Genomic DNA, 127,698 nt, shown 5'->3' on the forward strand with positions numbered 1-127,698 from the left:
CTTGACTAGCATAAGCAGTACTTAGCAATAACTAAAACATCAGTGTGTTATCAGCATTCTTCTCACGCTAAATCCAAAACACAGCACTGTGCCTGCTACTAGGAAGAAAATTAACTCTATCCCAGCCGAAACCAGGACAGGACCAAAAGAAAGGGAAGGAAGAGAACGGGATAATAACTTTGAGTCTTGAGGTTTAAGAGGCATTGCCTCCCTGTCCTCAGCTTTTTTGCGTAGAGGATGTCAGCAGTTGCTATATCTGGTGCTGTATTACTCTTCCACTCTGCAGTGATATCTCCAGTGTCAGCTGGAGTTTCTAATACCAAAAAACCCCCACAACTAAACTTAAGACTGTAAGTGGAAAAAAGTCTCTGAACTCTCTGTGGGAACGATCACTGAGATTTTAGAAATTATGTCTTCAATATAGATATCTATAATAGCAAAAATTATTACGATAATGAGGATAATAATTGTTACGGGCATTCAGGGATTATTATAGCTTCAGAAATAAAGCTATTAAAATAATTTGCTGAACAAGCTTAGGGAAGGAACTCTATTGCACCAAACCCCATCTCAATATTTTCATTAAATGGGGACTACCAGCAGGCAATTCAGTCAATTTGAGAAAAATCAAGTTTAAAAAAGCACCTTGGAGTGCTGTTACTGTCCTTGAAATCGTTCATAATGTTTCATTTTGCTTATTGTTTTGCAGTTATGTTCTAATCACATTTCCTTTCATTAAGAAAAGGTCTTATGTTGCTGTGGTGAAGATCTATTGAAACAATGGAAAAAATGAAGTTCTACATTTGAGATGTTTTGTAAGTTTGAAAACCAGTGCATCCAAAAATCAGAATTATCCAAAATCACTTACAAGTTTTAAGTAAGCATAGTAACCCAGGGGTCTGTCACTGCAGAACAGAATCTTGATGCTGTGCCCGAAGACTGGCATTCATTTTCACCTTCTTTACCCCACTCCTCCAAATCTGTTGCTTCTTCCTACAGTTTTACTGGCTCACATCACCTCTCATGTTGTCACAACTCATGAATACTACCTTCAGGCCACTCAAAGTACAGCCTGAACTTATGTTCTTTAACTCTTATTTTAATCAGACCACTTCTGATCTTGGCCTCTGAAAAGATAACTCTTTTCCCATTTTTCCACAGGCTTCATGCTTTCTCCTGAATCACAGGTTGTGATCACCTCCAAGGTTCTATAAAACTCTTTCCTTTTGGCTGATTTATTATCTTGCCAGATCATCCTCTTTCCAGTTTTACCTACTACTTTACTTTGTGTGCTTCTCCACAGAGGTCTTTTGTTTGCTCTTACGGTGTTCCCCATGTTAAATCTATTTTTGGGGCAGATCCAAAAAGTATCTGCCCTTTTTTATTTAAATTTTGCCTAGAAATTACACTTATGATGCTTATGAAAAGCCAAGTACATCCATTTATCTTATAATTTATTCTTAGTTGACTGAACTGCACACATACGTGAGGTCCAGTGTTGGACCACTGAATTGTAAGCAGAATATGATGACAAGAAGAATGGAAAGCAGAAGGAAGAGGACAGAAGAAAAATGCAGTATATTCCAGTTATCACAAATGTGATCTCCTGATGCCTTGCCTATATGTTACATACTTTTTTGTTAGTCTTTGCCTTTCTCCCCCTGTTTAGACTCTTTGGGAGAGAGACTTTATCTTCCTCTGTGTTTAGAAAATGCTTGACATTTCAACTTCTACTGCTGTCCTCCTCATAAATAATCTTCGTGCTGTCCTCTTCCAGTAGGAAGGATGCACACAGGAGAGCAGTCTTCAGGATCGTAAAGTTGGAGGACACCCTGGCTCCTGTAATATCTCCTTGATACAGACACCAACTTAAACCCCTGTTGGAGTCAGAGGTAAGGCTGTGTACTGAAGTCACTGGGAGACTGAGAGCCTATTTCAGTCCAATTCCAAAGCACTGATTTTAAATATGCTTTGGGTTTATTTGTTTGTCTGTTAGTTCCGTCTACATGAAAATGTAGCACAGATCTTCAGAACCACTGTGTTAAGAACCAGGACAGCAAGACTGTCCCATTAGAAATATCTGTAGAACACAGGAAAGTCTTGAAAATCTGTCACATTGTGTCCTGTTTTCAATATTGGACCATTAGAAGGCATAGACTGCATAAGCTGCCAGTGTTGAGATTAAGAGATCAGCTGTGATAAATTCAATTAATGTGTAAAAATTCTATAAAATACTTGAATTATTAATAAAAATAGTAATTGCATTAAGATATTAACTGATAATGTTCTTTATAAAGATGAAATGTAAGGTGTTTCACACCGTCTTGAAATCTCAATAAAGATATTTTATAGCAAACGTATTCGGTGCATGATTGCTGCTGAAGAACCCTGTAACAGAGCTGCGATAATCTAAACGGTACATCAATAGGACCAGTCCCTCAGTTGTTTCTGAGATAATTGATTCCCAGCTCCCTGTGGCTATTATAAGAGTGATCATTAAAATAATATTAGAATTTCTGTCCCCACAAAGATTTCTATTTATTCTTTCTATATATAAACTGGGAGGAAGGCTGTCTCAGTAAATGAAGAGCCCACAGTGCCACCTTCTTATAAAGTACAGAATTTTTGGGGCTGAATGCAAAATCACCTAACTCTTCGCATTATTAAAGCTGACACAGTCCTTGCGTTTTCAGAATATTAATGTCATTGAAATACCACCAGTCATTTTTGCAAGCTTACATTCATCTTACCTTACATCAGCCACCTAAAAGTTTGGCCTCTCATGTAAGCTCTTGATCTAAGCTCTTTCTGTAGCCAACAGAGAAAGTTACCAGATGGTAACTCATCCTTGCGAAGACAGGCACTTCTAAAGAGTGAGCCTATCCCTAGCCCTTGGTTTGGACAAATTCAAGTGAGAAGAATTCCAGCTTTCGTCTTTAAGTTGACAGAAGAAATCTATGTCTCTGCCTACACTGCAAATGTGACAGTGTCTCTCAGTATCTTAGTGACAGTTAAAGGGCACAGTCAAGATCCACCCAGTGCAACAGATTCTAAGAGAACAATTTTGTTTTGTTTTTGATGCTGACACAATGGTAATGTATGCAGGCCTTTGAATCAGTGCAGTTTGGAATCCCATATAATCACCTCTACAGGAAGGAAACTACAAATATTGACAAGTGCCACAGCCTCTGGGAACCTCTGGCACTTCCAGGAAAGTCCTGAATTCCTCCAGCCATGCCAAGCAAAACTGTCACCATTGTGCAATTCAACCATATGGACAAAATGTGAGAACAGAGGCTTTATGAAAAAATTTTCATGATACAGAGCAAAACTTTGTTCTGTAGTCCTCCAAAGCCCCTACTCCGTAACTCCAGTGTATCAGCCCTGACAGCTGCAGGGCTTTCGTAACTGTAACTTTGTAATCAGAACTGAACTGGGCAATAGTCCACATTTCCTCACTTCCCATCTTCATCTGACCTGCCTTCTGTGCTCCCTCTGCAGTACCCAAAACAGAGCTGTAATGGAACCCAGCTTCCCCACCCACAGGAGATGCAGGCTTTCACTGCATAGCCATTAAGCAGCTGCTTGTTCTCTTGCACAGTAGAATTAAATAGGACATCTTTCACCATACTTATGCTACTGAGAAACTTCAATCCCACATGTAGCTGATAATAAGAGAAAACCCAAAACACATAACCATAGAATGCAGCTGAATGCAGATGATAACAAATAAACTCATGTGAATGACATGTGCAAATGTGTCATAAATTTAGCTGCAAAAAACTTAATATTTTACCAGAGCTACTTCAGTTTTTCATTTCATACTCTGTATTACTTGTCATAAGGTTTGAAAAAGCTAAATTATTTCATCCTTTTCTATTTAAAATGAGCATTGATTTTTTTCCCCTGTGTTTTGAAAAGAGCCAAAACCAATGCAAATGTTTGTATCCAGGAGGCTGTAATGGCACAATTGCAAAGCAAGGCTCCTGTCAGATTGCATCTGAAAACTGTGGCATTGCTTTGTTGAAAACAAAGCAGAGAAGATATTGTTATAGTTCCACCTCCAACTGTTGCTGTATTATTCAAGGACAAGTTAGAGGCTTCTGCCAAGATCTCTTCTAATCCTTCAAATGGTTCTGTCTGGACCATCGTCTTGCACGTGTACTTTGAAGTTCTTTATTGCTCTTGTGGAGTGTTTATACTTGATGTTTTAGACATGTTTTAACATATACATTACCTGATTACCAGTCAGTTCTGCTCCAGGTACATTTCAAAGGGATTGCTGCTAGCCACATTTAACCCCACCCGGCTGAGATTAACTAGCACATCTAAACTTCAAGCGGTATCTTTGGATCTATTTGCTTGACTACCTGTTTCACTGGTGAAAACAGTAAGTTGATTTTTCTTTTACCTAAGGGAACAAGACTTAGGAATTCATACACTGCCTATCTGTCTTAGCTCTCCCAATAGCTTTTGAAACGTTGGCCAAGTTTAATCAGATTTACTTAGTGGAATATGTCTCAACATACTACATTTATGTACATGTTGTGAAAGAAGGGCAGTTGAGCAGTGGTGAGGAAAAGGCTCAAAAATGAGTTCAGCTCTTTATTAGAGATTGCACACAGGAGCTCAGTCTCAAGAAGTCTTCAGCAAACGGCTTCACTTGTCATTTGTTACCTGTGGTAGTCTTACCTCTCGTGTTCTCCTATTATCTAAGCAATTCACAGTTCAGCTCAAAGTAGGAAAGTAATATTGCTAATGATTCAGCAGATGGGGAATTGAGGCACAATATTGTTAAAATTCAGACTTTCAAAGGTATTTATGCACCTCTCAATTGAAATCTGATTGCCTGGATTTACATTAATTTGCCCAAGGTCATATAAGAAGTGTGTAGGAGACCCGGGAATTGAATCCAAGCTTGCACTTTGCTCTTTGGACCATACTTCCCAAATGAGCTGTAGTAATTTCAGAATCACACTCTGCCCAGCCTCCTCTTTGGCTGGACACCAGTCTGCTGTGAACAAACACATCCTTTGGTCCTCATGGTGTGGGTGTCAAAGCTGGCTACTATTATAGCTCTGCCTCTCAGGCGTACTGTCACAGTACAGACCCTATACATGATTCCCTTTCAGAGCTGTGGGATCACACAGCATGAAAGCCACTTGAGCACCTAGTTCCTTCAAAGTGTGGCAGAAATTTTACTGTTAAAGGGGCAATACTATCTAAAAGCAAGGTACACTTGGGTAGCTAAAGAATTTTTCCACACACGATGAAAGGATCTACAAGAAGGACTGGAAGGAGGAGCCGGGGAACTACAGGCCTGTCAGTCTGACCTTGGTGCTGGGGAAGGTTATGGAGCAGTTCATCTTGAGTGCCATCACGTGGCACGTACAGGACAACCAGGTGATCAGGCCCAGTCAGCATGGGTGTTTGAAAGGCAGGTCCTGCTTGACCAACCTGATCTCCTTCTATGACAAGGTGACCCACTTAGTGGATGAGGGAAAGGCTCTGGATGTTGTCTACCTAGACTTTAGTAAAGTCTTGGACACTGTTTCCCACAGCATTCTCCTGGAGAAAGTGGCAGCTCATGGCTTGGACGGGCGTACTCTTCGCTGGGTAAAAAATGGGCTGGATGACTGGACCCAAAGAGTTGTGGTGAATGGAGTTAAATCCAGTTGGCGGCTGGTCACAAGTGGTGTTCCCCAGGGGCCAGTTCTGTTTAATGTCTTCTCAATTATTTGCACGAAGGGATCAAGTGCATCCTCAGTAAGTTTGCAGATGACACCAAACTGGGTGGGAGTGTCAATCTGCTTGAGGGTAGGATGGCCCTGCAGAGGGACCTGGACAGGATGGACCGATGGGCCGAGGCCAGCTGGATGAGGTTTAACAAGGCCAAGTGCCGGGTCCTGCACTTCGGTCACAACAACCCCAAGCAACGCTACAGGCTTGGGGAAGGGTGGCTGGAAAGCTGCCTGGCTGAAAAGGACCTGGGGGTATTTGTTAACAGCCGGCTGAATATGAGCCAGCAGTGTGCCCAGGTGGCCAAGGAGGCCAATTGCATCCTGGCTTGTATCAGGAATTGTGTGGCCAGCAGGTACAGGGAAGTCATCGTCCCCCTGTACTCAGCACTGGTGAGGCTGCACCTGGAATACTGTGTCCAGTTTTGGGCCCCTCACTACAAGACAGACATTGAGATCCTGGAGTGTGTCCAAAGAAGGGCAACAAAGCTGGTGAAGGGTCTGGAGCACAGGTCTTATGAGGAGTGGCTGAGGGAACTGGGGTTGTTTAGCCTAGAGAAGAGGAGGCTGAGGGGAGACCTTATCGCTCTCTACAGCTACCTGAAAGGAGGTTGTAGTGAGGTGGGTGTTGGGCTCTTCTCCCATGTAGTTAGCGATAGGACGAGAGGAAATGGCCTCAAGTTGCGCCAGGGGAGGTTTAGATTGGATATTAGGAAAAATTTCTTCGCCAAAAGGGTTGTCAAGCATTGGAACAGGCTGCCCAGGGAAGTGGTGGTGTCCCCATCCCTGGAGGTATTTAAAAGACGTGTAGATGTGGTGCTTAGTGATGTGGTTTAGTGGTGAACTTGGCAGCGCTAGGTTAACAGTTGGACTTGATGATCTTAAAGGTCTTTTCCAGCCTAAATGATTCTATGCTTCTGTGATTCTAAGTGAGAGCTACTGATCCTTGGAAAAATGAAAAATGTCCTCAACTTCAATTAATTCCATCTGATCTCATCCTACTGTGACTTGGTTAATTACCTGTAGATAATTTCTTCTGGATTTCCACATTCAATCTTTTTTCACATAGCATAGCCTGGCTCTGTAGCATCTTCCAAACATCTTTTAATTAGGATTGTCTAATACAAATAAGAATGCTCTACTCTACAAAAAAAAAAAAAAAAAAGATAATGAGCATTAGAAAGATCACTGTTAAGAATGAAAATAAATTCCTGAAGCACCATGGAGTTTATAGTTTGACAACAGCCCTATTTCCAGTCTGTTACACTCAGAACATCACAGTAATGAGAACTCTGGAGAATGTTAGATGAACCCCCCACTACACCCAGTTCTATTTCTACAAAAATTGTAATTTCGTATTTCAAACACATGCTTTTCCAAACGACAGGGTCCAGACCACAAGTAAGGCACATTTTTGAGTAGGCTGATATATCTGTTCTGGTTTAAAGAAGCATACTTGCTCACCTTTGACAGCTTTCTTAGCTAACACCTACTAAGCAGAACAGAAGATACCTGAAGATTTTGATTTCCTTACTGAAAATTTCAGACACAAAATGCCTGCCTCACCAAATAGATCACAACCTCACAAAACTCTCTTACATCTTACTGCAGTTAACTCCACCTGCTCTTGAACATTCTTCCTCTCTTTTTGTATAGACAGAATTTGAGCTGATCTAAAAGGAGAGGTAGATTGGGTACGGAATATGAGGAACATACTGCAGACTGGAGAAATTATATACGAACCTGGAGAATATAAAATCTAAATGACATGATAGGAAATTTGAGACTGTAGCTCATAAGCAGCCAGAAAACAAAGCAACAAGCATTATACTAGATGATTTATCAATGTTTGCACAAGACACCCCTGATACTGTACAGAGGGGAGATGCAGATCACACATGTTGAAATACACCTTTTCAGGATATAAGGCATGAATAGAACACAGGGTGCTGCAAAGATATGGAGCCTGAGAATGTACTTAGAATATGGATAAAATAATAAAGCAATTAAAGGCTGCATGATAAATGTGTGACAGAAATTGTTACTAATGGAGGAACACAAGATAAAATGTAGGCAAAGGGGAATGCTGGCTTGGATTCCCTGGCTTCAGTTGGCCGACAAGTTTAACCATTGAGTGCTGTTCTGTCAGCAGTAACAGTGAACACTTGTTCCCACTATGCTATCCTAAAGAAAAGCGTTGAGTAAAATAAGTAGACAAGTAGTTTTTCCATCAATACAACACTGATAAATGACAGCAAAAACGCCACAGGAGAAACAGTTAATATTTTTGTTTCAAGTTTGAAAAATATGCAGTAGAAAGATTTGAAGGCCATGCTTTCAAGGAGAGATTCAAAATATCAACTAGCTGCTGGAAAAAAAAGGCATTGTCTGCTCTGTCCCCTGAAGAACCTGTACACTGGTCAGCATTCATCTTTCTACTCACTTGTGAAATTCTGGGCTGCGAGGATCCATCCAAAGATCTTAAAACTGCACAGCAAGATGAATAGTGCATTGTCATGGTATTATATTTAGTGAACACGGGCTATAAAATAGATAAAGGGGAAAACGCATTCCCTGAGGTCCCAAAGTTAGTGAATGTTCTTGCATTACTTTACATCTTCTGAGCATTTAAAAAAAAATAACTAATTACTGCTCACAGTACCCAGGAGGCAGAATCAAGCTCCATATAGCATTTGCAGTAAAAACCTGAGGGGCCATGTAAAATTTGTCTCATTTGATGTTTCAGTTTAAACTCAAAACAATCCAAATACATGGGCATTTTTAGTGAATCTGAATCTTTATGATTATATCGAAACATATGAAACTAATGTTGTTATGTGAAACCAAGTGGAAATGTGTAAGGTTTATTGAGTTTTGCTTTGTTTAAACACAAATGCCAGAAGAAAGCTAGGAGAGCAATGTACTGTATTTATCAGGTATTAACCAGAAGAAGAATGCTAGCAGAGGCCATTGTGAAACATGAGTTTCATACCAGTTTAGATAAAATACTTAAGACCCTCAAGTAATGAAGAATGACTGTAGGTTATTGAGAACTGCACGAAACAGAATTATGCTTGTTCCCTCCATTGTGGAGACTGCACATACACATGTGTTGATGGCAGATGTGTGGAATGTCTTTGGCTGCCTTCACTAAGAATAAAAATCCCTCTCTTCAATTCTAGCGAATGGCAGGATTGGTGGATTATGAAGTGTTTCATATAAATACTTCATAAGAGAAGTTTATAAATCTCAGTGGAGAAGTCAGTCCAACTATCATCTTCACCCAGCAGCCCGTATTTCTTCAGAACAAAGCCTAAAAGTGGAAGGAAAGTGTGCTCTTGGGGTGGGGGGCACAGATCACCAAGGGGAAATGATCCTTTCAGGTTTGCAGTGAGATTTTATTTCTGCAGAGGGAAGGGGCAACACAGAACCGCGGATCCTCTCACCCAAGGTTTTGTTCCACCAAATGGTTGGCTGGGACCTAGGTCCCATGGGCCATCCTCCTTGTTCGCCGACCTCCTCCTCTTCATCAGCCTCTTCTTTCTCAGTCTATGTGAGAGCTACGAAGTCACCGGGGGATGTAACGCGTTTTCTTCTCAACCAGTGAACCTAGCCACAGGCGTAGGACAGCTTTGAACGGGGCTGAGGAACCTCTCGACCGCTGGCCTTGCCCCGCTGACAGCAGAGCCCTGCCGCTGAAGTGATCGAGGGGGGACAGGACGGGGACAAGGCCAGCGGGACACAGCCGGGAAGGCCACTCTCTCTCCCGCTCCCCACCTCCCAGGGTTTCCTTCACCACAGCCCCGGGAAAGAAGAGCTGCGCCTGGCCAGCCACCCAAACACCACCCGCAGCAGCCCTGCACCCCACGGGAGACAGCGAGCCCTTTGGCGGGGGGCAGCCCTCCCTGGCAGGCCCGGGAGCCTGCACACGCACCCCGACGGGGCCGTTTTACCCCAGCCCAGCCGCGGGGCCCCCCTTCGCCCCTCGGCGCGGGGGAGGCGGGCCCGGCAGCCCCCCAGGCCCGGCGCCGCCGTCCGCATAAAGGAGGCGGGCAGGGCCGGGCCGGGCCGGGGCGGCGGCGGCGGGAGGGAGAGCGCTGAGGGGAAGAGCCGGCGCGCGTGGCGGGGAGGCGGCGCGGAGGGAGGGCAGCCCGGCTGCGGGAAGCGGGGCTCCGCGCTGGGACTGGTTCCTTCGCAGCCATTTTCTGTCCAACCAAACAGCCGATTTGCGGAGGGAGCCAACCAGGGCCGCACTGGAGGTTTGTGCCTGGCTCCGGCCAATGATTGGTAACCGGTTCCACTGCAGGCTCGAATGAAATGTCCGTCTCCCTCCCCGGGCCCCGGCGCTGCCGCCGCGCCGCCGCCGCGGGGACCAGGAAGTGGGGGGCGGCAGCCCCGGGGCCCCGCCACCGGCCGCTCGCCTCTTTGTGCGACCGGAGGCGCGGGGGCCGCGCGGCCGGGGGAGCGGAGCGGGGAGGCGGCGGCGGCGCGGGCGGGGAGGCGGCGGCGGCGCGGGGGGGGGTCTCGGCAGGGCTGGCGGGGCGGCTGCCCCCGCCGGCGTTCCCCGCTCTCCGCGGGGCCGAGCGTGGGGAGGTGCCCCCCCCCCACCCCCCGCTCCGGCTCCATTTTGTGGCCTAGGCGGAGGCGAGGGGTAGGAGGCGGAGACGGCAGCGCCGTTGCCCCACGGCCGTGTCCGCCGCGGGCCCGGCTGCCGCCGCTCGGCACCCGTCAGCGCCCGCCGAGGTCGCGGTGAGGCACCCGCGGGGCGCACGGCCTCATGCCGGCCGCCGCGACCCCTCGGCGGCGATTGCCCGCCCGCCGCGCTCGGTCTGCCCCGGGGCCCCTCTTCCCGGCGGCGGCATGGCGGGCGGGGGGGGAGCGGCTTTGTGGCGGCCGCGCCTCGCCGTGCGCGGGCGAGGGGGGCTCCGCTGCCTTTTGTTTTTGCCCGGGCAGCGCCGCAGCCCGCTGAGCCCCCTCCCCTCGCCGCGGGAGCGAGGGGCCGGGCCCCGCCGCGCTTCTGGCGGGCCCCCACCCCGCCCGCGGCCCCGAGCCGAGCCGGGAGCCGGGCAGCGAGGCCAGAGCGGCCCGGCCTCCCGGCCGTCGCCGTTGTTGTTGAGATGGAAATTTCGTGGAAGGTCTGGCGGTGTTTTGTGGGGCTAAGGAGTGCAGGGCGAGGCCCCGGGATGTGGTGAGAGTACTCGGGTGACCGTGCGGGCGGCCCGACCGGAGCACGGCGCTTCTGGGCGGGAATAGCAGGCAGTGGACTGCAGGTGGGCTCCGGCAAAAAGCTCCCAGCCAGCAGGCAGGTAAAGGTGTGGGCCTCTTCTCCCCATAGTACGGTTCAGCATGGAAATCACATCCAAGGTAATTAACAATAAAGTTGCTAATAACTGGGGACACGTTGTCTTGGTCAATTTGAAAACAAGGAATCGCGATAGGTGAGGTACCTGTGGAACTGATACAAGCTAGGTACAAGGAAGTCTTCGAGGCTATTTGTGTAAGTAGGAAGGTTTCCCCCTCGTGCACCTGCATTGGCTGCTTTTGCATCATCAAAGGGCATGAAACTGGGAAGCGAGATCGATCGGCTGGCACAGCCGAGCAGCATCCATGGCTTATCCTGTAACACACATGGCAGGTAGGAGGGAGACAGGACTCCGTCATTCTCAATGCCTACACAACTGTTGTGTGTTCAGCAGGTGTTTTTGAGCATACCTGTGCATGCCAGCCACTGCTCCACCCAGAAACTTTGTAGTTGGTGACCCTGAAGAGTACCGTGCAGCTTACTGACAGACAATCATATTGGGAAATAAAAAAATTTCATGCGTTCTGGTAATGCTTCTGCAACTGTTAAGGTACATTGGCTAAAGAAGCCGCCTAGGTCCTGCTGCAATACTGCAGCAATAGAAAATCAGTCAACTTCCAGCTTTACCAATTTCTTCGAGGCTTAACCAAAAAGATTTTGTTCTGCAAAGAACTGTCACGTGAAAGCTACCTAGTGTGCTTGGATTGCTTTTGGGAGGGCAAAATAATTGGTAACGACCCAAACATTTCTACACAGTGAGGGATGTAGAAATCTGGATTTCAGCCCTTGAATGGGCTCTCTTATCTGTAGTAACCTTTGCTTATCTTGCTGGTAGATGGAAGTTACTGTCAATTAAAAAATTTGCAGCTTTCTCAAAAGAAGCTCAGGCAAAACAGTAGCAAAAAGCAAAATGGAAGGAGCTGCTTTGGGCATTATTCACAGTCTGGCTTTAATTGGCTTGCAGGAATGGAGAAATGGTGTTTATGCATAATCATTAGCATAACGTTCCTAAACAATAAGCTTAGTGATTACTTCCCCCCCCCCCCCCCCCCCTTTGCTTATATGTCCTATGGCATGGCAGTTATAATGTTAAGGGAGGATCCATCTGTAATTTTCTGGGAGACCCAAGATGGTTTAATCTGAATCGTTATGAGGTCTGCGTGAGTTGCTTGTGCTCTGCATTGAGTGGGGTGTTTATATATGGTCTTGGCTGCTAGCATTTACAGCTATGAAATTATATTTGAAAGAAGTCAAGAATACCAAATGTTACTCTTTAGACTTTAATATGTGATAATTACAGCAGTTCAAGGTTTAATAGATAACTTCTTATTTGTGGTAATAATTACATGAAGGGAGGCAGTGTACAGAAATTGAGTGAAAAAGATTGTTCAAGATACTGTGAAGATATGAAATGTGAAATAGTACGAAACTTTTAAAGTCAGATACCTTGTTTTGCCAACATTTAAACAAGGCTTGCCAGGCTCTGTAGTGCTTTCAAATGCAAATCTCAATGTCACTTTACCTTTAAAATTTTGCTTAGACAGAAACTTGACTTTTCAGTACTGAGTTTGCAATAGTACTTTAGAGAAACACGGTATTTGGAAATTGATGGTTTAATGCAGGATGCAAACCACGACTCTATACATACATACTAAACAACATGTGTAAATAACATCGGTAGCATAAAAGGAAGTGTCAGCAAATTTGATAATTTTGACTGAAAATACTGGTCTGGCCTGGCCTGAGCTAGCTTTGTAAATCTCTTACTTTCCCTATTACTTGAGAGGAATGAGCTTCTTGGCACACTTGACATACTACCGCAATGAAGGAAGAACATAACCAATGTACAAGTGTTATCAAACTTACACAAGAAAAAGGCAGGATTTATGGGTTGCAGCTTTAATAAACAGATAAGCTTAATTTTTCACAAAAAAATGGTAGAAAAGCTTAAAAAACTTAATATGGAAAGGTAATATGGGGCTTTCAGTCAGTCTTGCAGGAGGAAGGAGGTGCTGATGCAGTCTGTTTGGCACTGCTGCCCTCTTCCAGCTTTTGCAAAAGCAACAAAACTGCCTCCGTTCCTCTGTTCATCTCAGTTTTTCCCTCCAACTTCTCTCTCTTTCTACTAAAAAAGAGAAGGCATGGAAACTCAGTTTCTCCTGCCTGCTCCGTATCAGTGATCCACTATTACTTGATGTAAAAATGTTTGCACTGGTAGTCCGCCCATATATATATTGCAGCTCACCATGCTTGTGAGCCACCACGTACTCTGGCACAGCTACATCCATGCGGAGGGGACTTGTGGCCAGTGACATCAAGGCTCATAAGATGCGCCGTGAGGTTGATAATGCTGGTACGTGGAGCAGAAAGGCCGAAGGGTGAAAAGGCCCTGTTGGGATTTCGTAAGGGAAGGGTTTCCTCCCCGTGGTCCAGGGGAAGGAGCCTGGTACAGCCTAGATGCTAACAAGCCTTTGTGATGCTGTCAGGTCCTCTCAGCATCAGTCTGCTTCTCCTAATGTTACTCTGCTGTGGGGGGAAAAAACTGAATGTGAGAGATTAGAGGAGCCTGAGATGGAGAGAGACAGTGGGGCATCTGTTTGTGTTCTAGGCACGTGCTGAGGGGTTTTAACTTTACATTTTTGTGGATCTGCTGGAATGTTGTCCCGTGAATGCATTTACCAGTCGGTGTTTCTTGCTGCAGGAGACACTGCTTTGCTGCCAGGTGAGAATTCAGTGGGAAATTAGGTTCTCCAGAAGTTGTTGAAAAATAAAAGGAAATAAAAATTGTATTTTCAATTTGAAATTCTTTCTGTATTTCTGCTTAGGAGCAGCAAGTGAAGGTGCAGAAAGCTCAAATAAAACTTCGTTGTCTCTGCTGTTACGTACTGCTCTACATCTCTTGTGATAAGGTGTGGTGGCAAAATTAAGCTATGATAACTGATGTGGTTACTACCTACGGCTTCAGTTACCATTTCTGTCCTGCTTCTGTGGCAGGGACAACTGTGTCAGAAGTGTACCAAGTGCTTCAGTTTATTGCATATCATATTCTGCTGTCCCTCTTGTAGGGTAGTAATTTTGGGGGACAGGATGGATAAATACCACATGAAGTACTTAAATCACAAGAGGCCTTTGGTTTCCCCTCAAGAGACCAGTTTTGCAAATCATTGCCAGATAAACAAGATTTTGTCTTCAGAACGGGGAAGTTCTTTGATTCTGTTTTTGCCTTTTACACTGATCTAAGTTTTAGACCCACCCTCTCCTCAGTGCTAGCAGGTCTGGGCATGTATTCTTCTCTAGTTATCATTTAGCTGAGCCACTGATACTGCTCTCTGAAGAGAGCTGCTAAGATCAAACAGGATGCAAGATTTACTTTGAGATACTGAGGTTTTATTAATGCAGTGTAGATGCATTCTAGGAACAGTCCAAGTTGTGGGCAGCTGACAGAAGCTTTTTGTTTTTTAAGCATCCTCCAGAAAATTTTCTACCAGATGTCAGTGTAAACCTGTATGTTCATTCACTTGCAGCTTATCTTAGTTTTCTTTGATGCCATTGATCTGAAATGTTTCCCTTTGAACATATTTCTCGGGTTAATTTCCCTGTATCCATTAATTTGTATCTTCCTAGTAATATTCATTTTCATTAGAGTTAAAAAACAAACAAACAGAAAATCTCCACCAGAAAACTTTGTGCTGCTGCTCTGTATTTGAATGCTTTTTGCAGTGTATCACTGAACATCTGGGTTGACTGACTGGTACTTACTTGGTTTCTCTCTCTTGTTGTTGATAAAAATCAGATGGTGGCACGGTCACTTTAGAGACTGACGTCGCTTCTGATACACTTAGCTCTTAGTCTTGATTCAGTCAATATGTGTATGCATAGAGGAGCTTTAGTATTTTCTTAGCACTAAAGACCAAGGGTAATGTACAACATGCAGTAAGTGCTTCTTGCAGGTGTGTGCAATATGTGCTACTAGAGCAATGTGTTGGAAGCCCTCCTCCCTTCTGCAGTTCGGTAGCCACACAGGTGTAGGAGGCACTGTCTTGTAGTAAGAGCCATTGGAATGTCTGCATGCTGAAACTGCCATGCAAATGGGATATATAATCTGCAAATTAAAGAAAGTTGTAATGGCTCCAGGGGCTAAAGCAAAATCTGAGAGTTTTTTGCCCGTCAGGACTCTTAGGATTAGGTCTTCCAGGATTCTGCCTGTTCATGAAATCTAGCATCTACTTCCATCTAAAGAAGTAGCTCTTCCTAGTAAACATGCCAGCGTAAGACCTGTTGTCCTTCCAGTCTCCCAGTGACTGCAGTTACTGTAGGCAGGGTCTTGTTTCTATGCTGCATTGGACTGCTGCCCTTTTAGATTAACTTCAGGGACACTGAAAGCTTAGTTTGTGTCATGTTTTGGGGTTTTTTTTTGTTGTTGTTGTTTAAAGGGGGGGGTTAGTTAGTAACTGTTTTCTCATTTTCTGAGCATTGTATTGTGTTGTATGTATTACAGACCTTGTGCTGAGCTGACAGTCAGGTATGTGGTGATTGACTTGAGTTTTGAACATCTGAAACTAAACCTGTAATACTTGAACGTGTAACTGTGTTCATTATGAGATGACCAGGATAGCAGTGGACGCATTTTTCAGCAGGGTCATGTTTGTATCATCCATAGGGCTCAAAGAAATGCTAGTAGCGTGACCACATGGTATACTAATTACAGTTGCTATATTCAGTTGCCTAGATCTAGATTTGAATTAAATGACAAAATTAAATCTGACTGAAATTCTTCCATCAAATGTACTTGGATTGAAGCAGTGTGTAGAGATGCTGCTTTGTTTCTCACCGTGAGGCCAGCCAAGCAGTGGAAGAGGCTCGCGGGGTGGCTGGGCAGGCTCTGTCTGTGGAGGTGTTCAAGACATGGCTGTATAAAGCCCTGAGCGACCTGCTCTGAGCTCAGAGCTGACCCTGCTTTGAGCAGGGGTTGGACTGGAGACCTCCTGAGGCCCCTTCCAACCTGAATTATCCTGCAATCCTGAATTAGGACCTGGTTATGCTAAGCGTTATACAGAAGGGTGTTACACTGTCTGTAATCCCCCATCCCAAGGTTGTCTTGGCAGCTAAAAGTCTTTCTTAAGTTAATACCCACTGAAGTAATTTCAGTTGATGTTAAGCTGTCAGTGCCTGTTTTCTGTATCTGAGACAGATCTGCCTTTTTCTTTTGCAAGCCTTTTCCTGTCAGTTTTGCTAATCGCTATTTTAGATTTATAATGTTGATAAGCTTCCACTCAAATTCTCACTAATTGTGAAATAATACATACTGCAAGTAGATATGGAAATGTGCACACAGAAAAGAATAAAAGCAAAGATAGTACCTGGAGGATGCATTAGTCTAATATGGCCAAAACTGTCTACAGATGCAGTGGAGGTTTAAAAGAGATTCAGACAGGAATTGTCTTTTGAAGGTGAGCTGGGCTAATGAAAGCAAGATGGTTTCTTAAATAATATTGCTGGGTCTTGGCAATAAAGATTCAGAGGGTAGCCTGTGGGACGGGTGAGCAGAAACAAGTGAATTATCACATCACTGCAGAAATTTGAAAAATATTGCAATCCTGGAAGAAGGAAATGGTTTAGAAGATGTTTCACAGAAGACTGAAAAAGGAGAGGGGAAGAAACATCAAGGCATTTAAAATAGTACTGGGACTGAGTAAACTTAAGGCTTTTTGTGGAGACCCGAATTCCCAGTTAAATTCTAGGAGGGATCAGAGAGCCCAAACTGAGAACAAGACTGCCAGAAAACCCTAACTTAATTTTGGAGGTAGCTTTTGGGATTCACCAGACTGTAGAGCATTAATTGCTTCAAATTGCAGAAGGAAGAGAGACACGAGTCTCTTAATGTTGGGTGATGTCAGTTTTGGTGATCTTGACATGCAGGGTTGTGATATCCTTGCATTGTCATTGGAGCGAGCTGAGTAAGCAAACTGCAGACCCTTTGGAAAATTGAAAAGCAAAGTTAAATCTCCCAGCAAAGAGCCTGAAAAATGCAGGCAAAGCGAATTTACATGAAAGTTGGCACATGGAAGGCTAATGCTTAAAATGCTACGTTCCTTTGGGCAGAGCTGCTGTGTAAGAAATGAAACTGTTTTACAAAAGCTCATCAAAAGGGAGCAGAAGTGCTTTTAAAAAAAAAAGCAGTGTGTGTAATACTCTGTATGATGAAGAAGAGGTGGAAGGGGTTGTGTGTTTGTTTTTTTTTTTTCTCTGAAACAGTTTCTAAGGCTACATCCAGCTGTTTTTAGTCTTGCCTTGAATGTGAGCAGCGCTCAGGTTACGTGTGCGTCTGTGGCCAAGCGTAGCACCGGATGTTGCCTAAAGGTTTGAAAGCAAAACCCAGCCCTGTGGCCACAGGCAAAGTGCAGATTAGAGAGAGGTTAAATTGCTCGTACTTCTGGGTAGGTATAAAAATAGCACAAGATTACTTCTCCCTCTCCCTCGTCAGGCTGATGGTTTTGGAAAGAAGCGAGCTGCATGGTCTCAGCGGCAATGATCACGCGACCCTTTGGGGCAGAGGTGGTTTTCCAAAGAGACCCGGGTACCTGCGCAGCTGGTGTAGGTCAGTGAGTGAATCGAGCAGGGTTCTGCCTGCTGCGGGGCTGCGTGCGTATCTCCTCAGTAAGGCTGGCTGCTCGGGTTGGAAACAGCTGGGGTGGGAAGAGGGAAGGATGCGAAGTGCTGGTCCAGAGAAGGAACTACATGAAGTGTAGAATGGGAATGGAAGAGCTAATTTTCTAGCAACCAGGTAAATCGGCAAATGCTAACAGAACTGTTTGATGTTAAATATAGCCAAGAAAGTTTGGAGCAAAGGCGAATCTGGTGCTGTGCATCTAAATGTGTTTGAAAAAAAAAATAATTTGGATTTGTCTGCTGGTGTTGAAAGAGTTTGCATGTGCTGGGGAACCCCTTCTCCCTCTCTAGTTTTTGCATTGCTTCCTCTCCGCAAAAGAAGCATTATTAAAGCACATGACTGCAAAAATACAACCTTACGTGGGGGGTGGGAGGGGAAGACAACATTTTGGAAGCATGGCAGCTAAATGTTCTGCAAAAGTTTATTTTTGATATACTAATTTTCAAGACACCTGCAACTGCAAAAAAGTCAAGATTGTCCAAAAGTTTAAAAAAGCTGGAGACTTGAATTCAAACTCTAGGTTTGGCACTACTAAAATAGCCCCTCTGAAAATGAAACTGTTGTCTGCCATGATACTGTATAGGTCTGCGCTTTCTACTGATCACCTGGTGATAGTGTTTAAGGAAATTTGTTATTCCTGTAAAAAGGCAAAATGTAATATGGTAACAGGTTACACAGGCTGGAGCATTTGCTATTGCAAGAATGCATGTGTACCTGTGTGCTGTGGACGGTGGCGAAATGTGGGTGCAAAAGCCAGTGATGTGTTGGGTTGCTGTTGTGGCAAGTCCTCGCTGAAGAGGTGCGAACTTCCAAGGGGCGTAGGAGGCATCTTCATCTTTTTCACCTGTAGAATGAGGAAGCGCGATACATGCGATGTCTCCGAGCGGTGAGACAGCAGGCTGCTGAGGAGTCTCTGGGCCACGGCCTCTGTTCAGAGCAGCACTGTGAGACCTATTTGCTCGTTCACAAAATAGATTTTTCTAGCAAACATTGAGACTTGCCAGCAAATGTCTGCTGCTGATCTCAGTAGTTTTGCCGCCGTTGGAAGAGGGAAGGCAGGAAGGGCAGGCTTCTCTCAGACTTCTCCAGCTGAAACGTGGTCGGTGCCTTCCGGGACAAAGGTCCCTAGCCAGGGAGGGAGGTGCTGGCTCTTTTGGCTTTTGTCTTTCTCCTGGCATTCAAATTACCTATTAAACTGTCACCCCATCTCTAAAGCCCCAAGGAGAAGACGTCTTGTTGGCAACCACATAGGAACATTGCGAGAGGAGCACTGAAGGATGCCCAGAGGAGCGAGGCGGGGCAGGACCAGGGAAAGCAAAGGAAAACATGACTCAGGCACCTAGGAGTGACTGGTGCCTCAGGGAAGATGAGGATGCAGAGCTGGTCCTGAGGTCTTGACAGAAGCTGTTTGGGTGGAGGGTAGTGGTGGGTGAAGGATGCACTGTGTGTAACAGTTGTGGGTGAAGCATTCAGTGAGCAGTGGGCTGGTGTTGGGTTTTGAGGGTTGTTCAGAGAAACAGATGCCTTGACCTGTCCTGGTCAGACTCTCATGGGAATGACACAAGGTTGCTCTAGGTGCTGCATGAACCAAATGTTTCTGTGCACGGCCTGTGTCTCCGGCTGAATTTTTGGTGAAGCCTCACAAAACAGCTTCACTATTTCCACTGTCAGTAAAGCTCAGTAATGAGAGAGGGGATACTGTTCTCAAATGACAAAATGTTTATACTTTGTATAAATTGGTCTCATAGTTCTAAGTTGATTTAAGTGCTGTTTTTCAGCAGTAGCTGCCCTTAACGGTATAACAAACCAAGCTGAAAGTTTTCCTCCTTCTGGTTATAGATGGATGGTGACAGCTCCACAACGGATGCTTCTCAGTTAGGAATTGCTGGAGATTACATTGGTGGCAGTCACTATGTGATACAGCCTCATGATGGTAAGAAATGTTACAGTAAATACTACTATTTCTCTGTGTGTGTGTACATATATATATGTTTCCTTCCAGTTCTTCTATAGTTCTCTGCTATTTTCTCTCAAGCTAAAAATTTGCAATTGTTTGTATTCATAATGCCTCACTTATAAAGCATTTTTTCTGCAGTTGGAAGGTGGTGCTTGGATTTGTCAGTATCGGCACCGAGTCCTTTGGGGTGATGACAAAAAATTGATGTTCTGGGAAACAATTTGTATTTTGACATGACATTAAGAATGCTTGGTGTTCGGCAGCCACATACATTTCTGTGCATAATGTAAAGATGATATTGAACACCCATAAAGGTACACTGGTGTTAACATCTATTTTTTAATTATTTCTACAATGTTAATACACTAAGCTTTCAAAGTTCTTCATCCTTCAGTGTAAGATTTTAAACTTGACTTGATTATTGCCTGCTGTCTATCAAATACAGTTTCTGTTAACTTTTCTTTATTTTATTAGACACCGAGGACAGCATGAATGATCACGAAGATACAAATGGCTCAAAAGAGAGTTTTAGAGAACAAGATATATATCTTCCAATTGCAAATGTGGCAAGGATAATGAAAAATGCCATACCCCAAACAGGAAAGGTAATACCCTTGTCTGGTAAAGAAAGCGTATTAATGAGTTTTATTCCTTCCTCTGAGTGAACTTGAGCTGGTAGAACAATACATTTTTCCAAATGATTCTGATTTATTGGAGAACAGCATTTAAAGAAAAAAAAAAAAAAACAACCCTGAAAACTCCCCAGAAAACCTGAGCAGGAGGTGGTTGAGACCAAGTTAATTTTTCTTAGGTTTCTGAAAGCTTTTAGTAACTGCTGTAATTAGAGTATCCACAACAGTGCTCTTCGTAAGGCTTTCAGAGCTTTCTTATTCTGTGTTCTCTGAAATTGCCATAATGGGTCAGACTTGGTGACAATCCTGTATCAGTAAGAATATTTTCTATGCGACTCTCTCTTACGAAATTTAACCTGCTTTTATTGAGTTGTATAAAATTTGGAATAAGTGAACCATTTTGGATGAAATAAAAAATCCATTCCTCATCCTGGTTAGTCTTCCATTGAATGAATCTTTACATGTCCAGATGCTAAAATGACCTAAGAAGCCTGCCTTATACCATGTAGCAGATAAGGCCAGATATCAAAAGACTTATTTTATTTCTATCTTCTAAAAGTAGACTTTTTAATCCATTCTGCAGAGCCAGTGATTTTTTGACCATTCTACCTGTTTATCTTAAACCTTTGCAGGGCTCCTATTGCTTGCTGCTTCTTTATTGTATTCCACTACAATTCCTGCCCCTCTCTATTTCCTCTAGCTAAAGCTGATTTCTTTTTTTTTTTTTCTTTTTTTGAGATCACTGTAAATAGAAGCAAGACATAATTTACTTGCATCTGCTTGTACTTTTCATAGTGTTCAGGGCTTTCTGGAGATCTGGATGTTACATTTATATCTTTGCTGCGAAAATCTCTTCACTAGTCCATATTGTCATAAATTTTTAGTGATCAAGATGAGATTTTTCTCAAGAATTTAGCATATGGGATGTCAAACTATCTTGAAAAATCAGAGAGGTTTTTGTGAAAAACTGCAGGGGAAGCTGCTGGCTGCTGAGTACTTCTGAAAATCTCACCCTATGTGTCTGAAAATATCAGAGGAACTAGTGAAGATTCTACATACGGTTGCTGCTTAATTTTTTTTTTTTAAATACAAATAGGTTCTTCTTGTGTGAAGAACAAGAATCTTAATTATTATAATCTTTCAGTTGGCTCCTGTCAGCTTCCCAAATAATCATGAGTAATGCTTGCTGTTATTTTAAGTCAGGTAAATTACTTTTGTCCAGCTGAAAACCATAATCAAATTTACTTATTTCATTCTTGCCAGGAGCATATATTTCTTCATTTGAATTCTCATTTGGAAGATTTATACCAGAATATTAAAGCATTAGAGAGGCTTGCTGCTAGGCATATATTCTAGTCGCTGAATCTGGTCAGGATGAAAGCACTTGTCACTGCCGAGTTTGTGGGAATGTACTGCAGTGGAGTTGGAACTGCTGGGTCTATTAAAAGGAAGATGGAAGTAGGCTGTGACATTGTAATGAACAAGTTCAAAGAGAAGACGTAGGTAAGCAAAGCAAGCAATACTGAGATGCATCTGTGTGTAGAAGCTTGTACAGAACATAGTTATGACTTCAGGACATCCTGGCAGTTGGCTGTGCTGCTTGAAATAGTAAAAGTTAAGTTAAAATCATGTTGCAGCTGTGCTTACATAGAGCAGTGATGACATCCAGTGGTTCCCTCACATACAGGTGTTGACTGAATGGGTATTATCATCAGGTTTTGGGATGTTTCCTTTATTGTCTAATGTATTCTTTTGGGTGTTTTTAATCTTCTTGCATCTTGATTAATGATTTTATTATACTTTTTCCTTACTAGATTGCTAAGGACGCAAAGGAATGTGTGCAAGAGTGTGTAAGTGAATTCATCAGCTTTATAACGTCAGAAGCAAGTGAGAGGTGTCACCAAGAGAAAAGAAAGACCATCAATGGAGAGGATATTCTCTTTGCCATGTCTACCTTGGGGTTTGATAGTTATGTTGAACCTTTGAAGTTATACCTCCAAAAATTCAGAGAGGTTGGTATATTCTTCAGTATTTCTTCATTGATTTAACCTGGTTGTATTTATCCTTAGCTCCCTGTCATAGTAATTGTATAATGGCTAACTTGCACAGTATCTCACAGCTATTGTCAGGGACTAATGTAATGTTTAAAAACATTCCAGAGGATCTCAAGAGAAAAAGGAGTAAGTAAGCATTTTGATTAGACTTGCTGATTCAAAGTCGTTCAAGCTTTCAGCTGAATAAATTCTCTAATATATTGCTGGTAGTAAATCACTGTGTTCTTTAAAGGTGCCTATTAAGAATACTTAATTCAGTCTTTGGGTTCAATCAATAAAACTGTACTAGACTGCATCCTCTGAGGAACTACCCTAATGCCTATTGTTTGTCTGGGCTTCAGATCTGCAAAAGAAAAAGTTGTTTTTCTCATGTCAGAATAATGATTCACATGGAAAGCTATCTGCTTCAATGTTTTTGGGGTTTTTTTAATCTGTCTTTTAGCTTGTCCCTCAGTTTGGTTTTGATACATAGTACATGCTAGGTATGTGATCCAAGCAGTTTTAATTTATCCCTTCTCTAGCAGAAAGTCACTTTTTTTTTTCCTTGCAGCAATTGAAACTTTTTGAAAAAGAAGCTATTTCTGCTTGGTGTTTTTTGTTCTGGTCCCCCGTTCCCCCGCCTCCTGTCTGGAGACCGAAGAGAATTATACTTGCTTGCTTCTTTACTTTGGTGTTCTTTGATGTCAGAATACCAGATTTAACCAAAAAAATCAAAAGTATTTTTATCCAGTGACCTCCCTTCCTCATAGTCCTGAATAAAGTAGTTGTTGAGGGTTAAAATAATGCTGGGGAAAAAAACCTCAAATTAATTTATTCTTTTTAAAATGCGGATCCCTCTGTTGGCATGGCTGCTTGATTTTTACTGGCATGAGTGAAGCAGGTATGTCTAAATTGGCAGTGCTGTAGATAGAGATGCTCTTCAGACTTTTTGTTCTGTAAATCTTAAGGTTTTTGTTTTTAATTAATGGGGTCAGACTCACTAATGATATTTAATTTGTTGATAGCACTTGAAGCTTCCCCTTCCCAGAAGGTCATTTGCTGTGATAACTGAATAACAGGAGGTGTAATCTAAAAGTTGAAGTACTGCTGTGTGCTATCTTTTTCAGTTCTGTGTAGCAGTTGCACGTGCGGTCAAAGTGCTGTATGTGCTTTAATTAAAAATGCTGGTGCCTAACTAGTTTCAGTACTTCTGGAGAAGTCTGAAGAAGGTCTATGCTACTTTCATTCTGAAGTGACCGTTTTTGCAGGTATATATCCTGTGGTAGCAGAGTAGTGGGATTGGGTTTTAATTGGATGGATGGATTGGATGGTTTTGCTTATCAGTTTTAAACCTCCATTCCAGCTAGTTCTGTCTTCAGGGTACCGTATCTAGTGAAATATTTCTGGTTTGTAGGTTAGTATTTAGTCTACATCAGACAGTTGCAGAGAATACTTTTTATACCTATGTTATTTTCTCAGATGTTCTTACGTAATAGCATAGAGCATCAAACTTCGTACTTGTGAAATGGCATGCAGATGACTGGGAGCTTTGGCTTTCTGTGCCGATATCCTTTCTGGCTGTAGTCCTTGTTGTGGGAAAAGAAATCTTGGTATCTTGGTTTTAAATGTCAACTCTTAGTTGTATGATGATGGCACTTGCATGTGGTTGGTAAGCAAATGTTGCTCATTCTTGGTAGTTCTGAGATTCTGTGATTTCTTGTAAATGCTCTTAACTGCTCCTTCTGGATTACTGCAGACCTTTGACTCTGCAGAAGGTGAAAGCCTTTGTTAGAACTACACAGTCCTAGTTTGCAGAGTTTTTGTTTCTGATGAGTATGGCTAAGATGAAAAACACCCTTCATATATTTTTGTACTATGTGCATTCTTAAATCCAATGGAGTTTTACAGGTCTTGGATTTCAAACTCCGCTGCTGCACAGTGACTCTTCTGCAAGTTCCAAACCTTGGCTACAGCTCCTGGGGTTTTGAAACAATCTCAAGCCAACTGTACTCTAATACACTTCTTTCTTTCTTCTGCCTCTCCCCGCCCCCCCCCCCTTCCAGGCAATGAAAGGAGAAAAGGGAATTGGGGGAACAGTTACAACTGGAGATGGTCTAAGTGAGGAGCTCACAGAGGAAGCATTTAGTAAGTAATACTTTTTAATTTATTGTATTATTACTGTGGCTTTTCTAAAAACAGAATTCTGATGTCTAAAGGAAGTGCTTACTTGAGGAATACATCCTGGACTGGCCACATGTTATACCTGTGATCCATTGAGATTTTCATTTGAGATAGCTGGAGGATAACTTGTGCTCAGATAAACTCCTCCCAGTCAGTAGAATTTATGGTCAGAAGGAAGTAATATAGTGATAAATGGTGACACTCTAGTAATAGCTAATGTCAACTGTGGAAGATTTTTAAATGCATACATTAGTGCCAGTATTTTTTCTCTATACTTAAACACAGATTGTAATGAAAGGTGCAAACTTTTTTTTTTCTTTCTTTTTTCCCCCCCAGTAGCTACATACTTAGGCCACATTGGTTCTACTTGCAAGACTGTTGGGGAAAAAGTAAAATAAACTCCACTTGATGACTTGAGGAGCTCGTCTTTGAGAAATGAGCCAGAGAAGAACATCATCTTCGTATAATTCTAAACCACTTAGTATTTCTTATATTCAAAAGAATGCAGAGATTGGCAACTACAAGGTGTAGGGCAAGGAGCATCATATGCATTCACTGTAGTTTTTCTTCCTTATACTGTGAATTAAAGCCTGACACTTGTTGGGTCTTTGTGTTAGTTTTGTTGATGCTGGATTCTTGTATGTAGTCTTCACCTTGGCTTTTAAGTGTTATGGGCTGGTAATCTTGAAGCTGATGCAAGAAGAATTAGGAGGCACAGCCCTAGTCATATCTGCTGATGAGATTTAGTTTTTCAAATATCTGATAAATCTTCTGCTTAAAATCACTGGTAAACTACTGAACTAGAAAAAATTCAAAGCCTGAGGACTAAAATTCAAAGCCTGAGGACTGAAATTACCTATTTGGGGTCTGAAACATGCTTCGCTCCAGTATGATGACTTTGGCTATGTAAACCAGTACACATTCTTCAGGTCTCTACTAGCCTGGAAGATAAGCTCATAAAACTGGCTGGAAATTAAGAATCTAAACCTAAATATTGCAGGGGACTTATAGAAAACTTTAATTTTTTAAAAAACATTAATATTGTAAATTTATAATTAAAGATTAGGCAATGCAAATAGTAAGCTCTTGTCCATACTCACTCATGTAATAGCTCTGGTTCAGAAGTAGTAAAACACTAGCACAACTATAGGCCCAACTTACTTACAGTATGTTGCTAATGGTTTCTGGATTGCAGCTGTCAGGAGTCTGTCCAGCTTGGAAGCTTGCCAAATCAATATGTAGAAATTGTTCTAAAAACTTTATTTTGTATATATTCTGATTTGCACTTCAAGCATTTAAACTGGAAACTTAAGATTGTGTCTGCATCCGGTATCTTGTTTTGTATGGGCAAAGAGGCAAATTCACAAAAAGCTTTTCTGGATGCTCATGCTTTGCTTAGCCCGAGTACAATGCCCACCAGAAAATGGAAACCAGAAAAAAGGAATCCCCTTCCATCTGTGGATCCTCTGTCCCCTTCCCAAATTTGATATGGTCCCTGTTAAATGGCAGAAGGCTGAAGATTTGCTCCTAGTCAGTTGTTCAAATATCTCAGGCCTGGGAGCCTCAGTGTGCTCTAAGAAATAAGCCTTAATTTGCTGTGGCTTGAAAAGAGCAACTTTGGAAGAGAACATTAAGTCTTGGCAGCATGCAAAGGAGATGTTGCAGTAGTAGAAGGAGGAAGAAAATTTTCAGTAAAACAGTTGATCGTGTCACGTGCTGCAAGTATTTCTCCCCATAGGGGCAGCTATAGATCTATTCAGAGTGATGGTCTTGCTGCAGGAGTAGCGGTAATAGCTGTGCTAGTGTGGCGTAACCCTTAGCTCTTTGTCTTAGCCTAATGCCAGGGCTGGGTCAGAGGCTTGGCATTAAACTCTGTTGGATGTGGAACATGCGCATCGAAGGGCAGGAAAATTTTGGACCTGCCAGAGCCGCTTCTCGCTATGATCTTAACGCATCTCTTAACTCGCAACTTAAGTATTTGAAAATTAGTACGGTGAAGGTGGGGGGAAAAAAAAAACCAACCAAAACCCCAATTTAATCCCCCCCAAGTGTCAGCTTTCAAATGAAAGCTGTTAGGATTATACTGTGTTTTCAGAATTTTTTTATGGGTTATATGTCTGTCTTATACATAGTAACAGTCATACTTCAGAAAGAAGAAAGCCCCATTTGTCGTCTCCTAGCGGAGAATATTATGCTACAGTGACTCAAATTACAACTTAAAGACTTTTGCTGCTTTGCTTCCAAGTAGCAGTTGTAACATACCTACTCTGAGTGTCACAGAGCTTAACATACGTGTTATTGTAAAGGTTCATCTCGGAGCATCACTCCCTGTGTTTGCTCTCTAAATCTCAGAAGTACTTTTTACTCTGTTCATTGGCCTCCTCTCTCCTCTATGAAATTAGGAGCTTTTGTGCGGACCCTGAAGGGCGTGCTGAAGTCAACCAGCGTAATGTCAGGCTCTGGCAGTGCCTTTTTTTTTTGGCATTGCCTGTCTCTGTTATCTCTGCTGCCTTCCATGGGGCTTCCACATTACGGAGTCCCTGATGGATCCTGTTTTATAAAGAAGCACAACAATTTCATTGGGTTCCTCACACATCTGTATGCTCAAGTGCTAACCTTACGTCTAAGCAAAACAGAGTTCTCCAGGTTTCTTGGGATATTGAATGCTGGAGATTGCCATCCTGACCACTGAAAAAGCAATCTCTGTTTGCTAGTGTACAGCTGTGTATGTTCTGCCTCAGACATGTACCGAGGAAGAACAAGGTGTGGTCTTACTTTTAGATTATCTGATGCAAAATTAAGTTGCATTTTGTTTCTTAAGTGTTTCTTCTTAATGGGAATAAACTTGTTTACTTGTAACACTCAATAGCAAGCGTGTCTCTACATAGTGTAGGATGGTCACTGTCAGGAGAGGAATGGCTCCATAGTCCTTGAGTAGCCCACAATTAAAGGTTATTTAATGGTGGCAGACACATCAAACAAGGCTTTGTGTATCCTTCAGTTCCCATCTAACTTTCTTAAAATGCTCTTTCTTTCAGCTAACCAGTTGCCAGCAGGCTTGATAACTACAGACGGCCAACAGCAGAATGTTATGGTCTACACAACATCGTATCAACAGGTACTGTATCCCATCCCCTACTCTCCCTTCTGCTGCTAAAATTCAAACGCTAATTCAGCTGCCCTGTTCTGAAAGATGAGAATTAATTTTATTTAGTCCTTTGGTGGTGGATGACGTAACATTCCAACACTGGGACAATTCAAAGCTTCTAGCTGCGATGCAGTTTCAGAAAAGGTGCATTTGAATGTAAGTGTGCATTTTCTTTCTCTAGATCTCTGGAGTTCAACAAATTCAGTTCTCATGATTTGAAGAAAACTTTGTATCTGGGAACATGAGACGGAAAAGCTGTGCAACTCTAACGAAGAGGCAGTTTTAATGACTGGTGAAGAGATTTATCTCTTTGTATATTAAATAGCTGTAATGTAGCTACCTGAAGCTTGACTAATTGAGGTGTGAGTTCTGACTCAAATCTTTTTCATGATGATTTTAAAAAAAAAAAAATTGGATTTTAAAGGTATTAAAAGTATTTTTGTTTTGTACAAGAGTTTGTTGCTCTGTATAACTCCTGTATGCATTGTATATTGCAATTTATTACTGTCAGAGATTTGTAGACAGTTTCTTATTTTCATATTGAATCATGTTACTTTTGTAATTCAGGTAAACAGCTGGGTTAATTCATGTTTACCCTTTGAATAAAATTGTAAGGGTAAAGTTAATTTTTGAATGCAAGTTGCCTTTATTATAAAGATTGAGTTGGTCTTGGTTATGTAACTTGTCTTGCATGACAACCTCAACTAACGTTACATGTCGGCATATTTATTGAAATTTTGAAAGGGACTTTTTTCTTCATGAAACTAGCAGCTCAAAAGAATTGTTACAACTGGGTTTTTTTTTTTATGTAACTTCATAATTAAAAGTTAATCAAAACCAACCAATGCTCTACTACATTTAGGGACTTAGAGCTTATCAACAGCGTTGATGAAAACGCTGACTGTGTGCGATGCAGGTCTTCATTTCATTTCATTTTTTTTTCAGTTGCATTAACTCTCCTTAGACTTACTTTGATATATTTAAGGTAGTCTTTGTGCTACTGAAATAACTCTTCCTTTTTATGTATGGTTTTTAGAATCCAAAACTTAGAAATTCAAGGGTAGTGAGGGGGGGATTTTATAGTCCTTGTGGTAAAAGATATCATTTTAACTTTTTACTGAAACGTTTTAAGGTTTCTTGTGAGACTGTGGGAACTCAACTGTGTTAGCGACTTTCTGTGTACAGGCTGCGTGTGTGTGTGACTGATTGAAACTTGAACAAGTGATACAACTCTGAAATGGAAGACAGACTTCTAGTTTGCTGTCTCTTTCCTGGTTTTTGCAATAAACTCTACCTAGATAATGTAGTTCTATATATTTAGTGAGCTGTTCTTAGTAACATTGCTGTTTCTTTAATAATTGGGTGGGTAATTTTGTTAGATGCAATGTCTTAGCCCGTTAGGATAGGGGTGGTGCTTTTAGTAATACATCTTATTCAGACTGAATTTTGGGACCTTTGATATTTTTACTGTTTGCAGTGGACTGAAATGTAATATAATAATTATCTTTCCACATACCTGTCACTAATTTAAGCAAACCACACCTTGAACCTGTTGCCATATAATTTCTTGCTGGTTTTGTCTTTTTTTTTTTTTTTTAAAAAAAAAAAAGTAACGGTTTAATATTGGGGAAAATAGTTTAAACTAAGACATCCCAGAAGCCTGCAATAGCCAGGTCTTTGCTAAACAAAAATCTTATGTATGTGCAGATTTGAACAGTGTTTCTTACAAATCGGCATCATGCTGGCAGAGCCTCTGGATGCGATCCAGTGCATTTTGTGGTGATCTGGGTGGATATTCTGGGTTTTGTGGCAGTCTGTCAATCTTCAGCAGCTATGACTGAACAAATGGAGTTTTTCATTAAATGTACAAATGAATAACACAATCACTACAAGAGCACCTTCTGTTTGTATTCCGTTTATTTCAGGCCGTCATACCCTGTTCTCGATATTCCCAGATTTGCAATGGAACAAGCTGTGATCCCAGCTAAGGAGAAGCTAGGAAAGGCAGCTGGATGTGCAGAAAGGGGGCTGAGGTCATCAGTCACATTTGCTTGAAACCAGCTATACATTTTTCAGTCTGCTGTCTCTTCTGTGAGTTTAGGTTAAAGTGTTTGGAGTTTGTGGTTTACCCGCCATCCTGTGAGCAAAGGAGCTGATACTGCTTTGTTTTTCTTTCTTCTCCCTCTTAGCCCCCGAGGTCCAGGGACAAAACCGCAACCAACTTGCTCATTCACTTCCTGAAAATATACATGTAGAAGTAATAGTACAACACTTTGATCTCTCTCTGAAGCCATTCACCTAATAAAGTTTGCAGGGTACTGTAGAGGTGGTAAAAGAAATGTGGCCTGAGGAAATATTTGCCTAATTTATATTAGTAGTAGCACAACCACTGTGGAGTCTTTAACAACTGATACGTGTTCTCACCTTTCTGTTTGTAAGTACTCAAAATTTAAAAGTAGCTTAGATGCAAATCAAGAGTGACCATTCCTGCTGTATCCCATCTGCTTCTACAAAACTGTTGTCTTTGGTTCTCTGCATGTTTTGTTTGAACTAACAGAGCCCCAAATTGAGCTTGAGACAGCTGTGGCAGCCTATGATAAAACTTGGAGAAAGGCTGCTTGAAATAGCAGTGATGTTCAAAGATCTTTTTTCCAAGCACAGTGACTTTTTTTAGGTGTATTTCCATGACACAAGCAAATTTTACTACATTAATTTTCTTAATGAATTTTTGTGTGACTTCATCCTTCTGATCTTTCTTTATAGAGTATTCATGGTGTCTTCAAAAGCACAGAAATACTGTTCTCTCTAGTCAAAGTGCAGTTATGAGAAAAGCTAATTTAGATGGTGTTCTTCTACGTCCCATTTTTATTACATGCTTAATAGGAGCTGAGGCTCTGCCTTTACCAATCTTGCTGCTGTATGTATGCATCTTTCCTATTTTATTTATTCCTCTGTTCTGATCTCTACTGAACACTAAAATACGTGGCTGGATGGTGTAGCCAGAACACAGAGGCAGTCTTGCCATGAGGCGGTACATCCTAAATATCTACTGACCCATGTTTATCTGCCTGTAGCTAAAAATCAGTCTGGCTCGACTTTAAATAGCTGTCTTCCTTGAACTGCACCCTGGGTACATTGTGAATCATGTCAGATTAGTAGATGGTCCCTACCGCAGAGTTTCAACATGATGCTCGTTAACATGTTGTAAACATATATAGGGGATTTCTCTCTTGCCTTCAGCAGGAGGGGAAGCATATGGGCAACTGCACGTGCACCAGAGGTTCCTCAATGCAAAGCAACACAACAAAGGGGAAAGCCAAGGGCTGGTATTTTCCCCAGCACCTAGCAGTCGTGATAAGAGCTGCCAGCAGCCTTGCTTAGCTATAAAATTCTTCATTTTACAGAGCTTTGAATTTGACTAATGTTCTAGTTAAGTCACATAGATTCGCTGCTTCAGTTGTATTTATAACAGTAAGACAACTTGCTTTTAAGTCACTGCATTCCCAAATGGTGCAGGCTAGACTTTTTTCAGTTTTGATTTGTACAGAGTAAAGTAAAAGAAAGGAAGTTTTTCAGTTAAGTGAACTGTCTTAAGTTTATAGATTGGAAAAAAAAAAAAAAACCCCAAACCTGTATCTAGATTCTAAGATGAATAATGCTATAGGGAAACTATATTTTATATAGGGCCCAAGTAGTTCTATAGGAAGAAGTTAAATATCGATAATGTGGACAATGGTTACTTTTATATTCCCCTTTCAAATTGGTGTGGTGAAAAGAGCAGTGGTGGAAGGATGCCTTTTAGCCATGGTACAGTTTAATACATGTACCTAGTTGAAAACACGGACCAATTTCTCCGTTTGAAAATTAGACATGTTGTTCTGGTGTAATCATGCACGCTTCTACCCTTTAAAAAGGCTGGAAAAATTATATTTAAGCAACCAAATATTTATCTGTTTACCTACTGAGTTGTGAGATTGGTATGATAACGGAGTGCAACGTCACCTCTGACCCTCAGTATGTAAAATTTTAATGGAACGCTCTCTCGAAGCTCAGTGCCAGTTCAGCTTGTGCTGACATCCGCGGCCAAATGCTCCTGGGAAGGGAGGGCGGTTTGCTCCTATGCACAATAGTTTCCAAACTGGTGCCAGCCGCACCGCGTTTATTAAATTGCAGTCTCCAGGCATGGCTGTGGAGGCAGTGAGAGAGGCGAGGCAGCGCTCAGCGGCTCACAGGGAGTCGGCGACACTGGTTTAGGGAATCTGGGCAAGTTGCCCGGGTGGTTTCCTGGACTATCTTACTGCAGCACACGGGGCCAGGGGATCCGTTCATCAGGAGCAATGGCACCTGATTTGCTTTTGTATGAAAGAAAACTGTTGAGGGTTTAAATCTGCTGGGCAGAGGAGCATCCTTCAGGCTGCTAATGGCATCTGTGTGTGCCTAATACTTCATCTGGCCCAGCCCGTCGGCAGCTGACTTTTAGCAGTGAGCTGCCGGAAAGGGTTTGGTTTCTGGCTAACGAACAACAGTAATATGTGGCTCAGTGCTCGCCCACAGAACGCACATCAACCACAGTGCATTGTAGACAAAGTTTTAGCAGTGATTTATTCCTGATCAGAATCAGCCTGGGTCTGTGGTCCTGCTCAGAGATGCAGGCCACTTTTCTCCAGAAATCACTGGGCGCAGCGTGACTCTTCCCCTGCCATTGGGGTAACAGTGACTATAAAGCGCTTTCCTGCTGCTCCTAAACTGTTGTTACCGTGTGTCTTCTCTGTGCACAATAAAAGAACAAAAAAGGGTTGTTTCCAACTCAGCGGTTCCCTGCCCTGCCTCAGTACGCAGCTCTCCCCAAACAGGGTAGGGCACAGATAGTGACAACTACAGCAGAAAACTAATTTCTTAGCTGTATTTGCTTCAGGTGTGCTTTTAGCATGACAGAAATAAGAGAGACAAAAGTACAGAAGACTCTTTTTTAAATCAAAATAATTCAGTAAATAAGGGCAGGGAATCTGAAATGACACGACTGTGATGACAAGTGTCTCCCCCTGCAAAAGGACACACGCCGGGGACAGCAAATAAAAGCAACTTCCAACAGCACACCAAGACTTGCAGTTCAGATATAAATGCTGTGTCACTTGAAATACAACTGCAGCTAAAACTGCATTTTATGCAACAGCAAATTACGAGTAGTATATACTATTTTTACTCCTCTCTGCACCCTGTGTGAAGACAAATAGTCGACCCCTTCAGAGCTTACGTCCCATCACTGGCAAGAAGAGTGTAGCGCAGATGCAGGACTCCAGGACGCACGGGTTTGTTTCTGCAGCACCCAGCTTCTCAGCTCCGGCCATGAAACCCAAACCCACCCAGATGCCTGAGTTCCCTGTGTAATGTAACACACCGGGAGAAGCAATTTGGTGAGCAGGAAGCTGCTTGGAGCCAGCCAGTAGGAAAAGCTGAGCACTGGGGGAGGAGGGAAAGGATGCAAAAATGTCACCTCTAGCCAGCCGGAAAGCATTTCTGCTACAGGGAAACGGGCTCTGTCACTTTGGGATGGGAACGCAGAGACTGCAGGACCTGGGGAGTGCTCCATCAGAGGATGGGTCCGCTCTTCCTCTATTCAAAACCAGCAGCAACAGCCACGTTTTACAAACCAAGCAGCTGAAACTCATCCAAAGTTGCTCTTGAGTGGATGCGGGACCATCAAATTCTGTACCCACCAGAAAAAGAAATACTGACAATAACTGGCAATTTTGTGTTGTCTGGCTTGACAGCTCCCAGGTTGCTTCAGATGGCTCAGCAGCACCTTTCTACAGCAACGTCATCTTCCTAACCTTCTAGTAGCAGCACAAATACAAGAAACAGATCCTAGTAACTACTCTTTGAGTAGTAACTACATAAATAGTCTGCATTTATACTAAAACATTTATGCTGTGATATAAGTAGGTGAAATCTCAAACTGTTAGATTGAAATTTCAAGTCTTTTTGTTTTTTCCAAGACAGTCACTTCACAGAGTTGCTCCCAGGCTCCGAACATTTTCCTTCCGGAGCACACAGCAGATACAGTCAACAGAGAGAAGTCTTCTCCCTACTCAGGTAAAGTGCAGTGAAGAAATAATTACAAAGCTGCTACTAAAAAGAAAAGTTTGGGGTACTTCTTAATGCTGCTCAAAGTTACGAGCTACTACTTGTACCTAATAACTCTTTGTTAAAGGAGAATTATCAGCACTGCATGTAAGAGAGAGGTGGTTATCCTAAAAGGCAGTTAAGAGTCCCCGGCAAAAAAAATTTAAATGAAAGAATGCAAACCAAAAAAAGAGGATGCGAACAAAAACAAGGAACAAAAACAAAGGTGGCTTTGAACCTCCTAAGACAGCACATACCCAGTGTGCCTCTTTTAAGAATCACCTGGAAATAATTGTATATTGATAACTTCCATGTGTGGATAACAGTATTTTATAATTTCATCAGATACAAAAATAACTCTCTGAACACTGCTTACCATTTGGGATACACTGAAATGCTTCATCTCTTTTTCTCTTTGAAGATACCATATCTGAGCCTTAATTTTCATTTTAAGGAGCTGCTGTACCAACTTAGCAATTATGTCATATATTAAAAGCAGATGCTTGCAAGAGGCAAGAACCTCCTCAATAAAACAATGACAGCAAACCAAACCCAGCCCCAACTTGGTAGATTTTTTTTTTTTTTTGGGGGGGGGGGGCGTTATTGGCAGGGCTGTAAGTTCAACAAGTAATGTGAAGTACTTTCAGCTTTTGAAGGATTTTGGGAACAGACCAAGGAGCCACTTACTGAGTCCTTTTCAGGTGCCAGATCTTCACAACCTAACGTAAGGCACATATGGATGGAGTTAGACAAACAGATGCAATAGCTCACAGAGATCTCTTGGGCCTTCCTCCCATCCCAATCGTCCTCTTCCTTCCCCCTCTCCCACCCGTGCAGCCCAGCCCCTCCCTTTCCTTTGCTCCGCTGCTTCTGCCTCTTTGCTGAGCTGATGAGCCCAACAGAGCAAACTCATACCATCCCATATAATTTCAAATTAAACTCGGTGCCTAAAACACACCAGCATCCTGCTGTCCTGTGCCTCCAGGCACGAGTCTCCCGTTATCCGTTCTTTTTCTCTGCAGAGCAATTCCCGCTACCATCAATCGTGGGACAGCCAAACGATGGCTGCTGCGCCTGACTGGGGGACGAGCGGGCAAGGAAAGCGAGGGAGAAGGGGGCAGAGGGGCTGCATCTCCAGCACCAAGCCCCGCAGCCCCGCGCTGTTCGCAGCCGGGGCTCCCCCCAAACCCAAACCGGGGGCCGGCGTTTCCCAGAGGCTGTTGCAAAGCGGATTCAACCACCTCCCCTGGGTTTGGGAAAGGCGGGACGATTCAGCCTCACGGACCCTGCCGTAGCAGTTGTCCTCGGGGCCCGGTAACACGCCTGGCCTTGGGTTTGTGATTTTCGTCGTAGCGGTATTTCCCAGCCCAGGCCCGCGTAAGGCCACAGCAGGGGTGTGCGGGTGCAGGAGAGAAATTCTCTGGCGGAGACCCGACACCGTTCCTTCACGCTGGGATCTAGCTGCGTGCCCAGCCTACCCCCACCTGCCCCACAGCACGCCGCGGGGATTTCCGCTCTGGGAAAGCACCGGAGGCGCAGTAGCCTAAAGAATCATTTGAGGAGCACGAAGATCCATTTTAAGCTCATCTTCCTCCTATTTTCAACTAACTTCTGGAAATTCTAATAAAAGGGATCTCTGCTGAGCTTCAGATCGATGGAAAACACCAAAATGAAGTTTTTCACAGCTACTAACAGGAGGAGGAACACATTAACTGCTAACACAATGCCAGCAGTTAATGCTCCACCCCTGCCTTGGGAATCTGGAAATGCTTCAGTGTCAGAACTGGAAGCCACAGAATAAAAGCCCTGGCCTTTAGCTCGCTAGAAAATGTTATAAAAATACACCAGGAACCAGCTAACGCCATGAAGAAAAAAAAAAAAATTCCGAGTTGTTTTTAAGATAAATTCATACAGCAAATTCAAGTCTGCCTCAAAGGGAAAATAACTCCTACTCTGAGAATCTTAGAAAGAAAAAAGCACGAGTGAATAATTCACTGATTGTTTAGGTTTTCCCATTTCTTTTCCACTAATGCAAGGATCACAAATAATTGAAAATAAAGACAACAGTAGTTACTCTAATAGCTAGGAACACAAGGAAGGAATCAATTTGGAGCAGACAGCTTTTAGCAATTTCTTATGTGAAGTCTTTTGAAGAGGTCTAGAAACAATTCTGTAGACCTTTCAGTTCACTGGCTCCTCTCTGCTTCCCGGCTTCTAGAAACATGTATTACTTATTTCCCCAGGAGTTTCCCCATAGTCAGCTGCCATAGAAGTTTAGCAACTTGAGCTAAGACTGTGACATTTTGAGCAGAGCTGGACACGCACACAATTCATATCCTTGCTAGAAGCCTTCTGAGCATGCTAAGCGCTCGCTCACATCCCATCCTTTTAACAAACTGTAACAAAGCAATACCAAACTCTTTTGCCACCCATTTTGAACAGCAGCAACATAACTGCTGTATAGACAGGGGCAGTAATTTCAAAATTTCATTTCAGAGGCCGCAGCCAGCAAGCTGCACAGCACAAAGGCACGGAAGGGGGCAGAGTAATGGCGAGAGCACAGCAACTGCTGAAGACGGGGGAGGGGAAATTTGAAATGTCAACTAAGAAAAAAACCCATGAGGTAACCAAGAAGTAACTTGGGAAATACTTTTTATGAAAGAGTACTCCTCAGTATTATAATGCTTATCATTAAACACCCTTCCTCTCCTCCCCAAGACAAATGTACTCACTCTCTTCTCCGAATCATCCCCTTTTCTAAAGAAGGGCAGAAATCTGAAGCTTGTACACGTACACCTTTGAAAAAACCAGACATACGCTTCGGTGTTTACAATGCATTTGATAGGACAACCACTTTATTACAAAGAACAAACAATGCTTTGAAATAAGACTGATCAACTTGAATCGTACAAAATGTCAGTTTCCTTGTAGAGGTCATTAAGTAACAGGCTGTAAGACTAAGTTCACGTCAAATTCGCTATCCTGAAATATCAGATAACAACAGTAACACTTATTATAGCTTCAGAGTTTATGGCATGATCATGTGCTCTACTCCAAACTACATTCAAAAGATATTGCTATCATTACTTTGAAAACACAAAGTGTAGGTTATTGTTCACTTCATTTCCATTTTCACAAGAACATTCTTAAGGTGAAGCTGTAGCAGTGTCTGCCGTAACCGGCACGACTGTCCTATACTCACACAGTCACAACTTCCCTAAGGAGTTTAGTAAACCTAGACATTTCTACAATATGGATACTGTCATCTGACAGGTTTCAGCTTCTGTTACATGTCCTTTAGCGATATATGAAACAAAATGGATAACACGGATTCTCAAAGAGCTGATGTCAACAGTCTTCCAAATGAATTTAAAATCGAACAATCAATATTTGTCTGATATCTAGTCGACGGGCAAACAGGTGGGATTTAGACGTTATAAATACAGTTCTAAAAACAGACCACAAAGTGTATTTTACAGTGTGTACCACAATTTCATTTTAAAGTAAAACTGTGAGGAACTGAAGATTTGCATATGATCACTATTCAACATCACCCAACCTGGACAAAGAAGAGAAAGTGACATCTTATGTCAAGTCAGCTGAAGAAAGCACACTTACAAGGAAATTATACTTTCATTGAAAACGCCACAGTTTTACCCTTTGGTAGTTGTGACATACCCACTGAAAAAGAAATTGTGCAAAGCATGTGAAACCAAGTGCAAAAAAACTCCACCCAGACATACCCAACAGATTTTATTCTTAAATAACAACTCTACAATCACAGCTATCAACCAACAAAATCAAAGCCACAAGTGTTTTCTCTAAAGGCTTCTTTCACAGTACTAATAAGAAAAACCGGGTTCTATTTTTCTAGTTAACCGCTCATGTGTACGGTATATTAGTTATTGGAGAGTATTGGTAGTGAGATCATACCTGATGAAATGGAACATTAAAACACAAATATTTTAAAGCCAGTTAACTTCAGGAAATGTCCTATACAATCATACTATAAACACTGTTTAAAGTGAATCTGGGATATCTGTCATTGTCATAAACACAAGATTTTTCTCTGGAGTAAGACCACGTGCATTACTCCTGTGCCACAATTAACACTATTACAGCAATTTATGGTCCCCAGCACTTTTTATATGCTATTATAGCATGTGATGTGTTGCAATAATTAAGGCTGTATCAGCACTTCCATTACAAGCCTGATTTTCAGGGTAGCTAAAACTTGGATATTAAATCCGCTGTGGGATACTCGAGCTCTTAAATCTCTAATATTTTAGTGATACTTCTCCCACCAAACCAGGCACATCTTTTCTTTTAGTTTATATATTTACAAATGCTCTTAAGACAAATATAACTGGCAGAGGCAAGAAATTCTACCTTGATGTACAGTCTTTTGGCATTCGGGGCAAAATTAAAGTGCAAAGTATAAACTTCATTGCACAGTAAATAATTTAGATTTTATTTTAAAATAAATCTTATTCAGGTGCCTCAATCTATTCACCTAATGACCATGTCCAACTCAGCCATTTTCCTCTACACTTTGGTAAACATAGGTTTATATATAGATACATAAATAGCATTTAAAATGTTTACCTTATTTCACTACTGTGAACAAACTTTTTCTTTTAGCATAGGAATGGATCAACCTATTCCTAGAAGTAATGCTTGTTGAATGTATCAGCTAGCTAGTTAATGTAAAATGTTGCATAGTAAAAGGGAGATACTGAACTTGATTGGTAGAATATACTGGTAAAGCAAACAAGCACTTAAGAAGATTAACTGGAATAAATATGTTGAAAGTTGCCATACAGTATGTGCAAAATTGCTTACCATGTATTCTAAACTTTGGTTAAAACTTTCAGATTGAAGTTTTACAGAAACATTATGGAAGCAACACAAGTGATTACAAACACAGGAATGAGGTAAGTTATTATTAGTGCAAAAAGCAAGCATATGCTAAAAGCAAAGCATATGGATTTAAAAAAAAGAGAATGGATCTCATGGAAGTTTTAATACAAGACCAAAAAGGTCTCTTGTAAACATTGGTATTTACAAGTTTAGGATTTGTACAGCTACAAAAGGATAATTCTAAACATTAGTAGTGCATTTACAATGAATTTACGTTTTTTTGTAATAAGAGAAATGACTAAGTTTATCTTTTTCCTTTTAAATCTTCAGGGGATATCTTTCAAGATTAAGATATTTGTTACAAATAGTAGAAAAATCATTTCTTTACAAAAAGAGTATATATTAAAATATTTATATGTTTTAAGTTACTATATAATAACTGGAAATTTTTTTCCTTGTACTCAGGCACCACAATGAAGAATGTGGTATAAGGAACTGAAACCAAACAGAATTTGCTCATATACCAAATCGTATGAATTATCTATGCAAGACCTATAGCAATCATGGGGACTCTACCTCAAATACTACTGCATGTTCCAAGTTTTTATTTATTTATTTTTAATTTGAAACTGTGTATTTTTTACATTTTAACTATCACTACCAAAAAGAGCTATTGGATAGAGCATGGTCCTCCACCCCACCATCTTCAATATAGTTTCTATATGGTACTCATACCTGAGCAAGGCTGTAGGCTGTGTAACGCTGATGTTTCAAACGTAAAAAAGGTTATATATTTTTAAGATAAAAACAATGCAAAAATAAAATATTTGTAGCATTTACAAATAGTACAAGAGTTACATTAAACACTACATTCCAAACTTGAGATCTATTATGTTGTTTCTACTTTGAGCCTGATGTTTTCATATCTGCAAAAAGAAGGAGACATTGTTAAATGTTTTATAATTTCACATCATGTACATGGTCAAACACTTTCAAACAACTACTGTTTCAGTGTTCTGGGATACAGATCATGGTCAAAACCCTTGCCAATTAAAGGGTTAAAACAGCATCGGAACACTAAACATTATGGAAGACAACTTCTTCCATTGTTGCTCTCCATCTTAGGAAAACACGTTAAAAAACAAGCAGTGGTGTATTCGACAGTCGGCTTTCAACCACACCCTGTGGATGACAGCCCACAAACTGAGAGGCCAGCTAAACCAAATCAATAGCTCCTTGCCTCCCCGAGGGGGTGGGCGCGCTCCCCTCACTCTGCCGTTCTCAAGTGTCCCCCATGCTCACAGGACCCCCTGCTGAGCAACGCCAGCTCCCAGCTAGCAGAAAGCTAAGCCAGGAGTGGGATGAGAGAAGGCGGCAGCAAAACTTCTTGCTTTGAGGCCCTGGACTGGCTTACTTAAAAGCTGAGCCAGGACTGATCAGGCTAAAAACTAATCTTTCTTTTCAGTGGATCCATTCTCACCCCCAACTCATCATGACCCTGTACAAATTCAAGTGCTGGGACAAGATGACGAAACCTCTCCTGGCTGTAATATGGACTTTAAAGTGTGTACGCATCACAAAAATGCACCTTATGTCACCTTATGAAAATTTTTTCTAGTAAGGAGGGGGAAAAGATTGAAAAAAAAACCTGCTTACACCCATGTATGTAACTGGATTACTTATTAGAATGAAAAACTTCTGAGCTGAAGTGAAGCTCAGGGAAATCAGAAGCTTACTAGGCTTGTATTATTTGAGTGGCTGGGTAAGACTCAATAACCAACGCTTCAGTACTTGCTTGTCTTTGCTTGTGACCAAATATAAAAAACGTTAAAATATTATGCCAAATGCAACAACTAAATTTTCTTTAAACTTCTATACGGAACAAAACGACACTTCAAGAACTTCACATGCACTGCTCAGAAAAGCGTTGGTTCTAGAGACACACTACGCCACTTTCTCCGCCACGGCTACAGACCACTTAAATGCTGCGTCTGACACTGACTTTACCTTGAAGCCATCGAACTTGCGTGGCAGGTCCATATCCTCTCTCATTCTTTGCAGAAATTCTGAACACTATGGCAGGTCGAGAAGTGTAATCAACGTGAGCATTTGAAAGCTGGGCAGCAGTCACTATACATGATGTTTTAAGACCACAGTATATTCTCATAAATACAAGCTGACTTGGATTTTCCTGTAATTGTGTGGAACGGATTGCTAAGTAGGCAGAATATTCTAAAATATTTCCAGAGGGTGAAGCGGGAGGCTCCCAAGAAAGATGAATACAGTCTACACTCTGAAGAAAAAGGGAGAAAATGTGATTGTGTGTAGGTAACCATTAGATACTTGAATATATATTAAAAAAAACCCCAAAAAACCCTCTAAAGATCATCTGAAAATTCTAACCTAACATCATCACTCTTTGGAGGTAAAAATGTGTCTTTTGACTTTTTTTTTTTTTTTAGAAAGTATGGTAAACCCTTACAGATTCAAGGATGCAGAAAGAAAATTAGGGGGAAACTATCAGATGACTGTGGAAGATGTGTATCTGGTAACACAATCATTAAGTCTTAAAATAATTCCTTATAGCAAATTTCTTAAAAAATATGACATTGAGCAGAATTAACCAATTAAGCATCTGACACAATTTTATACGACAATTTTAACTTGGGAAAAAAACCCCAACAACAAACCAACTAAAAACAAGAGTTCTGAGATTAAACTCGTGACCAGAATTTTATACATCAGAACTAGAATTACCTGTATTTCTCACCTTGGTGATTTTGACTGTTGAAGGAGCTCCAGGAAAACCTGGAATGCAAGTCTTGAATTCACTGACTTTACTGAAAGGTCCAACACCACAGCCATTAATTGCAGCAACTCTGAACCTGTACACTGTGCCTGGAAAAAGATCCTGTTTCTTAAGCAATCTGCAGTCTGGCACATCTGCACTTTCCATCTGAAAATAAAGCAAAATTTGTGGTAATTTTTAAAATAGTCTAAACATAATTAGCCTAAAAAAAAATATAAAGTGGGTAGCGATACACTGAGGTTAATACGTTTAACTGAAACTGAAAATCGATCTAACACTTTTGTACTTAAATCAGAATTTACAAAAACGTTCTGACTGAGGCACTGGCTCACCTCAAAACAGCTGATCTAAGAAGCAATATGAGATTACATCTCTAACTCCCCCCACCCTCCCATTTTTCAGTCATTTAAATCAAACTGCACCTCTTGGTCATCTTTACTTGGGAAAGTAAAAGTAAAGTAGCATTTTCAACTGCATAGCTTATCATTTAATTAGCATACTCTTCTGTCCTAAAAATTATTTTTCTTTCAAAACCAGTTATTGCTGTAATTAGGAGTTGCAATTTGATGCGTAGGTAATCAAAATGTTTTTAAAGAAAGGCACTGTAAGTTAGTAACAAATAGGTTTTGAAACATTATATGCTACTGTACTTCCATGTTTAAAATATTTATTGATTCATCCTTGAAACTTCCAATGGAACTATTTTCCTTCTGAATAATGTACAAGAAATCACAATCAATGTAAACACTGTAAAATGTACTACGCTCTTTAAAACTAAGATGTGCAATATTTATAGTGTAGTGCTTGCTTTGAAAATGTTCTGTTCTTTTGTTAATGTCTCAAGAAAACATATACCCATTGTCTTTGGTTTTAGTTCGGGAGGACATCATTAATTTACACTTTCACCAGCAAAACTGCAACATTTTTGCAAGTTTCACATATACAGCATTTTCATATATAAACTTACATGTGCAACAACATTAAATTAGAGAAATCTAATACAAAACCCATTACAGTTCCACATCTAGTCTGTTTAAACAGCCTAGCCTATGTCTTACTAGTATCTTCCAACAATTTCTAAGCAAAGATTCTGGAAACAGAGAAGAAACTTTGATCAAAACATTTCAATGCTGTACTGAAATAACATATTAAAAACTTGGTTTTTTTTAATTTTTACTAGTTTGAAAGTTCACTAAGTTTAAAATTCTTACCCAAGGCTAGAAATAGAAACATGGAAAGAATTGGCAATAGCACAGTAAGATGTTCCATATTATCATACAAGAACAACAGAAGAAAATTAGTAAAAAAGAAGAAAAAAAAAAAGGTGAGCAAAATACAGGCGGAACTACATGGGCACAAAATACAAAACTCCTATAAGCACCAGATCCTGCTGCAGTATCAGAAAATCCTGCATTTTTTGTCAACCATATGAGCAACAGATTCCAAAATACATATGTGCAAGCATGTCAGAGAAGAATTGGCATCTACCTTGTTAGAGATGCTCAGCGTTTCCTCTGGCAGCAAGTAGAACTGGCTCACCACAGCACTGTTATTCTTAAAAATTCCAACATCGTACCACTGCCGGTCTCTTGTTTTCACCGGTGCCGTTTGTCTTTGTGGAGTTTTCTAGTATTTGAAGAACACGTTATGTAGACTAACCATACTTCAACGTAATGTAAAAAAAATGTTAAGACTCTAGTATATGTAAGAGACAACCCCCTTTCATACCAGTGTTACTTTCTTATACTTCAAAGCAATATGCAAGTATTACTAAAATACTGTTCGAAGCCAACTGGTTCTTATATATTGATGTAGACACAGTCCATAATTTAAAAAAAAACCCAAAAACCCAAAACCCAAATATTTGGGATGTCACCTCTGACATTCTAGTTTAAACAGGGAGGGGAAGAAGTTTAAAGCTGTAGAACTAGGTGTCTGTAGCAGCATGTAGTTGTGAGTTAATTTCACTCAGAGGTCAAGAAGTTTCACAACGTAGTCCAACACCTCTACCTGGGATTCAGCTCTACCTCAGCCCCCAACATAACTCTCTTTCAAGCTGCTGCTGAACTCGCTCCTCGCTCGCAGCTGAGAACAGGGCCTCTGCTGTGGCATGGGGCGATGGTGGTGGAGGACACAGGAGACAAACCGTCTTTCTTGCCTGTCTCCAGGCACCAGGGAGGCTGCCTGCATGGTCAGCGTGCCCAGCACAGACAGGCCATGATCCTGCTAGCATGGAAAAGGGGCAGGAGTGGCAGCTGCTATTGGCAAAAGCACCCCAACCCTTTAGTAGCAGCTGCTTCTTCCCATCCTTAGCTCCTCTCTTTTGGTGGCAACAGTGGCACCTTGGTTTTGTGTATTAAGTTGTAAGCAGGTGAAATAGGAAGCATTTACTTTTTCAGGCAGTATTTACAGCTTGCATAGCCAGTCCCCATCTCCTCTAGGGAAAAACATCAAGATGTCAGTTTAGTTATGTTTCACACCTATAGATCAGCAGCTAACACTAGTCTGATCTAATACATACTTCATTTTAAATTCAGCTGTGCATACAGAAAAACATTTTACATTTGCACATCATGCAGCAGAGAGACCATTCCACTGTGCCAGATGATAAAAATGATTCAACAGTTGAAACACATACTTGGATCTCCTCCCAACTACACAACTGCTACTTAGACTCACATCAAACCCACACAATGCAATTAGCTTTACAACAGAAATGTTTACCCCTGTATTATTCACTTCAAGCCCTAAATATACATTGCTTTTCTTTCAGAGATATAATTAAAGGAAAACAGAAGAGCCCTCACAACTAATCAACAGAACAATAGATACAGCAATTTGATTATACTTTTCCAGACTTACAGAGGAGTGTGAATCATTTGTCTGTCCAGTATTGACCCTTGTCGAAGGCATGATATAAGCAGTTTCAGCAGCTAGAAACAAAAAAGTTATATTTAAAAAGCTTAAGTGATATGAAAAATTTAACACAAAGTCCACAGAGCATGAAAGCTGACCTCAATAGCCATTTACAAGTATCTGTTGCAAAAGTATGCCTCAGACTTCTTTTGCATGCAATTCTATTTATAACATGAACAACTAATTTTGGCTTGCGTCATATTCCCAGAACAATTGTAAGAGCCTGGCATTGCACGCTGCTACAGACAATACAGACAGAAGGCAGGACTCAGAAAATTCTAAAGTGACAGAACTATGAAATCGATATGAAATATTTGTGAACAAATAATCTAAATACCAGACTGAGGCACATAGTGATGACATTATATGAATAGTCTAAGCATGAAATCTTAATTTGAATGCATTGTTTCTGACATTAATACAGTCTGAATTCTGGACATGAGCAGTTAATCTTTACACAATCCTAACAAATGGGAAAAGAACATTTATTAAATTTAAAATGGAATCTTAAAAAAAAAAAAGATAAATTAAAGCACATAAGCACTAAGCACATGAGCAACATAAGGTAATATTAGTATTCCATACTTGTGTTTCTGAGTTTTGCTTTTAAAATACAATACTGTTTGGTAAAAATTACACTACTCAAAGAGAATACAGTTCTTTAGTTAACACTCAGAACAATAGCAAGCACAGCCTGTTGATATTCACGGAAAATAAAACCTGAAAAACTACCAATATGTTTGGGTTCTGCATTGCTGCTTATTTCAGCTATTTCAAGCAGACTGTGGAGAGGTCACCACATTTGACTAGCGGTGAGCTAGCCACAGGAACTGGCCATATTTGTTACGGAGGTCAATTGTTTAAAATCAAAACCATCTAAGGTTACTATTTGTAGTCTTTTGCTGACTAAACAAACAGACAATCACTGAATGAAAGCAAACGCGCTATGGGCACCAAAACTGGTTGCCACTGCTATTTAGAAAATGGGTTTCTGCATAAATGAAGATCTAAAGGACTCTTCACTTACAGGAAACAAAGTGGTTTACAAATGTATAACAGGAATATCCTGATTTTAAAAGATGTTTAAATCATAGCAGAGATCATCCAGGCTGCCCAAGGTCCTCAATGCCCAAAGCCCTATCTCAATCCCAGGTACTAGTCAAGATGGGAATCCCACCACACTAGACGAACTCTGATGGCCTTAGATATATATGGCTCAAAATACAGTATGTGAAACACATTTCAAACCTTCAGATTTTGAATTGAATGTTGTTAGTGAAGTTTCATCTTTAACAACTGCCCCATTTGTACTTGATGATTCAGTTTTAACAGCCTGCTGGGTTACCATAGTTTGTGTGCTGGAGACAGTACTGGATACAGAAGCATCAGGATTTACAGTTCGTTTGTCCAAGTCATGTAATTCACCTACATTTGCTGAAGTCTGAGGACCTTAAAAAAAGAAAATATTAACCAGAATTCAACATTGATAATGTCTAACAAATCTCAACTTGATCTAATGGCTTTAGTTTCATATAAAACCAGACTTTAGCTCCGATTTAGGTTAGAATAGATCTGATTATATTAATTGCTAATGTTTTCTTTAGGTAGGTAACTTAACAAGAGTCTGTCTGCATAGTCATAAATAGATATATGTAAACAGTTATATTAAAATGGTGATTTCATTTGTTTTAAGCTTGCTATTCTACATCTGCTTGGTTACGAAAGGATTTATCTGGAAAAAAAATCCTGACATAAAGTATCTGCACAAATCAGTATCACAGAATTGTAACAATCAACTTAAGATTAGTCTGTTTCTCACTTAGCACTAAGATCCTAAATTTCCACACAATACTTAAATTACACTGTGAGGAAAATGAAACCCCATCAACCTATAAATTACATGAAAGTCAAATATAAACAGATCAGGTGATTTAGCCTGGATTCACCACACTGAACTTAAGGCAATTCAGCAAAATGCCTAAATCAGTGCCTAGCCATCTTCTATTTTCTCTACAGTCAGAGGAAACAGATTGTCTTCTGTTTTCTCTACAGAGAGAATCATGCTCCTCTCTGCGTCACCTAAAATTTTACATTGGCTAATAACTTTTCACTATTAACAGACAGAAGTAGTGTCAAAGAGAGCCTGGAGTTACTATCACCTTAATGTTGTAAAATGAATCTGGTGCTGTCAGTCTGTTCTTTGATGTTAAAAAGGGCTATTTATGTTTAGAGACACATTTGCCATCAAAATGATGAATATATTGAGAATTTCACATCCTTTGCAACACTTCAAACAACTTAAGAGTTCATTTTTCCTTGTATCTTCTAAAAATGTGTACAATAATAACTAGCACAAGTTGGTTGTTTTTAAACTACAAAGGCCTCTAAAGTAATTTTAAATTGCAAGACAGAAATAATCTTATTTTGTGTTTGAGACCAACTTTAACTCTCACTTTTTAATTAATTTTTATTCTATAGTCATCTTACTTGAAGTACAAACAGGCAAAAGAGAAGGGGCATTTGATTCTTTGAATCCTGTAGCATCTGCATGGTTTTTCATAGTCTCCTGTGTAATCTTGTTTTCAGGTGCTGCAACCTTTTCTTTTCCTTCTACTTTTAATAATGAGTTGGATGAAAGGGAAAGTTGGACCTAACCAAAACAATACATTTGTTAATGTTTAACTTAAAAGTTCAGAAATTTCAATTTCAGTTGCAAACATGGCATGAAAATGCTTCCTTGAAAACAACAGACAAAAACCCTCCAACAAATCCCCCTAGCACTTTAAATTAAAACAAGAAACCAACCTCACAATCCACCTTATCTTAGCCATTATAAAACAACGATTCAAACTCTCATTTGACTTGGAAATGTCTCTGACACATATCACATTTTATCTGAGAGTGATTCTCATGTTATTACACGGAAGTTCACTGACGCATACATTTAGTCTATTGTGGGGACTTAACGGGATGGGAAAAATCACAATTACAGAGGCTTTCAACTCTTGCTTTCCTGGCACATACCTACAATACTTCTACTGTTAGTGAAATTCATAGTACTTCTACATGTGTTTTCTACAAGAATACATTATGGATCCCATACAGACCTGAGGCCTTACACAATTAAGAAAAGGTCTAAATTTCTAGAAATGTGATCCTTTAACCAGAGTTTTTCCTCCCTCTTTCTTTTAAATTGGCAAAACAGTGGAACATGTACAACTGCACAACCAGCATAGGCAATAAGTGGGTTTATACTGTAGTAGGAACCTACAACTAAGCAGACTAGCATGAAAGCACTAACGAAGAAGGAACGTGCCTTATCCTTCTTGCCTCCCACATTAATTTCACCAACGCTGTGAGGATGAATAGTATTTCTATTAGTAGCAGGCTCCCAGTTAGTGTTCTGGAAGTCAACACAGTTGCAGTTTCCTTTCTGCATTACTAGGAAGAGGACTTTAAAGACTGTCAATCATGAAAGTAAGAAGGATGTAAGAAAACAGAACAACTACTTCAGCAGGTGTCTTTTTTTTTGTTTGATTTTGTTTTTTTTTCTAAGGCCTAACAAGTATGCAGGGACTTTTAAAACTGAGAAAGTGTTTTGGCAGTTCTCTCACTTCCCACACTACTTTGCCACTTAGGCATTTTTCAGTTTACACTTACGTTATTAGGAATGACATTATTTGTTTGGCTGGGATGATCCACCTTCACTTCTGGATAAGGGACACTAGGCAATGATTGTGGACTTTCATGTAGAGAAGAGCCACCTTTTAGGTAAACAAAAGCAAATTCCAATCAGTTACATAAAACTTAATATTATGTTGGTTGGAATCTATTCCAGTAGGCAAGAAGGAGACCCACAGTAGCCTGAAGGAAGACTTGGTTGTAAGACTGAAATGAAACTCCATGGCCAAACAGTCACATAAAATTCCTTCCTCACTGTTTCCTTTCTCAAAGCGTGCCCAGCACTGTACAAATATCTTCGTATTCAGACAGCTGGCCAAAATTGACAGAGACAAGTTAAAACTGAGTTTTCCATAATTATGATGCACACATTTGGGGAATAACCAACGAAATACGGTCTCTCTCTCAAAATGATTTTAAAAAAAAAAACCAACCCAAAACTGGTATTAATTGCTTATGCAATCCTCTACTCTACCTCTGCATAAACATTAGCATAATGTGATCTGACTAATACCTTGTGAACTCAGCACTGATGTCTCAGGAACCCCAGTACCAGGTATTCCAGCCACTGATGCCACTGGTGAGTCAGCATGTAATTGAAGAAGATATCCTTCAACTGTAGGTACTTCATCCCATTTCACTTGAAAAGAGTTGGTTGTAGCTCTAATCAGCTGTACCTGTGATGGTGCTGGAGGTTTCTCTACAAGAAACCAATAAAACACAGATGGCATGTTTGAAATTGCCCTCCTTGATCAGTTTAAGAAATATTTATATAATGCAAGCAAAATCAATAGCTCCTTTTGCACTGATGTACAATATATACCAGATTCAACAAGAAACAGTTATCAAAGGTGGCAAGTCAAGTCAGAGAATTATAAAGTGTAACTCTGGAGTGTTCAAAAATGCTGAAGTTTTGATGCTTTCTTCGTTTTTTTAATGGCTCTTCTGCTGCCGGTAAGTCTTTGGGTTGTATATACATCGTTATAGGGATTACAGACATAAGAGAGCCTCTTCCTTTCCTAAAAGAAGCATGCAGCTCTTTGGCTCCTAGAACTTTACGCATTCCTGGAAAGGATTCACAGAAGACTGTGCTTCCTTTTTGCTTGCTCTCTGTAGCTAAAGTGAGCTTTCCCTCACACTTCTTCTGCAGAGGCTGAAGCCTAGGCATGATTCAGTGCCAATGGCCTGCTCCTCTCATTGCCTTGATGCCTGACTAGGCTGCACTCTCAAGCACAACCCTCCCCTGCTCCTCTTTTCTGTCTTCTGACCCTCCGGGGTGGGGGGAGAAAACACAATCTCCTAAATGTTTCACAATCTCTAGTAACCATTCTCACGCTTCCACTTGAGCGGGCAACAACTCCCTCCCAAAAGTACTATTCTAGTTCCCTCTCCCCCAATACCATCTCAGTGTTCTGCCATCAAGCCAGGTACTAATGAGTGATTAGTGCTTCAGAATTCCCTTCAACCCCAGGAACAATTTGGTCCTTTCTCAGATTCGACAGTATCTTTTTGCAGTCCAAGAGATGAGGAAGCAGCAGCAGCAATGATCCCAAGAGAAGGAGGGGTTTGGTAAAAAAGAGTAAATAGCAGCAGAAGAGATTGCTAAGAAGAGAGGCCAGGAACCCTGAGTTTAGGTAAAACACGCTTTAGCACCTTGCATCTCCTGACTATGGCATGCAATGCAGAATCTAGCCACAAAATTCTTTCAGAGGCTTTAAACAAGCCTTCCTAATTTTTTCAGTCTAAATTATAGCTGTAGCCTTCAAACACTCAACAGTGAAGCGTGGTTTATTTAAATAAGCTTTAAAATTTAAACAATCTATGCGTTTGCTACAGCTCTAGATAGATGTTCTGATCATCAATGATGCCAGCTTCCCGTATATTAATAAAATATGGAACACAGTACAAGTCTCTTATTTATTTCTGACTCACCAGTATCAAGGTACCAAAGATCTTTGCAGCAAACTTGATTGTTCCAAGCTTTTCTGTAACCATCTCTACCACTCCAGATATACAGACGAGTGCCAACCGCTACAGCACAGTGTCCTGCTCTTGGCCCTGGTAACAAGTTACTTTTGTCCTCCTGGCAATCTGAGATCAGACCTATCCATTCTGTGGTATCTAGTAAATGAAACTCAAAAAATTTAGTTTCTAGATGTTTTCCAAAACAAGCAATACAGGTGTTAATACACTTAACTGCTCAGAGAAAATGAAAATAAGTAACTTCTGGTTTTATAGACAATTGCATTTAAATTTGCATTATTACAAAGAGAAGGTTGCCTTCCAATTAGTTTGCAAGATACAATCAATTAATACAGGATAAATTGTCTGACCTGTGGTTGTCTGTCTCAGGCAAATACAAGACTCAGGGATAGTACTATCACATTTAGAAAAAACTCATTTCAGGATCTGTATCTTGTGTTCTACTATAAATGAAGAAAGAGTATCTATATTACTTAGCAGTAAAGTTGTATGAAGAAAGATTTGCATCAGCAAAGCTGCTGAATGTTCAAAGAAAATAATTTAAAAAAATCACTTCTTCAGAAAGATGTAAAAAACTGGCATCTTCTTTAGTCAGCTAGGATTACAACTGTGTATCCTACAGCTTTTCTCAGGATCTTAAAAGTATTCTACTCTGTTAGGAAAGTATTAATTCAAAATGCCCACTCCCACAAAGGCAGAAACACTGACCCAAATTAAGATAAGAAAATGAACCGGTACATTTCCATTCACCATCATGAGCAGAAATTTCACCTCCTGCTGACTGTGGAACCCATCCACCAAAAACATACATTCTGAAATACAGGAAAAGAGGGAAGAGGGAAAAAGAAAAGAAAAGCCAATTAACATCCAGGTCTGCTGCATGTGCTCTCTCAAACCAGGACAAACCAGAAAATTTCCAGTGCTTTACAGTTCTGGTTTACAGCAGATTTTATATATGTCTAGTCTCTTTAGAAAGTATTGTTGCAGACGTGTACCTTCTGAAATTTTTTAGTAAATGAACTGATTTAAAAAACCAAACAAACAACACCCTCCTCCCCCGAACAACTTCCCAGAAACAGAAGTTAATACTCTATCTTTTTACAAACCACCAAACTGCTAATACTCTCCAAAAATCACACATTTACATTGAATTTCTACAACCCTTTACTGCAGATCTCTCAATAAATGATTCTAAAACTAAGACCGGTAGCTAAGTCAGATATCAAAATTTAAAAACATAATGCAGTCTAGAAACTAGTAACATTTTATGTAAATAATAAAAAGCTAAGCTCTTAGGTCATAAGATACAAAGCTTTCACATGTCTTTTCCCCCTTGCCTCTTTCTCCTTATGCCAGCTTGTAAACTGATATAAAATGGACTGAAACCCATGTTTAAAAGGCCATTTTATCAATGCTATCTGCCAAAACAAATCACACTGGCAAGAAGCAAAGTAATGAGGAACAGACTACAGAAAAACTGGCCCACAAAAATGTGGAATGGTTTTGCCTAGAACTAGTTCTACTCTTCGGGCAGTTTCTTTGCGTAGCTAGTTCACCGCGTCACAGACACAGAGGCACTCCTGACAGAGCCAGCTCAGCTCCACCTGAGACCGCCCCAGAATGCACAAAGGTGCATTAAGCCTGGAAAGCTTCTTGTGAGTTGGGCAGATTGTCCTGCTGGATGGAAACACTGACAATTTGATACCCTTAAATTAACAATGGCACTTTTTAATTTCCACTGAGGTAGGATAATAGAAGCAGAAAAGTACTCTACGGGGCTGATGGTTTATACTGAGCAGTAGTGGATAAGCATCATCATTCTCCTACTAGGTGTACCTTTCTAGAGTTGAGCTTTTAACAACAGACATACTTGTTTCCTATTACATTGGCCGTATGGAGACTGCGAGGAAGTGGTACTGTCCCTTTAGTTTCTGGTCTTGACCAGGTCATGGTTTCTAAAAGAAAAAAAAAAAAAAAACCAAACCAAAAAACCCTCAAGCAACTTATTACTGTGTATTTCACTACCTGGATTTTAGGAGGGAACATACCTCTAACATTCAACAAAACAAAATTTCACCTTTTTAAGATGGCCACTTTAAGAAAGAAGGCACAATAACAAACACTTCAAGCTGCTTTTAAAATTTTGTCAGGAAATACTGGCAAGCTGATTATTTATCAGTTTATCAAAAAAATGTATTACGGTTTCATTCTGGTTATTCAACTTGGTTATCATAGCGACAGTCTTTAAAGCACTCTAAGGAAACAATCTCACAGTGTCACCAAAATCAGTGAGGATAATATATACAAACAATGCTGTATCTATTTAATTCCAAAAATTACAAAAGGTTTAACACTATGGTGTGAGTCCCAATAATATCTGCACCACATCATGCCATTAATCATTATATACTATAATTTTTCCTCTTAGCCAGTGAGGCCCCTGCACTGACTTCTACTGGCAAATCAACTCACCTATGTCAAGTTCCCAGAGATCATTAAGCCGACAGCCACACATCCCTCCAAAAATATACATCTTTGGACTTCCCAAATCTTTTCTGCAGTATACGATGGCTGTGTGAGATTCGCGGGGAGATGGCAAGATCCCTTTGGTCACAGGAATACTCCAGCCAACAACTCCAGAACCATGCTGCAGCTCCAGTTCATAGAAATCATTTAAATATCTAGGGTATTATTGACAAAGTATGAAAAATTTGCTTATAAGCCAGATTACAAGTGAACTTTAAACCCTGACCACTTGCAAGTATAACAGACTTCTGTCTTGGAAGAGTGTAGAATTTAAAAATCCCAAAACGTTTAATGGCATTGTGGACAGTACCAAAACTAAGTGGATTTAAAACAAAAAATGAACTGTTATAACTTATTGCCTCTAAGGAAACTTGCTTTCATATCATATTTGATACACTATATTACATGAAAGAAATATTGAAAATTGGTAAACAACATTCTTAGCAGAAATTATTACATATGGACAAACTTGGAATAAACTGCAAAGTTGTGAGAAATACACAATGACGTGGGACACTGGAGATTAATTTCTGCAACTCTAAGGCAACAAAGGTGAAAAGAAGTTGTTTCTTTTCTGATGTCTTCAGGCTGGCCAGCAGACAATTAGCCATTTGTTGCTGAATCTATCGGCAAGTTATTTTTAGATAATGGTCTTTGAATCTTGGCATTCACACCACATACCTCTTCTTCACTGAGCTTGAAGTCTGCAGCCAGTTTATAGCTCAGAAGGTGTAAGTGCTCTGAACTGCAGGTGAATGTGGATATAAAACTTCAGCGTTATAGCACTGTTTGCTGATAATAAAGGCAACTTGAGCTGTTACTTTAAAAAAAATTCCAGATGAATTCATAACTGTTTTCCACAGCATTATAGAGGAAACTTCCATTGTGAATTCCCTGATGACTCATGAGACTTTGCTGATTTAAATAATGCTAACAAACAAGCCACTCTTAAAAACATCACCCAAAATACTAGGAAAAATACCAAAGTCTACTCAGGTTTCCCTCCAAAAGTGTTAGAGCTGCCAGTCGGTGTTACATATTGTGGGATTAGCAGAAGAAATATTTAAGCTTCTTAGCATGTAGCCCCTCCACTGCACAAATAATCTGAATACGAGTACTTGGTATGCAGGACAGCCTCCCTAGAATGTTCCTCTCCAAAGTTGTTGTATCTAATAATTTATTTTTAAAGACATTGAATTCAAATGACATCAGCATACCTAGGAACATTATTATTTGAATCTTCACTTTCATTCGCCAGGCCACCAAACAAATAGCACTTGTTACCATATAATGAAAAGCTGTGGCCAAGTCGAGGACAAGGTGGTGATCCAGTGGAAGGAGCTTGAGGTTTTACTTTCTTCCAGAGCCATCGACTTGCCTTAAAGACAAGAAATACATATTCAGAAATATCTTCACTTATAGTTGTACACAGTCAATAGAATTCACTCGTATATTTTCTGAATTATTTTTAAGGGAATGCTGGGCTTTTCTTAGGGTATACATTAAAAGGGACACATAAGAGCTAACCTTCATAAAACATTAAAATACTTTATTTAGACTAGATGGAACTCTTTTTCAAAGTTATTTAGATTTTCTCCATCTTCAGAACCTATTTAAAGAGTTTATTCTTCTTGGAGCAGAGCAAAGCTCATCTAACTTTCCTCTGCAGTTGGTAATATAAAACGTGTTTGTTCACAAATAGAAAAAGTAGCCCTCAAAACTGAAAGATCTTCATACATTTCCTACCTGTAATTCATATAAATCATTACTGTATCTTCCATATTCAACCATTCCTCCAAAAACTAGTATTCTGGTACCATCACAAACAAATCCATGTGCTGCACAGCCTGGAGGAATATCTCCCCTTACAGCAGGAAGGAACCACTGATTTGTAGCTATAGGGAGAACAAACAAACAAACAAAACAAAAAAAAAGGTATTTCAAACACTGAGAAGGAAAGTGTATTTTTAAACACTTCTTCCTTCTAAAGAATTACCTTTTGCCTGTACATAACTGTGAATGGGCTATTTGTTTAACACAAAGTTCTAGTTGAATTAAAACTTTTTGTTTTAATAAAAAGAAAAGCAAACACATCTATCAAACCAATGTTACTCAATATATGAATGAGCACATGAGGTCATTGTAACTAAATCCCTTACCAAGTGTCACCCAGCAATTTAACAGAGTTGCCAAAAAAAGAGGCTAATGAGGGACGTTAAGTGTAGTTCCACACACAAAAAAAGATAACTACGCTAACTCAGAGGGAGATAGCCCTAGAAACAGAATTATTAGAGCTACAGCAGCATGGCAGCGTGCCTGGACTTAATAGCCCTATTGGAAAACTAATTACGCTGTTCTGGGACCAATGTTACTATCTAGAGAGCACTGCACTGATACACGGGAGAGGAGAGACGCAGAGGCAAGAATGAGCAACTGAGACTGCCTGATTCAGCAGCAGCATATTGGTGTTTAAACTGTTCTGGAACGAAAGAATTACAGGAGATATTGTCTCCTTTTTCCTAAGCTTTTTTCATGAGCATGAAGAGGAAAAGTGTGAAATTAGAAGTTTCCAGTGAATGCTGCTGCAAGGGATTAAGATGCCCTCGCTGTGTGCCAGCTCCTCAGAAGTCATCACACTCATAACAAGAGCAATGGTTGACAACCCAAACTGAGGCAGTCCAGGTCACAACCCTGCATCTTAGCTCCCAGGAAAAAAAAAAAAAAAAAGGTCAGTCTGGGCCAAACACCCATCTGGGAACTGGAACAACTGAGTCGTGATCCTTTTTGTCACTGCTACAAAGGGTAAACATCTTTAGCAGAAAGTCTGGGCAGAAAAATAAAGAAGAGATGTTAAGACTCACTCAAAAGGCACCCATCAGAACCTCTGTTCTGGAAGATAGTATAACTGTGCTATCTGAAAGCTTTCTTTAGATTACTTATCAAGACAGAAAAGTTAAAAGCTTTAAAGTTTTAGGTTTAAAGTTTTTTTTTTCTCCCCCAAAAATGTGATTTGAGTACAGCAGATCTTTAAGCTACCATGGAAGAATCTGCTTGGAAGAACTCTAACAGTAAGCATTTTCCTCTTAATAAACTCCAAAAGCCTCCAAAACATGTTTGTGCTCCCAGATTTTTTATGTAAAAAACACTCAGCAACAATACCACCACCTTTTTTTTTGGGAGGGGGCGGGGCATGATACAAATAATTTTTTAATTATTCTTAAAAGTTGGCAAGTTAAAACACTAGTGAACCCCACGCTCTTTTTTTTGGTATGCTGCACAAGCAGCCAGCACTGGCTGGCTGAGAAGCACCGATCAGTCACCTCACGCTCCCGTCTCAGCCCAAGCTCTGAAATGACACGAAAGTTTTCCAGCCTCATACAGCATCCCGTACAGTAACTATTTAGGCATCTAATCTTTCACGAATAAAACCGGTCTTGGGCAGCTTCCTGTTTGGAAAGGCTCCCAATGCCAACACGTTCACTTTTCTAACCAAGATTTTGTATTCCAGCGTGCTGAGCTCCCCTGAGCTGCCACCAGAGGGAAGAAGGGGCATTTGGACACTCGAGGGGGCTAATCCAGCCTGCAGGCATTCAGCCGAGACCTGCCAGGGGAGACTCTGCACCCCCGGACGAGGGGGCTGGGGAAGCAGGACGGACGCGAGGGGCATAACGAGATTTTCTAGGTTCCTTTTTCCCGGAAAGGGGCATTAACCCCGCCACATCAGCCAGGGCGCAGCAGAACCCCGGCAGGACCCCTCGACCAGGCGTATTCCCCCACACCCCACACCCCCGCCTCCATTTCGGCTCCAGGCAGCTTTCCAGCCAGGGGACAGCCCGCCCGCCCGCCGGCCCCACAGCGCCTGAGCCGAGCCCGCCGCCGGCAGCCTCGGCGGAGGGCAGGAGGCTTGGGCGGGGGGGAGCGATCCCCCTCGCTGTGAGGAGGCCGGTGCCCAGCGGCAGCCGGAGACATGGCAGCCCCGCCGCCGCCGTCCCCCCCGCCGCCGCCTCACAGCCCCGGGCGCCCCCGCCCCGCCCAAGCCCGGCCCCGCCCCGCGGGCTCCCTGCCCCCCGCCCGCGGCGGGCCGCGCCCGCCGCCCCGCCCCGCGCACCCGTGTTGTAGACGTGCAGCTCGTCGGCGATGCCCTCGTTGCCGCCCCCGAAGATGATGACCAGCTCGCGGATGGCGACCGCGCGGTGCCCGTGGCGGGAGCGCGGCACCGGCCCCGTGAAGGAAGACACCCGCCTCCAGCTCAGTCCAGCGGCGGCCGCCGCCATCTTACCGCCACTCCCACAATGCACCGCGCGGCCGGGGCAGGCCGGCGGGGGAAGGGGCAGCGGCGGCTCTGGCGGCGGGGCGCCGCCGCGGGTCACGTGACGGCGGCGGGGCGGGCCCGCCGCGCGCCGCCGCCTCCTCCGTTACCCTTGAGGGGGAGGCGGCGGCGGCCTCGGCCGCCTGCCGGGTGCTGTCCCGCTCCCCCTCGGTGACCGGGTCCGGCCGAGAGGCGCGGAGAGGGGGCCGCGTCTTGTCCCCGGCCAGGGCGGGGACTCGGAGGCCGCCTTCTGGCACCCCCAGGGCCGTGCCACGGCCGCTTCTGCCACAGGCCTCTCTTTGCGGCTCCCTCCGCCCCTCAGGGGCCTGCCCCCGGCCCCGGCTTTGCTTCGGCGGCAGCCCTGGCGGAGGGAAGCCTGCCCGCACCGCGGCCCGGCTGCGGGGGGCTGCGGCCTGCCGCCCCGGGGTGCTGGGGTCAGCACGGGTGCGGTGTGTGCTCTTTAGCTTAGGGCACCCAGCTCTGCGTTCAAACCCGCAGAAATGTAGCAATTTTTTTTTTTTTTTTCTTGTAACTTGCTAGTGGTAGGCGAGGTACGCTGCCTGCGGGGCATGCATCTAAGAAATGAGTTGCTCTTTTAAACACTGAAGGTTGAGATTAGAAACCAAGGTTTCAGTTCTACGGTTAACGGCGGATGATCTGAGTAAACCCGAAGATCTCGTTCTGCGGGACAGAAGTGGCTCTCTTTCCTGTGTGAGGGGGGTGTTAAGTGAGAATACAAACGTGAGGCTGAGGGAAATCCAGAGAAGGTGCTACATTGGTTGCCAGTAATCCAGGGGTTGCTGCCAGGTGAAGCAGATGGTCCCAATGCTGCAGGCTCATACAGTCGTGTGCTGCTTAGATCTCAGGATGCACGTGGAAATGGAAGGGAGATGAAAAAAACCTGGGTGGATTTTGATGAATGTGAGCTTAATACAGCTTAAAAAAAAAAGCTTAAAAAAAAAAAACTACTACAGAAAAAGTACTTATAGTTGTGGCCATCTACATGAAGCACGTAACTATATGTATAGCTCTTCATTTATTTTTCCTTTAAGCAGCTCTGCAAAAGATGGATTTCTGTAGAAAATCAGACACAGCTAATACAGCTTTGGCATGTTTGAGGCATACAGTTGAAAACACGCATTTTCAGTTCCTGCAAATGGAACAACAATCTTCATTTAAAACACTTAAGACTTTTAAATCCTTGGCTGAATGCTCCTCGTAAGTTTTGCGCTGCCTCATGCTAAAAATATGAAAAATAATTTAGAATTGAAGGTGATTATTACTACTTTTGGTACTTATGAAAGTCTTGTGACAAAACAGTGGTTTATCATATAGAAGGGAGGCTCCTAGAGGAGGGAGAGAATTTGAATAAAAGAAGTGATGTGGAAATAAAGCTGCAAAAGCATTCCAGGAAAGCTTAGGAGGCAGAGTATCAACATGTGCTGATTACCTTGACCTGAGGTCCCTTTGCATCTAAACCTAACCTGTGGATTCAGATTCTCTTAACTGCTCAGAGATTTAGAAATGAGATGATTCAAGTCAAAATGCATGTTCAGAGTTAAATTTTGCAATTTTCCCTTAGCTTTTGACTTGCGAGAACTCTCCAAACAGACATTGGAAAAACTTTGGCTTTCAGTTTGACTTTGGCATGTTGTTGTTTGGCTCTTGCACACTAGTTATCTGTTCACATTTACTGTAAATAATGACTAGAAACCTAACCTGCAACTAGACTATTGAAGTAACTTCTGGAGGGGTTTGTTTCCTTCTCTTTCCCCCACCCCCTTAAGACTTTTTGTCTTACGGGATTTATTTGCAATCTGCTAGCAGAAGCTCTGAGGCAAGTTTGCCAGATCTGGGGCTGCATCATCATTCTGCACATCTGGAAGTGGTTTATGGGCTCTCATTCCTCCAGTGCGGCGTCTGGACTCTGTGCAATTCCTCAGCAGCAGAGAAAGAAAAGAAAACCAGCACAACTCCAAAGTAAACTTTGAAGAGTTTGAAAAAGGAATTGAATCTTAAAACTGTTACTGTGCCCTGTAAGGCCCTTGCGTGGGGGACTTCAAAGGAGGATGATGGTCAAGGAAGATTTGGCAAGAGTGTTTACAGCTGTGGGCTATCTAGGATCCAAGTAAATAGCTCTACAGCTCTTCAGGAGAGAGGAGTCCCGAATACTGTGCTGCTTTGAAGAGGTAAAAAGACTAATTAAGCAGGAAATATCTGAGCAGTAATGTCACTGTTTCTGAGCTTTCCCTTCTGCAGCCCCTCATTTTGTTACAGGATTTGGCAACTGAGTTAAGGACTGCCAGGTTCCAGGAACTAATGTCTGCAGTCAGGAAAAATTGAGTAAATACTCATAGGGGAACAAATATTCTTCTCTTTCCTTAAAAATCAGTGGGTAATCAGTCTGAGTTTCTGAGGCTTAGGAATGCTGTAGTTTTAGAACTCAAACTTGTATGAGAGTTTGTCTGAGTTTGGATTTTAAAGTTTAAAACATGGTTCAGTTTATGTTGATTTAATCGTTTCTGAAGATACTGTGAGGCTGTGGCTATCCAACTTTCATCTTGCAGTGATGATCAGTATTGCTTGTGACTATCATTACAAATCTTAATTAAAAGATAGTAGTTGGCTCTATGGAAATCAGTGGAAGATTGCTGTTAGCTAAAGTGGGGTTAGAAAGTTACTCCAAGAGTGTAGGGGGTTCTGTTGTCTCTCTGCTTATCTAAACAAACTTTTTTAATGGATAAGAAGGCAATACTTGTGCGTAATGCGTGAGAGAAGGGCTTTCTCAGCAGTGGGGTTTTTTTGACGGATAAGCTTGATTTCCTCTCTGTGTAAATTAATGGCACGTGAAGAGAGTGGGCTGCTGGAATGTAGGTAAGTGCTGCAGATGTGAAAAGGACTCTCAGAAGGACTCCTGTCTCACTGTGATTTGGTCATCTGTTGGGACCTAAATAGAAGCAAATATAAGTGGTTTGTAAACAAAGCCACATCTTAGCTATTTTTATATTTTTATTGTCATTTAACTTGCTAGTCCAAGTAGAGACTAATTTAGGATGCTGCCTGAACTTGAGCATTAACCAACGAGAGGCGGTCAGTTTTGTGACTCAGGTTTCAAGAATTCTTACTTTTCCGTCTGCCTTCTCAAGGAGTCGGAGTAAACTTCATTTTTATGTGTGCATAGAAACCGTCATATATCCTTATCTTTGCTGTAATGTGTCCATATCTCTGTGTATGGAAACAGGAAAAATTGTTTTTTGTCCTGTATACAGCTGCCATAGCATAAAGGTTAGATCACATACTTGTATTCCACACACACACACACCCACCCCGCCCCAACTTCTGGTGCTGTTTTTTTACTGTTGTGTTTTTTTTTTTTTGTTGTCCCAGCCCACAAACAGTAGTTTTGGGTCCAGAATTCAAATGGATGTTGTGTTTCCCATAATCCTGTGTTTTAGGAATTATGTTCTGTCCTCTCGGGCATAAAGTAATGGCCACTTTTGGGCCTGGTTTAGAAGTACAGTTTTAGGAAATGCTACCTCATTTTCTTCAGCATCACGAGTAATGCGCTTAAATACAAGCCACATTGCATAGCCTCCCCCCTTACTGTTAGTGGAAGGATACTGCTGTTAGAAAATATTTTCAGTATTGCTCTGAAATTTTCTGAGAGTCTGAAAAGACGCTGCTCTAGTATAAGATTCCCATATGTTTGGGAACATACTCCAGCAAGAGATTAGTACTTGTGATTATTATTATGTTTTAGGTGAAATCAGAGATAAATGTAAACGTATTTATAAATTGTATCAGTGGCTGTTTTAATACTTCTTTGCACATTACTTTAAAATGTGTTAAAAAATCTTAGTTATTACTAATGTAGGTGATTGGATGGAATTTATTAAAATGTTGTTCTTTTCAACCTATTAGTAGCTTAAATTAAAAAATGTAATAGTTCTAGCCCAGAATATTAGTTATTTGTTCCAAAAAAAGTTATTTACAAAGACAGAGTTCAGTTTTCCTTTACCAGGTCAACAGCAAAATTTGATGATGCAAAACCTTGTCCTTGAAATAACTAACTAGTGTTCACTGCTGGTATTAATGATTTTTCTCTCTCTTTTTAATTATTTTTTTTATTTTTATTTTATCACAGATCACAGTTCTCATCCAACAGGACACATGGGTCTTTTAAAGAAAAGTAAGAGAGATTAAAAACATTTGAAATATATATTTTTAAAAGAGGACAGAAATGTCAAATGCAATTTCTCATGCAACTGTTGTCACAGTTGCATGCAAATTTATAGTTCTAGTTTTGCTAATTATGCTTAACTTTTAAGTATACAAATAAGCCTTTTCCTATTAACTAAGTCAGATAAGTACAGCCATAAATCTCATTACTTTAAAGTTACTCACTGCTTTACTGTGTGAGCCTGCAGGTGTGGAATTTCCCACTAAGAGTGCAGGTAGCTGCTGGTTTCCTGTGGGTTGTGCCTAGAGCACTGAACCTGGCTTTTTTACAGAACTCTGCATATTAATGCTGTTAAAACTCGCAATTGAGGTGTGGCCCCAAGAAATTTGGGGTTCTCCTCAGCTGTCAGGGTCAGTGACTGAAAATGGACCGGTGTGTGCCTTCAGTTACGCACCCAAAATTTCTCTGAAGTCAATGGGCTGTTTCCTCAGATGGTTTAAATTAGTGCAGGTTCAGTGATGTATGTTTACTAATTTCAATTTATTCTCATGCCCAATTCTGGGCAGTTGGCCCTTTTGTTTGAAATCAGTTCAAAACTTTGTTCCCTTTGCTCTTTTGTATACCTTAAATACCTTTTATGGTGGTGCAAAAGTAACAAAGTAGTCCAATAGAGAGAACTCGCATCATCAAAGTCACTGTTCATGATGGCAATGTATTCCTTCCCTGTTGTACTTGGTGGACTGTCCTGGTACCTGCTCATGGTTGGTTTATGTCGAGTAACTTAAACTTGTACAAGACAGTCTGGTAGGAAGTGCAGATCAGAATATACAGCAAGGTCTTTGCTGTTGCATGCTTTATTTTGATTTTACTAATTAAAGTGACTATGTCAATGTTTACATAATTTCAAATATTTTGGAACATTCCTGGTTTCAGTAGCATGCTGTGTGTGTTTTTCTAGTATTTCTAGAGTTTTGCTCAAATACACCTTGAAGATCTGAACATTGACATAAAAAAAAAAAGTTTCTCCCGTGTTTGAAGTTTTATCAGGGAAGCGTGCAAGAAGGAAAGGGCTAGGTAAAAATAATTAACTGATGAAGGCCTGTGATGATAAACAGTCAACAAACTAGCCAACAAAAGAAAGTTCCAGGCTCTTGGTAAAATTCAGAAATGTGAATTTCCTAGTATGGATAACACTTATATATTGGGAGCTTAATGAATTAGTGAACAAATTATCCATGAAAATCAGATACCTGGAAATTATTGTAACAGGGGACTCTGACACTATTACGTTTTTAACATAAAAGTTTTAGCTTGATCAAATAACAAGAGAAAGGAGAATTTGGTAAACACAGCAAATACAGGTTATGGTAGGTACTGGTTGCAAATTGGATTTTTTTTTTTTTAAAAAAGTACTTGGGAATTAGATATTATACTGATTGTTAACAAATTCTCCCTTTTGTTTCAGTTAACCAGATCTTGCTGTTACTTCTTGTCTTAACTGTGTGCGCCATTCTGTATAACAAAGTTCACCAAGTGCCATCTGCATTAAAGAATGGAACAGGTAAATGACTTGTGCTTCTGCTTCATTTATGTTCCTGTTTTATATTTCTTATCTCTTCATTTGAACAGTGCTTTTTATCTTACTGAATCCTGTTTGCCCTGCATTAGATGAGATACTCACACTGTTGTATATGGTCTGGGATGTGGAATTTTTTGCTTTTGAATTACTTGAATAAAATAGTAGGAGATTGATAGTAATGACTAAGAATTGTCATTCTGAGTCAAGTTTTTATCCAGATGTCACTGATGTGGATGGAAGCTGGAGTATATCCTTATTTGTGTTGAACAATATTGGAGTTTTCAAGTGATAATAAACTTTGATCACAACCTGCCCCACTGGGAATGTTCTTGGCCTACCTATTCATTTCAGGTAGATCATCAAATCTTGACATAATTTACAGCAGAAGTTTTTGCTGGAATGTTTACAGTGACAGAAATATGCTAGGGTTGTTATGGTTGGACTGGTATTAAATGTTTCTACTAATAACTTATTCACTGTTCCCAAGATAAACAAAACTCTGTCTTGGTATAAGCCTTTTTTTTTTTCAGTAAATTTTTGTTGGGGCTGTTACGAGTTTAATGGTTATGTTTTAACCATTATAAATATATCCATATATGTTCTGTAAGTTAATCAGTGCTAGGGATAAAAATATTCCTTAGCAGTAATGTGAACTGATTCAGTAAGGTTTAGATTTTTCTCCTTTTATCGTTAGCAACTTCCTGCTGGTACAAAATTTTGAACTATTCCTTTCTATCCTGCTTCCCAAAGAAGTGAAGCTCATGCAGTTGCACCATCTCTTCGACTTACCTCTTTCCTTTGATAATTTTGGAACCTGTTATTCAATTTGTACTAAATATAACTGAGAAGTCGAAGTCTCAAAGGTATTCAAACTTCTTCAGGTTTCATGTGAATAAGCAACTACATGGAGGACAGGCTGAATGGTGGTCCTACTGAACAGAAGATGCTGAGAACTCTGTTACATATTCTGTTTGGAGGCATCCAACAGTCCAGTCAACCTGCATGTAGTTCTGGATTAGTGACAGCTCAGCTCATGCTGTGTGCCTTGCCAGATGTGGATGTGTATAGGATGTGGTAAGGAAATGGGGTGATTGTGATATGAATCCACTGCTTATGGAACTGTGTACTCATTCCAATGAGCCAGATCTGGTACAAAAAGATTCTTAATTTTCTATTATAATGCATAGTTTTCTTTCTTGTAGTTGATTTGGAGAGTCCTGAGGAAACGGAAGAAGAAATCCCAGTCGTAATCTGCGCTGCTGCGGGCAGAATGGGTGCAGCTATAGCAGCAATCAGTAGCATCTACAGCAACACAGAGGCTAATGTTTTGTTCTATATAGTTGGGCTGAAGACTACTATCCCACATATTCGGTATGTACCAGCCTTATTTTGTTTCATGCTGTAGTTAGCACCAGACTGTTGTTCTCCTTAGCACGGGCATAGACTTTGGAGGATTTTTCAGGGAAGTGTTTCTCCCTTTTAGTTAAGTAATGCTATTGCTGGCGATCCCCAGGATTCTCTACATGTAGGAAGAAGGACCATTTTGCCCTATGCAAGGCACTGACTGGTGTAAAGGGTGTAAAATAGCCAGACCATGCCCATACCTGTGCCTCTCTGCCTTTTGTAGATTGGTTGCAAAAGAATCTGTAGTAAAGTGAGTATATACGTGCTTACTTGTTACAATCCCGCTTTGTGGCACTGCATTTACCTCTCGTCTGGCACTGTGTCTTAAGCTTCAGAGTAGAAAAACTTGCTGTTTAAAGCGAATTTCAGCTAAGAGAATGTGGTGAAGGTTGTAAATAGAGGCCCAGAGAAGCTTGTAATGAAGCATATTTGGGTGCTGAAATCTGCAAACGTTGTCTAAAAGAGGAGGAACATGTGAATCAAAATTAAAGCAGATTTCTTAGCAGTTCTCACCTCTGGCTACTGCACTTCTGTAGCTTGTGAACCCACAATTTGTGTCAAAGTGAAAAAATGTAATGAGTGGGGTTCCACAGGGAGTTTTTCCCATCTGGTTCATCAGTAACCTAGATAACAGAGTGAAGAATGTTGTTTATGAATCTGCAGTTGGCATGAAACTGGAAAAGGGACAGCAGATATATTGAGGACAAGCTGAAAACAAACTAATCATGATGAATTGGAAAAATTGACTTTAAAATGTGGTGAAATTCAGTAGAGGTAATGACAAGGTAATAGAAGTGGGAGTAGATTATTTTATTGGCTCAGGGTGAAGCAGGAGTTCGGTAGCACTCATTTGGAAAACTACAGAATTATGACTGATAACTGACCATGCTGATTTTAAAAAAGAAAAAAAAAAAAGCCTGCATCATAGTGGATATACATGTTGACACACATGACACAGGAGACGTGAGGAAACTTTCTGATCTTGCAGACATTATTAACGCATCAGAGAAAGTGTGATGTTCAGTTTTAAGTGCTTTCAGGAAGGACTTAGAAGAGAGGTCAGAGGAGAAAATAAGCAATGGTGTCAAGAAATCCAACAAAATAGTGAAAAAAACCTAGTTTAGTCTAAAGGAAATATAGTTAGGAGGTGATGTGTCAGTCTTCTTGAAGGATGTAAAACTGTAAAGGGGAGGAAAATAACCTCTGCTTTAAAAGCACAGTAGATAGGATTAAAGAAAAGGTCTTTAACTATAGCAAGAAAGCCTAGAAAAATAGCATTTAATGCTAGCGATGGTGAAAGATGGGTTGTTCAGGCAACATGTGGAGTCTCTGTTTTTGACAGTGGTGTGGGGTGTTTGCATTGTTGGTTTTTTCGGGTGGTGTTTTTTGTTTTGTTGTTTTTTTTTTTTTTTAAGAACAGGTTAAACAAATGTCTGTGTGCAATAGCTGTGGACATAAGGGATTCTGTCTTGGGATAGAATAGATCGAGTGAGCTTTCAAGGTGTCTTATTCTCCTTATGAGTCTGTGAATGTAATACTGGAAGTGCTTGGCACACAGTGTTTCTTTTATCACTTCTTTTATCACAGAAAGTGGATTGAAAATTCTAAACTGAAAGAAATACAATTTAAGGTTGTGGAATTCAACCCTATGGTACTAAAAGGAAAAATTAGACAAGATGCATCGCGTCCTGAGCTATTGCAGCCTGTGAGTAAATGAACACTGCATAACAAATTTTTGGTGTTTTTAATGGTTATTATGGGCTTTAAAATGTCCTAGATCTCTGTTCCGTTACACAGGGGGGGTGTCTAAGCCAGAGAAGCCACATCAGGTCCAAATGCTAAGCCTTCACTCAAGAAGAAAAAGTGCACTCTAACAAGCTCCTTGCAACTTGTCTGTCTTGCTGAACCCTCATTATTTGGTGGCATAGACTTGGTAATTTGAATGTGTTGCATCTTTAAGAATATATTCACAGTTTATTAGAGGGAAGATCCAGTAGTGTTCTTTGTGCCTCCATGATGCTGAGTTGGCTGCATTCTGTTCATGTACAGGGTTAATTCAGAGGCTGATGACTAATCTAAATATTGCTGGCTGTCAGAAAACGCAAATCAGATGTTAGAAATTATTAGGAAAGGAGTAAGGATCAAAATAGAGAATATCATTATGCCACAATACAAATCCATAGTTTTCCCTCACCCTAAGTACTATGTGCAATCTTCATCCCCTTACCTGAAAAAGATGGAGCACTACTGGAAAATGTTCAGGTCTGCTCAGAACGTTTATTCTCCTCTGAGCCTTTGACATTTCTAATACGTGGAAAAGATTTCATGCAAGGCATCAGTGGGTTAAAACTGTTCAGCCTGGAAATGTGACTTTCAGCATGAAAATAGTGAGGTCTACAGAACTGAGTGGCATGGAGGACTGGATGTGAGATGGTTGCTCACTGTTTCTTCCAATGCAAGTACTCATGGCCATTAGATTAAATTAGTAGGAGTCACTGTCAGAACAAACAAGAAAAGTTGCACGTTTTTCATGCAGTGAGTACTGAATCTCTAGAATTCCTTGCTGAAAGGTCTTGTGAGTGTAAAAAATTTACAGAGATTCAGTGGGGACTGGAGTTTATATTTAGACAGATCACATCTGGTTCAGGAAATCCCTGCAGCTGAAAATAGCTGAAAGCTAGGAGAATGCTTGGAGAAACTTCTGTATGCTTGCTCTATTCTTATTTTTCACTGAGCATCTGCTTAGGACCACTGTGCAGGCAGGGGCTGGGTAAAATGGTGTCAATCACTATGGTTGTTCTTACGTTCTCAGTTCCCTTTCCCTCTGCTCTGTTCTTTGTTGCTGTTGTAGAAGTTATCACATGTCTGTGCCACCAGTCAAATCATTCCTATAGAATGGAATGATGACACTGTTAAATTTGATGTGTTTTGTGTGATGTATGCTGTAAAAATGTATTAGGAAGAGCATTGCTAGCAGTCCAGGAAGGTGATCCTTCCTCTTTACTTGCACTTGTGAGGCTGCTTCTGGAGTACTGTGTCCAGTTCTGAGCTCCCCAGTACAAGGGAGACATGGCTTACTGGGGCGAGCCCAACTTGCTGCAAAGATGATTAAGGGACTGGAGCATCTTCTGTATGAGGAGAGGTTGAGAGAGTTGGGTCTGTTCAGCCTGGAGAAGAGAAAGCTCAGGAGGATTTTACCAATGTGTATAAATACCTGACGGGAGGGACAAAGACAAGGGAGCCAGGCCTTTCTCAGTGGTGCCCACTGACAGGACAAGAGGCAATGGACACAAATTAAAATACATGAAATTCCCTCTGGATACAAGAAAAAGCGTGCTTTTTTTTTTTTTTTTTTTTTTTTATGGTGAGGGTGGTTAAACACTGGAGCAAGTTGGGTGGAGAGGCTGTTGAGTCTCCATCTGTGGAGATACTCAAAACCCAGCTGGGCACAGTCCCAGGCAGCCTGCTCGAGTGGACTCTGCTTGAGAAGAGGGGTTGGGCAAGGTGATCTCAAAAGGCCCCTTCCAACCTAAATGATTCTGTGATTCTGTAAAGAAGCAACTGTTTTGGGCTGCGTAGTTAGGGCCATAGTAAATAAAATAGGGATAGATAATAATAATAATAATAATGGGTTCAAGATACTAGTAAAGATACTAGCTGGGAGAAAGGAAGCAAATGATTGTTGGCTAGCACTCAGTGAAGAGAGAAATTAAAACTCATTGTTAATAGAGACAGAAGCGTGAGACTACTACATGAAACAGCTTTACCATTTAGTCTTTAACTTTTTTTCTGTTTAATAGCTGAACTTCGTTCGATTTTATCTTCCTTTGCTTATCCAGAAACATGAGAAAGTAATATATTTGGATGACGACATCATTGTTCAAGGTAAGCTGTCATCCAAAAAGCAGTTTCTAGCAGAATTAAAATCAAAGTTGTTGCAGCTTTGACAGTCATTTGGAAATATGAGAGAGAGTGGAAACTGAGGCAGCTGCTAGGAGTGTTGCACTCAGGAAAACTACAAATAATATGTTTATTTAAAAGAAAGTCTGAAGAACAACTTCTCTCCATATATCTTTTGAATAGTTGATTTTGATCAAAATTGTATGTATGGGTTTCATTTTAATTGAATCTGGTCAATTGCTGAAAGGTATCATGGATTTCACTTAGATGCTGCAATATTTACTGTTAAGTATGTGACATGCATTTCCTGCTAGTATTTGAATTCCCACAAATGCTACCAGTTCCTTATCCAGAATTGCTGTTCTTGAGAGCAAGAGGAATTTACTCAAATAATAAAATTCTAAACACTCAAAATGGGATTTTTCTAAGCATCTTCAGCTCAGAATCCATAGCGATTTGCAGAACCATGATCACAGATTTCGGAGTTCCTAGACAAATGGGAGCAGTCAGAAGACATTCAAATCCTGGAAAATCTTTTTTCATACAAAGAAATCTAATTAGAGGAACAATTTTTTTTTTTTTTGAGATTAATTTATGTTTTTTTCTCTTCTGTTTCTCAGTATTTTTTCTTTCTCTGTAGAGTTGTTGTCCTCCCTTGTTTTATCATATTGTTTTCTTGTTCTTTTAGAACACTTTTTTTTTTATCAGATTGTTGTGGTTTAACCCAGCTGGGCAGCTAAGCGCCACACAGCTGCTCACTCACTCCCCTGCCATCCCTATCCCAAGTGGGATGGGGGAAGAGGAAAGACTAAAAGCAAGAAAACTTGAGGGTCAAGATAAAACAAACAAACAAATCATTGATAAGTGGAAGAGAAGTGAGTTCCTGAGCAAAAGCTGGCCGGTAGCCAGCCTCTGAGACCTCCCTCTTTTCACTATTATTGCTGAGCATGACGTTGTATAGCATGGAATATCTCTTTGGTCAGTTTGGGTCATCTGCCCAGTTGAGTCCCCTCCCAGCCCTCTGTGCACCCCCTGATCTGTGCACTGGGCGGGGCAGAGTGAGAAACAAGAGGCGGCCTCAATGCTGTGCCACCACCATTTAGCAAAAGCCAGAACATTAGTGTGCTATCAGTACCGTTTTGGTCAAAAAGCTAAACCACAGCACCATATGACCTGCTGTGACGAAAATGAACTCCATCCTAGCCAGGCCCAGTACGCAGGGACAACAAAACTATTTTACCTCTCCTTGTTCAACATTAAAGGGATGTTCCAATGAAAATTTTCTTTGGAAAGGACTGAGTATAACTACAACAAACTTTTTGGCCTAAATCAGTCTTTGATGTACGAACATTAAGATCAGTGAATTTACACGACAGAAGTATAATTTTATTCTCCACTGCTTCTCTGCACCTTTCTATAGTTTTGTCTCTTCAGTGGCAGATTTCAGAACATCTGCACTAAAAGGGGCCACTGTTAGTTACTTTATCAAATACGATTAATCTGCTCTGCCTGTCTCATTTTAATTTGCGATAGACTCCATATCACAGTTTCTTCAACATGTGTGTTTCCAGTGGTTATCTCTGCTTTTTGGTTTTGTCATTCTGTCCGTCATGAATGGGCAACAGCAATATTTAACTCAAAGGTTCTTAAAGTCTTCATTTACACTCCGCTTCATGAACCCACCACTTCCCCTCCATCCCTCCTTGCACCTGTGCAGGCGTTCCCCAGAAATGTGGTTACTTTCAGCCTGAATTAGTTCCCTGCTAGGAGACAAGGCAGTGTAGCTAGGAGAAGAGGGGAGGTAGGGCTTTCTCTTTCGGTAGGGTGTCAGCCCATGCCAGCTGTGTTTCTGGAGCGCCGGGTAAAGGCGCAGTTTCACATTACAGCTGCTGACGGAAGTGGCCTCTCCTGTCCCCAGGCAGCTCCTGTCACTTGTGTCATATCTACAGTTGTGCAGCTGCAGAATAAGCTGATTCAGCTGGTTGACCTGGCAGAAGGCTAGCAGTGCAAAAAAAACCCCCAAATCTTTTTTTCTTTTTTTCTTTTTTGTCTTGGCTTCAGTCAGCCGAACTTTCTTACCCTTGAGCCATGCAATCGTAGGGCCCAGAAGAGGGGAACGGAGCTGGACATGTGGGAGTGAGGCGGAGGGAGGGAGCCTGCTCTGGCAGCAGCTCCCTGTGCCTTAGCTGTAAGGTGGGACTGTGCTTTCTGTCAGGGGTCTCTGGAATGGGAGTGAGTGAGACTTCTGACAGGGCAAGGAGCAAATGGGGTTTTCAGGGTTTAACTCTGGGATCGTTTGTCGGTGGTTGCTTTCTGAAAAGCAGTAAGAATTAAACATACTGAACTTTGAGGTGCCAGCCAGAATTGTTTGATTTTTTTTTTTCTTTTTCTTTTTCTTCTTTTCTCTTGAAAAGTAGAAGCTATTTAGAATCAGGAAAAAATACCTAGTGAGGCATATTGATCTTCAACAATTAAATGTCCCATTAATCCAAGTTCTGTTTCTTGGTGGGGCATGAGTCCTAACCCAAGTTTTCCAACCAGCAACAAATAAATAATCTCTGCTTATTTCAGAAATAGTAGTTCCACTGTTTACAGTATGGGGAATGTTTTCGGTTACTGGATTTGTAATAAGCTCACCTCAGGCTACTGGGCCATATGTGGCCTTGCAAGATAATTCATCTTAACCTGTGACCACCCCATGCCCAGCAGCAGAGCTGGTAGCTGTAGGGGTTTGGATGCACACTCACTTAATTGCCGTGGCAGTGCTGTGCTTCCTACCTGCCCTGAAACTGTTCTGGCACATCGTGGGTACCTGCTAGTCAGCTGGTGAGTGAGATGCCGTGCCTTAGGTTACTTTGCTCCACCACGAAGGAGTTGGGTGGTCTGTGAAGCCAGAAGGGATGGTCAAGTGTGACAGGCATGTTTCAGTGGGCCAGTGCGGGGAATCCAGGTATCTTAGTAGGAGGTATAAACACAGTAACACCAGGAAAAACCTGATCTGTGCATGAGATTGAAGGGGCACTTCTGTGGGACTTGAAGAGGCTCAGAAAAATTGCCTGTGCTCTCCTCCTCCAAAGGGAAGCTCTATGAATGCATAGCTTTGTAACCAGGCTTCATAAGAGTGTAATTGGCTTCTGCTGTAGCTGATATTGGACGTTCAGACCAGAATATGGATGTATTGAATGCTGATTATAATATCTAAAGATAGACCTTAGACATCCACGTACGGGACTCAAATTTGAAAATTGTCCCATATTACAAAATTCGTTAATAGCCTTCGTTAATATCTGGGCTATCCCCTAAAATTGGTGTGTTTGTAAGTAACGTATATGAGAACAGAAGTTACCCTATCAACTCTGCGAAGTAGGTTTTTTCTTATGCTTTTGACATTTCTGTAATCAGGTGACATCCAGGAACTCTACGATACTAAGTTAGCTCCTGGACACGCTGCAGCTTTTTCAGATGATTGTGATCTGCCTTCTACACATGAAATGGTTAGAAGTGTAGGGATGCAGGTAAGATGCCATTTTGGAATTCTAATAATGAAAGTATTTACCCACAAATGTAAGATGATTTTATACATTTTCCCCAAAGTGAAAGATTTTTTTTTTTATAGTTTTGTAATAGTTTTACAGGTAATTAAGAACTACTTTTTGTAGTAACTCTGTAATGCTATGCGGAGTTGTTTCCTGTAGTAACTGAAGTCTCTATTCTTCTTTGGATTCTACTAAATTCTGTTTGGTATTTTGCTATCAGTAGATCATGAGCACTTATGACTTATGGAACACCTAATGAAGACAGAATATATGATATTTGTATTAGTAAAATTTGGAATGAAACTCAGGAAAACAGGTTTGAAGGCTAATTCCTGAGCTGAGTTCCCCAGAATTGTGAATCCCTCCAGCATTACAGCTGTAGAAGCCTGATGCTGCATCATGTAGAGTAAGCTACAGAAAGACAAACATGTGGTGAGGGAAGAGCCTTATCAAACTCCCATGGAAGAATACTGTGGAAAAAGTAATTCAGTAGCTGGAAGTATCCTGCCTTTCAGCCTTGTGTCATATGGAAATCAAGACAGGTAACCATCATCTAGAAACTCAGCTTTGGGAGCATTTATTTAGTCTCTCTGTGAGTGGCAGAGAGATGCATTTACATTTATCTTTACAGAGATTCATAGGGGATAAACCTACTTTTTTTTTTTTTTTTTTTTTAAATTTCTTAGAACACGTACATGGGATTCCTGGACTACAGAAAGCAAGCAATTAGAGATCTTGGCATCAGCCCCAGCACCTGTTCCTTTAATCCTGGAGTAATTGTTGCTAACATGACTGAATGGAAGCATCAACGGATTACAAAGCAGTTGGAAAAGTGGATGCAAAGAAATGTTGAGTATGTGTAGAAATCTAGCTTTGCACTTTACTTTTAATACTCACCCTAGTGTCTAATTTTCTGTTTATAAGCTCTTGAAGGTTTCTAATGCCAAAGTCTTTCTCTGAGATTTCATCAAGCAAAGTAATTCACATTCCAGAATTTCCATCTGCTTAAATCTAACCAATCATGTACCAGGAAATGGCCACCTGGAATTTCAGTCTTGTGTTTGATCACACTTAATCGTGAGGGACACTGAGAACACGTGTTTCTTGTTTTGGGCGGGTGACCAACCTCACTTGGGATCAAGCCACTTACGATCTTTCCTCCTCCTTTAAGCCAGCCTCAGGAAGGGATGTTTCCTTGTTTGTGTGGTCTCTCCTATTGTAGTGTCAGCCAGACTGTAATTGGACACCATGTTTCTTAAATACTAATAGAAAACACTTCTTTTTCTATAGATGAATGAAATTTGACATGAAAGAGACCTTTTTGGCATTGACCATGAATAAGATGTGACACAGTGAAACAATCAGTGTTCATTTTTTTATGCTAGTTCACTGTTAACCTGTATTTGCAAACTTGACACTTATTTTCTCTGCAAAGGGTAAATTTTAAATTGAGTAAGGCCAAACTGAAACTGAATAGTTTGTACTATTGGACTATGTCCATTACTTGGTAGTTTCAGAAATGAACAGAGGAGAGATACAAATGATAAGCCTGTGAAGGAATGAGAAGCCAAATCTTTTTCTCTTATTCTGCTTAGGTAACATATCCTGACAAGCTATTGCTGTGCTTTCTAAGAGTTTGAAAAAACTCCATGAATATTACTGCAAATTTCATCGATGAAGATGATTTTACACCTTAATAAGACATTCATGTTCCTTTTTTGCTGGGTTTTGAAATGACAGTGAAATAAATTGCTTAGCAGTCGAAACCCGGTTTTGAGGGGAGGTTGATTTTTTTTCTTTTCTTTTTTTTTTTTTTTTCTTCTTTTGTTCTGTAGCCTCTAAGCACCGCTGGGTACTTGCCAGGTTGCCCCCTTGCTGGGCTGGCGGGTGGCGCCGTGTCCCACAGCCGGGGTGGCTGGGCCCATGCGCCGACTGGCCGGCCAGGCCTTCAGCACACTGCGGCCGGACGTCTGGCTGCTACCTCCTAATGTCTCTCCTTACAGCGATCTGGCTTTATCTAGCCCTGGATTTATCACAAAATTCTTAGGAAACGGATATCCTTTAGATGTTAGTTTATACTAGACTTTGGCAAATCTGATTTGAAGTTAATTTATGGGTTGGAAAGGAGGGGGGTAGGGGTGGAGAAAAAGGGAATGGAACACATGGAAACATGTAAACTTTCTTAAGAAACCAGGTTCAGTTATGTATGATTCCTTTATGTTAACAGCTTTTTTTTTCTACTGTAAACTTTGTCAGCCTTGTAGACTATAGGCAGTGCGTAGAAGTAATTGGCTTCATGTTGGATCTAACTCCCATTTTGCTTCGTAGCAACGATTTACTCAACAGGGACTGGAGTTGCAAATACAAGTTGCAAAATGATTTTGAACTGTGCCAGAATACTTTTTTAATCTTCTGGCTTTTGTACTGAAGACTCTCTGATTAGGTTTTGAACATTTTCTGCGTTTTCTTTTTTTTTTTTTTTTCCTTTTGCAGGGAAAACCTCTACAGCAGCACCCTTGGGGGAGGTGTGGCAACCTCTCCAATGCTGATTGTATTTCATGGAAAGTATTCCACTATTAATCCTATGTGGCACATAAGGCATCTCGGTAAGTTTAACTTCCCACTGTTGGCAGCTGGAACTAAATAAAGTGAGCGGTTTGTAAGAGTCCGATACCGATATAGACCCTTATGTTACTTTACCTCAACACATCACTTTCTACCTCGGATCCACAGTACGTAAGCCCTGCTTCCCCCAACACTCACAAGTCCCGCTTTCCTCAGGGTAGGGCAGAATGGGGGGGCTCCCCACAGGTGTCATTAGGCAAATATCTTAACAGGTCAAGAAAACAAAATACTTGCACCCCTGCAAAAAAAACCCCAAGCCCTAATAGTCATTAAATGGGATAAAGAAAAGAAAAAACCCAAATACCAAGGACAGAGTGACACATTTGAAGACGAGCTAACCTATATTGTCATAAACTATGGAAAGAATGTATGAAAGATCTGAATATAGTGAGAGACTGTAAAAAATGAGACATTCTTTTAGTAGGCACAGTGGAAGAAGATGGGATGCCTGGCAGTGTTTGCATAATCAACGTTTGGGAGGATGTAGTTACCTTTCACCTGGGAATGGTGAATTATCCTGGGAAAAAGATCATAGCTTAGCTCATACAGTAAAATGAATAGTAAAAGGATTTTTTTTTGTTTGTTTGCTTAAACCCCAGCTGTGCCAAAATGTTAAAAGTGTTAAGAGAGAGGAAGCTTGCTGAGATTTTTTTTCTAATTCTGCATCAGAGAGGCATGAAGTTGAAAAAAAGCTAGTCTATCATACAACTAGGTGTCTATTGACAGGTAAAACCATAACCAGACTTTTTAAAAAAAACTAATTGAATTTGCCTCACTTCATAGTGTCTGCCATTATTAGAAACTGGATTTTTTTTTTTTTTTCCCCAATGTACCCATGCAGGTTGGAGCCCTGATACCCGTTACTCGGAGCATTTTCTTCAAGAAGCTAAATTACTTCATTGGAATGGGAGATACAAACCTTGGGACTATCCCAGTGTTCACACTGATCTCTGGGAAAACTGGTTTATTCCTGACCCTTCAGGGAAGTTCAAATTAACTCGTCCCGACAGCTGATACTGAAACCACTTACATGCATTCATACACTATGTTTTGCAGTATGTAATAGTTTGAGATGCAACATGTTGTATAATTAAGTGATTTTAGAAAACAAAGTATTTGTTAAATATATGAATAAATGACCATCAGTTTTGTGTGCTTGTGGCTGGAGAGGGAGGCTGGAATGACAGTTACACAGTTCAGATTATCTTGACTTTCATGTGAGGTAAGGAAACAAGTTTACTTGCCAATGAAGTATTTTCATTAAATGTTTACAGAGGTGAAATGCAGTGCCAGACAGTGTGTTTTAATGCAAGGTCTTTATAAACAAGACTCCACTATCTGCTGGTAGAAAAATCTACACAGGAGATACCTGCAGTATTACAGACAAGGTGTCTTTAGTTGTCTAGCCCACATAAAACAGCCCGAAATGAAAACTTACGCGGCATTTTAGAGTTCTGCTGCACAGTGACCCTGTTTTGCAGTATTTCTGTGTATTGTGTGTCCTGTAGCGCATTCAGACCCCTGCCAGCAAGATGCAAAAGCACATTCTAAGACACTGCAATAGGATTCCTGATTTTATTGTGAAACATTGATAGTTCAGGACAGATTAAGAACTTCTGTATTACGGTAATGAAAAGAGCACCAGTTCTGAGGGAATACACACAGAATTGCAATATTTAGCGAAACGGTCATTGTACACTTAACTGTATTTTATACCTAGATATCCTAGTAGGTGGCTCTGTTAAAGAGACCTTTCCCTTCCAATCAAACAGGGTAGCCTTACAGTAGTTGTATCCTACTGTGCTACATACTCAGCAGTGCTAATTTGTCTGGTTTTGTTGAAAAATAAAATTGAATTGTAACAAATCCCTGATGCAAGATACTTTGAGCACCTGCAGGAAAACATCCATGTAAACAGCGATACATGATACAGTACACTTTAAATAACAGACAAGACAAATCCTACACCTTTTTGACAATATACCGAGCAGCTTTATGCTGAAGCTAATAAACACAGATCAGAATCATAATGCACGCTTACTTGACTTAAGACTCTCAGAATTAAGCCACATAATTTGGGAAGAAGACTGTAAACATCATGCCTGCCTCACAACAGGTTGACAGTGTGTGATCTCAGTGAGGGCTGTTACAGCAGGATTAGAGTCTACGCTAGCTAGTTACACTCAGTGTGTGACAACTGTCCCTGGCTGTGAGGAAAGGATAAAACAGACCGGTACAGGAATCTCTGACCGGTGCGGATTGCGGAGATACTGTTTGTATCTATTTTTCAAGTATGTGAAGCACCTACTGTCATAAGATCATCAAAACTTTAATGTTTTGATCAGCTTATTGCTTTTACGTCATCTCTTCCTCACATGATAGAAGAGGGAAAGATGATGATGGTTAGGCACAAGCATGGAATCTCACTTCTTTCTCAGTCACCAATATTGGCCAAAAATGTGTATTGTTTCAGCAAGTTCCTCAGACAAGAGTTGTAGTTTCTACAGCTGCCCTTATTTAACTTAGTATTTTTCACTTGTAAGAGGAATAAGGAGAACACCCTCTATGGTCTTACAGATTGAAGAGAACTGAATGTCAAAAACTGCTAAATAGCAAGCGTCTTTCACCCTGTGCTAATTGCACCTGATGTAAACAATGTAGCTGTACATGGTTTTTACAGGGAATACGGTCTTTCAATTCCCTACAATGTCATCTGTTTAAGGGGCTGGCTCCTGGTAAAGGCCAGGTGAAGAGACTAATCACACAGAAATGACAGGGAGTTTAAATGCCACAGAATTCAAGAACCACCATAGTTGCATTTTTTTTGTTTGGTGTTTTGTTTTAAGGAATTCCAGTTCCTTACATTGGAATGTAAGGGGGAAAGAGATGGAGTCGTAGGGACACCTTACCCTAAGACAGCTCAGCTAGAATATTTAGGCCCTCTCCTGTGTGACACAAATTTTCCTCCCCAGTGCTGTGACTTGAGATGATGTCTCCACTCCCTTAATCGTGAATATGGTCCAATCACTACATAGGCAGAGCTCCCTCTTCCCACCCAGAAAATACTCGGTACTCACAGCTGCGGAACACAACTTTCTGCACATTTTGAGAAGGTAAAAGGCAGACTTAAAAAGCACAATTTTCTTAACTGTGCATGATTAAAAACACCACTTCGTGTAAGATAAGAGTACACTTCCCATTTTCCCCTCCGGATATAAAAGGGTTATGAGATATCCAAATATGGAGGCATCAGTAAAAAGTATACTGCTGCTGTTACTACTACATTACGACTTACGGAATAAAATTAACGCCCCAAAGAAACCTTCACAAATGAGAAAGCAATTTGTCCAAAACTGCAAGAAATGGTATACATTAAATATAAAACTCATATACAAAAAAAGGGCTAACTTTTTTTAAAAAAGTTTGGACAGTTCCTTAAAATTATCTAGTTCATTGATTTGAGCCTACCACACACTTACTTTGGACTATAATAAAATAACTAGGGGAGATAAAATACTATTAAAATGCTTCAGTTGGAGAACCGAGGTACCAATCTTGATCACTGCATTAAAACTGCAGCATGTATGCATAGCCGAGAAGGAACAGCTCTTACGCACTGCTCCCCTCTTCTTCCTGTGTCATACCAGCACTGAACTCTGGAATCTGGTCTGCAAAGGACTGTGTCATCCACTGTCCATTAGGAACCTCACCGAAGGACGACCCCTCACAGTACTGTGGATTGCTCGCTGCTAAAACAAACAAAAATAATACAATACAGTTTTAAAAATGCAGCTGATACCACTAACTAAAACTAAATGGTTAAAATACATATGATGCCACTAGCAAAAAACCCCTAAAACCACAAAACAAACCCCAAGCCTCCAAAACAACCCCTAAAAAGTAATCATAAAAAAAAAGTATTTGCAGTTTCCATCTTTCCTCGCTATTTTTCAACCACCTACTCAGGCTGCAGTTCACATGTTTCTTCTGAGCATCTACTTTTGTAGATCCAAATCATTTCCTCAAATTAGAATTTCTTCAAATCTTCTTTCTTTGAAGGGTGACTGCATATTTATAAATTAAAAGTCTAAATGTTTAAAAGAATACCTCACTTTGCAGTGCTTACTATAAATGAATTTTTTCATCTCAAAAGGACATTCTCTTTGACAAAGTAGGGTAGACAGAATGCAAATTTCAATTCACAACGTAAGTGAGATTAGGACTGAAAATTCAAGACTTCAGAGGAAGGTGGGTACTCCAAGGTTACTGCTTCTGCTGTTGTTTTCTTTTTTTTTTTTTTTTTTAATTACAGTTGGTGGTATTTTGGGAAGTAAAATTCCCAGCTTCTTAATTACAACTAGATGACCAGACTCATCCTTCCAATACTGCTCCTACATCTGGCCCACCAGCAATGGAACGACCTCAACTGCGCTATTATTTTATCTGTTCCACCATTCTTTGGTTTTGCTTTCCTTGGGAATGAAAAAAAAAAAAAAAAAGAAGTACCAACCCTCTCTTTTGCTCTGAAAAGCATGATGCAGTTATACAAGTCACTGTAGGTGAAGAGCTTTACTGTGTAAGTCCCTGGTTGTGTCTGCTTGTCAGATCTTGGGAGCCAGTCAGAGTTTGGGAAAACAGTTTGAAGTTGCAAACAATCAATTTTAAATAAAGTAAATTACTTTTATTTCCCTCTCACAAAAACTATACATTCCCTCAATTACGTTAGAGTTTAACTGCTGCTATACTTCAAATATATTGTATGAATTGTGCAAGTTTGTTTGTAAGTAATGGTTTACAGACTGAATGCCCCAAGCACCACACTTTACCAGTTCCATTTGAAGAGAAATTGCACTGTTCACTTTCATACGGTGCACGATCACAGTAAGCTCCTCCATACGCTGCTTCGTAACCTGGATCGTATTTTTCTTCTTTGACAGCCATCTTTTTAGCATCCTCTGCCAAAAGAGAAGACCTCATTATTAATATTCAGAACAAAAATGACCAAAGAGTGTTTTTATCAGAGAACACTTGAAAAAAAGCGAGCCACACATTTTACAAGATAATTCCTGCTCCCCTTAGGTAATTAAGATTGTACTAAAAAGAGAGTGGAATGTGTAATTCTACGCCCCATGATTTAGAAAAGATGGCATATCTCTTCCCTCCCCCTAAATTCTTTGTTTCTTTTTGCTTGAGAAACTGCTAGTTGTTTTGTACATTACACCACATTTTAATAAAATACTAACAGAATAACCACTATACCTTGTGCAAGTTGTAAGTCAAACGTGTACTGCACCTCCTGCACCTCTGTGTTTGGTGCAATGCCTTTCAGTTGATCCCTTAAGTCTTTCAGCTTTATGTAATAATGAACTTTATCTTGTGCACGAGGAAACTGAGCGCATCTTGCACTGGATGATGGCATAACATAGCAGAGCTTGAGACAAAGAACAAGAAAAATAGCATTACTGGTCCCTGAACTATGAGGTAGTATTTGGTGCATCGAGAATAACTTAACAGTTAAGGTCACTGTTTTAACCCTTTGTACAAACTCCACCTAATGCCATGGGTGGTCGTGGGAGAGGATAAAAGGAGCCTTTCGTTTTTCTTGGCCAGCTAGATGTCTTGCCCTAAAGAGAGGGGCTGATTATCAGCTGCTGAAGAGAGAGCAATTTTCACCAGTTGTTTATGTGCTGCAGAAGAAGCAGTACCAGCATGCGTTACAAGTAGTACAATTTACAAGTGTATGCCAGAGAGCAGAGCACACTCCAGAACTCCCTGAGCAAGCAGAGCTCTGAGCCAGAAAGTCCCCAGAGGAGTACGTGATAGCATGCAAACACCCCAAACTACTGAAGGTGGCATCACAGGTTAATTACCCTGGCTTCTTGGCCAAGAGCGTCTGCATCACACTTGCCAGGGTTTGAAACTCTGGAGTTAGCATGGTTGAAACCAACTGAAGCGTCTCTATCTCTGCCAACAGCCCTAACTAAAGGCATAAAGTTAGTTCAGGAAAAAGGAACTGAATCCAGTACTTTTATTACCATGCAGTATTTATGAACAAATACTAGTACAGAGGATTATTTATCTTTCTCACAAATACATTTACTGCGGAAGTCTTTAAGGGCTACTTAAGAAGCAAGCACTTTATCACCAACAGTTCTTCAGGCTCCGATGTCAACACTTCACCTTTAGAGAAGGACAGCTTAAACTGAGCTTAAACTTGCAGCACTAGTAATTTGGGGTAGAAATAAAAACAACCCAAACTTTTGAACTGACAAGGTAATGACGCTTTGGAATAAGCTACCTGGGCAGGTAGTGTAACTGCCTTTGCCTTAACCTGTTTATAAGAACACGTTAAACAAACCTATTTGTGACGATACATAGCTGGTCTCTTGAGGCACCTTCCAGGACTAGATGTCTATGACTAATGCACTCTTCATCACACTTTATTTTATCTTAAGTGTCCAATTTAATTTCAAGCTGCAAATCCGCTTAAGAAGACTGAGTCTGATGGAAGTGCTTGGGCGTGCCCAGATCCAGTAATGCTGTAGCTGTAGCGTGTAACAGCACAACGACGGACTTGCTATTCTTTCTCCCCCACTGTGACACTACTAGCACCATGGTCATGTTTGATATCAAAATTCAGTGATACAAACGTACTGGGAAATGGACACAGAGAATCAGATGAAAGTACATGATAGTTATCATAAAAGCATGTATATTTTTTTCATATTTTAGACAGTCCTCAGAGAATGCTGTAACCTGCTAACTATAGTACACCATTTCCCAAATAAAAGTCTGCAAGTCCGAAGAAGCTGCATTAAAGATGTGTCTGAAAATTGCACTATCCCCCTTTCTCTATTTAAGTAAGTGTTTTTCCCATCCCTTGTACTTTGGACAAATGTGGACATTATTGCAAATGTGTGCAAGTCCTGAGACTTCATTAGTTTTGAAATAACCAAAATGGAGTGCCCTGGTTTTGTTTCTCAGTATCAATACTTACAGTTTCTGTATCTGGCACCTTGTGTGGCTGCAGTCCAAACTCCAAGTTCTTAACTTTTATTCCAAAAACTTCTTTACTAAAAATTTCATAAATACCTAAGATGAAAAGAAGATAGGATAAGTGGACCAAAGGAAAAAAAAGCTACTGACAGAACAAATTTATTTAAAATCAAGGTTCTCACATTTTCCATTGAAAGCTGCTATACGAGGTTTATACTTTTGTAACTTCTGCATCAGAATTCGCCCTCCTTCCCGAAACTCTTTGCTAAAAGAGAGAGTACTCAAAGTTATAATCACAACTATTAATTCATTAACAAGCATGATATTCCCCCTTGTTATCCTACCTGGAGAGGTCTTTGCTTCCAGGTGTTGTCCTTTCAACCATGTTTGTAAATCCAATCCCATATTTATGTGGCAAGGTGTGGTCATCCATATGGTTCAGCTGTTCATTACTTAGACCAGACATGAACAGACACTTCCCTGTGAGGTAGAAAGACATGCATTTGCCTTTTTCCAAGGAAAAGAAAACAAAACCAAAAAAAACCCCTCAACTGTCAGAGTACTGGAATGCTAAAGGAAGAATCTATGTTAACAGAGCATGAGTTAATTTGGGAAGACTACTGCCCTATCAGAAAAGTTTAAAATAGCCAAAATTACTTTATCTACTGCAAGAGGATAGAAAACCCCTAGTGAACAACAGGAATTTCTCACCATGATCCTGTGTATGGAAACCAGACTTTTATTCTAAAAGTTCAGAAAGAGCTTTAGATTTTGTGATTCACTTAAGCAGGGAGCGAATGTAATCAACATGGCTTTTTGTGGGCAAGCATGTAGCAAATACAAGTGCCAGTTTTCTTTTACAACCTTGCCATCACTTCTCCTTGCACTGGGCCTCTCTGACAGAACCCGTTGACATCTTACATTCATATTTAACGTATAAAAGTATAGTCTGGGTGATGTGCACTGCCAATCTCTTAAGCACAAATTAACCACAGCTACCTACTAACGATCGGGAATCTTGCAAACACCTGGATTTGTCAGAGCATGCATATCTGGTCTGCTTCTCAGTAAAGGAGGCTATTAGTCTAGCTAGTCTGCAGAACACCAGAGAAATACCCAAGCCCCATTTATAAGTCTGCTCAGCACTAGAAGAATTTTGGCTGGAGTGTCACAGGGCTGCAAATTAGCCCACGTGGAGCTCCCAACAGAGCTCAGATATGAACTTTCTTTATGAGAACATGCTGCAGAAAATGTTATTTACATGGAAAAATACCTAGGAAAAAAATACCTATCTGGAGAATCAGGTATGCTAGATGCATATGTTTGCTGGGAAAGGGCAATGGTTTTTGCTTTTTCATCAGTTAGAAAGCTTGTTTAGCAGAGATGAATGCCTATTGACTTACCCTTGATAACTCAAGTATTAGAGATTTATTTTTATTCCTTATGTTGCACATTAACAGGGCAGAAAGTTATTTGGTAATACAATCTGGTAAACTGTGTTTACATGACAATTCTAAAGCTGCACTGAATGTCACTGATTATTCCTCTCTTATTCCTTTTTATGTACAGTATTTGACAGAAGTAATTATGGGATTTAAATCACTCTTGCATGTTTAAAAGCAAAATCGCTCTCTGCATCCAAAGAAAAAAAAAAAAAGGGCAAAAACCAAAACCCAGACCAGTTTAATTAAAATGCCACAAGTTCTAACAAAGTTCTGCAAATTCTGTAAGAGGAAAGGAAAACAAAAACATACAAAAATGGTTTCCAGGTCCAGGGTAATGATGTCCTTTGTAAGCTGCCATCAAGCCAGGGTTTATGCCAATCTACAAAGATACCAGTCCATTTTAATGATGAGAACATGGCTCGCTAGTCAGGAATTTAATCAAGTAACAGTGAGCGTACTTACTCAATTCTCTTTAAGTTACTGTCAATAAAGAAAACTGTGTTAATGGTACCTTCCATCATTATTTAAAAAACCTTACAATTTTATAGCAGTGTCTAATTTAGATGTGCAATGTCAAAAGAGCAGCTCACAGTGTGTTTTACAGCCACTGGTGTAGCACTTCCAGTAAATAAAGTGTCAAGTAACGGTCTCTCATGACTATGTATTATTATTATATGTAAGCCTTAGACTTCTCAGAAGTTAGAACTATGTTACTATGATTTTTAACAGAAAATGCAAAGCAGCTCTACACACAGGAAACAGTTTATATACTTTATCTTGCAAGATCTTGCCATATAAGCAATATAGATAAGTAAGCAGAAGCAATGTAAACCATAACCAGCGAGTACAGACTATTCACTTTTCTACCTAATCTTGTAACTGTGAGTAACTTACTATTACAATGTCCAGATCAAAGGTTAAAATATCAGGTAAAGTCTTGGTCAGAAGTTCAGCTTCAGATACACCATTAAAACGGTCCACTTTTCTTTTGACTTTAAAAGTATCTGTGATCTTTTCTTGTTTGCCTTTTGACTTGGCTGATTTTTCTTTTTTAGCAGCAGGCTTTTTGGGTTGCTTTGGCTCAGTTGCTTTGGCTTTTCTTTTCCTTCCTCCTTTTTTAACTTCTGAAATACACAGCAAATATTCTTTTTGTACATTTCTAATGTTGCAGTGTGGATATTCAAAAAGACCAAGCTAAATGTATGGACACAAAAAGAAACCAGACAGATAAATTTACCTTCAAAATTAATTAATGTAAACAACTATCAGATGAATCTCGGTTTTGCAGGCTCAACAGAGAGCAGGCTTGGGTGTCTCTGTACCACAGACACACACACTACTCACAGGCAACCATGTTGACTTAGGATACAAAGCAAGAATAACCTCATGACTAGGTTATGTTGTCTACATGCTGTGTGCAACAATCCTTTGGAAACAGTTTAATTTCTTTTGGAGGTTATGCCAGAAATCAAAGCTTAGGTCCCAAGGAATGCGATAGTAAGTTCTACTCTACCATTCACACTTGAGCTTCTAAATATGAAAGTTGATTGTTACAGATTACATAACATATTGAAGAAACTGAACAGCACGTCAAAAGCCAAAGGTCTCAAAGATTACCTACAGTGTAGGTTCCTTGTCAGGAACACAAACACATAGGCTGAACGCTGCATAAGCTATTTTTTTTTTAACAATTTTTTTAAAATTTTTAAATAAGCTATTATTTATTGTGTACAGAATAGATACCATCCAGTGCATCGTACAGCAAGGTAGTGTATGAGAGCTTCAATTTGAATGAGTGACACCAAATGTGAATTTTTATTTTAAAAATGCAAACATAAAGTAGTCACTGTTCACTCATTTGAAACTTCCTCATCTTCTGGCCCCTAAAGCTTAGAGATTCGATCAGCACAGGTACTGGTCGTGACATGACCACCCAGAGATTGCTCTCTATCCTTGCTCATTAATAACGTTGAGTTGCAGAACATAGCTTCAAAAGTATGAAAGCATATTTAGCAGCAATCAGCAAAGAGCCAAGGTAATCTATTACTTTAAAATTGAGACTTCATCTTACTTTCAAAATTTCTAGATGAAACTCTCCCTCAGGTAAGAAATAAACATGGTGGATACAAGGGCACTGCCCTAAGTCTGCAAACTTTTTTGGGGCTGTTTTGGTTTGCACTCAGCTTTCTTACAAGGACAAAAAGTCATGTGAAATTCCCACCACATCACTAGAGCTTAGGAAAGCTGTAAATAACAGTACTCAAGCTATAATCTAGTTACAATGAAGAAGAGACTAGAAAGGCACAGACTTGGTGAGGCACATAAGCAGCTTTTCTCTCCTACCCCTCGAAAAAATAGGAAGTTTTTCATGTGACAGCAAAATGCCACAGATACTCTGACTGCTCTGAGTTGGATGTATTTCAAATGAAGCAGGATAACATCCTCCTAACTCTCATGCTGATCAGGTACCTACGAACCAGATGCTGTCATGAAAGATGAACAATGCCAGGGCAGCCTTTCAGACAGTAATCCTAAAAATTTTACTTTTTTCATCACAGCAGGTAGCTGGACTCCAAATCTTTGCCTTTCATATATGCTCCGGCAAATTTCATACATATTTGGTAAATCTGCAAGCCCTGCCTTTGAAGGCCTTATTCAGCTTTCATTTCTTGCAAAAATATTAGGAAACAGCTTCATAAAAGAAGATTACGGTTGTCTAAAAATACTTGAAAGTGCAGTCAAACAGCGTGCTCATGGTGACATCATGCTCTCCGATACCAAAGCTGCAAAAGAAGCCTAACTATATGGCAATTAAGATGCATCCTAACTGTAGTGAATAATACAGTGAATGAATAGAGCAGCTGCAACTGTTTTAAACTGGAGGTTTTCTTCTTATGACTTCATCTGGCCAAGCATTACAACTAAAAAAGAAAAACTGAAGCTTATAAAAGGATGCACTGAAACAAGCAATGTCATTGCATGAACTGGCTGATCAATTGCCTTGGTACAGAGAGCTCTGACCTATATCTATATATTAAAAGCAAAATGAAACTCAGTGTGTGAATATTTGCTACAGAATCAGAATGGTAGAGGTCACTACCTTTTTATGTGGTAAAGAGCAAGCATAAGAGTAACATAACAAGGGATCTTTTCTTGGCATGGTCAGTGTAAAGCCTAAGTGTACAAAATCCTAGTGGGGGAAAAGAAAGGCAACGTACAAGTGCATAAAGTACAAAACTTGTGTCACATACAGGATGCTTTCCAGCATTGTTTGTATTTCTTTAAATAAGCCTCACTAAAACCAAACACTCCTTAGTGTAGATCAGCAATTAACTATTTGTGATTACTACAACACACTAAAACACCATTTAAACAAAAATATTTCAAATAAACACTATTATACTGCACTTTTCTTGCAGAAATTAAAAAAAAATTAGACTGAAAAAAGAAAACTTCTCTAGCGTAATATTAAAACCCACGAAATCAGCTAAAAATGATACGTTTATCTATTGAAACAAGTATATACTTTTCCTGCAACAAGATAATTTTGTGAGACTGAACAATGTGAATACTACCACCTGGGTTTACTTCTTATCTTTTTAATTGTCTGGTAACAAATGTTACTTAAAAGAATACAGTTAATCAATACTTCTTCAGAGAGCATCAAGAAAACCAATAGGTCCAAAGAAGCAGTTTAAGATCAGTAATTTTTTCCCCCAATCAGTTACTAACGTTTTAGCTCACTTAGCCCAGCCCAGTCAAACTACCTTTTGGAGGCTCCTGAGCAATGTTTGGCTCTGGAATGCCCTCTAGAGTCGGCTGCTCAGTCATGGTTTCCATGTTAGGCGCTGCAGTCATCATTTGATGGAACGGAAATGCGTAAAAAGCTTGAGCTTGCTGAAGATACGCGTAGTATCTTAGAAAGGGAGAAAAAGAGGGACATAATTTACCAACAGTTTAGAAGTTTAGTGATGTACCAAACAGACTGTAAACATCTGTCAAGGCTGGCATGCACTGCACTTATATTCTCCAATGACTCTAATAACAAGGCAGTAAATTATCCAAATCCACTAAGCAGTCTGACTGCTTAGCTAGTATCAGGGGATATTAAACCCAACATTAACAGTACAGTTCTCTTGTGATTACTATAATGTGGACAAATGACAACATTTGTAAGTGAAGCATGGAGCTTTTCCCTTTTTTTCCTGAAAAAACACTCTAGCACACGTTACCAAGGCAAACTGTCTATTTAAACATATCGACAATTTACAACACAAGCGAGTTAAACTCTTTGGACTTCAAGTTTCCCAAGTTTTAGATTTTCTTAATGTTAACATCAGTTACTTTGTCTGATACGATACAGAATGGATAAATCTTTCTGGGCTATGAAGCATTATGAATACACACAGCATTAGTTACTATGCAGATTATTAAAAGCTTTAACAAATCGTGTGGCAGATGTTGTCTGGTTATCGTACGCTGAATCCCAACACAGATATTGCACTTATTCTACATGGAAGTGTTCACACGCACAGAGATGCAGTCTCCTTCCATGCACAAAGATACTTTTCCATATACAGCTCTTTCACTCCACGCATTTATTAGTCACATACAGCCCTCACACCCCAACACAAACTTCTGCTTCATACTGTCATTCCCTTCTACCTGTGCAGCCGCCTTCTTGCCCATAGATTCTACGGCCACACAAATACATCAAAAAGACTTTGTGAACAGTAAGCTTTCAGGAAATAATTTTATCACGTCAGAGCTATTCATAAAAACACCAAATAATTTTTATATACATATAAGTATGTCAAAAGAACGGACTATTCTCTATTACGCAATGGGTATTTAAGAATATTTAAGAATCCCACTGTAAATCAGATTTATGCCAGAACAGTCTACAGCCAGAACAGTCTTGTGATCAGGACACTGATATTGATCCAAATACCTGTCCTGAATCAAGGAGAACAAATCTGAATGTAGGTCTGTCAGATTCCTGGGGAAGTTGCCTTACAAAGTCACAGAGGATTTTCAGAGTACAGTAAATACCTCAACCCCCCCTGCTGGAAGAGTTCCATTTTATAGGAAATACTTGTGCAGTTACTACACAGAACAAAACTGATCCTCAGATTTGTATTAGGAACCACAGCTGAGACAGGTAGAATCCAGTTCATAATGTAATAAATGCTTAATTATACAGAGCAGAAGAAAGCAAGAAAGATGTGAGAGCAGCTAACCCAAGAAGAGTCTCTAACAAGTCTTGTTATAATACATATCTTCTTATTTTATGCGTATATAGTCTCCTTCTTATCAAGGGAATAAAATTCCCTTTAAACAGAGGAAAATTTGCACCATATCATGGACAAGTCCTCTAACCACACGGTAATGAGATGAAAGAGAGCTTTTACCCCCACCTCTAACCATCATATGCAATTTTTTTAGATCATTTTTCTCGCATGGGTTCAGAAACAGAGTATTTTGTTATTAACGTGTATCTTATGGAACATTTAAATAAATATTTTCAGTTCCATGAGGAAAAAGGTAGCGATTTAACCCCCTCTTCAGTTCATGCTCAAAATGAAGGAAAAAGAAGAGAGAGAAGAGAAAAAAAAGGTATGTCCGCCAGAACAAAACCAAATATTAAATCATTTACAACCCCCCCTCTACACACACGGGCCTCCCCCGCATGCACGCACACGCGTGTGTTCCGTAACACGCAGCAAGCCCCGTCCCCACTGCAGCCCCAACCGAGCCAGAGGCCCCTTCACAGCAGGGCTGCCCGCCCGCCCCTTCCACGCCCCCCCCGGCACCAAACGGGCGGCGCTGCCCCTCCTGCCCCAAGCCCCGCCGCCCCCGGCCGCCAGCACGCACCAACTTTCCTCCTTCTTCCTCCCCCCTACTAAACACAGGCAGCCCCACGCACCCCCTGCCCGTGGGTCCCCGCCCCGCGCCGGTCCCCCTTCACCCACATCAGCGCCCGCCAGGTCCCCCTCGTACGGCCACCAACCCCACGCACCCTCCCACGCAGAGCTCCCCCTCCGGGCACCTCCCCCGGCGCCCACCCGGGACACACAAACGGCGGCATCGGGCCCCACGCTCCCCACAGCCCAACGCCCCCGTCCACCCCCACGCCGCTCCCAGACAGGCCCAGAGGGCCGCCCCACGGCCCCGGGCCCATCTCGCCGCGCCACCTCTCACCCCCACCCCCCCGGGGGCGGCCCCCCTCCCCTCCCCTCCCTTCGCCCTCCGTGCCCAGGGCGGGCTCGGGGAAGGGGGGCGGGGGGCCGCCACAGCCCGGCCCCGGCTCCCCCCGGCCGCGGGGCGGGGAAGGAGGAGAACGGCGATCCCCAACGCGAGGCCCGAGCGCGGCTCCGAGGCCTGCGCCGGTACCTGCCCAACTCTTCGGCCTCCATGCCCGGGCGCGGAGCCTGCCGCCGCCGCTGTCCCCGCCGGGGCTATTGTCACCGGCCGCCCCCGCCGCCCCCTCCCCCCGCGCCTCAGCGCCCCAACCGACCTGCCGGGCAGCCCCGCGTCACGTGAGCGGCGCCGGCCAATGGGAGCGCGCAGCCGGCCGGCCCGCCCCGCTGCGGGAGGGGCCGGCGCCGGCGCCGGTGCCGGTGGGGAGGCGGGCGGAGGCGGCTGCCCCGCGGCCCCGGGCCGGCAGCAGCCGCTCGGGGCGCGGGCCGGGCGGCTCAGCTGCGCCCGGCGGGTCGCAGGGCCGCCTCCCGCCGTCTGGAGGGTTTCGGGGCCTACGTCACGACTTGCGCCGCGTCACCCGCAGCAGGGTACTCCTCCGCGAGGGGCGGGCCTCGGCACCCCCCCCGCCCCCGGCACCCCGCCGCCATGCTGCGGCCGCCCTGGTAGGCGGGGGGGGATGACGCACGTCCGGCGCGCTACGTGTGTCTGGGGGGGGGGTTAAACCGCCGCCAGCGGGCGGGTGGCGCTGGGCCCGCGGCCCCTGCGCGCTTCTCCCGCCTCTGGGCTCCCTTGTGCGAGCCCCTCCGTGAGCAGCCGCCCCCTTCCCGCCCCCCGCCGCGGCCATGCCCGCCGGCGTGCCCTGGCCCGCTTACCTGAAGACGCTGGCGGCCAGCATGCTGGCCATGTTCGCCGGCGCCGAGGTCGTGCACAGGTACTACAGGCCTGACCTTGTAAGTGCTCGGGCGGGTCCGGTCGCTGGTTGCGTTACGGAGGCTGGTAGCGCGTCTGCGGGACGGAGGGTCTGCCGTGGAGGTTCGGTGTCGGAAAGGCCTCTGGCCCGACTGCAAAAAATGAGCGGCGTCGGGAGAAGCGGCGGCTGGGGAGCCGGGTCGTCTCCTGGGAGCCGCCTTCAAACTGGCGGCGTGGTACCGAAAACAAAAAAGCTATGCAGACTAATGCAGAAGGGGATTCAGAAGTGGGTTTCTGAAAAGAGCGTGCAAAAGTGGCGAGAAGGCGCTGTGTTAGGTTTAAATAAACTCCCCCCCCCCCCCCCCCCACCCCGTGATGGAAATGAGGGTGACCAAAAGTTTACATTAGAAACAATGACAGACTGAGAATCAAGGCTATCAGAATTACAGTCACAGAGAACTAAGCTCCGAATGAGACCATCCACCGGGGATATTAATGGCTGATTAGGACTCTTGGAGGCCTTCTAACTTGTAAGGCTTATCTCATCTTCCTGCTTCTGCATACTTTTTGGTTTTTTTAAAAAACACAGTGCTATTTTCAAATCAGAAATAAGTTTAAAAAATTGCCGTGCTTGAGCTGTCATGTCAAAATTTAAGTGATGAGGCTTAAAACACTGATAGATGCATAAGAATGTATGTATTTTAATAGTGTCTACTGTAGCCTTCATTACAGGCAAATAGCCATATTCAGAATGATCTAATGATCTACACCTCTTTAAACTAGCACGAATCTTAAGGAGGTGTGGTTCTTGACATTCCCTGTCATCTGGTATCTTTTCGGTTTTTAAATTTCATCTCCAGTTTCAGTGCTTAATTTCTAAAACAGAAAGGTAGAAGCAGTGAAACTTTTTCTTCTGTCACCAAGAGAAAGAATATGTGTGGAAACGTCAACTGTACTAGACATCTCAATCAAACTTATTTTCCTAAATGGCCAAAAGAAGCTTTGTTCCTTTAGAAGAAATTTGCCTATTCTTCCTTTTTCCTTCTTTTTTTCAAATCATATTTTGCTACTTTTAAATAAAGGTCAAATTACAAAAAGGTAATAGCTTAATTTTTAAAATGTTTTGCATGTAAGAATTATACTGTGCTCAAAAAGAGGGTGGTATAAGCACAATTTAGCTATAATGCTGACTCCTGAAAGTATGCTAATTTACTGTTTTGTGAATTTAATTTTTCTTCTGCCACAACCCTGATGTCTTTCTCCATTTTTAACAGAGTATACCTGAAATACCTCCTAAGCCTGGAGAGCTGAAAACAGAACTGTTGGGTGTAAAAGCAAGATCAAGCAAAGTTCAAACTTCACAACAGTGACCAGAATTTATGTTCATTGTGAAAACTAGGACTGACAAAATATTTGTTCCACTCTTTCAACTGCAGATATCCACATGTGAAGTGCTGTACTCCTTCAATACTTTTTGTTTCCTTTAAGCAGAGTTACAGGCAGCATTAAAAATAAAAGTACAATGGATACTGTTGTTAAAAGGCCAATCGGTTGTGTGCCAAAATGCTTATGACTTCTTAATCTTGATTGCAGCGTAAGTATCCTTCAGAATAAAAGGTGTAAACGCACATTGGCAAGTCTGATGGAATTTGAAACTTCTAAGCTGATTAACAAGTATAGGAAGTTTAGCATATTGAAAAGTCAAGCTTTTACAGCCACTTGTTAGCCTTAATAAGCTTACCTGTTCATCTGGAGGAGAACCCCACTTACCCGTTGGCATTTCTCCCCTTTTTAAACTTTAACTCGGTATTACTGGCTGTAACCCAGAACGTGATACAGTAAGTGATGACACAAATAGGAAAGATTCTTTATTGTGGCACTTCTTGCACTGGACTCCTAATGCTGGCTAACTGCTGCAACAGCAGTTACGTTGGCTTTCTGTCTGTATTACTGACAGAAAATCTACTTTGGTCCACTCTAAGGCTGGGGAGGATCTTGCAACTTGTTTATGTTAATTAAAATGGGGCAAATACATATTACACTGAAATTATGTATGAAATTATCCATTTGGGCATCTTCTTCTGTTTATGGCTGATTTTGATAGCTATACATACACAAAACTCTGAAATAACTAGTGCAGGTTTAACTTTCAGTCCTGAAATAGAACTGCCACAAAGCTTTCGCACCAGGAACTCGAGAAGATGCACAAAGTTGACATTCTGCAAAGATGGTACAACAGCCCATTTTTGAATAGTACGCAGGAGAGGTGGTGAAGGTTGGGGATTGCTTTCCCCTTGAGAAAGGTACCAAGACAAGGCAGAGGCTTCATCCTCAGTTCTCACTCAGGTTTAACTCGGGAAAGAAACCCACAATCTGACAGATTAAGGAAACAACATTCCATTAAGGAAACAACAAAGCTCCCTAATTCCTACTGGCAAAGTACGTGGAGCTCTTGCAATAGCAGAGAGATCCAGAAATGATCACTGAAAGTGCTACTCTTAGATCTGTTCCAGCTGTGAAGCTGTTACTTGATTTACGTTTGCCTAAGTTGGAGTGGTTTTCCTTGGAAGAAAGGTTTATAGTTCCTCTGCATGTGTATGTGCCTCTGCTCTGCTCTCACAGAGTTTTGCAGCTATGGGCTGATCTAGAAAAGGAGCTGAAGTGGGATGGGATCCTCTCCTGCTCTTATGTGACCGTGTGGATGTTCAAGCTGCAGCCTGTACTTAGTATTACTAGATGACAGCACTCATTGATAGTAAAGGTCTCAAGTAAATCTCAGCTGTTAATCCCAAATGAAGTCAAAGAGAACATCTTACTAGGGTCAGTTCTGGTGAAACTACATTTTCCTTCACTGTACCTAAACAAAGCCAAGATTGACAACCTTCCACCTTAGCATAAGATAAAGGTTATTGAAGAGACAAGGTGGGGCAGTTCAGCAGTATTTTGTTCCTGTTCTAACCAGGGCAGGAATAGCAGTTTTTCAGCTATCCCTTTAGAGCCAGAATGCACCAACCCTTACCCCGTTACACTTAATCAGAGTATCACCTGTCATTCTGTTGTTGATTTCTGACACAAAAGATGCATTTCTCCCTATTTTCTAAAGGCGCTTCAGATCTAAAGGCTGCAGAGGGAAGTTACTGCTAATTTGGATTGGATGTCTGAATGTTATCTTGCTACTAATAGAAGCTGAGCAACAGGGAGCATCTGTTCTACCCCAGCCTTTTCTAGCACTGAGGAAACCATTCTCGTTAGTGCCCATCTAGGAACAGCAAAGCTGACTGTACACCAGGTTTTAACAGCCAAGGTGACACCCCCAGAATCAGTGTGGCTGTGACACTGAAAGAAATAGCCTCAGTATGACTGGGAGGCACTTCTTCCAGCATTGACACTATTTTATTTCAGAGAGCTGACCAAAAAAAAAACCAAAAGGCAAGCCTACAACTGCATTTTGTGCTTATTAATAGCAAACACTTGTCACTCCAGGGTAGACAGCTATGTTGCACATGATATCCTCAGCTGAGGAAGATGAAGCAGCACAAAGCAGGACTCTCAAGTGTGCTCTTTATTATTTCTGAAATTGAATCTGATCTCTCATCCTAAAACCAGCCAAGGCATTGAGAACTTCAGCTGTGTAACAGAGCAAAGGTTGCTTAATTCTGCAAGGCATTAACAGATTAAGAATACTGTAGCAAACAACCCTATGCTTCCAATACTCCTCTTAAGTTTGTTAGCTGCAAAAGTGCTCTCAACCATACAGTAGGCCTGAGCCACATTTGCTACTCAGAGATATAGAGGGGTGCATATTGATGATATACTCAGAGGTGTATTGCTAGAAGTGGTATTTTAGGAAGTATTGAATCAAAACCTCAGCAGCAGTTGATCGCTACAGAGCACAAAAGTTGTGCTGCCATAGTAAGAGGACCACGCCTTAAGAAGAAATGGTGCACTTGCCCTATTCAGTAACTTGTAACAAAGGACTGCTATTAAAGCTGGCATCACTAGCTGCTGAACTACACTCTAGGTTAGACCACTCAGCATGTTTTAATAACAAAAGACTCTTATGCTGTGTCTAAGATACTACTGCAGTGAGCAAAACCCAAACCAACCCCAAACTCCCTCAAAAAACCAAAACTAAGCTTCCATTCCTTGAAGTCTCAAACAGCATACTTCCATAAAGCCAACACCTCTGTATAAACCCTAACTCAGCAACCACACCAATACATTTATTGCATGGAAACAGTATTTGGGCAATATGGAAGCCTAGTAAAAGTAAATGGAAAGCAAGTTCTTCAGGTCAGTGTTTAGTGCCCTCACCTAACTACAAAGTTTATTTTGCTTCAGATTGCAAAACTCCACAAAAGTTCTGTTAACAAAACAGAAGTGTGGTTAAGTAGAGTCACTACATAGAAGTACTACTCCCATGTACTACTACTAGAGGTGGGGAGAACACCCCCCTTCAGTGTAAACACTTTCTACGAGCCCTGTGAAGGCGTTTCAGAAAAAATGTAGTGTTTCATCCAACCACATCTAAAACTGATACAAGAGCAAGTAGTGCCTCCAGTTCAACCTGTCTACAGTACAATTTGCTGTCAACAGATACAGCTTGAGTTAGAGTAAGTATTTACAGTGCTTTGCCATACTAAAGAGACATAGAGTAAGAGGAACAACATCATTAAGGAATAACTCTAACATACAAGAGCTTTCACCTTTAAAAAACTGTAGAAAAGAGGGCTGTTGCTGTAGCTACACAAGTTAAAGGTATGGTTGCCAAATATCATGGAGGGTGGTATAAGCTCACAGGCAGTAAGCCACTTCTGGTTGTTCACAAGCTCAGTGTGAAGTTTGTGGGCTCCCCCCCCACCATCTCAGCTGTAAAAGCTACCACTGTCTACTCTGTACAAAGGAGTCAAGTCGCATATAGTCCAGTGCAAGCTGGCAGAACTTCAGTTCCAATGCTATTTTTAAATATCCCATCTCATCTTTCTTAAGATGTCAGTAGAATCACAGAATCATTTAGGTTGGAAGAGACCTTTAAGATCATCAAGTCCAACCATTAACCTAACACTACCAAGTCCACCACTAAACCAATTAAGGGTGGAATAACAATTAATTTCATGGTTCCCAGCTTAGTGGCTAGACTATTTTTTAATGAAGGTAAAACTAGAATAGAATCATTAAGGTTGGAAAGGATCTCCAAGATCATCAGTCCAACCATCAACCCAGCACCACCATGCCCACTAAACCATGTCCCCAAGTGCCATGTCTACGTATTTTTGAACACCTCCAGGGATGGTGACTCCACCACCTCTCTGCGCAGCCTGTTCCAATGCTTGACCACTCTTTCAGTAAAGAAACCTTTCCTAATATCCAATCTAAGCCTCCCCTGACACAGCTTGATGCCCCATGAAGATGTTTCAAAACAGGACAAGAAGTTTGTCAAGACAAGAAGGCCTCAAGTTCCATAGCTACATAACTTCTTGAATACTTAACTAGCAAGTTCAGCACAGCTCTCAGATACCAGGTATATTTTGACTAAACAGCACAGCAGGTTTGCTAACACAAAACCCAACCACAGGCATACACTACACAGTTAAGTGTGGCCTGCCAGTGTGGAAAGGCACAAGGACTGCAAACTGCCTGCTGTACAAAGGACCTGAATGCTCCAGACAATCCCTTTGTTTCTTTGTGCTAGCACACAAGTTGAGCTTACTATGTAAAATTTAGAGTTAGTGGTGTTTGGGAACATTTTATTTTGTACATGACAAGATTTTACACCAAGTCAGTTAAATAATACAAATTTACATTCATGAGGAATGTTTTTAGAAAAGTGAACTTAAAAAAAAAAGAAATCCTCCTTTACCCTTAAACCCCATACCATCCTTCAACATTTTACAGTGGAAAAAAACAAAACAATCTAATTCACATTCCCTCTTAACCCCCCAACGCAGGATGGTAGTTGAGTGCAGCTTACAGTTCATCTTTCACATCTGTGGATTCCTGTAGAGAAAAACCAAAGAGAGAATCAGAATCTTGTTTTTTGAAAAGTGGAGAAGGTCACCACAGGTTCAGTTCTTCTGGGACCGCCAAGTACTGTTGATGCTTTCCAAAAGGACTAACAGAAGTAATACAACTTTTAAATACCTCCTTAAAGTCAAACTTCTGTTCAAATGATGGCATGTTAAGCCTTTGCTATGAAGAGTAAAAAAAAAAAAAGTATTTTTTTCAGTCTGCTTGTATGTCAGCAGTAGATCTAGCATAACATTTAGTCTTTAATACTTCCTAAGCTAACTTTCAGGCACAGTATTAGTGCTGTTCATAGTAGCCCTGTTCTACTTGACTGCAGAGCTAGGAAGCACATCACTTGCCAGGCAGTAGTCAGAAACCTTAATCTGCAAGTGCACTAATCCAACAAATACAACATAACTTTGCTCTGTTATATTACTGGCATTGCACATTATACTGCTGTGTAAACACAATAGTAATGGCATCAAAATTAAGTAGCTATAGTACAACAAGCATCATTCCTCAAATTTATTCTTAGGTAATCTGACATTTAACAGTAGGCAAGTGCATCTCTAAAAGCTGTGTATTTGTGCTAGTCACAAGACATCATCTTGCAGGCCTCTTCCAAAAGCAACTCGAGACAGCAGGTCCAATTGGGACATCACAATAACTTTAGAAGTTAAATGTTATCAAGAAACTGTGGTATTGGGAGAGTTCAGCATATCCATCAAGACATCATTAAAACTGCAGACATTAGTTAAGTGAAGGCTGGCTTCACACAACAGTTGAACTATTTAGAGGTAGTGTTGCTGCAAGTCTGTTTTGCAAGCATTTGAAACCATACTCTTGCCAATCTGTTGATGTTATTACCCACAAGCTGTGGAAATCCAACAGATACCATTAAGACAACCATAGAGGATTTGCTGCTGTTTTCTTGCCATAGGGCACTCTTAAGCTTAATTTACCTCCAACTTTGAACATACCTAAGTGTTTTCTTCTTGTAATATAGTTTGATAGGAATGAAATGTCATTTGTGCTGCAGGTTTTTTCCCCCTCCAAGAAAAGCTTGGAAAACCTCACACTAAAAACTAGCATCATGAACGGCAAAGTGAACAAGTTTGTGGCCAAGAAGCACCACAGACAAAACTGCATGTAAATACTGGTAAGAAAAGAAACAAAACTTGAGACCTTACCTTCTGTGTTTCACTGTCTTCAGCATCAGCATCCACCTCCTCTTCATCTTGCTCTGCCTCCTCAGCTGCATCTTCAGGCTCTTCAGGTTCCTCTTCCACCTGTAGGAAGGTCACAAGCAATTTGCTTAGGATGTTTACTAGTTGTGGACTAGCTAAATACAGGCTATTATGGAAGTACTCACTACCACTTCCTAACATTTGTCCCAAGCTACTTGAAGGAGAAAGCAAGTTCCATTTAGCATTGACACACTATCATGCCTCCTCCAGCAAGATATCCAGCATAAGTTCTTGCACAGCATTATGAGAACCCGTACTACTTATACCCACTTATAAATTTCTCCATTAATGAGATGGGCACATGTGCCTTTGGCCCCTAATTTACTCCCATAGAACCACCACTTAGTAAAGGACAGGACAATACTTAAGAAGCATAATGAGAGTGCAGAATCCCAAGCAACTGGAAAGAAAAGTGGAAGGGAGGACATGAGCATGATGTACAGAGTCATCAGCTTCCCACCTGGGTACTGGAACTGGGCTCCTGCTGGCCCACCTAAGTGTAGGAAGCTGGATAGGTTTCATTTTATGCAAGTCTATCAAGTATCTGCTTTTTAAGATGTAGCAGCAATGAGTCAATTATCAGTCCCAAGTTGAAGGCACACTAACCTTTGCATCCAGGTCAATGTTTAAACTTAAACGAAGCATCCTTTCTATTCTGTCTCCATATTCTTTAGTGTCTGGTAGCATATATCCTGATCTCAAAGTTGCAGTTTCAAACAATACCACTGCAAGATCTGAAACTGTTTTGTCATCTTCATTTTCCTAATGTGGAAGAGCATTAAAAAAAAAAAACCCAGAACTGTTAACTAGGTTGTATACAGCCAAGTAGTCAATATTTCACTACTGTTATTTGTTTACCTTGACTCGCCTCAGCATGTCCTTGATCAATGGATGCCTGGGGTTAATTTCAAATGTCTTCTTTTGGCTAGCATAGTAACTGAAAGAATAGAAGTTGCATCACTAAATGTTGAAGTACAAGACCCAGCTACATTTTTAAACCCATTATTACTGATTACAGCCCCAGTAACAAATGTATTCCTTCCCCCAGCCCCACTTTACTACTAGCTTAACTCTATAAAAGGCATTCAAGTTACTAAGACAACTGTCTTAGGTGTCTCTCTTGTCACCAAATGACAGATAGCAAATGCCACTGACGAGTCTTGCTCACCAGGCAGTTTTACATACTGGGCTTTGAAATAACAATGTAAGACTATGATGGAGACTGCAACTTGGTTATAAGTGACCTTAAAAATATGAAGGATCATCTGAACCAGATGGAAGCTTGGTGTGCTCACACCAAGCAAGGGAGGCTATCAACTATGTTTCATGTCTGCAGCTATGTAAGCAAAAGCTTACTTTGTAGATATATCCTTCCCAGTTTGGTAAGCTTGAGCCTTCATGATTCTTTCCATGTTACCAGACCATCCATACTGGCTAGCCACAAGAGCACATGGAGACTGGGTTAAACGTTGAGATAGCACAGCTTTTTCAATCTGTAAAAAAAAAAAAAAGCCTTAATGTTAGTTCACAGAGCTAATAGCTTATACAGTAAATAATTCTGAAATTTCCTGTCACTTCAATATACTGTCAAGTCTATGCTCAAAGATCTGCAAGGTGTGTTGCAGCAAGTACAAAAGCATTTACAAACAAGCATTACATATAGCATAACATTTTACCTTGTCTTTTAGAGCTTTGTCTTTCATCCAGTTTAAGAGTGGTTCATATTCCTTTTCCAAGGCTTCCCGACTCTCCTTAGACTTTTCACTTTCTTCAAACTTAACTCCTTCTTTTGCTACATTCTGAAACCTCTTGCCATCAAACTCTGGCAGAGCCTGAATACAGTATTCATCTACAGGTTCAGTCAGATATATCACTTCATAGCCCTTTTTCAGAAGACGTTCGACAAATGGTGAGGACTCAGCCTAAGATGACAAAACACATCAGATGCCAGTTTAATTGTGTTGGTACCAACAGCTACAAAACCTGTACAACTATTTGACAGGTGTTGGTACAAGGAAAACTGAACTGCAGTAGTAACATAAGCATAGAACCTCCACATTTACAACAGATACACAGTTCATAATGTTTATGTTACTACTGTAACTAGGAGACACAGCGTTTTTCCCCCTTCTCTCTTCCACACTCACATACCTCCTTTCTGCTAGCACCTGCCATGAAATAAATTTTGTCTTGCTTCTCTTTCATTCTTTCCACATACTGGTCAAGGCTTGTAAGGTTACTTTCATGATGAGAAGACTGGAAGCGAAGAAGTTTAGCCAGCCGTGTACGATTGGAGTGATCCTCAATAACTCCAAGCTTTACGTTAGTACCAAACTCTTTCCAGAATGTGTCATTGTATTTTTCTTCTGCAATTTTCTTGATCATATCAAGAGTTTTGCGAACAAGTTTCTTTCTGATCACCTAAAAAAGCAGCAATACCAAGTTATAACAATAAGCACTTGGGAGAACCCTCAATTCAACCCCACTGCAAAAGATGGATTCAAGACACTTCATGTCCCTGATCTGAAGTGAACAGAGTCTGAAAACAGCAATGCATGGGTTTCCTACACTTTAATGTCACACTCCTTATGTAAAGTAAAATTAATCAAGCTAATACTCTTCTAAATCTTGCTACTGTCATGTGCTTACAATGAAGAAATTTAAGATTAATTAGCTTACCTTTAACAATTTATGCTGCTGAAGTGTTTCACGAGATACATTCAAAGGAAGATCATCAGAATCCACCTAATTGAGGAAGAAACTTTCTTAAGTATAGCTAGCAGTATTTGAAGATTTAAAAAAAAAATCAAATGCAAGCAAGACTTATACTTACAACACCCTTAACGAAGTTAAGATATTTGGGCATCATGTCATGGAAGTCATCAGTGATGAACACTCTTCGAACATACAACTGAATTACAAGAAGAAACAGCAGCCAGGTTATGTTTGGGTTGTTGTGGGTTTGGGTTTTTTTTTTTTTAAGACATGACACCATACCCACACACTTGCTTGCCCTACCTTAATGAAGTCACTTTTTTTGGATCCATATTCATCAAACAGGCCACGTGGAGCAGAATTAGGAACAAACAAGATGGATTTGAAAGTTACTTCCCCTTCAGCAGTGAAGTGGATGTAAGCCATTGGGTCATCATGGTCCTGTGAAGAGAGGATTCTTTTAATTGACATGGGGAAAATACTGGTGAGTTAATACATTTCCAGAAGTAACATGAATTTGCCAAATAAAGTGCAATTATTTTACAATTAAACTATCTAACCATGCTTTGCTAGAATCTATTATAGAGACAAAATTTCCAGATTCAGCCAAGTCACATAGAAGTAACATTCCTTGAGACCTACTAGTTTTTTTTGTTAACAAGCCAACCTCCCAGAAGTAACCAATAGTACAGTAACCAATACAGTATCATCACAGCACAGTTAAAAGACTCAAAAATAACACATTATGTTGTATTTACACATAAAGACAACATTGCTTCTAGAAAGCTGTATCTTCCTCTTTCTTCCACTATGTACAACATCAGCACCACCACTTTCAGACTAAAAAAATCTCCCTGTCAACATTTAAACTATCAGTAAGCTCCACATGACCTGAGCATATTACTTCTCAAACCTAGGCCACTCAACACTTACATGGCAGTACCTTCTTCTCTCTGGGAAAAAAAAGATTAACTCCTGACCAAGATGCTATACCTCCTAGGCTCTCTGGAATTCAGTCTATCAATTGACAGCAATTAATCAATTCTTCAGAAACAGTCTATCCTAGAAACAGCCTATCCTATAAGCACTCACTTTTGTTTACACAGCAAGACATACTACAGCAAGCCTCTTGCTTTGGAACAATCTTGAGGCTCAGAGCTTACCTTGGAAAAGGTTTTGTAAAAGGCTTTGTATTCATCTTCTTCAACTTCTTTAGATGGTCTCTGCCAGATTGGTTTTATGTCATTCATGAGCTCCCAGTCCCAGACAGTCTTTTCAACCTAGGCATGTAAACACCATAGTATAATAAAGACCCATTCTTTACTTCAGGTTAAGTCAGCTGAAGACACTCCACTGAGGTGAAGTCATAAAATAGCACATCAAAAATACATGCTCTTTCTAATTTACAAAACAAATTATGCAATGGCCTGGATATTCTCATTCAAGTATACAAATCAGTGTAACACATGGGAACAAAACTTAAGTCTACACTATGGTGTGTCCTACGTACGTTTAGCACATTCACTGAGTATCAGTATTTCTGTTCTATTGCCTTCTGAAAAAAACCTTCCAGCAGAGTACACTCAATTTAAACTACTCAATGTCAGATTACTGAAGTCCACCCACCATTTTCAACAGTTCACTCAAATATTTACTAGTTCTGGGACCACTACTTCACAAGGCATTTGTCAGTCATTTGCCTGATTTCAACCAAGTCTGTTTTGTTTACCATCTTCTTTCCTGACAAGATGTCTAACTGCACTTGAACAGGATTGCTATTTGAAAGCACACACACACACTACTGAAGTGCACCTCAGGAAGACTACCTACGAAAACTGCTGAACTATCTGACATGAATTACAAAACCCCAAGTCTGACAAAGCTTACCTTCTTAGTTTTTGGTTTCTTTTCTTCCTCCTCTTCTTCAACTGCAGCTTCATCATCATCTGTTTCTTCTTTCTCCTTTGCTTCCTCCTCTTCAATGGGTTCTTCAACAGTCTCTGTCTAAAAAGACAACTGAAAGTGGGGACTTGGACTGCTAGGCTTCCTACCAGGTATCTTCTAATATTCTCCCAAACAGCCTAATCTCTCAGAGCACTAGTTTAACTTGTGTTATTTGCCTATCGCAAGAATTTCTCTATAGGTAGCTGTAGGTTTTTTAGTTGCGTTTTTCATTCATACACGCTTTCTTTCAATACACTGGGAAGTCACTCCACTTACATTTAAGTTTTCCCATAGCTTTACACATAATGCTAATCAGAGCTTTGGGTGATTTTAAGTTAGTGCTACACTAAGAAAGCATCAAAAGAACACGCCTAAAAGTTAGGACGCTGCCCTGTTTTCAGAAGGACACCTAACCATGGCCCTGCTTGAGAGCCTACCAAAGCTTCCAGCTACTAAACAAAGCCAGTGAAAAAAAAAATCTTTCTTCATAATTAGTTGCAGTCTTGCTCCCTTGGTAACGTTCTCCGAGTTGGAATAAAAATCAAGTTCCTAGAAAGTTTCTGATTTTAGCACCACATTAAGTTTTGGAGAGCAAGTAACTAGTAAAACACTAGCCAGAAGAATCATGAATGGCAGAATTTTATAAATTAGACAAGTTTTATAGTATGCCCTCATCCTGAAATATCTGGCCAGACAGTTTTCACAACCAAAGCTCATACTGTGCAATGCTCAGTCAAATATACCTACCTTGCTGCTCCACACATATATGGGGAAGTTTATGAACTGCGAGTATTTCTTTACTAGATTTTTAACAGTATCCAGCTCAAGATAATCAGATGCTTCCTCCTTCAAGACAAGGCTAAAGAAATAAAAAAAGCTTCAATCAAAGTGCTCAACAAATATTGTAGAACAGTTTTACAGGAGGAGCTGTATTCTTCTACTGATGCAGCTATAGCAATTCAAATTTAGGCAAGTGAGCTTTTATCAGTTCAGGTGCAAATAGCTCCTAAAAATTACAATCCCTACTGAACTGCTCCAATGAGAAGAAACACATACTTGTTTTTAATAGCTGGGGCAGAACACACTATCCAAAGTCTAAATGCAAACCTCATCCCATATTGATACTGATCAGGACCTTGATGCACTCTCACACTGGCCTTTACTTGGAACTAGAGCACTGAGATGAGAAGAAACTTTTCATATCAAGTGCCTTCTTCAGGAAAAAGTTCTCTAAACCCAGATCAAATAAATGTATCTGCTCATGAAAGCAATGAAAATAGGACTGTCAAACTACCTCTAGTTTGAGATTTGCATCAGACTAGTCTCACTGGTATATAAAAAGCAGCCAGTTTCCAAGAGGAAGCTCTAGAACCCCTGTATAGGTTTTGATAGGCCACAATTGTGTTGAGGATCCGAATGAGTTTGCAGGCAGCTGAACTGTCTGGAATTACTTGCCCACAGTTAGTTGTCAAGATGCTCGTGGTTTTCTTAGTTCATCTAATGGAATGTGAAGTGAACTACATTATCACTCCACACTTACTTTGGATGCAGTTAATAGTTTGCATGTTTCTATTAAACTGGAAAAAGTTGTATTACAAGAATCAAACAATACGAGTCACAATGCAAAAGTCATCCACATATTCCAATGAGCAAAGTGTACCCACACAACTTTTTTTCTTTTAAGCCTAAAGAAATTTAATACTTACGTTATGGTTGTGCCACGTCCTAAAGTGTTTCCTCTTGGGTCATCAATCACAGAGAATTCATTTGAATCTGACTCCCAAATGTGTTGAGTATCATTGTTGTGTTTTGATGTGACAATAACTCTGTCTGCTACTAAGAAAGCAGAATAAAAGCCAACACCAAACTGGCCAATTAACTCAGATGTTGACTGGCTATCATCCTGCAGTTCAGTCATCTTGTTTAAGAATTCACTTGTACCAGACTTTGCAATGGTACCCAGGTTTTTAACTAACTCCTCTTTTGTCATGCCAATACCCGTGTCTGTAACATGAAGCATGTTCTTCTCTTTATCACACTGGAAAAAAAAAAAAGATGCAGTTTGACTTCACTTTGAATCTTAATACATAATAGACTGCCACAGAGAAGTAGCGAACGGAGTAGCAGCTATTCAAATATGCCTGGCTACAATAAATTGGATTTGCAGTAACTACAGAAGTGAGGAAGACCTACCTTCAAACTATTTCAATACGTTTTATAGAATCAGAAATGTATTTTCACCATTAAAAGTAATCTTTGATAAAGTTAATTGCAAGGCTTCTGATGTGGTCCTAGTTCATATTTGCATCAGTATTAAGCCAAAAATTTAGATTTAATGAGGTTCTTTTTTAACATTCCTCCCACCCTTCCTCTGTAAGAGCTGATTGTACCTAATGCTTCTTACCTTGATTTTGACTGTAAGTTCCTCGTTACCAGCAAGAGCATTTTCATCAGTTAAGGATATTAACCGTATCTTATCTAGAGCATCCGAAGCATTTGAAATAAGTTCCCTCAAGAAAATCTGAAATAGAAACCAGTAGTCAGGAATTCCAAACCACACACAAACAGTTCTAACATGTTCTACTGATAAAGGCACTAACCTCTTTATTTTTATATAAAGAGTTGATAATAAGTTTCATCATTCTGTTCACTTCTGCTTGAAATGCGAACTTCTCAGATTTTTCTCTGATTTCTTTGATCTGGGATGCATTCAGGCCATCTAGCTGGATAGCTTCTTCCTCTCTGTTAGGACAATGAAAATCTGTCAAGTAGTCTTGTCCACATACAGTATCGCTAATTTTATCATCTAGCAAAAGCAGTAATAGTCTAGTTAGAACAACAGTAAGATCCTTAAGCACTGACACAGCCCCAAAGTTACATGAGCAAATGAGATATGTGCAAGAGTAACTATCCTCAACTGCATAACCTTATTCTAAAACTTGCGTGAAAATCCATGCTTGCAAGTAAGGCTTTTTTTTCCTCAAAAGAAATTCAGGGAAGAATACAGGTACATTAAAACCACTGTAATCCTCAGCATGTGGTATACCTTACAGGTGATGCAGTGCATGGGCATAGAGCTGTTTCATCAGAAGGCACTCAGCTGACACCATTTACCACATACAGTTACATGCAAGAGTAAGCCCCTGTTCATCTACTGGGGTTTATACAACTATCAATATTAGATAACAAACAAGTTGAATACTTCTGAATCCAAGGTTTCAGGCTCACTTCTATTTAGAAGGAAACAGCCTTTTTCAGAAGTATTTTATTTCTCCCAGCTGACTAGATCTCTCTTTTGAATGGCACCTCCCCCCATATTCCAGAGGCTTTAACCATTACTGATGCTCTGACCGTTCAAAAGCAAGAGAAAGCCTTAACATTTCAGAAGTAACTTACTCAGAATCCCAGGTACTAACCTCTGAACAACTTCATCATCCGTTCGAGACCCTTCTCTGCTTTTACCCAAGTCATCTTCCACGGTCCCGTCCACATCCACCTCATCAGCTCTAACCGACACTGGGAAAACAGGGAACCCAACGATCTGAGCCTGATTCCCCAACTAGACACTACCGAAGTTCTCCGCTTGCCCCTCCCCACAGTTTTAAGCTCAGTTCTGTCCCTCCACCCGCCTCTCCCCGAGGGAGCTCCAGCCCAACCGGAGACATGAGAGGTGGGGGAAGGGGACGGACCCCCCGCCCACCCTCCGCCCCCACCCGTGATGGCGCATGAGCCGCGTTAGACGTACCGTCGTGCCCCCCCCGCGCCCGCCCCGCTCCCTGGAGAGCGGCGCCGGCCGCAGCCCGGGGAGAGCCAGGCAGGAGGCCGGGCGCCACTTTCCCCCTCCCCTCGGTATACGCCCGCAAGGAGAAAAGCGGGGGCACGGGAAAGCGACCCCCCCCCCCCCCCAGCCCCCAAAAGACCCCACCTCGCTTCTCGTCGGCCTCCGTCCCCCCTACCCTAGCAAAAAGGGGACGAAGGAGGGGTGGAGGGGCTGTTGGCCGAGGCCCCGACGAACCACCCCCCGCCAGAAGCTTCTAGAAGCCGGCGAGCACTCACCGGCCAGAAGCAGCGTGCACGCCAGAGCAAGCCCCCACACCGGCTTCATGGCGACGTGGGCTCCGGTCGCAGAAGAGAACGGTCCCAGGCACCCCTGCCCCGCGCTCCCGAGCCCGCCGCCGGCCACAGCCCCCGCCCCACACCGCGCCGCCGCTGAGCCCGCTGGAGCGGCCGCGGCCCTCCCCCTCCGCCTTATCAACCCGGGCCGCTGGAGGGTGGGGGGGAGCCGCTCAGCGACTGGCCAATTGGAGCGTACCACGCCAAACACACAGCCAATGGGAAGCCTGGGAGGGAGGGGCCTGCAGCTATCGCCGCCAATCGTGGCTTTCCATGTGCGGTTTCCTGCGGACGGAGCGTGGCCGGCACCGATTGGCCGGGCGGAGGGGCGCTTGGCCAATCGTTTGCGCGGAGGGGTGTTACCAGCATGCCCTCTCGATATGTTTTAATGAATAAGCCATTAATGTTTACCGCCGAGGCCACGTGGGCCGCAGCTGCTGCGGCCGCGTCCGGGAGCGATAAGGACAATCTCCACATGGGAGGCCAGCTCCGACCGCTTCCGGGGACACCCGGGATGTTTACCGGGGAGGCGGTTGCTATGGCAACGGGCGCTTCCGGTCGTGGCGGCCCGACACACCCCCGGCTACCAAAGAGGAGCGAAAAGTTACGACCACAAACAGTGCGCCCGAGCGGCGGAAGCAGGGCCGGGCTGGGGCCGCCGCAGCCGCCGGCAGAGGAGGGGCGGCGCTGAGGGGGCCTCTCTCGGCAGCCCCGCCGGATGGGGATCTCGCCCCCTACGGCAGGCAGGCGTGCGAGGCCGGCGGCGGGCGCATGCGCCGTTGCGCCGCGTTGCATGCTGGGAGCTGTAGTCCGCACGGGCGGGGCACAGGGCGCCCCTTGCCGCCGCTGCGGGGGGCGAGGGGGGCGCCATGACAGAGACCTCCCCCCTGCCAGGTGTTCGGGGCCCGAGGTGGCCCCTCCGTCGTTCCTGTGGCCCAGGCCTCGGCTCTCCGCTCCCCTCTAGCGTGTCCAGTGCCTTACACGGCCGTGAGAGAGACTGGCTGGCTTCAGCCGAGCCTCCCCGCGGCCTCCTCTGTGGGGACTGTCCGTGTTGATGGAGGATAAGGCAAGCTGGGTGCTTAGCAGGTCTCCATGTTTCCCTGCTTTCCAGTGCTCATCAGGGCGGCCATCCTCCGGTGAGCTTATTAGCACTCCTTAGCCTACCTTTGGGGACGTTGTTTATCCATTAGCCGTCCTTCCTTTCCCCCGTGGGAGAAAAGCCTCAGCTGCTTCCATGTGCTGCCGGTGTGAGGGAACCAGGGAGCACCCACGCAAATGGCTTCTCCATTGCCCCTGTCAGGGAAGGTCACTGTGAAAAGGAACTAGTGTTGGTGGAACAGTAACAGGTAGGCCCGATGCTCAGGAGATAGGATGCTCCCACAATTTTTCAGTGTCCCTTTCAGGGATTGTGCTTTATAGAATGAAACACACTGTGTGTAAATTCTACAGTGCATCACTGTTAAGAGCTTCAGGTTCTTAAGTTGTGAAAGCTGACAAGTGATTAAATATAATACACTTACTTTGTATGTTAATAAGCTAATTGAAATATTTCATGCCCCCTCCCACCTCGCTTTCCCAAAGAAGTCTGCCCTGGCTTTCATGTGCCAGTCACCTGTTTTGTCTTACACATGTTCAACATTAGATTGGGGGGGAAAAAAAACCCAACCTGGCAAGCAATGATTTAATGATCTCTGTACTTGGAGAAGAATGTATTTGAAAGCTACTGATCTGAGATGTTCAACAGAAAAAATGAAAAAAACCCTCAGTGTGTTTATGACTTAACAAACACTGAAGTTAGTCTATCAGCTAAAAGTCTTGGCAAAAAGAACGTCATCGTCTTTAGTTATACAATAGGCCAGATAGATTTTTTTTTTTCTTTTTTTGCCTCAAAACTCGTTGTACCTTTTTGTCCTACTGATAATTAAATTTTATAGAATTGGAAAGGAGCCTCTGTATTACAGCAAATAATTGCTCTCTTTGGGTTCTTCTTAATGAAGCCAAGATTTGATCGTGACCTATTTAAAAATAATCATGACTCTTTCCTGTATGATTTGCAGTTTCAGTAGCTGTTCTTCAGAAGTTGCTGCTTCACTGATCACAAATTATAAGAGAAGTAAGAAGGAAAGTTACTTTCCCAAAATTTATGCGAGAATGACTGTGAAAAATAAGTATGAGAGGCCAGAGTCAGGGCTGTAAGTAAAAAACGATCTGTCAGGTTTTTGTGGAGACCTGTGTGAACTCAGAGAATTATTTTCCGAAGAGCAGTCTTACTTAATTGAAAATACAATTTAGTTATTCAGGAGTCTAAGCAGAGAAAGTTTGTATTTTTCTAAAACTTACCTACAAGTGGTTTCAGGATTCGATTTCCTAATTATCTCACTCTGGGAATCATACAGACCTATGTTGCTCTATGACTGTGAACAGACATTTCAGGGACATAGGGATTCACGGAGTAAATTTATCTCCACCTTGTAGAATTCGTGCATTAATAGGTTTTTATGGCAGTTCTGTTTTAGCAGTCATTTTGCTGACAGCGGGAAAATATAATGCTTCATGACAATCTTCTTGAACTTTGGCAACTGGAGTAGTAGGAATGCAAACCAATTGTTACTGACTATGCTAAACCAGGAGAGATTTTAGATTAAGTTTGGTGGAATCCAAATTTTATTTGTTACTTTGCTCTTATGATTATACAAAGTAGAATGTTACTTTTGAAGGAGATATGAAACCTGATAAACCTGTGTTTTGTGCTTTGAATTTAGAGGTCAGACTAGTAAGAAGTGTAATGTGGTTAGCAGCATTGCTTGCTTCATATAGATTATACTGTTTGCTTTCATGAAAGCCCAGTTGGATTACCCAGGACAAAACTGATAGGCAAGAAAGAGGCAGCTGAATACTTACGGTCTCACAAATAAAGTCTGATCTCTTTACAAGGAGGTTGGCAATTGAAGAAAACATCTCCTTTGAATATTAAACTTCTAAAAATACCTTCTTTTATAATTTTAAAACTATCAACATATTGTCAAATACTGCTGCCAATGTTTTAAGCAAATGTGAGTAGAATTTCCACTGAAAAATTATTAATTTCAGCTTAACTTCTGCTTAAAAAAACTTAAAGGAGTTTTTAAGATCTTAGTTGCACTGACTACTACTGCATTCAAAAGAAGTCTGAGTATCACCTTTCAGGATTTAATACCAAAGGAAAGGTGCACCTGTTAAGAGGTAATAGTTCCTCAGCAACTTAGCTACATTAAAGAGTTCTGTAAAGCAATTAGATATACTTTGATGATTGCGTGCATAATGATTGAAATAGTCTATTTAAAGTGCTGTATTTGCTCTGTTAACTAAAAGTTCAGGGGCATGTTGTGATAAGAGAAACAGAAAACAGGTAGCATCTTCTTCCATGCAAACAATAGAGCAAGCCCCTCTCCAGTCCTCTGAATGCAACTTTATCAGCTCATCCACCTGTCTGTCGGGAAGTCAGCTCACTGAAGCATGCCACATGATTCCAAATGTAAGTTGTAACTAGCAAGAAGTACTACCTTGCCAGAAATAGCTGTAACTGAGAGGAGTTCATATGACCCGACTGTGGGTATTTGACTTAACCAGCTAAATTAGCCAGCTAATCTGCCCAGGCTCCATCTAGAGAGAGAGCCTAGGAGAGACAGTCCTGCTTTCACTGTACTAGCTTTGGTGTATGTCAGGCTCTTTCCTGAGCTGATTTAATTCGCTAGCCCAGCAAAATACTCTATAGTTAAATCAGCTTATATCAGGTCCAGGATGCACCAGAGTAGAACATGGTAATGATACAGAATGTAAGATCTACACTTTTGCATCAGAAGTTCGGCCTGTGACTTTAAATCTCAGTGGACAGAAACTGCAGACTTGTTTAGAGATTCTTTGAAATGGTATCTCTGTACTGCAAGATTAACAAACCTTGAACGAGTTCTTTAAATCACAGCCTGAAACCGGCATACACCAAGGTCAGAAGAACTAGGAGCATCATCACCCAAGATAAGTGCAGAGAAACCAGTTAAAACTAGCGCATATTGTAGCAAGCTATGACAAGCTGCTCAGTGAGCCAACTCAAGACTATATATGGGAAGAGGATCCGGAGTTCATAGAAAGGACACTGAAAGACTCCTCTACAAAGACCTCGAGGGACCCCCAAGGACCACTGACCCAAATCACCAAGCATGCGCACCTGGGGAGAGAATATGTAAATAAGTTCCAGGGATTCATTATCCTAAGACCACCTTTTCCAAGAAATATGATGAATATGTATATTTCTGTCCTACATAAATTGTATGTCTTTGGTTGTGCAGCATGCATGTTAGGTGGAAGCATCACCCATGCATCTGGTGCCGTAAATAAAGAATGCCTGCTTTCTAAAGCTCCAAAATGAGTCTCAGAGAGTTTCCATAAGTAGTCATTTTCGGTATCAGTAAAGAGCAGCAGTTTATGGCTAGGGGAAGGTGATATCCTGGTTTTGATGGTGGTGGGCTGAGCGTAGGATGTAAATTACATAGGACAAAGACATTGTACATAGGTGGAAATGTAAGGAAGCCATAAAACTAAGCAATGAGTTTGCATTGTCAGAATATCACCTCTTTTAACACACAGTTAAATTGAAATCTGTAACTAATGCAAGTTCCATTTTTGTTCATGGATAATAAAAATACTGTAATTTGTGTCACTGATAACTAGCCATTTACTGTCATACTGTTTTTGATAAAGAAGTGTAAGTGATTTTATTTGAGAATAATTAATGCAGTCTGAAGTTTGTACCACCAAGCTGAGTCCCGTCTTTCTTACATGATAATGGATTGGAAATACGAAGAACTACTTATCTGCATTCTCTGTAATTTGAGCTTCATTTGTGTCTTTATAAAACAATACATTGAGAGTTCATATTCCCTTCCTCTGCAATGTCTGCTTCAGGGACTAAATATTGTACGCACAGCACGAACTGAAGACATACCCACTTACTTGACACTCTACAATATTTGGACTGAGTGTGAATATGAAACAAAAAAAAATATGCCACCATTCTAGCCTTTCAAGCTGATTATGAAAATCAGAGAATTTTAACAGTAACTACATACAAGCAAGATTAAAGTACTATTGTTTGTAGACAGTGACAACTTTACTAAATTCCCATGCTATGAATTATTCTTACCTGCTCTCCTTTTATCAAGAACTTTTGTTGACCAAAATACCATGTTTTGACTTCAACCTTTTTCCGGTTAGGAGAAATATATCCTGCACCTACTTACTTAGTCTCAGAACTATTAATCTCCACCAAAGAGGGATTCCAGCTGTACTCTACTTCTGAGAACCCTAGAGAAAAGCTTAACTTTTTCATTCCTGTACTGTCAAAGGCTACGCAGCCAAATATGCTATGGCTTCATGTACAAACATCTTTAGACCTGTTTCTTTGAATCTTTTATTCTTTGCAAAGAAACTATAATATGGATTGTTTAATGAAAAATTGTTTTCTTCCCAGTTACAATTAATATAACTTACTAGGTAGAGGTACATTCAGTGTTTCCAGGACTCAGCAGAGTGCTGTATGAGAAAGTTAGCCAAAGTAGAATTTAAGACTTGAGGTACTTTGAATTATGCATGTGTGAAAGAAAACAGTAAGCCCAGAGTGTTTGTGTCTTCAGATAGAAGACAACTTCTTCACCTTTTTTTTGCAATAAATGTAGGCCCATCAGCTTGCCTGATACAGCTGTTTAGTAGATTTCTGTTAACAACAGTAGTTCCACCTCCTGCTTTTGCTCCTGTTTTCCTGGGTTTCTGAAATTCGGCGGTTTGTGCAGCTGAGTATCTGTGAATTTCACTGGAAAGCTGCCAAGGATCCATAGAGCTAATCTTACTATGGGGCTGTGAATCTGACTCTTCCCACAGTGCAGCAGTAATATGGACGATGCTAGATGGCCAGGGTCTGATATATCATTTTTTGATGTGATGATGTCAGCAAATGTGTAAACCCTCTTTCCAGAGAGTAATATGCATCAGAGAGCAGTACGAAACATATTTTGGTCGTGGGCCCACAGACCATGAGCTGTAGTGAGCACCTTCCTTACCCTGTGAAGCTATTACTGTATGTATATGTGACCCCATCGTAGGCAACAAGAACAGTTTTGAGAGAAGCAGCATCTTCCTTGAACTCTGACAACGGACGATGATGGTGGGCTGCTGTCTAAAGAGCTGTTTGCCCGGCTGCAGCAGGCCATAGGAGTCCTGGATCAGGTTAGGCATGAGCCTACTTTCCAGCTCCCCCTCCTCTAAATCCTTCCTGGACTTTTTGACCTCAACTAAAATAGGCAATGGATATGTCAGATGCCTTTGAAGATGCCATAGTCAGATGTGCAGCAGAGGGAATGATTTTACAAGGTACAACAGGACTGACTACAAGATAAGAGGGACTAAGAAAATACCCACTTGCACAGAAACAGGTGCTTCCTGCTGAGATGGATTCCTTATTGCATTCATTTTTAGATTAAAGATTGGAGCAACAGGCAAGTTTATTCCTGTTAGTATCTGGAGATTATGGTAGTGGGAATTCATGTCTGATCAGTAGCTGGGTGAAAAAATTTAGGCAGAAGCAGCGTGCTTTGTTTGGTGCAACTGTAACAATTATGATACACTGTCTGTAATGTGACATGTTATTAGGTGTCATGCATATTATATATATGTACACACACACCATGCTTTGGTAACCTCTGAGCATGACAAAGTATTCTGCAACTACCAAAACTTGCTTATCAATGCACAGATCACTCTTAATGATGACACTAAGTTGGAATGTTCCTTTTTAATTGTTACAGTAATATCAGTGCTCTCACTTCACCTATTTTACTTCTAGTTTCATGAGAAACAATAAGGAGAAAAAATAACAAAGCATATGAAACAGCACTGGTACCCCCACAGACCAGATCCTTAGGAGTTCTAGTATGACACAGCATCATTCGTTTTATTTAAAGACTTGAGAAACCCTTTGGTTTATTTTAATTTTTTTTAAAAAAATTTAGTCTCAATATTAATATTGAGACAAATCCTCTTTGTTTACTTACGAAAAAGCCAGTTAAGTCAGTAGATGAATACTGAGCTAAGTAACATAAAGCAGGAAAGGTCTGGACTTTTATTGATTTGTTCTCTTCTTGTCCTCTGTTCTTGCCAGGGCATCCACAGTTGGCTACTGCTGGAGACAAGATACTGGGCTGATATGAGATGGCCATTCCTAGGAACTACATATCTTTTACACAAGCTTCATCAGCTTGAATAATTGGAATGGCTAGGGGCCTAAATGCAGTGCGTGTAGAACACAGCCAGAACCAGATCCACAGGGAGCCTTGGGCACTATAATGTTCAGTCAAATCAATCCTTCATCATTCACCACAAAAAGTGGAACAGCTGCAGTGAAACATGTTGCCCATATGTTTTCAACCTTTTCTTCCTTTTCCCCACCATTTTTGTATTGCCATTCAGGGAGGTGAAGGATATGAGGGTGAATACCCTGAAGTAGAGAATGAATTGAATGGAAGTTTCTCTCAACTTGGATTAATATTTTAATCACTGAGTCACCGGATAGAAGTGCTATGAATACCAGCTGGCTTTTGAAGGAAGGCAGCAGTCTCCACCTTTTTTTGAAACTTGATCTAAGTATGCTCTGGGCTTCCTTTCTGGACCAAAAATACTCTGGCATGAAAGATGGAGGGAAGTTTGTTTTGTGAAGGTCAGGAATCAGCTAGGTTCATCACTTCTTGACACAATAAGCATTTGCGGTACCAGAAAAGAGACTTTCAGTGCTTGGGAAACTTCAGAATGAAAACTGAGATGCTGACAGAGCTTAGGTGGTTTCAAGGCTAGATAACTGCTGGAGAAGCATTTTGGAGACAGCAATTTTGGACCCATATGTCTGAAGAGGGAACTAGAGGTAAGTTATAACTTTCTGTGAATTTAAGGTTCAGGAATTCCCAGGAGGTCCAAAGCATCTTGTAGGAACTTGGTCTGAAATGCCTAACTTTTCAGACACTACACTTTCAGCAGACTCATACTGATATGCAACTCCTAGAAGTCTGATGGAAGATTCACTGGTGTTAGGCATGCTACACAGATGGTCAGGGCTGGTGTTTAAACATCTAAAGGACTGGGGCCTAAGTTGTTCCTTCAACAAGCACTTTTGGTATAAAGATTTGTTTCAACCTTAAGTCTGTTGTTCACACCACCATCAAAACCACATTAGGAAAAACCCTTCATCTGTTATCTTTTGCCACTTTGTATTTATAATAACCTTTTAAAAATATGTTAAATACTGATTTAAACATGAGCTTCATACCTCCACTATTTTTAATTTTTATTTCTGCTCTGCTCTAAGTTTGGAAGAAAGTGTTTGTTCTTCAGGTATTATTTGGCCTTTACTTGGCTTTATCCCATTCCTCCTGAGACTGATGATTGCACTGCAGCTGGCACCATTAGAGAAAAATCAGTAACCTGTGGGGTTTCCCCCCATCAAGTATTTCTGAAGTCTGCAAGGTGTCCCTTGAAGTTTAATGTTCTGTATTCTCATAGTAGAGGAATTGACAGAAGGGAATGGGTTTTAAGGACCCTAGCATAAAGGGCAAAATCTGTTAAGGTGAAGAATTGTAACTGGAAGAATCTTTGTACAGATAAACTAACCATGTTTTGATCATTATAAAAACCTCCCATGAATCTTCAAATACTAAAACCTCTGTAAGTTTCAGTATGACTGGAAATCTGCACCTGCAGCAACATATTTCTGTGGCTAAGAATAAAAACCATATCACAGGGAATATCACTCTTCTCAAAATAGTTAAGCCTTGTTCTGATCTGTAATTACTATTCTCCATGGCCGAAGAAAGTCTTAGCTTGAAATGGCCGGCCACGCCGCGTGCACGAACGGTGGCATCCGCTGCGAGCTGCCTTTGGTTTCACAGCGGTTTCTGCCTTGTGGTGCATGATTGGATTTAGGGGGTCAACTCCGGCAGAGCACACGTTTCAATGAAAAATCAAGGAAACCATTCACAGCTTCGAAAAGTAAGCACGTGTTCCCATGCTATGCTGGGCTGAAGCGTTAGTATAGGGAAGGAGAGAAAAGCTAAAAAGCCCAAATACTCTATTTGTGGAAGAGGGCACGTCTCTGTTAGCTGAGAAGGAGCTTGTGGACACCTGCAGCAAAATGGGCGCAGCAAACCTGTGGTGTGAAGAGTATCACTTCTGCTTCCCCGCGCCGGGGATGGCGGCTGGGGACCCCCGTCAGCAGCAGCGGTGTTGGTAAGGAGGTGTCAAGAGCTTCGGCTGGTGCAGCTCACCGGGGCTGAGCTGGACTCGGGGAGCCGACAGCAGCTGCAGCAGCGTAGAGTATTTGCATAGCGTCACCCAGACGTGTCGGCAGAGCTTCCAGCTTGTTCCTGCCAGCTTAGCCGGCTTTCTTACCGCTCAAGTGGATGTTAAAAGTTTTCGGAAGAGAGCCTGTGTCCGCCAAGTTGACCGTCTAGCTCTGCACATATGCTTGGGAAACACCATTTCTGCGCACTGGCGCTCATGTTTTGCTCAAGAACCGAGGCAGGAACAAAAAGCTTTGAAGAGAAAGCATTCATCTTTAAATAACGTGTTTGTTTTTTGGGGTTTTTTTTTGTTTTTTTCCCCCTGCCTGCCTGAAGGCAGGGAGGAGGGAAGGGCCCGAAGTGGCGGGGCTGGGGCTGGCTTTGCTGGGCGAGAGCTCCCCCTGGCGGCCCGGCGGGAGCGTGGCCTCTCGGGAGCGCACCCCTGCCAGGGCTGGGCGTGCCGACGGCTGGGCGACGTGGGTTGTTCCCGCTACTTTTAAGAAATATTTTATCATCGTATTCTCCTTTTTGCATTGCCTTTACACGTTCATCCCCATAAAGAGACATTAAGGCTGGAAAGAGCCGTTTCTCAAATATTTCAACTATTCTTTGCACATATGTATGTGTGTATGCATGTATTTAACATAAGTGGAATAATAGAATCGTTTAGGTCGGAAAAGACCTTTAAGATCATCCAGTCCAACCATTAACCTAACACTACCAAGTCCACCACTAAACCAGTTAAGGGTGGAGTCATAATTTCATGTTTCCTGGCTTGGTGGCTGCACTAATTTTTAATGAAAGTAAAAATGAGGAATCATCAAGTTTGGAAAAGATCTCTAAGATCATCAGTCCAACCATCAACCCAACACCACCATGCCCACTAAACCATGTCCCAAAGTGCCACGTCTACCTGTTTTTTTAACACCTCCAGGGATGGTGACTCCACCACCTCTCTGGGCAGCCTGTTCCAATGCTTGACCACCCTTTCCGTGAAGAAATTTTTCCTAATATCCAATCTAAACCTCCCCTGGTGCAGCTTGAGCCCATTTCCTCTGGTCCTATCACTAACTACATGGGAGAAGAGCCCAACACCCACCTCACTACAACCTCCTTTCAGGTAGTTGTAGAGAGCGACAAGGTCTCCCCTCAGCCTCCTCTTCTCCAGACTAAACAACCCCAGTTCCCTCAGCCGCTCCTCATAAGGCCTGTGCTCCAGACCCTTCACCAGCTTTGTTGCCCTTCTCTGGACACGCTCCAGCACCTCAATGTCTTTCTTGTAGTGAGGGGCCCAAAACTGGACACACTATTCCAGGTGCGGCCTCACCAGCGCCGAGTACAGGGGGACAATCACCTCCCTGCTCCTGCTGGCCACACTATTCCTGATACAAGCCAGGATGCTGTTGGCCTTCTTGGCCACCTGGGCACACTGCTGGCTCATGTTCAGCCGGCTGTATTTCTCTAACTTTTTAATAGGGAAAATATTTTTTTTTTGTGGTTATGCAAATTGCCACCCCTTGCAAATGTGTCATGACTTCTCTCTTCTGGTGTCCCAGAAAGAGGCTCTTTGCAGTGCTGCCAGAGAAGGTTAACAGACAACCTTTCAGCAACATTTGTTTGTGTCAGGAGAAACAGTCCTTATTTCCCTCAGTCAGAGATACCATAAGTGAACTGCAGTAGCCTGTGAACTCCAAACTCGGTGACTGTACAGAAATGCATGCCAGGATCTCAGTGAATAGCTGGAATTATAATTTATTTGTTATTTCTGCCTTTTGTTTCTTATATGTTAGGTCGAACCTAATGTACCTGGAAAATAGATAGTAAAAGAATATTAATGAGAAAAAAATCTTTGAGTTTTCTCAGGATAAGGCAAAATATTTTATTTTGTAATTAATTTTGTGAAATCCAGGTTAATATCAATGTAAAAGCTGTGTACTGATTGTATGCCCAAATATATTTAAAAAGAAGGGAGTCCCTTATATTGGGACTGTGAAACATATTTTAGGGATGAGATCACAATTTTTTTCCTTACTAGACGTTGAATGATGATAGTCTGTGTTGGCCAGGTGGATCTGCGTCTAACCAGGCAGTCACCTTGGCCAAGCCAGGCATACCTAGAGAACAGGCCTGAGCTTAAATGCAGCTTGGGAGCCAAAGGGTGCGAGGTGCATGGGTGGAGGCACAGATAAGGCTTCTCACAGCTGTTCTCACAGGACCCTGGGCCAAGTTACACAGCTGTGCTATATCAGAGCATGCTTCAATACTGGCAGCTGAAGTCTGGGGGGTGGATAGATGACTACGATAACAAAGATTTTGTAGAGAAGAAAGGTTGCAGGCTGCTCAAGGTAGGTAGAGCCTCTTTGTGTGCCTAGGGTTTTGGCTCTGAGATGGTATTTCCACCTTTGAGTTAGAGGCGTAGTGAGACACCCTGGCTTTTAGATGTTCTAGCTATGCAGACAAGTATGAAATCCCTCTCTTTTTACTGTTACTACGGTGTGAATTCAGGAAACTCCAGTGACCCCTTGTACTTGCATCGCTGTAAAAGTGCCAGGTAGCATGAGCAGCTTGGTAAGTGAGCTACAGGGTAGTGTAATGAAAAAGAAATGAAGTATTGATCAGGACAAAGCTCTTTTTCTCTAGGGTGTGTTACTCTTCTATGCTGGACTTGGTTTCTTGGTTCTGGAGCACACTAGCCACAAAACTTCTTCTCAGATCTTTTCTATGATGTTAGACCATCCTTTTTATTCTGGGCCAAATGATTTAATTATTGCATGCAAAGTGGAATAGCTTTAACAGGGATGAGTGAGAATATCTACTGTTTGAATACTCAGGATTGCATGCCCACCTACTTTTCTGATGTGCTTTTAGCCTGGCATTTCTGAATCATTCTAAGTGCTAACGCATTTGGGTTTCTGTTCCATCTCTTGGTGTACGAGTGTTTCATCCATAGCTGCCTTGCTATCCTTATGTATTAGGAGCTTTTTTCAGCCTTTGTGAAAAGCAAGTGTTTCATTTGGTGGCAAGGCTGTTGAAAATTGTTTCCTTGCCAGCATATGAGTCCTTCTGCAGATCTAATCCAGGATTGTCTCCTCTTGAATGTTCTGTGTGAAGTAGGATGGGACATTTAATAGGTGAAAGGGTGCAGCTCCTAAGATAAATGGTGTTGGTAGGATGAGAGTATCCTAGCTAGGTGATGAGTTGGCTGCGCAAACCTAGCTGTAGGATACAATGCTGCTTAGACTATAGCTATGTGATGAATAAAAGTTGTAAAAAAGGTTTATGAGGGTTTTTTTTTTTTTTTTGGTAAGCTATCTTTTATTCAGTTCTGTCTGAAAGGTAGCAAGTCAGCATGTGGTTGTAACTCTCAGTACTGCTGAAAGCAAAATGATTTTTAGAGTGTATGAGAACTACTATGACAGATAGAAAAACTGTGCAGGTTTTCTCTGAGTTGCAGGTAATTGTCAGCAACCCAATACTGATGGATGCTACAATAAAGCTATTATACCTCTATGTTATTTATCTAGATCTATGATATGAATTTGGAGGGTTGAATATAAAGAAGTAGTTTTGAGAATTTTATATAATCATGAATTTTTTCCCCCCATTCATTCTACTGATATCCAACAGGTAACAGGTTGTGAAAATACCTGGAGGAATGATTATGTAACAAAAGCAGACAGTAATAAAATTTAGTATAGAAAAATAGACTTTAGATCTGACAAGATGCTGTGTAAGATAAAAATGCTGTTATGCCTGAGTTAGGCTCATTAAAGCTACTGGCGGGGGGAGGAGGTGTGGAGGAGTGAATCTTCTGCATTCTCCCAAAAGACAGGAACAGTCAAAAGAGACCTGCTGAAATCCATTGTAATAGTTTTGTACCAAATGACTTGGAAGTTCTCCAGCTACAAGACCTAGACACTTTTAAAGAAGTGAATGCTTCTTGCTGTGTTTTTATTAATAGCAATATACCATTGTTTTAAAGAAACAGCAGAATGCAGTGGATGATGTGCTGAAATTATCAATCTTACGAAACTAATGAACTCTTTAAAATGATTGGCAGTAGATTTTTTTTTTTAAGAGCAAATGTGGCTGTCTATGGCTTTAGATTTTTCTGAGTCACTTGTGCTTTAAGAATGGTGTGTTAATAGTCATAGACTTTAGTGTACATCTTGGAGCAGAATTTCAAAGGGATCCATTATCTGAATTTAGATCTATCAATAGGCATCCAGACTTTCAAAAGACATCAGTGCTTAATAGGACATGAGAAGCAAATATTAAGCCAGACTTCAAATTCAATCTGCACCCAGCAATTTCTTATTATTGTTGTTATTAAGTGAGCTGCTAAGCATTTAACAGTTCTGGAAACATTGCCTGTAGTAGTTAACTTGTGGCTCCTTCCCACTGAAATAGAGGCAAAACTCCTGTTCATTTCAGATGTGCATGATCAAGCCTCCAAGGTCTTATTTCATAATTTTGTCACTCAAAGACTTACGTTACACTGCAATGAGAGATCTGCCATAGTTTAATATGCTATTCTGTAAGTGTTATCATGTTGATACTGGATTTTCCTGAACTCTGAAATGCACAAGAAGTTTTGTATCTCTTCCAATTTTTGTAAGGTTGATCTAGAGAAGACATGAAGATACCTTCAGTTATTTGCCAAAAAGGGATTCCCATGAGAAATTCTTGAATTGTACGTGCTAGAAACTAGGGGTAGACTAGAAAGTAAGGTCCTTCAGGGGAGGTGAATGATCATTGATTTAAAGAGTGATGGTGTTCCCTGGCAGGCTGGTCAAAAAGAAGTTTTTAGTCTTTAATTCAGTGCAAGATATACAGCATGAGCTTGCCAGATGGCACGGTGACACACCGGATGGTTGTAATGTCATATTTCTTCTGTGTATAATTCTTATCGGTAAGAAGTTCCCAGAATAAACAGGCTGATTGGCTTTATGGTGCTCTTGCTGTATGCTGATTACAGTATGTAACTCACCTTGCTATGTTTGGTCAGCGGATGTATTTGGACATCATACTGTTTGCCAAGTCCACATCCTCCCTGACTACAGAATGACCTGCCAGTGGTTGCCATCACTGATGGTATTTCTACTGTGCTTCTGTGAGACTGATGTCATTAACACAGCAATTGTGCAGTAAGTTCTACAAAATATGGTTCAAAATATGAATTGGTCAGGCAGTCAGACCTGATGATCGTTGTAGGTCCCTTCCAACTGAAATAGCCTATTCTATAACATCATCAGTATGACAATGAGCTTAACAGATCATCTCCTTGAACAGGAGTATAACACTTGGCAGAGGCTTCATCACTGCTTGGATCAGATGAGAAAGGAGAATAAAATATGTGGACTAAGCTGAAGTATTTAGTAAACTGGTTCAGCTCTTTAGGAAATTGAGATTTCTTGGCTGGGCATCTGCTCCTTAATATATCAGAAAACAGAGGACAAAGGCAAACACATTTAATTTCATATTAGAAAATGCAGAAAATATGAAAAACACTATAAATGAACTGTCTATTTGCTCTTTGTGAAATTAAATAGTCAGAGCCCTTCTTCCAATAAAACTGATTATAGGGTTCAGAAATGACTTAGATTGCAGATTGAAGCTGTACCAATTTTATCCGAGAGATCACTGTAATTGCAGCAATAGAGTGCCTGCAAATTCATGTTGCTTAGTAACGTTATGGACAAAATTATGAGGAAGGAGTCATACTTTTTAACATATACATACTTTCACTGACTTCTCTGTTTGAATGGCATTCACTACTTGCATATCATTATTTTAGCATTATGCCCTGGCAAGGCACGGTTCCTGCATCCTGTGTTCCTTGAACTTGTGCCTGTGAAGACTTACCTAAGTGAATAACTTTGTGCAAGGAGTAATTAAAGCTTCAAGGAGACTGCTAAGTCAAGTGCATCCATAAATCTTTGCGGGTTCCAGACACAGTGTAGTTATGCTGTGGTTAGTTACAAGCACAGTGTAACTGCGGTGCAATGTAGTGTAATGGATTTTGTGGAGAGGATGCACAGGCTTGCCCTGTAAAAGAGAATGCCATGCAGCGGGACAGGTGACAGATAGTAATTACATTTAAGAAACATTAAGGATATGTTGTATATATCTTCACCTCACTCAATATTTGCGCTCTCATATTCTTATGATTGTAGGTGGTAACATTATCAAGTGTCTGTTTATCAACAGAAAATTATACTAGAAATCAACTAAAAAGTTTAATGCCATGCACATTCTCTCAAATCTAGGCCAAAAAGAGGGGGGAAAAAAAATGTCTTTCAACCAGTGAATACTAGCACCCTGTTTTTGCCAAGTCTTAGTGCTGTAAAATGTTGAGGAGGGAATCCTTGAAAGACTACAGGAAATGGGTAGAATCTCCAGAAAGAAAAGAGTGCGCTGAAGGGAGGTGATTCTGATTTTTTAGGAGGAAGATAAATTAAAATATTCACATATACTCTACTGCTCCCTGGAAAATATAGGCTAGATAAGATTTATGTGCTACATTTCAGAAAAAATATGATTAATTGATTGGCTAACTCTTAGGAGCTAGTCTTGTGTAGCTAAGATGTGGAGGGTGATCTGTTTGATTCAGTTCTTCAAAGATCTTCAGAGTGCAGAACAGACGTGGCTGCTCTTCTGTTGTCTTCAGTGAGTGTGCATCATACTTGCAGCTAAAATAATATCTGCAGAGCTGAAGATGTATCCCAAGACTTGCATATTTTAGTGGTGGGGTCATAGTTCTAATACAACCTTCTAGGTATTGAGGAAGAGGTTTTGTTTGGGTGTTTTCCTCTCCCCCCCCCCCCCCCCCCCCCCCCCCCAAAATTGGTACAGACATATTTTTCATTTGTAGCAACAGAAAATTTTTATGCCAAAATGCATGGGTTTTTAAACTAATTCAATTAAAATGGAGAGTTCTATCTTAGGCCATATTTTTAAAGTAATATGTGTTGATACAACTGTCATTATTTGTTAATGATTTGATTTTGGGCAAAAGTAGTAGACCAGGTTTTAAAAAAAAAAACAAACCACCTTACTGTCATGCTACTAGATCAAACTTAAAGCAACTATAAAAAGAATGCAGCCGTACCACACTATCAAGTATGGAAGCACTGAGCTGTTTTATTTTGTTGTTGTTTTTAAAATGCCTGTTTTCACTAACTGTGTGGAAGGTTATTTGTTTCAGACACAGTCAAATTAGAATAAAGTTTTCTATGCAGAAGATACTATAAAATGCCTGTTTTCACTAACTGTGTGGAAGGTTATTTGTTTCAGACACAGTCAAATTAGAATAAAGTTTTCTATGCAGAAGATACTACAAACAGTTAATTTGATTTGGATAGAAGAAAATCTAGTTACTGTAATCAAATGAGGTGTGTGTTACAAGGATCAGAGAAGAGTCAGCAGTATGATGAGTGCATTGTCATTTGCATTTGTGCTAAGGCTATGAAAAGGTTGTGCAAGTGTAACTAAGCAGCTTGGACACTTATTTTGATATGAGTTTATGTTTTGCTTTAGGACAGAAAAGGTATCCTCTTGATATAGGGTAAATTGCAATAAAACATTCTTAAACCAACATAATAAATTTATATGGCTTTAATTACAGCATCTGAAAACTGGATGAGGTTAAACCAGTACAATTTTTCTAAGTAAATGAGGCCTGAGATCACCTGTACATTTCTCTAATAGGGTGTAAGTTGAAATGTCTAAAGTACAATTTATGCTTGCTTTAAAGCCCATTTATTCTAATCCAGTGGTATAAGGCGTCATTGGTTTTCCTTGCAGAAATTTTCCTCTTTATTTTTTATTATTTACATCTTGTTTATGCTAATAACATTAGAACATACTTTCCTTCATGACTACTTAGCGTGACAATGTGACAGTAGTCATGCTTTTCAGGCAAATGGTTGTGTAACCAGATGATAACTTACGGATTTTCCAAAGCAAGAGCAATGGATGTTGGAGGAGGCTGCCAGGAACTGGAGGGGGAAAAAAAAAAAATGTTACCGATCTATATCACAGTTTCCCAAAGCCTCCAGAAGCAAGAAGAAAATATTTCTATACATTTGATAAGTATCATATCTATTTCTCTTTTAGTACGTATATCCTCAAAACAGACATACACCTATCTGTGTGCTCCTGCTGAACTCATTAGTTTTACTGAGAAGGAGTGTGTGTTAACCCGGAGATGGATATGGGTCAGGAGTACTTTTTTCTGCTGCAAACCCAACAGTTAAATGATGGCGTGGGTGTCTGGGTCTGCCACAGACTCGTGCTCAGTGAACAGACTCCTTTACCAGCATAAAGCACAACTTGCGTTAGCGATGCTTTGAGGGGAAAGAAGGATTCAACATTTGGTCTAGTTGCAGGACTGAGGCTTCCAACTTCATTTGTGGTAAAACATGTTAAAAGGTGCTTAGGCCTGTTTGTTTTGCTTTCTTTCTTCCATTCTTGAAAGGGCAATGGAAATAGAAACATTGACCTGTCTTTTCTGATGTGAATCAAAACTTTGGAGATGCACAAGACCAAAGTAATAGGACTGCATGATTGGAGAGAAGTCCAATAGGTCTGGCATTAGAGAGTAAATTTTACTATTTATTTTCTCTGAATAAAGTATCTGTTTTCAAGGAAACTTCTATGAAGAGAAGTTGCATCTTTACAGTATATGTGCAATATATTCAGTTTGAAGCAATACTGTACACCCTTATGTTGTCTCTTGGCTTTGAGATGTTGATGTTGTTTAAAAGAAGGTTAACCCACCTCTTTTTAAAGGCTTTTTTGAATTATAGGCCCTGCCTCTAGTAACAGGAAATGTCACACAATCTTAATAAGACTGTTTTCAGTTGGTTTTGACTTTGGCAAAGTTTCAGTATGTGGACTTGAAGGTTGCTACAACAGGCTTTTTTTAATTTGTTTTGAAATTTCAAGTTAAGATTGTCTAACAAAAAGTATAAATTGTTAATTAAACTGTTCTGGTTTAGAACAGGGTCTGGAAATGGGAGGCTGTGTCCTATGTGCTACGAATGTCCCTTTGAAAATCTGCTTGACTGTGGCTAAGTTTTAAGTCTCTGCAGAACTGCAGTTTGCATGTGCTTAACAGGGACTTGGCTAAACCTCCCTGAGCGCGTTCCTGTGCAAAGCCACAGCAAGCCCAGTGGGCTATGGTATGACATTCATACAAAGCTTGTACTCGTGTCATGTTTCGGTGTAACTTTATTTGATCAGTTAAGTTTATTCAGGCAAACAAAATGGCCATTAAAAATAATCCTTTTTTTAGAGCCAAAATTTCCTTTTGCTTGCTTGTGTTCAGGAAAAAAATGGTTTTAGTAATTCAGTTCTTGTGGTGTGGTGTTTTTTCTTTTTTTATTACTAGGATTTTTGGCTTGAGATTTTGGGGGTGAAGGGTATTTCCCTTTTTGCTTCTATGCAAGTTACACTTTGCATGGCAAGATTAATCTTTTAATTGGAGGTCAAGGACAGCTGGCAGAGTTTTCAAGTCATCTCAAGAATAGTAAAAAGTCAGGGCTATATATAAAGTGCTGAGCAATAAGTGACATAATTATATAATCACTTCACCTAAATTTGTCTGTAAAGGAAATAATGTTTTATGATATGTTAAGGATTAGAACTTTAATAAAGTTTCATTAGTCTCTCTAAAGATTGACACCTGTTCACCATTTTACCAAAGCTCTTCAAATTTATTGTCAGTGTTATCTCTGCTTAGCTGGGTGAGTGAAAACAGCCCAATTCCCCAGGTACAGGGGGAATCCTGCCAGCTGATGTCTTACAGCCTCTTGTTTCTTGCCTGCTCGTAAACTCATTGAAAATAAGATCATAGGGTGAGTGTTTAATGAGCTCTGATTTGGTGGTGGTGGGGGGGGGCAGAAACCAACCCAGTCCTGCTTAGTCTCATGACATGATGTGACATGTTATGCTGGTAATCCAGTCAGTCGTGTAGAGAGGGGGTTCCAGTGACAAAGAGCCAAGACAGCAAACGCTATGACATCTTCTCTTTCTACAGCCCTAAGGTGAGGCATGCCTTGGGGAATGAATTTCCTAGCTCCTGCGCTTGGAACTCCGTGGTGGTCACTTTTTGAGAGTGAAAGGGCAGCGTCAACTGGCGTAACTTGGAGGACACTCTGGCCCATGCCTGCTTGTCTGTGCAGTCCAGAAATACTCTTTGCTCTTTGAGCTATTCTAATTCAGATTGGTATAATATAGAGATGCCTGAGCTACCTTTCCGGTATTTCTGCCAAGACCAGAAGCAGTTTGGTGTGACAGCACCAGGTTCTGTATAGGCTAATTTGCTCTGCCCAGAGGCAGATATTTTGAATTATTAGCTAGGAGCAGAATAAATTAGCTCATGGGAACTCTGGGCTGCTGCAGCTGGATTAGTTTTCAGATGACTTGGAAGCACCCCGTGCACTAGAGACCAGGGCAACCAATTTTTTTTCTAGATATATGTGGGCCCTGCTTCTTGTGGAATGTCATTTGACCAGACCTTGCTCCCTGGCATTATGTGACAGAGCCAGAAAGATGTCCCTTCAGCAACTCCTGCTGAAGGGGAAAAGTGCCCGCATCAAGTTATGAACTGGTGCAAGTGCTGAATTCGACAGGTGTTTTTTTTCCTTCTGCCATGTTGGGAATAAATTGTCAGGCGCTTACTGAAAGTGGGAATAGAAAATCCTTTGTCCTAGTGTAAGGCACAATGAAGTAGTGTCTTGACTCTTACAGGAGTGATACTTGCATTTTGGGACTGTCCTGGCCAAATCAGGGGTATATCGACGCTTCTTTGGCCAGGTGTTTATGGTATGTTTACAATGCAAAATTGAATTGGATGTATTTTTATGGGGTAGAACAGAGCCTGGTGGACTTGTCTTAGTTCTGGATATTTTTTATGAGGGTTAAACAAGCTTGTGCAAAAGTTAATGGGAGTGGTTGAGCGCAGTGCCAGGCAGAGATGTCTAGGATGTGACCCATCTTCCTTCCAGACAGTTTGGCTGTCTCTGTACTGCGTTTCTTTGCATTTCCTGTCCACTGTGAATTTAGGTAGAGACACACTTCGCTGTGTCTGCTTTGCCAGCATTATTATTTTGAGATCTGGTATAAAATAATTCAAGGTTGCTTATTTTTTACCTTGCAGACTCAGACTTCCCTTTGGACCGGATGCTGGTTAAATGCTTACCTGTCACACAACAGATAGCATGTACTACACTGGATGGCATTAACAGAGAAGAGTGATGGGCTTCTAACTCCTCTGGTAAGTTTGCTCCTAAGTGGATATATAGTTCAAAATGTATTTCATGTAAAAAGCAAGGTTCTTTTTTTTTTTTTTTTTTTTTTATGGCTGTTTAATCTTCTCCTCAATACAAGATTAGGCTGCAAAGCTAGGAAGTTGGGCAAAAGCACTAAAGCAGTTACAAAACTTGCATCCCTATTTAGGTTTGCTTGATATTACTGGATCTGTCTTTTTTTTTTTTTTTTTTTTTAAGGCTGTACCCATAAGCACAAATTCCCTGTGCCATTTCAAATTGTATTCGAACATGTTTAGAGTTTTGGCAAGTTTTCAGGATGTCTGATTTAATGGCTGGAATAATGTACCAGAATTCATGTGGCAAGGTGCCAGGATGGTAAAATTGTGCCATTTGGGTTACCAGGGAATCTCATAACTTGTTTGGATTAAACATTTTCTTCTGGGAGGAGGGATAGCTGACAAATGCTCACCAGGAGAACTAAATAGTCAGAATCTTCTCTACCCGGCTCCACTGTGGAAGTGTAACATTTAAAGTATTCAGCTCTGGTTTACATTGGAGTTTGTGAGGAAGAGTACAGAGGGTAATGTTTCTGATTTCAATTGCTTTCTTTTTTCTTTCTTTTTACTCTCATTTTAACCATATATTAATATGCATAGGTACTGTGTGCTTATATTCTTGCTTTTCCACATTGGATGTGGCAAACTCATTTCAAGTGGTGTTAGTATTACTGCAACAGAAGTGAAGGAAGCAAGCAAGTAGCTCAGAGAAAAGATTTTTCTCCAAATAGTTAAAGATGCTTTTCCCAAATAGTTGCACATAAACATGGTTCCACTTATTTTTAAATACCAAAATGAAAAATGCATAAGAATTTAATGTATGAAAGAATTTTCCATATGGAAACATTTGTTGGTGGGAAAGGGACTGGCTGGCTAAAGGGACTGTAACAGGGTACGGTTTCAAAGAGGACTTGGGTCAATAATGGCTGAAAACTGTTACCAGCATCTGACAGTTCTGTGGCCTTTAAAGCAAAATAATTTTTACAAACATATTTAGGAGGATTTATGTAAGCAGGCAATATATTAAAGATGAAGAAAATAACATTCCTCAGAATCTTTTAAGGCGGCAAGAAAGGCTTCTGATTCTTTCACAAGAGACTGTTTCTGTGTTGCTTTTGCCTATTCTCTGTCAGTCCGAGGTCATTCACCTCTAATAAACAACTGTCTGATACAATCTGTCAAATGGTTTTATTGCTCACAAAGCTGTTCCATTTGGAACATTGTACCGCAGAAGCTGCAGTAAGACATTGTCAGCTTTCCTAGCATTGCATTTTAATTTCATTCAATGGGACTTTAACGAATCGTAGTATCTGTTAGCCCAATCTTAGGCTTTACTTGAAGG

The 127,698-nt window shown here is 41.1% G+C and overlaps 6 protein-coding genes across 11 annotated transcripts; 3 read left to right on the plus strand and 3 right to left on the minus strand.

The window, feature by feature from the left end:
• The first annotated feature begins 9,980 nt into the window (after window positions 1-9,980).
• On the plus strand, window positions 9,981-27,893 carry NFYB (nuclear transcription factor Y subunit beta). 2 transcript variants are annotated; one of them, XM_075708115.1, is made up of 8 exons: window positions 9,981-9,997; window positions 19,550-19,643; window positions 19,813-19,815; window positions 20,142-20,272; window positions 22,114-22,311; window positions 24,396-24,477; window positions 27,552-27,631; window positions 27,843-27,893. In XM_075708115.1, the coding sequence occupies exons 2-8, from the start codon at window positions 19,550-19,552 to the stop codon at window positions 27,873-27,875; spliced, it is 621 nt and encodes a 206-aa protein (XP_075564230.1). In that variant the 5' UTR covers window positions 9,981-9,997; the 3' UTR covers window positions 27,876-27,893. The 2 variants fall into 2 exon arrangements, with proteins under 2 accessions (XP_075564230.1, XP_075563537.1); XM_075707422.1 differs by lacking the exon at window positions 19,813-19,815.
• Window positions 27,894-39,100: 11,207 nt separating this feature from the next.
• Window positions 39,101-56,833, minus strand: HCFC2 (host cell factor C2). Its single transcript, XM_075714740.1, is given in 17 exon segments — window positions 39,101-39,570; window positions 40,652-40,937; window positions 41,415-41,600; window positions 42,942-43,079; window positions 44,316-44,386; window positions 45,618-45,818; window positions 45,878-45,882; window positions 46,823-47,019; window positions 48,030-48,133; window positions 48,565-48,750; window positions 49,983-50,171; window positions 50,742-50,845; window positions 51,904-51,988; window positions 52,506-52,714; window positions 53,777-53,937; window positions 54,306-54,454; window positions 56,668-56,833. Coding segments are annotated over 17 exon segments (2,463 nt in total). The 3' UTR covers window positions 39,101-39,544.
• Window positions 56,834-61,038: 4,205 nt separating this feature from the next.
• On the plus strand, window positions 61,039-75,106 carry GLT8D2 (glycosyltransferase 8 domain containing 2). Its single transcript, XM_009479067.2, has 9 exons — window positions 61,039-61,057; window positions 62,514-62,609; window positions 63,830-63,998; window positions 65,619-65,736; window positions 67,832-67,916; window positions 71,334-71,446; window positions 72,154-72,320; window positions 73,961-74,073; window positions 74,934-75,106. Exons 1-9 carry the CDS (start codon window positions 61,039-61,041, stop codon window positions 75,104-75,106), a joined length of 1,053 nt encoding a protein of 350 aa, XP_009477342.1.
• Window positions 75,107-76,601: 1,495 nt separating this feature from the next.
• Window positions 76,602-89,062, minus strand: TDG (thymine DNA glycosylase). 3 transcript variants are annotated; one of them, XM_075713950.1, is made up of 10 exons: window positions 89,051-89,062; window positions 86,301-86,449; window positions 83,428-83,657; window positions 82,843-82,912; window positions 81,433-81,568; window positions 81,271-81,353; window positions 81,090-81,184; window positions 79,352-79,523; window positions 78,919-79,047; window positions 76,602-77,841 (listed from the first exon to the last, which is right to left on the minus strand). In XM_075713950.1, exons 2-10 carry the CDS (start codon window positions 86,392-86,394, stop codon window positions 77,702-77,704), a joined length of 1,149 nt encoding a protein of 382 aa, XP_075570065.1. In that variant the 5' UTR covers window positions 86,395-86,449; window positions 89,051-89,062; the 3' UTR covers window positions 76,602-77,701. The 3 variants fall into 3 exon arrangements, with proteins under 3 accessions (XP_075570065.1, XP_075570057.1, XP_075570046.1); XM_075713942.1 differs by lacking the exon at window positions 89,051-89,062 and adding an exon at window positions 88,927-88,957 and having other exon boundaries at window positions 76,602-77,838; XM_075713931.1 differs by lacking the exon at window positions 89,051-89,062 and adding an exon at window positions 88,927-88,957.
• Window positions 89,063-89,355: 293 nt separating this feature from the next.
• On the plus strand, window positions 89,356-91,271 carry UQCC6 (ubiquinol-cytochrome c reductase complex assembly factor 6). 3 transcript variants are annotated; one of them, XR_012831863.1, is made up of 2 exons: window positions 89,356-89,396; window positions 90,918-90,946. XR_012831863.1 is itself a non-coding variant. In XM_075726529.1 (2 exons), exons 1-2 carry the CDS (start codon window positions 89,577-89,579, stop codon window positions 91,011-91,013), a joined length of 204 nt encoding a protein of 67 aa, XP_075582644.1. In that variant the 3' UTR covers window positions 91,014-91,271. The 3 variants fall into 3 exon arrangements, 1 of the variants encoding a protein (XP_075582644.1); XM_075726529.1 differs by lacking the exon at window positions 89,356-89,396 and adding an exon at window positions 89,577-89,684 and having other exon boundaries at window positions 90,918-91,271; XR_012831864.1 differs by lacking the exon at window positions 89,356-89,396 and adding an exon at window positions 90,041-90,173 and having other exon boundaries at window positions 90,918-90,957.
• Window positions 91,272-95,388: 4,117 nt separating this feature from the next.
• Window positions 95,389-106,037, minus strand: HSP90B1 (heat shock protein 90 beta family member 1). The gene is given in 22 exon segments (XM_075728108.1): window positions 95,389-95,640; window positions 96,840-96,938; window positions 97,503-97,658; window positions 97,755-97,833; window positions 98,253-98,389; window positions 98,573-98,818; window positions 99,048-99,317; window positions 99,576-99,641; window positions 99,730-99,807; window positions 99,915-100,052; window positions 100,775-100,891; window positions 101,499-101,615; window positions 102,303-102,414; window positions 103,262-103,593; window positions 103,960-104,076; window positions 104,156-104,297; window positions 104,972-105,071; window positions 105,612-105,747; window positions 105,749-105,832; window positions 105,834-105,899; window positions 105,901-105,998; window positions 106,001-106,037. Coding segments are annotated over 22 exon segments (2,757 nt in total). The 3' UTR covers window positions 95,389-95,610.
• Window positions 106,038-127,698: the final 21,661 nt, after the last annotated feature.

This window comes from Pelecanus crispus, chromosome 1 (assembly GCF_030463565.1).
Source record: "Pelecanus crispus isolate bPelCri1 chromosome 1, bPelCri1.pri, whole genome shotgun sequence".
Taxonomy (NCBI): domain Eukaryota; kingdom Metazoa; phylum Chordata; class Aves; order Pelecaniformes; family Pelecanidae; genus Pelecanus; species Pelecanus crispus.

What these genes read in the sequence shown, in the direction of transcription:
- NFYB (XM_075708115.1), top strand. Translation starts at nt 19,550, where the DNA reads ATGGATGGTGACAGCTCCACAACGGATGCTTCTCAGTTAGGAATTGCT. An exon ending in CCATACCCCAAACAGGAAAG is followed by an intron (nt 20,273 to 22,113) that starts GTAATACCCTTG and finishes TTTCCTTACTAG; the next exon opens with ATTGCTAAGGACGCAAAGGA. An exon ending in ACCTCCAAAAATTCAGAGAG is followed by an intron (nt 22,312 to 24,395) that starts GTTGGTATATTC and finishes CCCCCCTTCCAG; the next exon opens with GCAATGAAAGGAGAAAAGGG.
- TDG (XM_075713931.1), bottom strand. Translation starts at nt 88,949, where the DNA reads ATGGAGGCCGAAGAGTTGGGCAG. An exon ending in AGCAGCTTTCAATGGAAAAT is followed by an intron (nt 81,185 to 81,270) that starts GTGAGAACCTTG and finishes TTTTCATCTTAG; the next exon opens with GTATTTATGAAATTTTTAGT. An exon ending in TTTCTCTTCAAATGGAACTG is followed by an intron (nt 77,842 to 78,918) that starts GTAAAGTGTGGT and finishes TGTTTGTTTTAG; the next exon opens with CAGCGAGCAATCCACAGTAC.
- UQCC6 (XM_075726529.1), top strand. Translation starts at nt 89,577, where the DNA reads ATGCCCGCCGGCGTGCCCTGGCCCGCTTACCTGAAGACGCTGGCGGCC. An exon ending in GGTACTACAGGCCTGACCTT is followed by an intron (nt 89,685 to 90,917) that starts GTAAGTGCTCGG and finishes CATTTTTAACAG; the next exon opens with AGTATACCTGAAATACCTCC.
- GLT8D2 (XM_009479067.2), top strand. An exon ending in TTAGAAGTGTAGGGATGCAG is followed by an intron (nt 71,447 to 72,153) that starts GTAAGATGCCAT and finishes TAAATTTCTTAG; the next exon opens with AACACGTACATGGGATTCCT. An exon ending in GTGGCACATAAGGCATCTCG is followed by an intron (nt 74,074 to 74,933) that starts GTAAGTTTAACT and finishes GTACCCATGCAG; the next exon opens with GTTGGAGCCCTGATACCCGT.